We start from the raw sequence: 144,179 nt of genomic DNA on the forward strand, positions 1-144,179 counted from the left end.
AGAAACCACTATTTCATCATAGCAGACATAGGAAGACAGCCGATGCTTGGCCCCAACATGGCCGACAACTCCCCGTGTCGCTACTTAGGAGAAGGATCCAGGGCTTTAGTCTACCCCACCCCAAGGGCGTAAGGGATAATCGTTGCACTGTTCCCTTGGCCGTAGCCCATGGCTTAGGAATTGGAGCCACTATATTTACCAACAGAACTATTCTCTAAAGAGTATCTTCTCTCGCTCGTACCACGAACTTTTTTCTGCTTTTTACTCCGTTCTCAGGATATTTTTTGCTCATCTTGTATAGTTTGAAATCAATTTTAAGATATGTCGAAAGAACTATTTGAAGTTGGATTCAGAAAGAGAGCGAAAGATCACAAAAAGAGGCCCCCAACAATCTTCATCTTATTTATCATCGTGGTTAAATGCTAAAGACGTTAGGAGAGCAAGTAAGGCATTGTTTACATAATTTGAATGGGTGTAATACAAATTTGTTGAATTTTATAATTTTTCTCATTCTTGGAAAAAAAAAAAGCTCGCATTATAATAATGGAGATTCAATTTAAAGTTCGGGAGGCTGCCAATTTTTTCTTTAGAAAATACTAGGGTTATTTTGAGGATAAATTGAACTAAAACGATAAATTTTCGACTTAGTTTCAATATATTTTTTCCACTCACACAATATTTTAAATATGCTTAAATCATCAACGTCAATAAATGTATCAGAAATCAGCTATTTTTTACGGCTCTAAACTTGAATTTTTCTTGGGTACTTTTGATGCATATTTATAATTACAGTAGAACCTCGTTTATCTTGTCCCCGTTTATCCAGATCAAATTTTTAAAGTTAAAAAATAGATTCACTAAAATGATACAATTTTAAATTATGATAGCCGGAACGAAACTGTCAATGTATCAAATATTTGCTCTTTATTTTGATTAAATACACAACTCCTGCATAGGACGTGCAATAAATTATAGTCATCTAATCAACAACATGGCATATTTGGAGTGTCATTCCTACACCACAGCAGCTGAACTATAAATGATTAAATGTTTGCGAGTAACAATCCTATGTAATTTTGTTACAGCATTTTTTGCTGTTATAAAAGATAAGTCTGCTTATTCACAAATGTGTTTTACAAATTACCCGGATTTTCGTTATCTGGATTGCCGTTGGTCCCCGCTAGTTCGGAAAAATGAAGTTGTACTGTAAATGAAAATAACCTGAACGGAAGCGCACTGAAAACATATAATATTTAACATTTTTAAGATATGTATATATATATTTTTTAATGGTTTTTTTGAAACTCAAGCACATTAGGTTTCTGTTTTTTTATTAACTGTTTCTCAGATGTATACTATATACCAGAGTTGGGGGACGTGCGTCCTTTATAAAAAGCTTGTTAGCTCTTGTAATAATTAATATTTAACTGTACAGATTGCGAAAATTTAAAATGTGTTGCACATAAAATTATTAAGATAGAGTTTAAATAAGATAATCTGTCCTTCTGAACTACAGTAAGATGTCAGCTTAAAGTCAGGATATGCCAATTATAGTAATATTATATTAATTTCAAGTTAGAAACAAAAACAAACAACCTACTAAATTTTTTATCGGATTTAAAATTATTTCACGCATTATTGCAATATGTTGCTCTTTTGTAGTTGAATATTATTATTTTTCTTGCGAATTTCTTCATAGTAGTATATTAAAATACTGAAAAATAAATAATTGAAAATCTTTGTTTTATTGAAGTTATAATTTTTAATTAATTTTTTTAAAGCAATATTGCACCAAGTTGTGAATTACTCTCTTGTGAAATACAAAAATATTTTTGCTTCGAATAACTTCGTATGTAAAATCTTTACTAATAATAAAGCAGTAAGTCTCTCTGTCCGGAGGATGTCTGTAGGATGTCTGTAGGATGTCCGTAGGATGTCTGTGACGCGCATAGCGCTTAAACCGTTCGGCCGATTTTCATGAAATTTGGCACAAAGTTAGTATGTAGCATGGGGGTGTGCACCTCGAAGCGATTTTTCGAAAATTCGATGTGGTTCTTTTTTATTCAAATTTTAAGAAAAAAAAAACTATCATAAATTACGAAATTATCATAACGTGGAATCGTAACATGGGCACAAGCCAATTGGCGAGATACGAAATTATCATAACGTGGAACTGTAACGTCGGTACACAGCCAATTGGCGAGAAAATTCACCATACATCATTTGTAAATATACAAGCGAACCAAAAGACCTTTAATTTTTCTATTACGGGCGAAGCCGTGCGGGTGCCACTAGTAATAAATAAAATACTTAATGATTTTTACCCCGTATCGCTATTTTTAAAAAAGCGATACAGTGATAAAGCTATATAAAAACTTATAATTACGTAAAAGTCGCATTTATAAGGCTTATGGCATTACAGGCAGCGGACTCCTTTATCACTGCCTAATTGACATGTATAAATTGCAAATGCATTTTGTGTAAAATTCATCCTTGGCTCATATGAGGCAGTGAGAAGCAAAGGGATATAAGTGGACATTTTCAAGTTTTGAGTAAAACGCGTATATCCTAGGTAGGCTTTCATTGAGTTTTTTTTCGAAATCATGCTATACAGCAGCACCTACCAGGGCTACTAGTACGAGGAGAGACTCACCTACTATATGTACTGGTTATCTCCAAATTTTTAATTTTGCCACTTGCATCCCTTTGCTTCTCACTACCTCAAATGTAACCGTCTCTTCCGTGATTCTGCTCCATTTGCGTTGAAATTTGATAGTTAGAATTAAATTTAAGATTTATTTAGGATCTTAGTTTTAGGTTTAAGTTCTTGTTTATTGTATATAGTTTACCATGTGGTGCGTTTAGCCCAATATGATATTCTGTCATGCATATACTGGAGCTTAAACACCCTCTTTTTAGTTTGTAGTTCAATTTTTTTTTTTTTTTTGGTTTTTGACCATACTTATTGAATCCTCCACGGCTGATGAGCTCTTGATTCAACCTTTCAACTTTTTCTATTAATTGCTGCTTGTATTTTTCATTTTTTCATTATTATTATTCTTAAAAATTGTATAAAACTTGTTATTTGGCTTGTATATTTTATATATTTACTTGGCTTTTTAGTTTTGCTGCGTTGCGCATCTATGGGCTTATGGGGTTTGGTCTCTTCAATATTCTTCACTTGTATTATAATTATAACAATAATAATTATATATATATATATATATATATATATATATATATATATATATATATATATATATATATATAAAGGGAGCGTGTATTTTCTCTGTAATGTACGTGAGGGGCCCTGGTGTTGACGTTAAGAAGTTTCTCGGGGATTTTTTCTTTTTTTTTTTTGCTTTGTTTGTTTTGTAAAGGGGGGGGGGGGCGCCGGAACGAGGGCTTGCCCCTGTTCGAAAATGACCTAGTTACGTCCCTGCTTTGGTGTCAAGTTTGACCGCTACATCATCATAGCGGAGGCAGCGGTTCGGAAAAAAGTTTTGAAAATGTGCCAAGGGCTCCACATTATGATTATTTCTCTGTTTAAATTATAGTTTATTTTAGAAATGTTAGAAGAAAAAAAAAATTTTTTTTTCTATCTAAGAGCTCCATCGAGTCTTTTCACCGACTACTATAACCATCACTGTCAAAAACCGAAATCATCCGGGGCTCCGACTGGCGTCACTGTGTAGTCTTCTAGCTGATCGATCGACTAGCGAGTGGTCTGCTGCAACATGGAGAAGACTGTTGAGAAAGATGGGGATGTTATTAGAACTTCAAAAGATACAGAAGACAAAGGAATGAAAAGTTTTATATGGAATCCATCGACGAAAGAATTTTGCGGCCGAAACGGTGCCAGTTGGTGTAAGTTCGTTTCTTTGATAACAATTCTCATTCCGTGTTACCCCGCCCAAATAACGTGCCTAACAAATTAAAGAACATATCATATCTTCTGAATGTCTTTTTTATTACTTTGATTGCAACAAAGATAATAGCGATTTTTAATAAGGACAGATGCCATTTTTTGCCTCATTTTTCTATTGAATGTTTCGATTAAATGCCGGTGCAATCTATGGTGCCGAAATTTGCCAGAAGTCCTCTAAATGTAAAGGTCAGTGAAATGATCGGTTTGTCTAATTTTGACTGAACAATACAAATATGATGGGAAACGATTTTATTAAAAGCTATAAGTGTGTCCATGTCTCAAACTAGGCTGTGAAATTTTGATGCAAGTATGAGATATATTTTTTTTCTTTGCTGATGTTGATTGTTGAAAGCAACATAATATGTACTGCGACTTATGTTTTAAACTTTTTTTTCTTTTGACTATCTTTCAAATTGTATGCATTGTTTAAATTTGTACATTTCTTCCGACTTCACAAGTTATTCACGTATTATCCGTTGATGCTATCCAAGCCTTACTTGCAAAGATCCGAAATATAATTTAGTGTTAAGCAATTTATATTTATAATGTGCACACAGGGTTACAAATCATGATATTTCTCTTTTCAAAGAAAAAAAAATTAGAAAATTGCCCCGAAATGTTTTGGGAAAATATTTTGTTTTTTGAAACTATTAATTTTGTGCTCTATATTCTTGCGCTCGTACTTTGGCCAAACATTAAAATACATTTCATCTAATTCATTTGCTGTCATTGAGAGGAAAAAGGACTTCTCAAATTCTTATTCAGGTTTAGGTTTTGTCCTAACACATAAATATCTAAATGTTATCCATTCTTTTAAGAAATGAAACTAAAATGCTGTAGAGAACTCTATATGTCATTTATTTTATATTTAAAAATCCTGTATCCTTTCATCCAAGAAAATAATGAAGCTTCCCTCTCACATGCTACCCCTTATATGAAATATATAGGGGGAGGTGGGGCTTGTTGCACTGCCGGGCAAGTTGGGTTGGTCTCAATGATTTTAAATAGGGTCAGACAGGACAATTATGGGTCAAACACCATAACATCTCAATATTTTCTTAAATATAAAAGATAAAATGATTTGGCATGGAGTAAAAAACAATTTAGAAGTTATTCAGTTGAACTTTTCACTTAAAATTTGATTATTATTTATTTTCAATATAATATTATATTTCAATTAAATGAGTGACCAAGAATTACCCCGGATGAGGTTAATTATGGGTCACACATGGAGTAAATATCGGTCACTCACATTTTTTGAAGTAATCCATGTCAAAAGTAATTAACTATTCTAAATTATCATTTCTTAGCCCACAATAGAGTTTGTAAGCATAAAAAGTTTTTTTTTAAGAAATAGCAAATTGAAATAGTTTGACTTTTCTTACAAGTTGTAATTGTTTGTTTGCTACTTCCATTAACCATATTTCTATCAACTGTGAGGTTTTTTCTTTTCAATTTCAATAAGACTGGGAAAAGTGCACTTGTTTCAAATGGTATACTTCTAAAAATGTCTAGCTGAGACAAACTAAAATTTCAGATACCTGTTTTCAGAAAATTCATATCTGCTTTTCCCTGTCAAAAATTTAAGTTACTTTCCCATTGTAGAATATGTTGCTATCATCATGCACAACGAAGCATACCTCCTGATGATCAAGTACAGAGTGAAATTCAGTTACTGTCCAACCACAGATTGTATGGAAAGGCAAATATCCGGTTTACATGCGGAAATGGACCCATCTATTAGTTTTTAGGGATGTCAGATTTTGCAGATGTATTTTAGCCTCTAAATTAAGCAGAGTCTCATTCGAATAAGCAGAATACGCGCATAAAATTTTTATTTTTTCCCCTCATTCAGATGGAATCGCCTAAACTGGATGTTTGCCAATTCCATACAATCCGTGGTCAAACAGTACAAATACAAAAGTGACGACCAGCAACAGGCTCTGGGCCCAGCTAGACTGGTCCTAGTCAATTTACAATCCCCAGTGAAGATCAATGGCCCTCTTAAAACTATCTACTCCCTTGCTCATTACCACCTCTTCCGGTAAGTTGTTCCAAGGCTCCACTACCCTGCTAAAATAATAATTTTTCCTAATATCCATGTTAGCCTGAGATTTAAATAGCTTAAAACAATGACCCCTTTTCCTGTTTTCAGTGCTAAACTTTAGCCCCGTAACATCTTTCGTTTTAATAAATTTAAACAGCTGAATCATGTCCCCCTCGGTCTCTTCTTTGCTCAAGACTGTACATTTTTAGCCTTCTAAGCCTGGAATCATAATCTAAGTGGGAAAGCCCTCTTATTAGCCTTGTAGCCCGCCTTTGAACCCTTTCCAATACATTAATGTCTTTCTTAAGATAAGGAGACCAAACCTGAACAGCATACTCCAAATGAGGTCTTACCAAACTTCTATATAAGGGCAGAAGAACTTCTTTAGATTTGTTACGCACCAGTATTGCACCATGTTTTAACTTTTTTAAAGCAGGAATGTTTTTTCAATTGCATTATTTGCAAATTCTTCCTTCTTTTCCTTGTAGTCATAAACTACTAAAATAAGCTTATTTTGTAATTAGGGCTGTCTATATCAACTTGTTGAAGTACTTTTATTTTTTTGCCAGCAAGGTATTTCGTTGATTACATTTGTGGACTTGATTTCTCTTCCGCTTCCTTTTCTCTTGCAGTTACAAGATACAAAAGAGTTTGATTTCTTATAACTACTGAATTTATATTTGTCTCCTAATTTGGTGCTCTAGGGATTCATATTAATTTACTACTTTTGGTATTTGATGTGTCCCTTGAATTACATGCTGACATAGTTTTTCTTCAAAACTGGAATTGATTTGCTAGTCAAAAGGGCATGATACTTCAGCAGCAGATTAAGATGATATAACATCCAATGTTGCACTTGAAGCATCAACATTTCTTTTTGGAGGAGAGTTTGGTACAGAAAAGCGTAAGTTGAAGTCATGAAGGGTTAAGTATCGCAGACACGAACCAAGAAAAAAAAGTGTGAAATTTTTTGCTCTTATTTACTTCATTGTTGTATTGTATTTGACCTTGATATAAGAAATCTGAATGTATAAGAATGACTTAACATACTTGAGTTTTATGTAAAAACTAGAGACGTTCCGAGTACCACTTCGGCCAAGTACCGAGTACCAATTATGTTAGAAGAACCACAGACACACACGTGATGAATTTTGAACTTATTGCAATAGTAGTATAGACCACCATGTCCATATAATAGTTTTTAAAACAAAATTCTAGCTGAAATTTAATTACGCATTATTTAAAAGTTTTTGTTTGTGTCCAAAATTTTACAAAAAGCTATTTTTAAAATTAAAAATGAACAATTATCTAAAAGATAAGAGTGAAGTAATTTGTTTTAATTCCAACTTGATTAAAACTATGATTAATCAAGTTGGAATTAAAACAAATTACTTTTATCTATTATAGTTCTTGTTCCCCAACATAAATAATTTTTTAAAGAAAATAAAATGTTAAAATCACAAATGTGCAGGAACACTACAGTCGCTTGTTTCTGGGTTACAAGGAACATCTTTTTCAGTGCATAAAATGTGAGCTAATGAATGCAAAGACTTTTGGCAAAAAAATCCAACTTTTGTAGGATGTCTTTAAATCCATAGCTCATTTTTTGCGTAATGAAAAAGGCATTTCTTGTAACACACAACACAAGTCTGCAGTGTTAATGCCCATTTGTGCTTTTAACGTTGTTTTATTTTTCAAGCAAAGGTATTTTTATATTTCTTATAAATAATTTTTGTTTGTAGCAAAAATCTATTTAATAATTAAAAAATTTCATATTTTCTATACTTACCTTTTTTGGCCCACTTTTAATAAATAAGTTTTATTAACTTTGGGGACATTAAAATAAAGATTTACTCCATTGAAGCAAAACGTACTTCGATATTCTCAAAATTTAAGTTTGACTTGTAAATTTGAATTGTAAATGATTGCAGTAGATTTTTTATTAATTATAAAACCTGTCTTGAACAATATTTAATATTTTACAACTACTCGGTATTGGCAGAGTATCTGGTCAAAATTTGACCGAGTACCGAGGAGTTACAGCGTATTCGGTACAGAAACTTTTCGATGTAGGAGTTTTAAAAATGCTGTCTCATGCGATCTTTGAATGATGTTAAAAGATGAGGAAAGAAGGACATAGAGGCTCATCTCCGAAAATTTTTCAAAATTGAAGTCTTAAAAATGCAGTTGCAAGCAATTTTTTATGACGCAGGGGGAAAGAACGGGATTTGGAACTTTACATCGGGAATTGTTCGAAATTGAAGCCTTGAAATGTGATGGTTAGCCATTTTTGGTAGCGTTAAGTGAAGGGATGGAGTCAGAAGTTATCCCTCAACTTTTCAATTTTGAAACTTCAAAAACGCAATGTTAGCAGGTCTTCATTGACATTAGGAAAAGGACTCGAGATCGAGGGCTCTCTCCCGGAATTTTTCCGGAGTTGAAGTTCTAAAAATATTGAAGGTCCTCATTAACGACATTTTCGAAAGGGTTTTCGATTCCGTCAATTTTTTCAAAATTGAAGCTCCGAAAATTCAAAAGTTTTGACAATCTTTAATGACATTGGGAAGAGGAGGTTGAGAATCTCTCCCCATGGATAAATTTTGGAATTAAAGTTGTAAAAATACAGTTGTAGGTAATTTTTTGTGATGTGTTGGGGGGGGGGGGGAGTTTGGTAACCTTTAACTGGATTTTTTTTGAATTCACAAACCTTTTTTTTGGGGGGGGAGGCGATCGCCCCAAAGCCCCCCCCCCCTGTGGATCCACCACTGATATCACTACTTTAAATATTGTAACTTGCTTAGCATGCCAGTGAGCATTCATAATTTCAATTGGCTGCCTGATGGAATAGTTTTCTGCAAAACTTTCAATTATTATGACTTTATTTGGTGACAAGTTTTTTTTTTAAATACCTACCTTATTGTGTTTGTTGAACTTTAATTTCATAAAGATGTCGAGCAAATGGAGCAAGTTGAACTTTAAGAGATGTAATTGTTTCAGCAACAGCACATGTGTTCAGGCACTTTCTTAACATTAGGCATTTGTTTCTCGAAATTTCTTCAATTACTAATATTTTTTGGTGGACGAAATTTTGATCTATTCTGAAGAAAAATAATTTTTTTTGAAAGATTTAATTTTTTTTCTGTTTAATTTTGTATGAATAAAACCTCAAATTTTGGAAGCATGCAAAAATCAAGCACCTGCTAAATGAAATATTGCATGTTCTACTGGAAGTTACAATCCTTTTGCATCCTGTAACTATTTAAATTATTTTGACTATTGGAAGATTTTTTTTCTTTGGCTTTTACTGCTTTCAGTTGGTTTATTATAATTTTATTTTAATAATTTAAGTTTATTTTAGTGCAGAAATTATAGGGCTGTTCTATTTCTTTAGCAGTTAAACTCTGCTTTCTGTGATGCACTGATGTTTAAATTATTTTTCAATATATCATTGCTTTGTGAAATTTCATTGTTGCATTAGTGTTTTTAACAAGATCATAAGCCACTGCTAAGATAATTTTCTTATGTTTTTATTCCAGTAAAAATCACCGTATTCTACATTATATTTTACCTACTACTGGCAGGATTTTGGACTGTTATGCTTCTAGTATTTTACCAAACATTGGATTATTACACACCTAAATGGACATTAGATGGTAGTCGAATCGGTTCAAATCCAGGTAACTTTCTTTTTTAACTGTATAAAGTACTGTGAAATCAGTAAATTGACCACTTGTAGTGCACTACTTTTTAGTGGTAAACTTAAACAGGTGGTCAACTTGCAAAGGTTGATATATAAGGGCTAATTCAGTGCCTGAAAAAAGCAGTCAACTTTGACAGGTGATCAACTTCACAGGTTTTACTGTACTTTAAATGTCCTTTGAAATTACTTAATGATTTTTTCTAATTAGTTATTTTTATTTTCTAATGCAATGAATTGAATTTGAATCTACATTTTGTGAAAATATTTAGTGTCAAAATATGCAATTGTATTTTCTGGTAAATAATAAAGATGTCAAAAAATTAAGTTTTGATTTAACATGCAGTTTTAGCAATATAATTTAAAATGTGAAGAAGTCATAATTTTTAAGGTGTAATCAAAATGAATGCAAAACTAATTATTTCTTCTTGAAATCATGATTATAGTATGCTAATTACTTAAAGACAAATAGTCGAGATAGGAAGGAGCTAACAGTTCAGTCTAGTGCAACTGGAGACTGCTTCTTCTTTGACTGTAGGGTTGTTTATCTTACTCAGCATTTATAAATTGCATGAGAGAAATTCAAGCTATGTAAAACAAACAACCATACAGACAATGAAAGTCTCAATTGGTGAATCTTGTTGTAAATTGAGGTTCAATGTATTGCCTTTGAGAAAAGAAAAAGCACAGATAATCTGTGCACCCAATGGTGGATAAGTAAAAAATATCAGCCCTGGCATAAGGGGATGTCACGGCCCGTAGCTCATTTCGATATTCACCTTCATCTAACTATTCGGAAATCACTTAAATATGAGGAAATCATTCCTAAAAATTAAAAAAAAATTTATTGACTTTGTTTTTACAACTCTCTTACCTTAGAGACCTCCAGTTTCAATAATCTCAGTATCCTTTCCAGTGTAAACGCAACAGTTCCATGTGAGGAAATCATTCCTAATTTTTTATTAGCATAAAATTTAACTGATAATACCTAGATCATTTTTCGTATAAAAGTAAATTTTGGTCTTTAAAAAAGAAAAAAGTTCTTAATTAATCAATTGGTTTGTGCCAGTTTCATTATCCATGTTCATTTTTATGAAAAAAAATATCAGCAGAGCACTTATGCTGTAACAGTTTTAATTGATTTATTTAATTTTCATAGTAACCTGGTAATGACAGAGGTAGATGTGATAATGATATTTGTGAACATGGTAATGACAAATTGACTACCAGACTTTGGGTAATGACAAATACCTAAACAGATGTACAACTGTTACATTAATTTTAATGAGTTGCTGTAAAATTTTCAGAAAAAGCAAAATGTCGAGATGATACAGAATAGGGTGGCAATATTTTTGAAATGATGTTTGCTTCAGGAATCCTCTGACAGTCTTCAGCAGACACTTTGTTGCCCATCACAAGACAGTTCTCCCTTATATATTCACCAATGATCTCAACAACTTACCCTACAAGAGAAATAAAGTGCTCTGAAATCTACCACTTTAATGTTGTAATAAATGTGTTGAACAAAATTAAAAATCAAAATTATGTACCTGGAAACCACTCATCACATCCTTATCAGAGCCAAATTTTATATGAATAATGTAGACATTTAATGCCTGGCTTACATTTAAAACAAAAAAGCTGTTTTGCATCAGTGCTTCAAGGTTTGGTTTTTCACCACAGACTTTGATGGACCTTCATTGTTCCAACAAAAGGTTGGATACACTGTGGAAGCGATTTTTCAATTTCAGTTATTTCCAACTCTGTTACTGTAGTTACAAAGACCCCAGTGCATCTTTCTTTTATGATTGCAAAAAGAGCATCGATATCAGGAATATCATTTCCTTCTGCCACAGCTTTATCAGCATTTTGTTTTATTATATTGCCAATTCCATCTGTAGCACATTTGCCATGTCCACTTTCTGTGTAAGATATTGCAAGTTGCAGATATAAGTGCTAGGAAATATTTCAAAATTCTTTAGTTCAGTTTGTTTCTGTATTTGTATTGACTAATTGGAGAATCACTTATAATGTGTAATTGTTTCACACTAAGATTCAACATTACAACATGATTGAGAACTGCTTGAAATTGCGCAAAGTCCTTGTTTGATGAACTTATTGGCCTTTTTATAGTAAATCATTCTTGTATGAAGGGTAACTTGTCTACACAGGAACCGCCAAAATGAAATGACTGAGTTTCTTCATTTAATTTACAGGCATAGTTCTCATTGAAGTCAATGTGAAGACTATATTAAGAAGGAAAAGTTTTCAGTTGAGTTAGTGCTTGATACTGGTGCTTGTAATTTGTTTCATTTTTTCATTATTTTTGGCAGAAATTCAGTGAAATTATTGAGAAATACTTTGACACTAGTGGATATCTTTTTCTGTCACTTAGTTAAATGAAATTGAGTCATGTTTATTTTTGTCAGGATGCACAACACTTGCAGCAGGCCCGGATCTATAATTTTTGGCCACCCCTGCAAAGAATCTGCAGGGCCTCTAACTGCTTATTAGATTGCTCCCCCCCCCCCCCCCGAATAACAAATTTTTAAATAAGTGGTTGTTTGTTTTTAACTGCTTTAATATTCTACATTTTTTAAAAAAACAAAATCATTTGTTTCAATATTTTTTAGCTACCTGTTTTAGTGATTTTACATATTTATGTGGGTTTATACACTCAACATTCATTAGGACAACAGAGTCACATCAATATCCAGACAGACATACAAGGCCTTAAGTACAGGGCAAGAACTTCAACCTTTTGATCAAGTTTACATTTTGTTTTCAAGTTTCAAATTTCTAGAACTGGGGTGTCTGTCATCATGATATTTTCAAACTTTGAAGATTCTTCATGCTTTCTATAAGCAAAATATTTTTTTCTACCTAAAAATTTTACTTGAAATTCATATTTTGGTGGCTCCTAGTGAGTTATTTCTATTTTTAAAAAATTAGCTGTTGTTCTTACATAATGTGTTGATTTTAATTTCTACTTTTCCTCAAATTTTTACCGTTGCGTTATAAAAATATGTTGAGTGTTGGTTCTTTTAATTCAATTTTTTATTTGTATTTATTTATCTACTTGGTTTCTTGGGTTGTGGGCCCCTTTGTGCTGTGCCCCACCCTTGCTGCCGCAAGGTTTGAGGGTACACATATCAATGTAAGCCTGACTTGCGGGTTGATTTTTAGATGATTGTGTTTTGAAATTATGATGGGCTTTGCTGGAAGAAACTCCAGCAGTGCCTGTCTTCTAAGAGATTCTCTGCAATGTCTCTTCGGACTTCTGGATTGACTATAAGGAGTCTTTCATAGATTTTTAGAAGTTCTTTGAAGGCTCAATGACTTCCTCCTCAAGAGGCTCCTTGAGCCTTTTCTGAAGTGTACTACTCTGACAGTAGTTGGTCGATTTGTTTTCAAACTTGAGTTGTTAGACTGAAAACTGAGACTATCCCTGGTTCTAGAAGTTTTTCAATATTAGTGTTAAAAACATAATTTTTGGCCATATTTGGTAACAATAGTGTAAAGGGGGGGAGAGAGATTCCCACCAGATTGTTTTGGAAACTGATGTAAATTTTAGGCTGTCCCTGCGGGTGTGAAAAAGGTTCAGGGACTCTCTCGTTGTGTTTTTTGAAGTGAAATTTTAAGCTGTTGTACTGATGTTAAGAAAAGAATACAGAGACCTCCCACTGAAAATGTTTTGAAATTTAAATCCCAAAAGCAGCATTTTTGACTACCGTATTTTCCGGGAGATTAGCTGCACTGGCGTATAGGCCGCAGCCACCAAAATTTGAGAGAAGAAAAAAATATTCATCGTATAAGCCGCATCGTTAGATAAGCCGCACTTAAGTTTTGCTAAAAAATTGACATGCGAGCTTAAAAAAAAACTAATAATTGAAACAATGACATCGTTCAAAAACAACGACATAGTAATATAAAAATACATATTGACTTACCTTACTTGTTTTACTTATTTTTTGTGCAATACTTATGATTCATATCTTGCTGGGACTAATCACAACACATTTTTTAAAAAAAGAAAAATGGTAATTTATTTACAAATTATTCAAGGAATTATATATAATTCTATTCGAAACCTTCGAACTGCGAATCTTCATCATCGGAGCGGAATAAATCCAGATCCAAACTTAAATTTTCCTTGTCAGTAACTCTTTTTACATCCGATATATCGGAAATGTCAGAGTCTATTGTATCCAAGCTAAAAATATCTGCTTCCTTGAGACCAGCGGTTGGGGCATTCCATGTCAAATCAAGGAGCCTCACAACTTGACCATCACGAATTCCAACAAATTTCAGGGGAATGATTATATATATAAAATGATACAGAAAAATATTTTTTTCAGATTTTTAAGTTGCCCGGTTTTTTGTGTAGGGCTTGTAAAAAAGGGGGAAAAATACAAAAAACGTGGTTTTGGTTATTACAAAAATTTTCTCAGCTTCTATTGAAGCTAAAGAGTTCATTTTGGTTTTATTTTAAAGCTTTTAAAATGGGCTTTTATAGGATATGTCACATGAGGTTTGGGGTCATTAATATTTCAAGGTCACGAAAAATATAATTTGACCTTGAATATTTCAAAAAGTGTATCTTTTAAAAATCTGAAAAAAATTTATTTTGTACCTACTAATGCCCTGTATATGTGGAAAAAATTTCATAATGGGATTGCAATGGGATCATGGTAAAGTAAAATAGTGAACATATATCTACTTACTACTTAAATGCAATTTGTAGCGTTTCCGAAAATATTTACAGAAGGACACAAAGTTATTTTTACAACAGTTGGTTAGCATTGTCCATTTCTTCCTTCGACAAGTTATAAACTCTTCTTGTGGGATTTATCCTGGGATCCACTTTTGATATTATATTGTCTACAGGTACATTCAGAATATCCTCTACGTCTGGATAGTAAAAAGAATATGAAGGTCCATGTGGATGCAAGAATTTTATCTTAAGTGTTTGATTTTCTTCATCAGAGTCTAAAACGCAACCTAACCACCAATGTCCATCATACCTGCAGATTAAAAACCCGACCATTTCTGCGAATTCAATATAATTGCGAGCAGCTCTTACATATTCTATTCTTGAATTTTTTGAAAATGAAAATATTTTGACTTCCATGTGATTCATGTTCAGTGGAATAAAAGAATGGAGTTTCTGAGTACCTGGTATTCTTCTTGCGGTCATTAACCTGTTTTTCAAAGCCTCCTCTTCTTGTTTATGTTCTTCAGTTGTACTATATTGAAAATGTATTGTCTTAATGTGATCTTTTGCCCATTTATACAGCTGTCGAGGAGTCATAATTTGGTCATTATGTATCATTTGAAGACTAGCTCTTGCTGCTAGTCTTTTCACAGTGCCTCCTACACCATCGCATGCACTTTTGCCGTGTGATGTTGCAAAAAAGTGCCATTGTGCTTTGATACCAAAGTCTGACTCATGGTAGCAGAGATTCAGAAAATTAAATCGATTATTGTACTGAGAAGCAGCACCATCACTATAGTAATAAATTAAGTTTGGTTTTTTGTTATAATGAGATTGCATGAAAGAAATTAGATGTTTTTGAAAAAGATGGACTGCTGTTGCGTCATGTACAAGGCAATCAGAAATTATTACTAGAGATGTATTCATTACTGTTTTTGTGGAAGCGTCCTGAAAATAAATGGTGAAGGGGTGAATTGTAGCTTGAGCATTGTTCCAATGGAAACCTTGGGCAGCATCCTGGAGGATAAAAGAATAATTCTCTGCAAAGTCGCAGATTACAAGGTATTCACCTTCTTTTAACGATTGTTTTAGATGCGTGAGATAGCTCGATTGTTGACTTGCAAGAAATGAGTAAAGAAGAAGTTTTGGGAGATTTTCAAAAAATAAATTGATGAATTCTTCAGTAGTTTTCACTAATGTCTCGAGAGATGTTCTTTTTTCAACTTGTATCCACTGTTTATACGTGATATTTTCAACGCAGTTGAATTCAAAAGCTTCTTCAATTCTTTCTTTGACTCTTTCAAACCCAGGACAATTTATACAGTTTCCAAAGTAACATGCTTCAGTAGGATTTTCGCAAACTGCATATTTCATAACATCTTTGTAAGAGTTAATTGGTTTATCACCTTCCATCAGTTCTTTCATTCTGCATTGACTAAACATCAATTTTGCATTTTGGTGTGTTGTACACACACACACACTGAGTTCCACTTGCACCTGCAAGAATACAGTGTTTCGGCCTGAGTTCACAAAACTTTGAAAATCCTATTTTCAACAGAGGGTATTTTTGTTTAAATAATGCAAAAGCTTCACGCAAGTTACACAAAATCAATTTTTTTTTGAATATGTTCTCGTTTTCCATTTACCTTAAGAGAGATGAAATCTTTTTTTCCCGGCATCATTCGACTTATTTCCTCACTCTCATACAGATCAGTTACTTTTTTTGCTGTTTCAGAATCTAAAGTTTTACCAGGTTTAGGATCAGGGCATGACATAACACCTTTTTCTTTAACCAGATTTTTAGCCTTTCTTGCAGTGTAATCTGTTACATCAAATTCATCTTGGTAATCTTTCAAAGTCCAACTTTTTGGCATTGTTGTTAATATTTGCATTCTGATGCTCTTATCATCTGTACTTTTATATTTTTCTTTCAACTGGTTAATAATTTCACGGTCAGGGGACATAGGAATATCATCTTGTTCAGGATCTGGGTGTATATTTAATACTTTGCTTTTGAATGCTGTTGCTGCTTTTTTAAACTTTTCTTGGGGATATTTCTTCTCACCTAACCGTTTTTTCTGAAGAGGTGATTCATTTAATGCTATCAAACTTTTGTTCAAAGCATTAAAAGCTTCATCTTTTTCTGGGGTACATAAAGGATCTATTTGTTCAGATTCATCATCAGAACTAGATTCCAACTCCCTCTTCTTAGGCAACTGCTCCTTAGCAGATAGTTGAATTTCCTTGCGGCAAGAATCACAAATCTTGTAGCCTTCTTTGAGAAAAGTAAATGTTTGCACCAAGTTTTTGCTTATAGTTCTCAAGCTTTTCTTGTAACAGTTATGGCCTACTTTTTCAAATGGGTTGCAACAATATGTTTTACTTGAAGCTGTAGAAGTTGAGGGTTCCATCTCTAAATTCTGACTGAAAGCTGTGATAAATTGCAAAAGTTTAAAAATTTTAAGTAGAAAAAAGTAAAGAAAGATAAATCCTGTTGAGCAGTGGATCACTGAAACTTCTGCTTCAAGAGCTGACCATAGACTGAATTCTCTTCTCTCTGTTTACAAGTCCATTCCTTAAGGGGAGGGACTCCTGTCAGATTTATTGACTTCTTAGAAGAAGCCTACCACATGGCTGAGTTGACTGGGAAACTTTAGTATACTTCAAAAACCAACAACATATTTATTTGATCACAGTGTTGTTCTTGTTTAGTGCATGATTTTAAAAAGAGTAAAGGAATATTTAAAACGAAAAGGAACTGGAGGGGTGAAAAATTTAGAATGAAAAAGTCATGTAATTTATTTTATTTTTAGTAGATATACATATGATACTAAAAAATATTTTTCATTCAAAAAAAAAAAAAAAAATATGCCATTTCAAAAATAAATATGCCAGCAAAAATTTTTTTTCTTTAAAATTCATAAAATAAAACTTTTTTTAATATTGATATTAATTTTAATTTATGTTCAGTACATATGTATAGTATATAATACCCCTTAATAATGTGTTAATATCAATATATTATTAAATAAATGTTTGCTGCAGTATGGTTGATTTTTTAAAAAAAATATGTATATAAAATAAAACTTAAATGCCGATTTTGTACTGAAATGGTAAGTTAAATTTTATTTTATAACTTAGCATCCCATGGCAATCCCATGTTTATATGCTCGTATATTGTAAAAAATAGATGTAGGAATAACATATTTTTTTAAAGAAAAATTAAAATACACTTTCTGAAATATAGAATGTCAAAGGTCAAAGTGTTTGACTTTGAAATTAAAAAATCAAGAAATATTAGCATGTCACATATCAACTAAAAGGTCAATTCAAGCACTTTCTAAAAACACCAAAAGCAATGTTCTGCGACAATACGGGAACAAATAATGACTCATTATATGATTAGCAAAATGCAAAATTTTACATTTTTTGCTTACCTTTGGATCAAATTATCTCAGAAACTAAAATAGATAGACTTATTATTGTGTATTTATTCCTTTTTATGCAAACCTAACAATTGAGCCAAATATCAAAAAAATTTGAGAAGGTCAGGTTGAAAATGCCATTTTTTTCGTTGATTTGTCATGGAACGACCCGGTTATTGTTGATATCTTAACAGAGTTCCACGAAGAAGAAACCCATTCAGCAACTTCTTCATAGTTTGCTCTTCTCATTCGACCTGATTCCGTGAAGAAGTGCAATCAGCTGCGCATCCACTACTCCTCCCACTTGATGCGCATCTGGCTCTTAAACGATTTATTAATCGTGATGTCTAGCTGCTGAAGAATTTTAGTCAAACCTCCAGGTATGACAGCTAAACCAGTTGCCATCCTGCCACACTTAGACTTGACAGAATCCAACAGGTGTGACTTCATAGAATCTAAAATTAGCTGACCATTCAAAAAGGAACCGTTCAGTCGCCGAAAGATCTCCTCCAGCCACTCTAACATTATGTTCTCGCACATCCAGCTCTTGGAATTCGCTTTGATGGTGACATCCTTTGGGAAATTTCCCTTAGGAACAGTCTTTCTTTTGAAAATCAGTAATGGCTTTAATTTGTCTCCATTTGCAGCACGAGACAATACGCATGTAAATGAACTTTTTTCATTTCCTGTAGTTACGATCGGTATGGTCTTGTCCCCTGCTTTGTTAACAGTCCTTGTAGGCAGAATATTGAAGGCAAGCGGCACCTCATCCATATTAAAAATTTGCCGCTGTGCAATTTCTTTTCAGCGATTTACATCTTGACGTATTCTGAGAACGATGTTTTTTCGCTATCTTCGTCAGGCAGTTTCTGGCCTACAGTTGTTCTTGAACGAACAGAAATTTTTTTTTGGCACATAAACCTGTAGCACCAAGTTGAACCCCCTTTAAAGTTACTAATGTTCAACTGTTTCGCTATGAGTTTGGCTTGAATGCGAATTTTAACTGTTGACACCGACAGTCCTTTTTCTCTTTGCTCTTGAATCCGTTTCTCCAAATTATCTTCTAAATTCACCCAAGCAACCTTTCCACCTCGCTTAGCCTTTTTAGTTTTGGGAATAACTTCCAGTGAAGAATTATCATTATGCCATCTTTTGATGCAACGTTCATCTACTTCAAATTCGCAAGCAGCTGCCCTATTCCCAACAACTTCAGCGCGTTGTATAGCAGAAAGCTTCAAAACAGCAGTGTAGCTTTTTCTGCAAGGCATTTCAAACGGTTTATATAATTAACAGCGAAATTATAAGCTGCAAGTACACTAGAGTAAAACACATATGCAAATGGACGGAGCGAATCTTAATCATGCGGTTGCCAATCTTAAAAGCAATACAATAACACAGTAAAAGTAAGGGAATTATCAAATTAAGGTCCTTCCGCTTCATTAGTATTCTAAAACGTTATCAGGAAAGAAAAATTCGGTCATTTTTTGTAAATACTTTTATGAGAAATAAGAAATACCTGAGCTGAAATGTATTTGTCAAATGTATAAATATGGCATCTTGATGGTTGTGTTCGATGAGCGACCAGTAGCTCACCGGTTAAAATAATGACTTCACCTTCAATGCTCTAGCAATAGCAGACTTCATTCTTGTCACGTGATTAACCGACCAGTTGCCGACCTGATCGTGCTCATCGAACATAAGCAATCAGTATGAAAAGTTGTTTAAAAAAAACGGTGTGCGTGAAGTGAACTGAACTGGGTTTGTGTTGTGTCCTATATGACCGACGGCAGCGTAGCTGAATGGTCGTTCGGCATGTTTTTTCAAATTTAGACGTGAATAGAGAATTGCACGGATTTTTTTTTTGGCAAAAAAGCATGAATTTAAAAATGCTTGAAAAATTACTGCACCATTGTTTAAGAGGCAGGAGATAAAATTCGACTCTTAAACACATAAGCCGCAGCTTATCTCCTGGAAAATATGGTACTATGGAGAGGTTAGAGAAAAGGGGGGGGGGAGGAAACAATAAATCCCTCTTGGAAATGCTTTATCTAAAATGCCATATCTAAAAAATCAATTAGTTTTTTACACCATTTGACTTTTTTTAATGCCGATAATGGTAAATGACTGAATCTCTACAGACAACACCTTCCATATTTTGATTATATATATATATTTTTCCATATTTTGATTCCACAACACACAATGGCTTTGAAATGTCCTCTCCAGTCTTTCTGTCTTGCTTGCAGACAGGCACAATGACATCGTCATGTGCAGTTAATAGCATTAAAACAGTTTTCTTTTTGTCCTTAAATGCAAATAAATGTACAAAACTTTCTGCTTAGCTGCAGTTTCATTCTTTTTGATATCAAGAATGTCTTTTGGATTCCTTTTCTGTTCCGCATGACAGTCCCACACATGTTTGTTGTTTTCATGCAAATACAAAGCAAGGTTTGGGGAAACAAAAAATCTGTCTGAAATATAAGTTGTGTACCGATCCCATTTCTTGTGTAAAGACGACAAGAGAATGCATGGTCTTTTAGAGACGTTTAATGACATCCATATTTACAGCTATATTACAAATTACAGATTATTTAATGTTACAAAGATATTTTGAACTGCGTGAGCCACTCCGCGACTCAACAGCATCTCTGCTCTAAGAGTGTCTCCCCCTTTGACCTATTTACTTTCTCTTATTTACGGGGATTCGTTTGGCGGGGAATGCACCCCTGTTTACAACAGTCAGACGATGTTGACAAGTGTGGTGGAAAAAATGTTCCCTATAGTGTCACAGACATCATATCACACCAAACGGAGAAAGTTTATGTGCACAACAAATGTCTAGCTTCGGATAGAATTCAGCTATTCTGAAGATCTAATTTCGAACATTTCTCGGAAAAGGGAGCAAAAACCGTATTTACGTGTGGTCTTATACTTATCCAGCTCCCATACTGGTGACAGATATAAAACACCCGCTTAACATGTTTTTCTCACGATGAGTGTGGTCTGGGAAAGAATTTCTAGACCGACCCCACACATTGAATCAAAATAGCAGACAACTGGAGAAGTCGCATCGGTATAGTTGACCCTTTTCCCCGAGAGATTTGACAAAAGTGTTACAACTTGCTCATCGCACAGACTTTCAGTTTCTATGATCTCAGACTCCAGTTCCAAATGTATCCCATCTACGATTCACACAATTTCTACATTTTTATTCCATATCTCGCTCTTTTAGATGGTACATGCTGATGAAAAATTAAACGTCCTTTCCATAAATTCATATGCTTGAAATTTTCTATTAGTGCAGTTAGCAGTCTTGATTTTCTCCAGTTTTTTTTTTTTTTCGCTTCAATATCGGAATTGGAATGTAGGAATCTCAAGATGTCTAAAAATCTGTTTCTTGCCTCAGCCATACTAAAAGATGGAGTTCAAAGCATTGTATTTGTAGAAAAATACATTTTTCAGTTAGATTTTCCGATGATGCTCATATTAAAATTACTAATGAAAGAAATATCATTAGTTCATCCACTGTTACGCGCTGGAAAGGCTTGATAGGGGCAACTAGTTGAGGGTCCAGATTCATTTTGTTTTTTCTCAATTATGTTCTAAACAAAAGCATTTGCTTCATTGATGATGACATCTAGAAATCTTCTATCAAAGAAAAGTTTATAACAATCCAGATCAGTCACTGGTTACCAAAAATTGGTTAATAAAATGAGAATGAATTAAAATCTCAGAAAATTAAGAAAAAACAATTTAGTAACATTTTCCTCCTAGCTCAATTTATCTTGTAAATATTGAAAATTTCAAATGATCTTATGCGACATCTAACTGCAACTTCTACATCACTGTTTACGTTAGCTAGTCATATTATCACACCAACATTCCTTTTCTTTAGCTTTTGCATAGGCAATGGTGTCATTCTTAATCATTTCTTATGGATCCGACAAATAACTAAGATTGCGAGAAAAACTGTAAATGAACTTATGGATCGGCCATAAATTTTTATCTTGGGTGATATACTGACTGATGTCTTTTGGTTGAAATACAGTTTAGTTTTTTTAACGTATTTGGTAGATTAAGCAATTGAAGAATGCAGGTAAAGATCATTTTCCATTATTGTTCTTTCGATAATATTGTAACTCTTTCCTCCTCCCTCCTGAAGATGTAGCAAGTACGATTAATTATGTTTCCAATATTGAGAAGCACTATTTCAACACTTGAAAGTGCCAGGTGATAAGTATTCTAAAGATGTAGCATGGTTTAATATATTTTCAATATTGTTTAGCACTACTATTTCAACTCCTGAAAGTGGCAAGTGATGGGTATTGTGAAGATGTAGTACTATTTAATATATTTTCAATATTGTGAAGCAGTATTTCAACTCTTGAAAATGGCAGAGTATCTGCCAATACTGGTAATTCAATTAATATTAATCATAATTTTTTGGACATCACTTCAACTCCAATAAAACACTCGCAGCAGACTGAAATGCAGGAGATGACTCTTTACAGCTGCCTTTACAAAAATTAAAGCTAGAGCTTTTAAAGCCTGTTGTCGCGTAACTCGCGTGAGAGTGTGCTGAGAAAATCATGCAAAGAAGTCAAAACAAATTTGTTGACTTGGGCATAGATAAAGGCGTGCATCTTTGCACCGAGTAACAAGACAAAACATGTTAAACTCTACTTGAACAATTATGACCAGAAAGGGATTGGGGTAAAGCTTTACAGAGTAGGAAAAAAACTCCGTTAACTTATGTTCGGCTCGTGATACAGTATAGTAGCGAGCGATTACGTTAAAAAGGACATCTCGAAATAACCCAGAGCTCGGTGAATTCACCCTGCGACAAAGTGAATCCACAAGTAGTTTAATCTAAATGCCAGATCATACGATTTTGTTTTTAGGGAAGAACTCCAACCCATTAATGACATGAAGATACATTATGAAACCCAGCATGTAAATTTTGAAGTTGGCATTACATAAAATTCGAGACCAGATAATTTAACGAGGATTACTCACGTACGCATGAAGTCCTTATGGCACCGGGGAATGAAGAACTGAATGTCCAAGTGAAAATAATCCAAAAGTTCATGAGCGTATTCAGTTTATTGTCACATTATGAGCATATTTACATTCCAGAAGTAAGATTTTTATCAACAACTCCAAACAGAGGCATAACATGAGTGGGCATAACATTTTATAAGAACATTGAGGCACAGAGCAAATTGCTACCAGAGGCAGTCATCCTTCAATTCACGCACACACAAAAAAAAAAAAAAAAGCCACTTTGGAACCATTACGCGGCCGAGCGGATGGGCCGAAAACCCTTCGCTCTCCTACACGCCGTTCCGATGCATGCAGAAAGTAAGATCTCCTTTTTGAAAAACGTTTCATTGCCTTTTTATCAACTTTTCCTTGGAAGTTTCTAGAACAAATATTGCATCAGCCAAAATCCGACACGGAGCGGTTCAACGACCAATACAATCAATTCTAAACCAAAACTTTCCTGCGGTTGGCTAAAAGTTCAGTGACCTCACAAATGCGAATCGATGACGTCATCAGAAAACTTCATGATCGTGAGGGAAGAAGTTCACCGAAAGGCTCTCAGAGATTAAAAAAAATGACTCGTCGGAAATCGAAACCAAATGAAACGGAATTAATGTGGATTACACCACACTTGTTTATATATATATATATATAAAAATAATAATAAAAGTGAAAAATATTGAAAAGACCACACCAAGAGCCCATAGATGCGCAACGCAGCAAAACTGAAAAGCCAAGTAAATATAAAATTAAGCAAACAGAATTACAAATATTAAACAAATTATAAATAACAAATGATGATAAAAAGGAAAAATGCAGACAGCTATTAAGTAGGAATAGAAAAAGAGTGAATCCAGAGCTCATCAGCCGTGGAGGATTCATTAATTATGGTCAAAAGACCAAAATTTTAACTATAAACTAGAAGAGAATGCTTAAGCTCCAGTACATGTAATATAGAGTAACAATGGGCAAACGCACCACTTGCTAAGCTAAAAACAATAAACTAGAGCTCAAACCTAAAACTAAAAGCAGGGGGTTTCGCCTCGACTAATTAGGAAAACAAGTTCCGATAATTAGTCTTCCACGGGACAGTACCTGCCAATAACAAAATTGTCTTACCTAGAAATCCGCATAAACAAATCCTGTCCGTTGTTCAGCCTGATAAAAAAGCCAATCCATTCGTCAACAAAACATTAAAAATATAAAAACATATCCGGAAATCGGTCCAAAGACATAAATGTTTTGTTGACGAATGGATTGGCTTTTTTATCAGGCTGAACAACGGACAGGATTTGTTTATGCGGATTTCTAGGTAAGACAATTTTGTTATTGGCAGGTACTGTCCCGTGGAAGGCTAATTATCGGAACTTGTTTTCCTAATTAGTCGAGGCGAAACCCCCTGCTTTTAGTTTTAGATTTGAGCTCTAGTTTATTGTTTTTAGGTTAGCAAGTGGTGCGTTTGCCCATTGTTACTCTATATTACATGTACTGGAGCTTAAGCATTCTCTTCTAATTTATAGTTAAAATTTTGGTCTTTTGACCATAATTAATGAATCCTCCACGGCTGATGAGCTCTGGATTCACTCTTTTTCTATTCCTACTTAATAGCTGTCTGCATTTTTCCTTTTTATCATCATTTGTTATTTATAATTTGTTTAATATTTGTAATTCTGTTTGCTTAATTTTATATATATATATATATATATATATATATATATATATATATATATATATATATATATATATTCACACAAACAGTCAAAATACAAATGAAAAAGCAAATGAAAAAGCGAGAACATCAAAATGGAAAATGAAAAAGGTGAACCCAGGACCAACACTCTCTCAAGGGGGGATTGGTCCTAAAGTTCACAAGGCCCTTTCTGTCTAGCAAGAGGGAAGGTCCCAATAGCTTGCTACCCTCCCCGAGAGCCTTAGAAGAGAAAGGAATTAGAGAACATACCTTAAGATGAAAGAGCAGAAGAAAGTTCCGGAGTGCATCCAAACGGAATGAGCACATTGAAATTAAAATTGACCTGCACGTGCCAGGCAAAGATGCAGTTAGGACACGGCAGCAGCGGGACATGGAATTGAAAACCGTGGAGTTGAAAAAACCTGGAGTATAGTAAAGCCGAGGAGAGAAAAAACAAAAATTGGATCGGAAATTACATCAGAAATATTCAGGATAGCTCCTGGCAGACCTTCATAGCTTAGGTGGCCTTACTGTAATAATACAATTGCGCTATACTTCACTCTGCTAGGCAATTCCCTACTTTTCTAATGTAGCTTAAATAAAAAGATTGGGGTCATTCCATATCAAATCAACCAATAAAAAATAAATTTTGAAGGTCAATGTTTTGGATTGTTATGATTTTTTGTCTGTTTATTATACTTACCTCCAGGATGAAAAAACTGAAGTTTCAATCTTTTTCAACAATTCTTTGCAAAGTTATACATTCTTCAAATTTTGGAGGAATTCAAAATTTTGCATTGATTAAAATCTTAAAAGGGCTATTATTAGAGTACTATTTGACTTAGAAGTTTACAATTGGTGCTGTTTTGTTCAGTATTTTATAAGGTTTTCAAAAATATATAACAAAGCCCAGTTGCTAAAAAAAAATTTTTACAATTTTTTTTATTAAAGTTTTTTTTTAATTTGTAAAAATTCAAAATCGAAATTTTTAATTTTCTTGAAAAAAATCTATGTTACTTAGCCTTTTGTTAGCAACATTTATTCAAAATTTCAAGATGGCATTCTTTTGGTATCATGCAGAAATTTTTTTTTTCCTCTTTCAAAAAGTGCTTTAATGGGTCATTCCATGTCAAATCAACCAATAAAAAATAAATTTTTTAAGTCAATGTTTTAGAATGTAATGATTTTTTATCTGTCTATGATACACACCTCCATGATGACAAATCTGAAGTTTGAAATTATTTCAACAATTCTTTCCAAAGTTATAAATTTTTAACACCGGAAGCATCATAAATTTTACATTGTTTAGTAATCTTTAAAAGGCTATTATCAAAGAACTAATTGACTTAAAAGGTTAAAACTTGTGCTGTTTTGTTCAGTATTTTAGGAGGTTTTAAAAAATATATAACAAAACCTAGCTACCAAAAAAAAATGTCATTTATTTATAAAAAAAATTATTTTGTAAAAATTAAAAATCAAAATTTTTAATTTTTTGAAAAAAAAAACAAAAAAAAACAGGGTACTTAGTCTTCTTTTAGCAACATAAATTCAAAATTTCATGATGGCATTTTTAGTGGTATCATGGAGAAAATTATCTTTCAAACAGTTGCTTTAATTTTATTTAAAAAACATTTGTTCTAATGAAAAATAGTTAAAGTTTAAACTGGGACTATTGCATAGAAAAACAAGAACTTGGCAGTATTGCAAGCATATTAACAAGTTCAAACATTTTTTTCGGTGAAAAAATATTTCTTATTGAATAAAAAATCTAAATTTTATTTAAATTTGAAAACTTTAATTTAAAAGTTACTGAAGCTTTTTTAGCCATATTTTAAAAGCAAATTTAAGTTTTATTTATATATAATTTAATTGCTACAATATAAAATTTAATATTTTTTTAAAACCCATTAAGAAGCAGTTTGAGATGTGTGTAACTCACTTTGCTACTATAGAACTCAATTTGTAAGTCCTAGTATAGATATACTTTCTTCGTAAGATTTCAATTGCTTTTGCCATCTCCTCTTTCGAGACTTGGTATGTTCTGCTTGTAGCAGTGACATGATGTAATTTGCACAGAACAAAATTTTTAGGAATGGTCAAAATGTCTGCTTTTCTTGGATAAATGATTGATGATGATGGTTCGCTAGGATGAAGGAAAGAAACCTGGATTTCTTCTTCTACCTGATCTTTTGAAATTACTACATATTCTATCCACCATTTGCTGTCATAGGCACAAGCAATATAGCCCACAATTTCTTCAAACTGTACATCCCCATTATGAGGACTCATGAACTCGGGATCCTCTGTACTAGAGCCTGGTTTTGGATCTTTGCTGAACTCATTCATAACATCATCAGTTTCAGGAACTGAAGAATGTTTTTGCTTACTTAATTGTATGCGACAAGCAGTACAAATTCTCATTCCTTCTTCAATGCCATATGTTAGTGTTGTCATCCACAAACTTGCAGTTCTTAGATCTTTTTTCATCCAATGTCCTTCTTTTTTAAATGGATTGCAGCAAAATATGCTCCATTGTTTATCCATTTTCAACTGAAAGTTGGCTCTTAACAACAAAAATATGCAAATTTAACATTAAAGTAACAATAAAACTTTGAAAAAAATTTCTCAAAGAAAGCAAGCAGTAAAATTTAGAATGTGCACTGTCCAAGAACATACTAAGTACTGAAGATTTCAATCCCTCTGTAGTGGGAGAAAGCAGACGGGTTTCATATTACACCAGGAGAAAGCCTAAGGATTCGTTACAGCAGGCAGCTGATGAGTGGAAGTGGCTACTTAGCAGGGATGTAGGTGCTGAAGCATAACTCATGATGATCAAGCCCTTCTACTGTATCAACCCATGAACATAGGAATGTTGAATTGAAAAAATGTTGATTGGAGACCTTTGCTTTACTGAATTATTTCAACTTTCGATTACGGACCATTTGCCATCGATGAGTAGACTAATATATTTTCAGTTAATAAATTTTAATTCTTGGCTATTTAAAAAAACCTGCATATATATATATATATATATATATATATATATATATATATATATATATATATATATATATATATACAGTGAAACCTGTGTAAGTTGACCACTTGCGGTGCAGTACTTTGGTGGTCAACTTAGACAGGTGGCCAACTTATTAAGGAGGTAAAGTTTTTTTTTTTTTTTGTAATTCTTGCAATTGACACCTACTCTTTCTGTTTAACTCACTTTCATTGTTTAGCATTACTTTGAAACAATAGTTTAAGATGTCATTCAAATATTTTTAGAAATTATTTTCCCAGAATGATGTATAATGTGTCGTGCAAATTTAAAATTTCAGTAAATTGATAAAAAAAAAAAGAAAAAAAAAGCCCTAGTGTTTATGAAAAGTTACTCATTTTATATTAATAGTTCCTAAAAATTTATAGCTAATCAAAAATTACAATTTTTTTGCTTAACAACAGAAGAAAAACAAGTTTGGAGAATAAAAGGGTTCTTAGTAGTTTTCCCATGTGGTTAAACTCAAAAGGAGGTTTAGTTATGCTGCTGTTTCATTTAGTTGGTAAAATGCTGGTCTGGCATCAGAAATATTCTTGGACATCTTTAAAAAAAAATAATAATAAAAAATAATTTGTTAAATAAAATTTTAAAAAATAAACCAAGTGGTCAACTTACAAAGGGTTTTTTACAATACTCCAATCCAAATTTGGTGTTCATTAGTGGTCAAGATAGACAGGTGGTCAAGTTACAGAGGTTTTCCTTCATTATATAAGATAGGACTAATTCCGTTCCTGACAAAAGCGGTCAACATAGACAGGTGGTCAACTTACAAAGGTGGTCAACTTTACAGGTTTTACTATATATATACTGTATAAATAAGCATCTATATATATTTAAAGGAATCAAACAAAGGGTGCCAATAACACCTCCTCAAATACTATACATCCCCCCCCCCCACAGGGATGAAACCTCTTTACAGAGAAAAATGTCCCTTAAACATACCCTTAAAAATCTTAATGGCACAGTTTTTGCCATCCCTCCACCCCCTTTGGATGATCCAGCAGATCAAGCAGTAAGAATTGCTACGTGAATAAAGATGTTAAAAGAGCAAATATTTTTTTTGCTTATGATACCACAATAATGCCATCATGAAACTTTGCATAAATGTTGCTAAAGTAAAACTTAATAACATAATTTTTTTCAAAAAAATTAAAAATTTCGATTTCGAGTTTTTTTAAATTAAAAAATTTTTTTAATTTAAAGAAAACGTGTCAGGAAAAATTTTCAACTTCGTCAAAACTTTAAAATATTATAATTCGAAAACAAATGAGTGAAAAAATCCAAAACATTGTATATTTTCTCTGTTTCGGTAATACTCCATTGGAACAAAAAAGGAGCAAAATCTAAAGACATGACGTTTTAACCATTGGTTGATTTGATATGGAATTACCCATTGAGGGTCTTTATTATAGTCTAAAGTGCTTTTCATTAAATTAAGATTTTTAGAAACAAAATCACTTCTGTTGCAGATAGTTTTAATTCTGTTGATTTCATTAATCAAGGTATTACGAAAAACTTTAATAGAAATATTTGAATCCCATGAAATCAAACGATTAACATGGAATTGAAAGGACATTCGTTTATCAAAAACGATCAATATGCACAGAATTATCCGAAAGAGAAATGTTAAGATCCAGGAAATCAGATTGATTGATATTATTATTGGTGTGGATAAGTTCTAATTCGGGAGGATAAATACTTTTGGAATCATTAAAAAAGTTGTGATAATTGAAAATAATGAAGTCATCGACATATCTGAAAGCCCTAGGAATGGATAAGGTGAAGTTTTTTTCAAAGTGGTGTAAGTACAGGTTGGCTAATACTGAAAAGAACTTAGATCCCTGAGGAATACCGTTGACTTGCAAAAAGCAATGTTCACCATTGTAAATGTAGTTGTTAAACAAACAGTAATTAATTAAATCGGACCATCCATTTTCATTAATGTCCAGCGTGTTGCTAAAGTCATAAAAGTATGACATGAGAACTTCTTTTAAACTAGAAATAGAAATACTTGTAAATAGGTCTTTGAAATCAAAGGAATAGATACATTCGATTGTATTATATTTCAGAAATTCTAGAACAGGTTTATTGTTCTTAATAATCCAAATGTGGCCGTCATCCAGAATTTTATTAAAAATTGAATTTAACAGGTGAACAAAAATTTTTCCTGCGGAATTCATATAAGAGTTGGAACCACATGTTATATATCAGAATTTTACAGGATTTTTATGAAATTTGGGATATATGGTGATATACGGAAAAATAATCTTAAAGTTTTTAATATTAACTTTTTTGTTGAGGGTAATAACCTTTTTGGAAATGGTGTTATACGAAGCGTTAACTTTTTTGTAGGTGGAGGAATTCTGAAGTTCTTCATCTAATAATTGGAGATAGAATTTTTTACAAATCATTGAAAAGTATATACATATATATATATATTTGAGCTAAATGCCTCTCTGCCATTTTTGGCACCAGTGGTGAGTGACAAATCAAAAGCAGTTCCCGCAGCAGCTGGTTTTTCATGAAACAGAGATTTGCTATAACTTTTGTGCTGTTGATAGCGAAACAGAAAACTTCGATAGATTTATTAAAAGGTTTTGCTTTGGGAATGAAGTTTAAACAATTTTGCGTTGGAAAAATAGGACAAATGAATCTAGTAGGGGGTTCCTACTAGAAAAACCGCAAATAAAGATTAATTTAACAAAAGATAAATGTAGCAAATCTTTTTGTTACATTGTTATGTTCAATAACCTGTAGTCAATAACCATTCGAAACTTTAAATTCTTTATTTTGTCTCGAATGTACATTTATAACTAATTCAAAATATTTACAACACTTTTGCAAGCGGCAGCACATGAGCAATGGCATCATGCTGTAACACGGAAGGTAAGCAAGAGAAAAGTGAATGTTGTCGGATACAAAAAACATACTGTAAAATTCCGAAACCCCCACCCCCCTCCTTTTTTTTCAAAACCAAATTGATAGATTTCATGGGGGGTGGGGGTTATAATCGAGATTTTCAGGAATTTTTCACAAAAAGATTGTTTTAACCCATTAAATTGCCAAACATAGAAAGATGTGATAAAAGTGTATAAAGTTTATTTTTTTATGTTCATAGTTGACTAACTAAATGAATGAAATGATTAAAAAAAATATATTGTAAACTTACAAGTTACAAAATGTTGCGAAAACGCAACACTGGCAAGAAGCGTTAACATCTATCTGCTTTGGTGCATAAAATCCCTTAAAACATTTTGAATGGAGTGCTACTGAACATTTATTGCACATGGTTACATTTCGACTACCTCAGTGTTTGCATCATCTTCTTTTATTACCCAAATTTCTCTCAGTAAAAAAAAAACATTTTTAAGCTGCAAGGGACATAGAAATTTAGATAGTGAATTTTGATTGTCGTCTTAGTTTATTTTCGGTGTTTTGAGAAGTGAAATTACTAGTGAGCTTTGGCAATCCAATTGAATAATATTAGGATCATTACACACAGTCGATAGATTTTCCTTGCATTTACTTTTGCTACATTAAACAAAATTTGTAAATATCGGCTACCACAACTTTTTGCCCTTTACCCAAATGCGGAGGGCAGCAACAAAATTATCAAGGAGATCAACTCTATCCATAAGAGAATTATAATTGGATACTGATAAATTAAGTTATTAAAAGGTCTGTGTAAGAATAATTTAAATATTCAATAGATATTATGGCCAGTGATGATGGCTAAAATATCATGAAATAATAAACCAAAGCATCATTAATTTGAAATAATAGCACTTGCGTCAATCAAATGGAAAGGGCATGCATCATGGAAAGGCAATAAGCTGCATTTGAGTCACAGACGAATATAAATAAAACAGAGATAAAATTGACTTTCCGACAAATCTTCATTTAGGAAACTTCATGTTAATTATTGCGGCAGAGTGCACTCTGAAAATCGTAGAATATGATCTAGAATAATACAATACAATTGATAATGTAGAGCATGATACGAAAAGCAACTGTCCGTGGAAGTTCTGCAAGATGTTAATATTTGCTGGGAGCACTGCAGGACTTATGCACTAGACTTCTACCGATATTTGTTTAAAAATGGCCATTTGCCACTCAAATGTAGCCCATTTTCAGTCTTAACATTTCCTTTATCCTTTACGTATTTCTTCGGCCTCGCTCAGGTTTGGATTAAGAATAAGTTGATTAATTGATTAACATCATGTTTCGTTATCTAGAGACCAGAACCTATTTCTCTTTTTCTTCTTAAAAAATTTCCATAATCATCGGAAAAACTGAACTAAAACTCGGAAGTCTGAACTGACCTCGCAGCATAGCCAACAAAATTGAACTGCATAGTGCTGCCCTCTCATAGGAAAAATGTTGCCAAAGGTAGAAATTCAAATGTGGGATTTCCACAGATCCTTATTGTGGCAGCTTGTAATACGTTTCTTATCTTTTTTAGAGTATATGTTCACGGATGTTGAGAAGGGGGGGGAGGGGTACCGACGTCTCAGTTGTTTCCAACGCTGACTACCAAGTTGTCATCCCATCTAGCAACGAAATCTCCATTTTTTTCATCAAAAGCTGTGTCATGTGTTTTTCATTCAGTTTTCTTCTTAACTTTTACAGATATTATTAGACCGTTTCCAGTTCTGTTTTTCCTAAATGTTCCTGTTACACAAAATTCCTCACTGGACAAATCACATTGTAGGTTATGAGACATAAAAAATTATTAAAGAATACTACAAGGTTGTGTGGATTTTTATCTAATTAAAAAAAACATCACAATAGGCTGCAGGTTGGACAATTCAGCTGATACTGATTGTATGATTTTGGCTTCATTGAAAATAGGCCTTGTATTGTAAGTTGGAGGTGATTTTTTCCACTTTTTAACATGACTTGCCGTCATTAAGTTCAATTTCACCCGTAACATCATTTGGAAACTTCATACAAAATCACGTCATTTAAAGTTTCTTTATCCGTAATTTCATCAGCATCAGGAGGAAGAATGCCGAATTTTATCATTTTCTGATGAATTTTCCGAAAAATTACTATTTTCCAATTTATTGAAATTTTCTGTGGCTTCATTCAAGACTTCCTTTGAAAGGAAACAAATTCATAAAAATATCATTATGAACTTATGAAACTAAATTCATGTCACATTATGCTAGTGTCACATTTTCGCAACATTAATTACAATCTCTTATTTATGCATAAACAATAACAGAAATGAGCTTGTTTGATTCAGCCATGTTGCGGGGCAGAAATGGTAGTTTTAATCAATAGTATGGTTTTTAGCCTACATATGCGCTGCCAATTATGAGAATTAACAAAAGTTAACAAATCTTAGCTATAAAAAATTCATTCTCTTAACTGCAGATTTTAGCACGAAATAAAGATTATTTTATAGATTAAAAAAATTAATGACCAAATTTCAAACTTTTGTAGATAATATTGTTCATTTGTTTTTGCAGATTTAATGATTTTATAATTAAAAAAAATATTAAATTTATGTTGCAAAAATGCAACACTAACAGGGAATGGGTTAAAATGTCAATAAATAAAAACATGTTACGATACCCATGTAGCAATAAAGTGAATGGTGGTGCCATCTTTTAGCAAAAAAAGGACATAGCATTTTAATCGGTAAAACCTCAATTTTGATTTAAAGTCTAAAAACTATAATAAATAATCTGGAAATCTGAGCTTAGTTTAAAATATCCTAATTATTGTACCTGATATCAGAATATTAACCAAAAGTAACAATTATAATTAAAAGCAAAATTTTATTTTTTTAGATATAAACCTGGATTAATTAAAATAAAATATAAAAAGAAAACTGACACGTTTATTCATCATCTGAGAATCCTTCAAAATCAGATTAGATTCCATCATCTTCTAATAAAGCCAAATCTTAGAGCTCGTCAGCCGGAGCACGAAAAGCGCAGGGGAGTTCCAAATGGTCTATATTTTCTGATCCATTTAAGTCTATTGAGATGCCACAGCACTTGAACGATCTAACAATTAAGTCCTCCGGACCTACTTACTGCCCACGCAATTGACACCCATTGCAGCACATTTTGACGAGAGGACTGTTTGAGATTCCCTATTTTGGTTTTCTCTTCCTTTAGGAGGTAAATCCCCCACAGCTCCTACAGTTTAGCCTTGAATGGCTTGTTCCAGCAATCATCTGCTGGCTGTAATAAACTAGTACAGCCAGCGGGTATGAGGAGAAGATTCGTGTTTACATCAGAAAGGACTGATGAGGCCTTCGATGCTTTATGAATCGGTGCACGATCCAAGATGAGCAGCTGCTTGACACTATCTTCGTCAGCTCCCCACACTTTGCAGACCCAAAGCTTGAAGGTGTTGCCGTGCATCCATCCATTGTTTGTCGCCGTAACATGAACATTGTTCAGAATTACAAGACTAGACCAGGCTTTGTTATGGATTTTGCCCAAAACTTCTTTCAGCACGTACAATGCTGGCAACTTGTGCCCTGAAGCGTGGGCGCACAATGCAACTGTGAAGCCCCGCTTCTTGCATCCGGTGTTCGTGATGCGTATTGTTGAATTATTTTTCGGGTTGTTCGTCCGATTGGTCGGCTTATCAAAGCGGCACATTATTTGGTCCATATTGCCTATGTTGTAATCGGTGTTATCAAAAATAAGCCGTGATATTTTCACACAGTTCAGAAAGCAAGAGACTTCATCCCTCAGGTCGTCAGGGGTTTTTTGGGAGTCGGTAGTCCCAATCCTCATGGAGACGTTGAATTGCTTTTTAAAATTGGCTTTGTATTGAGCCGTTGCTTTGAAGTTCTGCTGTTAACAATTAGTGTTAACGAGAGGCAAAAAATGTGAATTGGCGAAGTGATAAACGAATATTTATCTATATCTGAAACGGGCATATAAAGCCCAGGCTATGGCCATGTGACGTATATCAATACATTGCTGTTAAAAGATAGAATGCATGCATTACAATAAATATCAGACCAAATAATGAGGAACAAAGGATTGACTTACCACACTTCTTTTTATTACATATTTTAGATTATATCCATTTGAACTTTTAAACAGGGTGCACCCAGGCTATTAAGAGACTATAAATAATATACTGGATTATAAATAATTGATATATCATATATGGAGATGCAGGGGCGCCGACTTGCAAAAATCATTGGGGGGGGCTGGCCCAGTCATCACCGGGGGTTTAGGGGGTTATGTAACCCCATGGAGGTTCCCCCCCCCCCCAAAATAAAGGTCGATTGTTGTGCATTGAAAATGCCAATTTACATATTTTCTGGTGTGTATAATTTAAAAAACAAACAGCATGTGGTATATGGCGTTTTCAAAGTAAAACAATCCAAAAATTGGTATACAAATTTTTCTGGTTCAACTAGATCATGTCACTTGTCTTAGTAAGAGACATTTTTTTGTTCTATTTTATGGGGAGTCATGCAGTGCCGTAGCTAGGCATGGAAAAGGTAGGGCGCTTGACTTGCATTGAAGGGCACTGCCAGAGAGACCGACTTAAAAAATATCGGGGGAAAGGGGGCATGCCGCAGGAAATTTTCTAAATTTGAGAGGAAAAATAGTGAGTTTTAAAGTTTTTTTAAAATCATATAATCAACATTAGAACCTCGAAAACTCGACAAGCCCGACACATATTTTTTGGCTTCGAAAAACGGAAGAAATAAATACAAACACACACAGTATTTTTGTAAAAAGGAAATTTAATTTACGCATGCTTTTTAAGACCAGTTGTTTTTACATTAGTGACATCGGCTAACATATTCAAGTGTAAACGTAGTCTCTCAATGTCTAGGTCATTTTTGAAAAACTCAGTTGATTTTTCAAAATGTTCTCTTCTCTTTCACCTCTGTTTAATAAAAGCAAGCACTCTTGTTCAACTGCAATGACCTGTGTGCGTCCAGTTGATGTAAATCGCCCAATAATGCAAAATTGCACCATTTTACAAACCTCAATTTATATTGCCTTGTAGTACAGTCAACTCCCGTCTTACACGAGGGATGCATTCCAAGACCTCTCGCGTAGGTCGAATTTTTGCGTTGTGGAAAAGGGTATGTGTAAAATTTTTTATAAGCGTACCCAATTATTTTAGACACTTGTAAACACCCCCTCAAACTGTTAAAAACCATCTCTTAACTAACTGTACATTACTGTCTCTTACATAAAGAACTGAATGTTTACTTGTATTTAAAAAAAACGTTTTATTCAACATAAAATACTGCTACGATGTACAGAATCAATGATTAATGGGAAAGAAAGAAAAAATAAACCGGTATACGGTAGACACAGTATATAGTAAGAAAAGCAAATGCATCTTTAGTTGTACTGTACAGTCGATCAATTAATGATATTCGTACACAATACATGAGCAGTTTCCATTTTCATAAATTTTTGCAAGACACTACTCGGTGAATTTTTAAGGATTTCCTTTTCTTGACTTGTAATTGTATGTACGGAAGAATCACTCATACCTAATTCTCGTGCTACCTTCAACGCATTTTTTAGTTGACCATCAGCTTTTCAAGAAGCTCTAGTTTTTCTTTAATTGTCATGAAACTTTTTCTTTTTATCTTCACAAACTTTAGATGAAACAGCGCTCTTGGGTGTCATTATATTTCATTAACTTTCGCATTTAAAATGAAAAGGGAACTTCTACTCTCAGCGATGGTAAAAGGATAAAGATACATTCATGAAAAAAAAAATTTTAGTAGCCAATAACAAAGCTGATACGAACACACCACGATTCCCTTCCGAGAATTTTCGTGTTGTAGTGAGGAATTCGCGTTAGGTCTGAATACTGGAGAAAAAATCGTGTTATAGCTATTTCGCATAAGTAGCGCGAGTCAAATGTTTTCCTTTGGGATTTTGAAAATGTGCGGTGAGCTGCCTTCATTGTTTTCATACTTCTTTGGTACACGTCGATTCCGAGGAAGGGAAGGATCATCATTTTGTGAAGGTTTTCTTTTAAACACGATTCCCAAAAGTATTCAAAACTATCACGCCTCCCATTTTATATACAAATCAAACTCTCATATATATTTTTCCAGATCAGCAACACTTAGGTGAGCGCGCCGCAGCGCTGCCCACCGGCAACAGACTTGACCCGTAAGTTCGCGCACTGGGACAAATTTTTACAGTACTCGCAGCACTGTAACACTAACATCATTCGCACCACTCGTTTTCAGTTAACCTGCTTACACAACCGTAATAATTATTTGTTTTAACTCATTACTGAATATATTTTACAAGGTAAACTATCTTCAAACAATAAGGAAAATAAAAGATAAATTTATGAGTTTAGAAAGCATAATGTAACTTATAATTTTGTTGATTTATTGGGGGGGCTCTGCCCCCTCAAAAATATTTTTGAGGGGGCTCGGGCCCCCTCAAGCCCCATGGAGTCGGCGCTACTGTGGAGATGTACTTTCACATTAAAAACAGTTTGCTGAACAGAGAGTTCCACGTGCAAAAAAAAAAAAAAATGGCATGATGGTATCGTTCATATGATATGCTCCTAGCAAGGTTTTATCCGATGAAACAAAACGGAAAAATTTCCGTACCAATATCTGATGATCACTGTCGCAAATTCGAGGAGTTCACCAAAACTGGATATTTGCGAATATTATCGCTATGCGGACGCCAGGAGATAGCTATTGTCGTCACACTGGTAGCCATTTTCCTCGTACAGAGTGTTCAACTTCAAATCTTTCATCATCGTTTTTCTAGAACACATCTCCAACTTTTCCTTTTCTTAGTATTCTTGACTATATCCATATCGTGTAGAATTACAACTTAGTTGTCATTATCTCAACGACGAACACCACTTTTTTTTCTCCTTTTCTTCCAAGCAGCAAAGCTACTTTCAAAAATCACATGCACCAACATTTTTTTCTTAGCAAACACCGCTTCAGGCTTCAGGCAAAAAAAGAGAAGATAATTCTTCTTGATCTCTTCGCGAAAAGGGCGGGCTCTCTTCCTATTGGTCCGTGACGTAGTGAAAACCTAGGCAGATGAGCGGACAGAGACGTGCTGACCTCTGGTGACAACAATGCGTAACATATAGCTTTCTTTTACATAAAATGTTAAGAATTAGTGTCATCATTTCTAGTAACAATCAAATTAGTGTCCATAGTAGTGTTTACATGATCAACAGCACTTGCAGTAATATCAGTGTCTAGACAAATGTTAACCTGACCATCTCCAGCAGCAATCAAATCAGTGTCCAGTGTAGTGTTGTTTGGATCATTTTCAGTAAAAATCAAATTAGCGTCTACATTAGTGTCATTTTGGTCATCTCCAGGAGCAAGAAAGTGTCCAAAGAAGAGTTTACTTGATCATCTCCAGTTGCTATCAAATGAGTGTCCATATGCGTAATAACGTTATCATCTCTGAAAGCAGGAAACTTAATGTCTGGAGTAGTGTTAACTTGATGATCTCCAGCAGTAAAAATATCAGTGTCCAAAGTTGCAACGAGAAATTTTTTTTTTTGATTAATTTGCACTGAAAATTTTACTGAAGTGAAGTTTGATTGCCTTCTCCGTGGCATCATTTTCGTTTTGAACCAGATAGTTGTTGTTCCTAAAAACCTGTGTAATTACATATGCACCTTTATATTTTGGCATGAAAACTCCTGGTCTGATTAGATTTTTTATAAAAACTTTGTCGCCTACGTTGAACTTAGTAACTTTTCTGCCCTTAAGCTGACTCCTGTGCTGTTCAAAAAATTTGTTTTCATTATCGACAACAGAAGCTTTGTTTCTCCACAAAGGTTTTGGTCAATTCTTTGATGTATTTGTCATATTCGGTGCATACAATAGGGTGTGCAAAAATATTCATAGGAGTATAAATTTCTCTCACGAAAAACAGTTGTGCGGGAGAAAATTTTGTGACGCTATGAACACTTGCATTATAATGTAATTTAAATAAAAGCAATTTTTAAGACCATTCAAAGGTTGATTCGGATATAGAAGCTACGCTATCCTTTAGAATACGGTGACATCTTTCCAACAAATCATTGCTACGCGGGAAGTAGATGGAGGATTTTCTATGGTCTATATTTAAGTTCTTTAAAAAAAGTTCAATCTCATCAGAGATGAAATTTGATGCATTATCAGATAAAATTACTTTAGGAATACCGTAACTGGAAAAATAGTCATTTAGACATTTGATTGTCACATTAAATGTTTGCTGGCTAGGGAGTAAGTTTCTAAAAATTTAGTATACTGATCCAAAATGGTTAAAATAAAAAAATCTTCCATTACTTGATCTACATAAAACCGAAAACCCGCACACACTCGGCCATCAGCTTATCGCAACGCTCAAAACTCCCTCTTTTTCTTATATCCCATGTCAAGATGTTGCCAATAAAAAAATGTATCAAACTGCGAATTAAAGAAAGTGATTGGTTGCACTATTCGAACAAAAACTTTTTCCCAATGAAAGGAAGAGCAGTGCAGTGAAAGGTGAATGACCTAAAGGAATCATAATGTCGTAATCTAAAGTAATGTCAACACAAGGTTGGTTTGTTTACATACAACGGTGAAACAAATTGCAATTTTCCTTTAATAGACAGATGAAATTGTTTATCGAATATACAATGGGGTATAACGATACCACAATTACGTTCCATAATTCTGAAAAACTATGCTAATTTCTCTCCAACTAAAAAGACATTGGACCAAACTCTGCTACGACGCTGTTGGCATGATTAGAATTGAAGTTTAAATATCCAATATTCTATTAAATGGCCGTGAAATGTCAAGTTGAGGACAAGTAAAAAGCATATATCACAAAAATTCATTTATTTAAATATGACTAGAAAAGTATAACAAACATCCCCGTTAAAACGACCCCCAAAATATCACAGCAAAAAGAAGTTCCATAGTTCAAAGAATAAAAAGTCACCAGTCTGCAGATGATATCACAAGGTAGCCCCGAGTCTGTAATCCAAGGCGTACGAAGTTGACCAAATTTAAACTCCAGGAACACGACACTTATATGGACAGGTAATCCACATGAGATGATTCGGTGAGCTATCCAATGGAACGTTTGGAACTCCTTTCCCCAGCAATCTCAATTTGCCGGACACAAAATAAGCACATCTTCATCTGGTCTCATTTCATTACCAGGACTTTCAATTCAAAACTTGAAAACAGTGAGACTAGCACATCACACAAATGACACGCCACAAATTCCCGCTATCATAGTGGGGAAGAAAAAGCCCCACATGTGAGCCGAGCTAGGCCTCACGCCACAACCAAAACAACCAGGGATTGAAGAGAAGAGAGAGAACAAGTGTTGCCACTCAGCTCTATATATACCAACGGGATTCATGCATCGATGATATCGAGACATTAACTTCTACTACAACTCATTTGTTTATGTCACAGCCACAAATTTTAGTATTTCCTCCATGGTACATTCGGTCTTAAACAAGTGGAATTAAATTAAAATCACCATGTGACAACTCAGCATTTTCGTATTGATGCATCGAAACACTCAATCTGCAATGGATTAAGAAAACAGTCGCCATTAATTATGACGTGAGAAAAACATAGGTTGAAGTGTCTATTTTGACTAGTTGAATTATACATTACCAGACTGGGCCAAAAGTAGGTAACAATATTCAACCTTAAAATATTTAATTATTAATCTTTAAATTATCAGCTGTGGGCCGAGAATAAATAAAATACCATTTTATGTCAACACCGCTCACTGCTTCCGGCCCAGGTGCAATGAGTTTCCAAAAATGAAATGTGCGGAATCTGGGGGAAGGGGGTTATATTCGGGATTATTTAAAAATTTCTTTTTCGGCGAAAAAGGGGGGGAGTTGGGATTTTACGGTATTATCATTAAATAGTTTTTTTATTCACATTTATCATAATTGTAATCAGACTTGCATGATATAGAAAAAAAATAGTAGAAACAAAATAACCTTGTTATAAAGTAATACATTTTTTGGTTTCCAGTTTTGTAATGACTAGAAATGTAAAATTTCCGGAAACTTTGAAGTAGTGGAAAAAAACGTTTATTTTTTCAATTTTTTTTTTTTTTTTTTTTTTGAAAAATTGGAAAAGAATTCCACTAAACAATCAGTCTGAGGTACAGGTAACCAAACTTGGCAGAACACTTAAATACCTCTAAACAAGAGGTTTCAATCCAGGAAACACTTTACAATGTTTCTACAATGAATTGGATTGTCACTCCTCTTAATAGGAGGAAAACTAAAATATTTTGATAGTTCCTGCTTTACAACTAAATTTTCAGCATTTGCAGTACTTTGAACTTGTTCTGAGTCTTGCTGCTGGTCAACTTTTGGTTTTTCCACAAATTCAGCGAAACAGCTCCAAATGTCTTCTTGAACTTCCTCTTCAAAGCTTTTATCAATGCTTTGGTCTTTTGTGGCCACAGACTCACTTTTTTGTCCTGTTTCTGAATAAGTTTCTTTTAATATCCTATTTGTCACTTTATTGACATCCTATGAAAGAACAGGATTTGAACTGGGGTACAAGCAGGGCTGGATTTAGGGGAGGGCAGGCGGGGCTACTGCCCCGGGGCCCCCACAATAAAATTTTTACAAAATATCGGAAATATACATTCATATCAAAATATTCGGATACACATCAAAGTATCGGATATTTTCGAAAATATGATCTTTTCGAACCCTGATTAGGGGCCTCCACTCCTTCGTTGTCCCGGGGCCTCCACACTTCCAAATCTGGCCCTGGGTACAAGTGTAGCAATACAAACAAGCTTTTATTTCTGAACATTTATTTTATCATCATTTCAAAATATGTTTGCAACTGCGACTTTAAGAAGTTATCGTTTGTATTCCCTCATCTTTTCGTTTTTTCGATAAATATGATTTGAGGGTGACCACTGCTGGTATCACCAAGGATATTACTTCTTCATCCTCTTGCTTGCTTGTTTATCTCTTCAAAAGGTCAAAGAACACGAAGAATATTTTCAGTCATATCCTATGAAATGGCCAACAATTTCTCGCCATTTTGCAAGAATGTCCACTACTGCTCTTTGTAATAGAATGGCATTATTTATAACAATTGTAATGTATGTAATGTGTATAAAACAGCTCACACTATTTATTGCAAGAAGCAAGTACAAATTCTTTTTACTTTTTTTGCTGCATGTGATCCATGAAGATTTATAGCTCTTTTCCTGTACAATATTTTAACTAAATTTTTTTTAAAGAAGCTGAAAAAATCGTACTTTAATTGTAAAACCTGAAAAATGAGCTGATGTGAGCATCAGGATTTTTGAATGAAAATTTTTTCGCGAATACAATACTTCCTTTTTTGTAAAAGGAAGTAAAAAAAATCAATGTGTGTCAGGCTTCAATGTCCAGTACAAAGTTGATGGTATAAACTAATTTTGCTTTAGCAGCAAAAATTAGTGAAGAAAACATGAAAAATTATTACATCATCCAAAAGGTTTAATGAGAATCGAAAATTTTTAATGAAACTCCGTCATATACACCGGATAATCCTCACATCAACACTGGATAACCTGCCTGATATCCTGTCTGTAAGGGAGTGGACGGATGGGATATCGCTGGATACTGGATAGTAAAAAAATCAGTCGGATACTGGATAGCTACCGTATGTTTGGTACAGCCCTATAAAAAGTTTAAAATAATTAATAGAGACATACCGAGTACTCTGTAACTACTCGGTACTCGGCCAATTTGCTGAGTACTCGGTACTCGGCCAAATTCTGATCAGATACTCGGCCAACACCGAGTAGTTGCAAAAAATTGAATATTGTCCAAGATAGATACTAAAATTTATAATAATAAAAAAAAAGAGCAAGCATTATATTCTGCAATCATTTACAATTAAAATTTATAAGTCAAATTCAAATTTTGAGAATAATGAAGTTTGTAATGCTTCAATGGAATAAATCTTTATTTTAATGTCCCCAGAGTTAATAAAACTTGTTTATTAAAAATTATGCAAAAAATGTAAGCATAGAAAATATGGAATTTTTATATTAAAAATGGATTTTTGCTACAAACAAAAATGAGTTATAAAAAATATAAAAATACCTTTGCTTAAAAAATTAAAGGAAATAAAACAACGTTAAAAGCACAATGCAGGAACTCTGCAGACACGTGTTTTGGCGTTACAAAGAATTCCTTCTTCAATGCACAAAATGGGAGCTCGTAGATTTAAAGGCATCCGACAAAAGTCAGATTTTTTTGTCGAATGTCTTTACATTCTTTAGCTCATTTGTTATGCACTGAAAAAGACGTTCCTTGTAACGGGGGGGGGGGGGGGGCAGAAACACGTGTCTGCAGTGTTCCTGCACATTTGTTTTATCTGTTTTTAAAAAATATTAATGTTTGGCGGACTAGAACTATAATTGATTGGTATATAGTGAAACCCCTCCTAACGGACACCCCTTTATGTGGACAATTTTTAATTCCCCAGTTCCAATGCAAATACCGTAATTTCGGGTAGATAAGCCGCCCTATCGTATACGCCGCATGCGCACTAATCAAGTAACTAAAAAAAAAGTTTATCAGATAAGCCGCCCCATCGTATACGCCGCGGGAGAGCAAATCAAAACATGGGGCCCCTGACGTTCAATTAGTCTGAAATTCTCCTCTATGTATATAGATACGATCATTTTTGTATTGTTTATATTACTTTCTACAAACAGCAATATATAAATTTAAATAATAAATAAATAAAAATCTTACCTTCTGATTTTCCACAAAATAACTTCATCAAAATTTAAAATCTTACTCAATTAACTCTGTTACACACTTTTAATTTTTTTTTATTAAAACATAAAAGAGTAAAAATCAAGACATACATATACAATTAGAATAAGACAAAATAATAACATTAAAATCACACGTCATCAAAACCTTCAAAATCTGATTCGTCGATGTCAGAATCGAAAAGGGAAAGCAAATTGTCATCCAATTGAAAGTCACTTTCGTCACAGTCACTTCCTTCTGAATCACTCAGTTCTCTTGCATCTGAGATGATTTCAGACTTCACAAAAGCTGAAATTATGGTGGAGGGCCGGACAGCTTGCCAGGCGTCATGCACCCACTGGGCTCTTCACATGAAGCTTTTCTCATTCTCCCAGCTGCGGTGTAGGAGTGAATTCCGTTGCGTATCCACTCCTCCCACTTTTTTCGCAATTCACATTTGAACACCCGATTGACAGTAATATCCAGTGGTTGCAGAACTTTGGTGAGCCCACCTGGGATCACCGACAATTCGGAGCTCATTTTCTTTACTTCCGACTTCACTGCCGGAACTAAATGCGAGCGCATTGAATCCAACACAATGAGGCCTTGGGGGCGAAAAAAAGCGCCCTTCCTCTTCTGGTAGACTGCCGCCAACCAAAGGAGCATCATTTCTTCACACATGCCGCCAACCCTTTTCGTTGGCGGCAATCACTACCCCCTTAGGGAAGTTTCCTTTAGGGATAGTCTTTCGTTTGAAGATAATTAACGGAGAAAACTTTTCTCCGTCAGCAGCGCAACTTAGAACACAAGTGAACGAGGATTTCTCGTTCCCTGTTGTCAACACTGACACAGTTCTTTCTCCTGTACCATGTACAGTTCTGCTTGGAGGGCAGTCAAATGTGACGGGCACTTCGTCCATATTAATGATCTGCCCGCCACACAACTTCATCTCTTCGATTTTCTTTTTTGTGAACGTCAAAAAAGCTTCCTTCTTTTCTATCCAATCCGAAGGAAGCTTTTGCCCAACAGTGGTTTTAGCCCGCACAGAAAGTCTGTTCCTTTTCATAAACCGGAAGCACCAATTGGGGCCCCCGACGAAATTCGTAATCCCCATGCCAGCAGCAATGAGCTTTGCCTGCGTCCTAATTCTGACGGTGGACACAGGCAATCCTTTCTCACGTTGCTCCAGGGTCCATTTGGCAAGATTTTCCTCCAAAACAGGCCAAGCTAAAACGCCCGTCCGACGAGACCTTTTCGTCTTCGGCATTTTTTCGAGCTCGCCCTGCTCGGATTTCCAGCGCCGGATGCATCTTTCGTCTATTTGAAATTCTCTGGCGGCAGCTCTATTTCCAATTTCTAACGCTCTCTTCACAGCCGAGAGCTTGAAAGCAGCTGTGTAGCTTTTCCTTCGAATAGGAGCCATCATAAATAATCCAAGAAAAAAAATAACCAAGGTAGTACTAGTAGATAAAGCAACAACGAGCAACGATAGAATAATAATGCAGTTGACCTCGTGCGTGAAAAAAGAAAAGGTTGAAAAACGCTACAGTTGTGAGCAAATAACTTGTGGTACTAGATAACATCTTTGTTTGGTTGGATGAAAAAACAAACTTAGTAATAATAACGGTAATAATAATAGTAAAATTGTAACTTCATTCCAAATGAAAAAATAAATAAATAAATCAACATGTGAAGTCATCAATCAAATCATTTGTGACATTGAAAAATTGCTTAACTTTTTTTTTATTCCATCATGATTAAAATATTTTAAAACATCATTCAAAATAATGTTTGCAAAAGCTGCAACTTCAATCAAGAGTATTAAAATATTAATAATAAATTAGCGATTCCTCCACTTTAGTGCTTTGGGAAACGTATTATATCATCACGCATCTGGCAGCATTGGAAAGAATAACAACGGCGAAATCCTATGGAAGCGCACCCTACCGCGGTTAGGGGAGTTAATTCAGAGCAAATCTGTTTGAAAGTGCGATTTGAGAGCTCTTCGACTGGCGTTTTGAATGCTTTTTTTTCCCCTGCTCGATTGTGCAGGCATGAAAATCTTTAAGAAAGTAGGGTGGGGAAAAATTTTCTTCAGATACGCCGCCCTGGAAGATACGCCGCAGATGTTAAATTTTAACTTCAAAACACGTATAAGCCGTGGCTTATCTACCCGAAATTACGGTAACATTATTAAACCCCTGTCCTGCGAACACCTCTCTATTGCAGACAAAAAAAAATTGACCTGTTAGTGTCCGCATTAGAGGGATTTTACTGTAATTTGTTTTAATTTCAACTTGATTAATCATACCTTTTATTTATTTTTAATTTTAAGAATAATTTTTTGGTAAAATTTTTGACACAAACAAAATTGTTTATATAATGCCTAATTAAACTTTAGCAGGAATTTAGTTTTACAAACTATTATATGGAATATGAGGTCTATACTACTATTCCAATAAGTTCAAAATTCATCACATGTGTGTCGGTGGTTTTTCTTAAAACATAATTGGTACTTGGTAACTCGGCCGAGTTGTGAAAGGTTGAATACTCATTAACTCGGTACTCGACCGAGTACTCTGCTACTCGGCCAAAGTGCTACTCGGTACGTCTCTAATAATTAAGTTGTCAGTTAATATTCATTAAGAATTAGTGGTGTGCTTTACTTCTTAGACAACAACAGGGGTCAGAACACTGTACATAACTTGCAAAAAACAATGATAGTTTTTATATTTTAATGTAATAAAGCTCAAGTTGTTTTTATATTTTAATATAATAAAGCTCAAGTTGTTTTAGAAACTTATTATGAATACAATACTTGAAAAAAAAAATGAAGTAACGTAACTTGTGTTTTTTTCAGGTCTTGGATTCCGGCCCCTCCCCCATCCAGACAATGTGGATAGTACTTTGATTTGGTTTACTCATGGTGGTGGTTCATCTGGTGGATGGAATTATTGGAAAAATTCCTTAGAAACCTATCTGGAACGTAAGAAATATTTGAATTTTATTTTGCAGATTTAAATATAAATTAATGGATTTTTCAAAATATTTCACATTAAGTCATGGCTGCTAAAGCCCCAATATCTTGATTTCTAGTGATTGGTGTTTTGTTCATGAAAATGATACATTAATTGACTACAGTAGTACCTTCTTTAGGGGGGGGGGGCACCTGAATTTGAGGGAATTTTTTTCCGATCCTCCATGTATTTGCCTCTGAATAAGGGAGAGTTACAAAGAAAACGTTTAAAAATGTATAAACGCATATAAAGTATTCAATTTACTTGAATTGGAACTAAGAATCTAAAATTCAACTGGTGAAAGTTTGAAATTAACTTGTACTAATATCGTGCAGGGGTGGAAAATCGGCGCCAAACTGTGCCAATTTTCGATTTCTGATACAACCTGATACAAAACACAATTATAGTCAATGGCCTATGAATAGCTTTGTGTAAAGGACTTGAAATGTGAATATTGAATGAAATTTATATTGTATTGCATTTTAATTTGAATGAAATCAAACAAGTCCTGGTGAGAAATAATTTTGAAAATAATTCATGTATGTTAGAAAATTTTATTATTACCAAATGTTTTATTAAATTTAAATTATTGAAAGAATAAACTTTGAAACTTGGATAATTTTGTCGTAAAATCAAAATAAATAATTTTTAGCATTTTATCTTAAATGTTAATAGTTTGTTAATCACAAGATAAAAAAAGTTAATATACTACATGCATTTCATTTACCTCCGAAGAAGAGACACCTCTACTTTAGAGACAAAATTTCCGGTCTCCTTAATATCCCTTATACCCTTATTGAAAGGTTCTACCTGTACTTTAAGGGTTTCCCAAAGTGCTCCCATCTGGTTGGTAACCAAGTGATAGGAACAAGGGGCCCCCGGGGGTTTTGTACTTTAACCACCTCGTAGTTCTTGACGAGATATCTTGTTCATTTAACATGTAATCCTGGGACTGTCCAACCGCAAGGAGGTTAAGGATAAAACATAGTATTTTCAGAAAAATATATGATTATACTTTAAAAAAATGTTGTTAAAGAAACAAACAAAAAAAAAAAAATCTTATCCTGTTCGAGCCCTTGGCGTAATTTCTCTATGTTCCTAATCTTTCCTGCCTAAAATTCTTGTACTATTTCATATAACTGTAAAAAGTCAAAAAACTAATTTTTTTTTTTTTTTTTTTTTTTTGCCAACTATTTTTCCACCATTAAAAAAAAAATGTTCCGAAGTTATAATATTAGCAAGATCAGTTTTAGTGTTTATTTTATCATTTTTTTTTTCAGATCATTTTTAGGATTAAAAATTAACCAACTACATCAATAGCAATTATAAAGCAGTGAATACATTTTAAAAATTAATAGAGTTACAAGATAATTGATTTTTTAAACTAAATCTTCAGGGAGCTTCATAAGCTCAGATTGAGGGTTTTGTGAAAAATCCTATTGGTAGTCCTGATTTTGGTTTGTTCAATGTAAAAGAATTTTATTTTAAAAAAAAATCCATTTTTTAAATTGAACTAATAAAACTGCTACTGTAAAAAATGAGGTAATTTCAAAGTTATCATCATTGGAAACAACTCGCATTTGGAGTCGAAAAGATTTCTTTTCTTATTTGTGAATGTGACAAATTTACTACAACAAATGTTAACATGGTTTTGCTATCTTTTTTTTTCATAGCATTAAAATTTCAGTCTGTTTTTAAATTTATAAATTCAACCATTTTTATCTCATATTGGTATAGGTTTTGTTCAGACATTTGTTTTTCTCTTTTCTAAAGCTTACAGAGGCGGAAGACAATTCGGTGAATATGTTAAGTCCTGCAATTTTGAAAAACGTGAGACTGAAAAGCATGTGTGCCAAGTAGTATTGGAAGATTTTGGTAATTACTGCACTGCTGCAAACAATTTCGGCTACGATGTTGGTCGACCGTGTGTTTTGTTAAAAATTAATAGAGTAAGTATTCAGGATTTAATATGTATAATTTCCTATGTTCAAATTTTTGTGTTTATAATTAACATTAAAAATCAACAGTAAAATATTTTCTGCTACACAGCTTATCAAACTAGGTATTGATCTAGTTTCATGATTTTAGTGATTTTAGCGTTTAAAATGGAATATTTTTTTATATAAAGGAGATATGAAAAGAAACATTTTAAATTTTGTTCTGTAAGGTCTTTAATGGCACGCATTTTAACTATGAATTGCTATCTTTAAACTTTCCTGGGCAGTGTCAACGTAGACTAATTTTGACCACAATAATTCTGATAGCAATTTGACTGAATTGTAATTTGGTCATCAACAAACAACAAAGTAATTGACACAAGTTGACATTCAGATGGATACCAGTATTTATCGTAAGTTTCCATGTTCGTATAATGTAAGCAAAAGATTTTAATTTGCAATTGTAATGGTCAAAAAAGTTTCTTACGAGGAAGTAGATCATAGCTAATTTCACTTTTCACCAGTCCAAAAAATAAATAAATAAATAAATAAATAAATAAATATAAAAAAAAAATCCTTGCATTTTTAGTGCTATTGATCAAGTCTTTATCTTGTGGAATTTTCCTTACGTTTTCCAAGTAAAATTGCTGACCCCTTACAGTAAGAGAATGCATTCTAGTATCAGAATAACTATTAAAATGAACTATAATCAATGCAATTTTTTTTAAAAAAATCATTTTTTTCTTCAGGTATTTACAGGGTTTGCTGATATATATCAGTCAAAAAATATGATGTATATCACAATATATAGGGTCTGGTGGGGTAAAGTGGTCATAAAATCGAAGGTTTTCAACTTAGGTGGATAATAAATACAATAAATTCTTTAAACACTTCAACTTTTTTTGTTGTTATTTTACATTGCATTATTAAAGAACACAGTACATTGAATTTCAGGAAAAAAAATATTGGCTTAAGTAGTTTTATTGCTCATTTCCCTATGTATTTATGACCACTTTACCCCATGGGGTGGGGGAAAGTGGTCATAGCACGGGGTAAAGTGGTCATAGTTTAAAATAGATGCAAAACCGTTATAAATAACCATAATATTTGTATATTTCGGTTTTTTGTATAGTTACAAGTATATGCACGAGTATATGTGGATATACATTAGTATATACGCGCCGTGTAAACATGAGTACATATACACGTTCATATATAAGTAGATAAATGTATACATCAGATACATGCATGCACGTGCCTACTCAAGTATAGACGTGTACACACGTGTATGTAAGCATGTACACGTGATTAACTACACTATACGTGTCTACACGAGTATTTACGTATCACGTGTATGTACGAGTATATACGAGTATAAACAAATATCATATGCGTGTATGCACTTGTTTCTCCAGTAAATACATGCATACCTAAGTGTATGCGTGTATAGTACGAAAATACGCATATAAAAGAGTAACTACATACATATAAGGGTCTACACGAATTATTTCGTGGATATATCCAGTGCGTATTTGTACATGTCTACTCACGTACATACATATGGAAGCAACGACTATTATACGTATGTTTACGTGTAAACACGGTAATGTACCAGTATAGACGTATTTACGTGCATTTAGTGTATATATGTACATATATGTGTACTTGGGTATATCCCCTAATATACATGCATGCTTACAGAGTAAATTCAAGCTCTCGGGCAAAAATCAAAGGGGTGTGCGAGGGGAGGATAACAAGCAAAGAATCATAATGAACTTATGGTCGCTGACGCGCTACATGCACACTAAGCCAGAAACTGATGGATGCAAAACAGGTCACAAATTTGTTACACAAAGATGATTTTACGCAACATTTTAGTTTTTAAGAAATACTTAGAGCTGATGTTAAAAGTTACGGCCTGTTGTTGCTCTGATACACGCATCACAACAAAGGCACAACGACTGATGAAAGTGTTTCACATGTCTCATTATTGCAACAGAGAGTGCTTTGTGGTTGCGACGCATGTGTTACAGCAGCTGGCCACAAGTTTCATCAATCACTTTAAACCTTTTTTAAGACCTAAAATGTTGTGTTAAAATTGTCTTTGTGTAATAAATTTGTGACCTGTTTTGCACCCCTCAGTTTCTGTCTTTGCGTGCATGTAGCGCGTCAGCATTGTGTTTGTGACCATATGTTTCTTATGATTCTTACTTCTCATCTTCCCCTCTTACTCCTTTTAAGAATTTGCGTTAAGAGTTTAAACTCACCCTGTATACATGTATATCATATGCTTGTGTGTAAGTGTTTATTCGAGTTTCGAATCTATATATATTTCGAGTATACGTGTCTACCTGAGTATGTAAGTGTTCGTATATATCCAAGTACAATCGGGTATATACGTGTATAGTCGAATGTATATCTTTATAGATTAAAAACACTTGCAGATACCCATATATTACGAGGTTTATTGGTGCATTTATGTGAATACGTATATATACGGGCCTAGACGAGTATATGCGTATGCATTCGCATATATTCGTATTTTTAACCCTGTTTACTGTAAAAACAATACATATTAAGTTAAATTAATATTTCATTTATGTCTGCCTCATGCTTAGTATTAAGTGACTTTAGAAGAACAATATTCGTTAAGCCTAATATTATGACCACTTTACCCCATCTTACTTAAATTGTTCTAAAAAATTATCTAAAATAGATTCAGCTAACTGCCAATGAGTAAGAGTTCTTGAGACATGTAGGAAGCTTCCTGTACAGTCAATCTGTTCATAATTCTAACAAACAAAATTTCCCAAGGAAGTTAAAAGAGGTGTTTAGATTTTGAAATTTTTCATATTCACACAAAATATTTTATTTTACCAAATAAAATTTTGCCAATTGTGAAATTTTTTATTCAAAATATAGTTTCTAACTGCCATATCCTAAATAAAATTTTCACATTCATTCGAACATTTATTTCCAAGTTATAGCCATTTATTTGATGTATGACCACTTTACCCCATTGACCACTTTCCCCCACCAGACCCTATCTGATATTTATTTTGAAAGTATCATGATATTTTTGATATTTATATTTTTAACAATGGTATTTTCAATATAAAAAATATATTAATTATAGTAATATTGTTCATTTATTATTTAAAATCAAAACAAAAAGTTACGTACTATATTTTTATGATGTATAATACATCAATATAATATTCCTTTCCTCTTGAAATTTATGTTCATAAAATTATTAGTAATGTAACAATTCATATTGAAAGTGACTAAATTTTAAACATTGCTCAGAAAAAAATAAGATGTCTCCTGACTATTCACCAGCTAATGCATATTATTTATTTCTGAATCATATACTGTAAAAGTAGCTAACAGAAGAAAAATGAGTAAAACAGCTAATGCTAAATTAACTCCATTAAAATTGATAGAAATGTAAAATGAAATATTAGATATAAATAATGAAAGAAGCATTAATTTTTAATCTACATATCGTCGCCTCAGAGGGGAAGTAAGATATCTTAGTGTTATTTCTGGGATTAGCTATCTTACTGTTGCTCTAAGGTGACGATATTGTAATTATAATATAATATAAGAAAATAAAGAGTGATTTGAGGATGCATACTTACTATTTTGGAGACTTTAGTTTGCTAATTGAAAATATCGGATGTTTTCGATATTTTTGAAAATGTTATGATATTTTCGAACCCTGTGTTTTGACATATTATTAAAAGCATATATATTTCAACATATGGGAGTATCAAGCAGGTGCTTCTCCAAAAACTGCACGCTGTGTTTAAGATTTCAAACCTTTTGCATCCTGTAACTGTTTGAATTATTTTGAAAGCTGGAAGTTATTTTAACTTTACTACTTTAAAATAATTTAATTTTCATTTCAATGTATTGTTACTTTATTAACTTTTTTAGTTATTGTTGCTAGTTACTTTTTTAAAAGAAAATATTAAATTAAAAAAATTAGTTTAAATAGTCTTCACTTGATTCTCTTAATGCCTAGTGGTGTAAGAAGTTAGCAGGATAGCATTCCATGGAGTCAGGTTAAATGCGGCCTACCTGGCTCTTCGCCAGTTTGGCCAACCAAATCATTTCTTTCTTGTATGGCCAGTTGGATGCCTGCACTTCCTCTTGCCATCGGGGGTCCATGTGAGAGCAGTTCTTGTTGGATCTATTCTGAGAACATGTCCTATTCATGACCATCTGTGCTTTTTTTACCAGTGTGGTTATGGGCTTGCAATTGGTGCGTTCATATAGATCTGAATTAGATATTTTATTTGGCCAGTTTCTCAGGCTTTTAGTTTGAAAGGGATCAAGTTCTTTTTGTTGCTGCCTAGTTAGCTCCTATGTATTGTTGCTATAGAGTTTGACTATAGTAGCTGTTGTAAATACTCTACTTCAATGTATTTTAACTTGATTTTGAATTTGACTTAATCGTCAGCTAATCTTGATTATAACTAGCGACCAATCGTATCGCTTCACAATCGTTTGTTGCCAAACTTTAAAAAATATTGCAGATTTCTCCCTTTTGTTTTCCAGATATATGGCTGGGAACCAGTTCCTTACACAAATGACACATTTCCTTCTACAATTCCTGATTATATTAGAGAACATTATGACCCTAGATATGTATATATTTCATGTGCAGGAGAGGTAAGTTAAATTTGTGAATCCATATATTTATAGTTTATTATGTTCTATTTGTATGACTAATTTCACATATGAAACAATCAATATTTTGAATTTGTTCACTCAATTTACTCTAATGATAAATATTGGGTAAAAGCTTTTAATGATTTTGGATTCTTCCTTATAATATCCATTATGTAGTGATGCTGATTTGAATGGTATCTCAGTATGATTATAGTCAGAATTATATTTTACAAATTTGCAAATTCCATCAAAAAAAAGTTTTCAGTGAAAAGTTCGATATTAACAGATTTTCATTTCACAATACTATGTGGTATCTAAAGACATTTGAAGCTCATCAGCACTAAATATGAAAAATGATTAAATTATTTTTCTTTTAACAAATAATATTTTATTTGCTGCAATATTTCAATTAGCAAAAAAAAAAAGAAAGAAAAACCAAATAAAACAAATTACCTTACAGAATTTAACTTGTTACTTTTAAAAATGGGTTATTTTGTATTTTTAAATGCCAGTGTTAATTGTTGTCTTGCTTTTTATGCCAACTTTCTCATATTCTAACTCCTTAGAAAATATTTGTTTTCTCAATTATGTAAGAGTCACATCCTGAAATGTTTTTATTTCGCACAGAAAGTCGATGAATCGGTTTCTTGTGATAAATTTTATTAGGGCTGATAAATTTTTGTTCATTGCATACTTAATTTTAAAGCAAAAATTGTCTCTCTCATTCTTGACTTCACCTCATCAAGAATAATACTTTTTCTTTGTGCATTGTGCTTGCACAGTACAGGAAAGGAAATAACCAACTCTGCTTAACAAAAACCTCTATAATTATTGAAGAAGTCTAATCAGGGGTGAAAGCTTCAGTCTTTTGACAGATTTCTTTCATTAAAAAAAAAAATTGAGACAAGAGTGAGACAAAACAAAATAAAGGTATAAACAGTATTAAATAATATGCGAAAGAGTGAATTTTGGGAAACATTCAGATACTTATACTTAGAAAAAAATGCGATTCAGTACCTTTAATGGTGAATTATAAATTACACTTGGATAAAGTTAAGAGAAGCTATTTGTATACAGTCAGTGATCTTTAGAACAACTTTCCATTACTGTGACCTCTTTATTGAAATTAAAGATGCATGAAGTCCTGTTTCCTAGTCTGTAGCTGCAATGCTATTTAAACGTCCATTAGAGTGTCCAAACTGCACCTTTCATTTTAATGTAACAACCAAAATTAGTTTCCCTCAATTCTTTGAAATTTTCAAGACTATCTGTAAATTAATATTTAAAACATTCATATTTTTTAATTTTCAGAAATGCTACAGTTGAAAACAATGATTAACTCTGCTGTGGGCAGGTGAATGGCAGTAACTGCAGAAATGATTTTTCGAGACATTTGAAGAAACTCATTATAAATTCAATATTAACAACTGGGAAATGTTGGGATTAGACGTTTTTCTGCAGAAGCTTCTGAACAAACTTCTTCACTAATAATAAAGCTCTAAGTCTCTCTGTCTGGATCTCTGTGACGCGCATAGTGCCTAGACCTTTCGGCCGATTTTCATGAAATTTGGCACAAAGTTAGTTTGTAGCATGGAGGTGTGCACCTCGAAGTGATTTTTCAAAAATTTGATTTTGTTCTTCTATCTCAATTTTAAGAACATTTTCCGAAGCAAATTTATCATAAGATAGACAAGTATGTTACGAAATTATCATGATGTGGAATGAGAGAGCGAATGAACATAGCCAATTGGCGAGAAATTCATCATCCGTTATTTGTAAATATACAGGCGAACTGAATGACCTTTTAATTTTCGATTACGGGCAAAGCCGTGCGGATACCTCTAGTGTACAATAAAGCTAACGTACCATAGAGGACAAATGCATAAAAATGAAACATTTGTAGTTATTACCCTTTATCTGCCCACGACAGAGCTTCATTCTTCAGAACGCCCTAAAATAATAGTCTGCATTTGCACCTGCATGTGATTAAAAATTATGCTTTTTTGAAATAGAATTTTACTGGAATGACATTTTTCCAACGAAACTAATGTAAGTGAATTGCTTTCTTGCAGAACCCAGCAGACAAAGAAAACATGGGTCCAGTTCGCTATTACCCGGAGAGGGGAGCCATCCCACGCTACTACTTTCCATTCACCAATCTGGATGGCTACCTCTCTCCCTTCGTGTTCGTCCACTTTGAGCGTCCAGTATCGGGAGTGCTCATCAACATCGAGTGCAAGGCCTGGGCTGCCAACATCTGGCACGATCGGACTGATCGCATGGGCAGTGTGCACTTTGAGATGCTCATTGACTGATCGAGTCTCTTGTCTATCCTTTATTTTTTCCTTTTCGGTTTTATGCTTGACCACTCGTCTCACTTTCTAGAAGAGGATTTATTTTAGAACTGGGAGGAAAACGGAAAAAAAAAGATAATGTATTCTCACTTTGTAGGTATGAGGATGTTCAACCATTCGGGGTGTTGTCATGCATGCTCAGTAGTATTATGAGCTCTGAATTGTTTTGTATTGGATATAGTGGCTTAAGTTATGTTTTGCGTATTGAATCAACTGGTGTTGTGTGTTTTTTGTTGCATTTTATTTGGCTGTTCTTCCGTTTAATAGTTTTCATAGTGTACCTCTTGTAAATGTGTTTGCGTATAAAACCAATGTTCTGATTTCTAAATGCATGCCTGGCAATACATCTGATAATAAATTATCCCCTAATTTTATTTTTTAAACTGCATGATTTGCTTACTAATAATTCCTAAACCAACATCTAACTATAAATTTAATGGTAAATTAGTTAAAATATTTACTGGTTTGAGGTCTTAAAAAATAAAAATTATAAAAAACCCTTCCTATCACTTCTTTCTTGCATTTTATTTTCGTTTGAATTTCTCAGAATTGGCAAATTATTATTCAGAATTAATTTGGAAGAATCATTGATTTTATTGCAATTATGTTTAGAGGCTGTCGAAAATTTATTTGGTTTCGTGCTCTTCAACAAATTAGAAATTCAAATGATTGATCTTATCTTTCGGGTCATAAAATTAAAATTTGAACGGTTCGGTACTTTTTTGGTGCTCAAACCCCCTACATTCTTTCTTGGGTGCCCAAGTACCTCCCTGCCGAATTTGGTCGAGATTTGACGTATAAACTGTGGATTTGTATAGGGAACATACACAAACACACACACACGCATGTATATTCTGTTTTATTTTGTAGATTCTCCATGAGAATAAAATTTTGTTTCAAGTGTCTATAAATTCTGAAAAATTTGCTATTTTTTAGATGACCTAAAATAATTAAAGCGTAGCAAGCTTTGTTTGCTGCTTCATTGGTTGAACACCCTCATTATAGATAAATGCTGCCTCTTAATTAGATTTCATAGTTATCATTGACTTGTGCCTAGCAGTGTGACTTGGTCACTCATTATCTGTATTACAGCTTAGGGATCTCCTGCCATAGTAAATGAGTGAGGGACAATCGCCTCTCAAAAAACCTGTTTTCTTCTTGATTACAGTTGCCCCATTAGACAATGCATTCACTGTAAATATAATAAGGACAATAGGGAAGCAAGCAAAAAAAAATCATAACAAAACTCGATTGAATATTTATCTTGGCAAATTTCACTGGAAGTTTCTATTTTAAAAAATACCGAAGATGACACCTCTAGTGAACTTTGCAGCTGATATGTTTTGATGATTGTTTCTCTGTTTTTCTCAGGGTGTCTACAGTTCATAAATGTCATAAGTTGGAAGATGAATTGTAAAATTTAGTACCTAGCTACATATTGTTCTTATGGGATGCTAATCCTAAAGATCTACATTGTTTAAATTTATTCTTATGATGTATACTATACTAGGACTGGACGATGTAAGGAATTTCTACATTGTGATGCATCACCAATCTCATATCGTGATGTTGCGATTCATCACGATAGTGTTTTTCCCCCTTTAAAATTTTACTAAATTTTCTTGTTTAAATTTTACAAAATAAAAACATGATATAAAAGTTATATGTTATGCTAGACAGATTCTTGTGCCAGGAAGAAGTAATCTAAAAAATGTGTGCTGCATCACTCAGCCATTACCCATACAAAATTGCCCTTTGTGAGCAACAACTCTTCAGATTAGAACTTTTTTGTAAAGATTTACAGATTTTAATGCCAGCTTTCAGACCTTTCAACAAAGCAGAAAATGTTTCTGAAAGTAATTATAAGAATTTATCGGGTCATGTGGAATTTGTGAGTTTACATTTACAAGTTTCTGTAGACATCCCGATTTCATAAATTTAAAGGAATTCTTATTAAATTTACTTTTTCTTTCGATTATTATTATTATTATTATTTGCATTTCTTAGATCTAAATTCTGTGTATTATCAATAAACCTTTTTAATGTTCTTAGAAAACAAATAATGACATATTTTACTTTTACCCCTTCCCAAATTTATTTGAGAATATATAAATTATCTCATTCATGCATTAATTTTTACTTCATAAAGTATTTACTCCAAAATAGGCTGTTCCTTAAATTAGAAATCTACTGGTATGCGTTGTGTGAATGAGACTAGATTTTTCTCCCTTAACATTAAAACCACAAACTAGTTAAGGATGGTTTGATCATTATGATATCTTTCTACCTAAATATCATTCCATGGTGTCCGAATCATTCCAATGAAAGTTAAAGTAATTATTTGAGTGTAAATTAATTGTGAAAGTCTTGGACTTATAATATAAGTAAGCATCCAGCAGAATTTATAAGTGGTTAGCATTAAGTTTAAAAAAAAAAAGTTTCCCCCATAGCTTGAAATTTGTATTTCAAAGTATAAAATTGAGTGCTGTTTATGTATTTGGTAAAATCAACTAAGGTGTGCCACGCGTTTAGTATAGATTTTTAGAGAATAGAATGATTATCTGATTGAATTTTATTGGAGGAATTTATCTCCCGCAATCTTTAATGATCCTAGTACGAAAGCCATTAGTTTCATCTAAAGCAGCACTGACAACACATTGCACCAATTTAACTCCATATATTAACTTTGTTTGGTGGACTTTAAGTACAAAATGACATGAAATTAAAGTGTGGGATTTCAGTGATTTTTCACGAGCTGCAATGTCTTTCATTACCCTGCCCTGTTGCAGCCAACATACCCGAGAATGGTTCTTGCATTTCAATGGTTATTGGTATCATCAAAATGCAATTATGTTAATATATTTGTGAAAGAGTTGACAATTATTTTCAGATTGTTATTTTGTTGTGAGATATAAGCAGTCTTGTGATTGATTTCATGTACATTTGTACTGGCTCCTCTTGTAAATATCTCCTATGTTATTGACTGGCTCCCATTATTCTCAGATATTACATGGTGCAGGATTGGTCTTTACTATGTTGCCATACATTTTAATAAAATTAACGTTTATAGCTCAGAAAAATTCTTATAGATGAAGTTATGTTCTAAGATGTGATTTTTATCCTAACACTGATATCCTAATGTTTGCAACACGACCATATGCAAGTTTGAACCTTGGAGTTATTTCTCACTCTGAATAATTTCTTGTACCTTTAATATTCCATACTCACTGCCAGTCAATGTGTTGATGTGGTGTATCAAAATTTTATTTTAACTGCACATTTTTAACAGTTGTGTTTCCAGATAATAGATTGAAAGGTGTGCCTTTTAAAGTGTGAGGAAAGTGAAACGGAAAATATATTGTTAATACAAAAGACTTAATATTTTCAAAGTGTTTCTCTTAAATTTATTTAGGGTTACTATTTATTTGTCTGATGAATCCGGAGGTTTTTGATGTCATTTTCATACACCCATAGATCTGCTAACTTCTTTTTTGCAGACTTGGTTGTTCTTCGATTGTGGCAATATAGTTGATTTTGTTTCAGTTAGTATTTCAGTTACAATTTTAACATATTTGAGCATAGTATCTTTCCAAAGCTATGTTTCTAATTTCCTTTTCCATTGATTTTGAAATACTTAATGTTTCATTTTTATTCATCTACTTGAAAATAATTATTACTAAAATTGAGACAAATATTTCTTTTGATCGTTATAAAAGTGTCTCTATTAGCATAAAATCATTATCAAGTGCTTTTTGCACTTTTATCAGTTACATCTAGTCATTTAAAGCATTTCATAGCAAATGCATGAAAGTTGTCTTTTCATGATGTAAATAGTGCTTGTTTTATATTTTTTGCATCATTCTTAATCGAATGTACATTGTGAGCTTGGAAGAAATAAAGATTCTTGAAGTATTTTATACAAAATGCTAATTTTTGATTTTTGCTATTCTGTTGTAAATACCTAGTTATGGCATGTATAAGGGCATTAAAAATGAAGAAATATTTTCAAGAGGTTAAAAAAAATGTCTTTCTGCCTGTGACGATATTCCGCAAAAAGAAAAAAGGTCTATGCGTGAAGCACATAATACCGTATCGCATTTGGTATGCTACGATACCTGCCGTGAGTATGTAGATACGTAGATATCTAGGGTTGTATTGCCTCAGTTACAATCAAAATGTCATAAAAGGGGAACATGTTTTTGTGAACTGTAAGACAATCTTGATATTTTTAGATTGGCCATGATTGTACATTTTAAAAAACTTCTGAATCGCATGTTTCTTTCTGGCTCACTTGATATCTCATTCAGTTGATACTTTCAGGATCTGCTAAGGACTTCACTTTTCATAGTTGATACATTGTTTTAATTTTACTCTGCTTTTTGTCCATATTTTGAGTTATGACTGAGAACTGAAAAGAGACTAGTATGTTGATTTTTGCCCAAGCTGTATGCTGCAGTAGTGCTAGCAAATAACTGAAGTAAGAAAACTCAAATTAGATTGCAACCAACCCTTACTAAATCATCACCTCACCAGAACTGGTTTTATCTTTAATAAAATGAATTTATCATATTTAAATTACATATGTGAGCTAAATTACACTGCCTATTAATCACATTGATTTATGGTTTTTCATTTACAGTAGTTGATGTTTATAACAACCTTTCTTGAATGTTTGTTTTTGCATTCGACTCACAATAACTTAAAATTTTATAACTGAAATATTCCTTTATCTTGGAAGTTTTTATTGGGTCCCAAACTCTTGAGAAGGCTGGGAGCTTCCCATGACTTGAAGGTTTTAGCCGGTTCTTGACTACTTAGTTATCATCAAGAGCTGACTACATTTGATATTTTATTCATTCCTCTCCCAATTGTAAAGTTTTCTCTTCCTTTATTTATACAAAATTATTTTAATAGAAAGTTATGAAGATTTTTCGTGCATATAAGTACTAATTGTGAAATAAATAAGAGATCTCGAGTTTTTGTTAGTTTTCAAATTCTATTTTACTATATAAAATTTTGTGTCTTGTTTTTGTTAATTGGACTATGCAAAGTGTCCATAAAAGCCTCTACGGCAGTTTTAGTGATGATATTAGAAGGGTTTGTACTGAGCCTGGTAAAATGGCTCATGGAGCATACTGAAAAAGGTATGCGAAATTGACAATTCTTTCATTAAGTTTTGAAGGACGATCTGCCAATCTTACATTTTTTTCATACTGAATCTCCCATCAACACTTAGCATTTAAATTAGGGGTCCATTTTGCGATACTTTTAATTCCATTTTATTCTTTTTGTGTGTGTGTTTTTTTTTTTTTTGGTGAAGATAAGGATCTATATACTGTTAATGGCTTTTATTTTCAAAGCCAATCATGTTAGATAAGTATTTATTGCATATTTCCTAAAGCTTGTTATAATCGACAACAAATGGCCAGTGTGATTTGCTGCTATTAAAACGTAGTAGCTGAAGATATATTTGCCCTTCTTTATTAATGTATTATTCATTTTATATCGATATGCAATTCGGCAGCCAAATGGGGCTGCAAAGAAGAAAATCCCCATTTTTTGTTGAGGGAGGAAGTTTTTTGTAATGCATTTAAAACGTAAAAATCGTAGCACTAAGCTGCACTTGATTTTTTGTTAAAGTACCAAAATTTGTTAGAATATTGAAGGATTGTTTTTTTTTTTTTTTTTTTTGTATTTATTCATGCATTAACAATCCACAAAAAAATTATTTTGCATTTCGTGGTTTGTGATTCTTAAACAAAACAAGCCAATTGGTTGACATTCTTTTAAGTATTAAAATTGTGACTAATGGCATTAAAACTAAACAATAAGAACGAAAAATGAGATTCCTAACCAAGGTATGAGTTATTCTGTCATGAGTTATTTTGTCACATAATTGCATTGTAAGCAGTATCATTGTGAAATTGTTGAATGTGTTCAAATTACTTTTATTGAAGCAAAACATTACTTGTGTATCATTTTTCTATGTGTATATTGTTTGTAAAATTATATTGGTCTAATTTGTGATAAATATTTTTATTATTTTCACCGGTGAGTGGTTTATCAGTATGTTAAATTATTTTTGACAAATATATCTTCTGAATGTTTGATGTTGCTTATGCCGTGGAGTTGTACGATTGCTACACAGAAATATAGATTGTCACAGTTACAGTTATGCTCTAGCTCATTCTATATTCTATTAAGAATCTCACTGAGAAAGAGTTTAAAATGGAAATAAATGCTTAAGTGTACTTTTATGTAGTAAAGAAAAATATTTCAATTATAAAAAGATAATGCCATGACATTGCAGGACAATTTTTATCTTTTAAAACTTTTAAGACTTCATTGTTGTATTCCATGTTGTACTTATTTCATGTTTGTTCCATTTCAATTATTTTTATATTCTATTTTACTTTGTTTGAAAGTCAAATTTTTTGATTTTTATAGAAATGCTTAGTACTTATACTGAAAATAAATTATTAGAATGACTTTTGTTACTTGTTATTTCAATGTAAAAAATATTTAGTTAATAAACTGTAATCTGGCAATTAGTGTTAGATTGTTTGTTACAAAAACACTTCATCCATTGAGGGAAAAAGAAGAAAGAAAGCCCTTTAAATACTGATAGGTCAGCATATTTGTAGTTTCTGTCTAGTTATGGGTTTGGCAAGCCAAACGAGCAGTGGGTGGAATCCCCTAATAAATAATAAAATAAGATTAAGAATTTGATTTTAAAAAAAATATTTATTTTATATAGATATATATACAAGATTATTTTCCTGCAGCGAACCAGTCGCTGAAAATCATTACAATAATATATATATGACAGCTGCATGACAACATATATAGTAAAATAAACAGATTTCTCTTTTGACGGACGCTCAATAAAATAGATGGCTGCTGATGAAGACATTGCACATTTCACGATTTTCCACATTTGGGCTATAACAAATTCATTGAATGGTGACATTGATGCTTAAGAAATTGACCTTCAGCTTGTCTCTCACTTACGAAGATTTTAGTTTGAACAAACCAAAATTTATTCTACTTTTTGGTGTCCAGCGTCATTTGTTAGGAATACCTCTAATTGTTTCTACATTTCATACCCATACTTTTCTGACACCTGCCTTACTTTACTTTTATCGTTTTATCACAAAATTTAAAATTTATTAGATGTATCAATTTTTAGACATTTAAACGTCTTGACTATTAATATGTCAATAAATGGTGGATTTTGTTTCCGCCTTTCATTTGTGTGCTTGCAATAAAAGTCTAATCTGTCTTAACTTTACTACTCAAGTTCAGAGTGCTGCAAAACTTTCAAAGAGAAAAAAAAAAGTCAAAATTGAAGCTGTTAAAATATTAGGATTTAGATTTGTGCATGGACAGCTAAATGGGGAAAATCTATGAGCGTACAGACAGTGTACTTTTTGAATACTGATTGTTGGAGTGAACAGTTATGTCAAAAATTGACAACTTGTCGCCTTCTAAATGTTTTTCAAAAACTTATTAAAAATACTTTAGAGTGGCAATTTCTTGGCAAGTGGGAAATTTTATTTCTTTTGAAACAACATATCTGCAAAAATCGGTTTTGCATAACCCATGTTCCTAAGAGTCCGTCAAGAGAGAATTTGCTGTAGTATCGAATTAGTTACAAATTAAATAGCCATCAAAAAACATTCAAAAGTATAAAAACATCCTACTGTAAAGTATTGCTTAGAAAAGGTAAAGAAAGATGGCATTGCAATTCCAAAATCTAAATCTAGTGTAATAGACTATCAACAATTAATTACAGTAAAACCTGTAAAGTTGACTGTCTTTGTCAGGTACAAAAATTAAACTTATACCTTTTTCAAACTATATGTTGATCACCAGTCTTAGTTGAACGCTAAAGTACGGCATTGCAAGTGGTCAACTTAAACGGGTTTCATTGTACCATTTTTGAGTTCACATAAGTAAACATTATTTTTCACTATAAGGTTGCCATATTTTAGAATCAAGTTTTGAAATTGCATTCTAGTTAGTTAGCTAAATTATATGGTTAGAATCTCTTTGAGACAATTGGTGCGAAATTCTGCATTGGGTTTTTTTCTTCAAGAGTAGATCTATACTGCAAGGCAAGAATTAAGTGGAAAAGGGTTCCAGCAGAAGACTAGGTTCACAGTTGCACCTTTAAAGTTTTCAAAATTGAGCAACTATCTGTTTCTTGCTTGAAATTAAGCACCTGTACAAGAAGCTAAAAGTTTACCCTTTTTATTTTATTACTTTCAACATATTAGCTAATGATTATTAATAAAAAAAAAGACGTTAACCCTAAGTTACTCGGAACTTTTAACTCTAGAACGACTGACATTTTCTGTATACCTAGAAAGACTGAAGGGGACAGTGTGGCCCCTACCCATTTTTGGAGTGAATTCTTTTAAAAATTCTCCCTGAGGGAGTCCACATGCCTGATACACCTTCTTTCATGACTAAATAAAAGCTTAGTACTTAATTATTTTTAGTTTTTCTCTCTATACTGGGCAAAAGGTTGAAATAGTTTTCCTTTCTAAGAGCAATGGCCACCGTTAGGATGGTAAGCAGTCGGTACTGTTTATAGCATTTGGATATCCAACCGGCTGCATAAAGAGGAAGTTACAGGTTAAACTAGAGTGAATGGCAATTTTTTTATGCTACAACAATTAGGAGAAAGGAAAAAAATTAATTTTTTAATTGTCAAAATGCTTAGGGGCCACTGTGGCCCCTCTCGTCTTTCTAGGTATAAGGATCAATATTAACAGTACTATGGGGCGAATGATTAAATGATTAAACAAGCATTCAAATAGTGTCATATAATGAAAAGTCAGAAAATTCCATTAGGTTCCGTTAGATATTATCCGAGTTATTAAACAACAAACTACACGAGGGGCCACACAGGCCCCTCCGTCTTTCTAGTGTTAAACCGATAGGGCTTTACAAGCAGTCATGAATTATAATTTATCAATAAATATATTATGAGAAAGGCAATTTGATGAAATCGTATGATTTTTTCCTTGTGTAATTAAAATTACTGAAGGAAAAGAGACGGTGGGTTCTCGTGAGGTAAATTTTAAGTAATTACTTCAACTTGCCTATATTCTTAATGTAATTGATTATATTTAAAATAATTTATTTTTATTTAACTTATAAATTGGCAAAGATATTTCTTTGTTTTAGATATTTACAATTTTCAGTAATATTTTATGAAAAGAGTAAAAAAGTTTCAAATTTTTGTGTGACATAGTGATAGACATTTCAGGAGCTGGAAAACCGTTCTCAAAATAGACGAAATAATTATTAGATCTGATGGCTGAATTACTTATTTCACATCTAGTATACGTTTTGCTTTGTCAAAGCTATCCATTCAATGCTCAAGCAAAGTCTAAGTTCCACGTGTTTGTAGAACAGATTATTCATTGTTTTGAAAGACAGGCTGACACTTTTTTGCTTCACTCTACGTGGCAGACACAGGCAGAAGGGAATCTGTAGAGTTTCATGAAGGGGCAGTCATGCTTTTGGGTAGGATTCAAGCTCATCAATAAATGGTAGTTGTACTTCTGCAAACATTGACTTTTCAATCCGCAATTTGTCGTCTTCTTGCATGGCCCATTTGCTTTCCTGGTAAAATAAATTTAAGAAATCTTAATTGTCGATATTATTATTTAGATCTTAACACCTTTGCTTTATTTTTTCTTTCAAAACTAAAATGGCTGCAAAACAAATAGGAAGGGAATGTCCAGGGGCGTAGCTAAGGGGGGGGTTTTGGGGACAAAACCCCCCCTGAAATGTTTGTCTCAAAAAAAAAGAGAAAGAGAAAAGAGAAGAGAAAGAAAAAAAAAGAAAAAGAAAAAAATCAAAACGACATTTTTCTGAGTAACAAAGGTCAAAAATTCACTTCGTCCCCCCCCCCTCCCAATGACATTGATAATCTGCTACATGAGTGACCCTCAAGCATAAAGATGCCTCCCTCTGCTGCGACAATTTTTGATAATTGACTGAAATTTGACACTTCGCTTTAGAAATGAGATTGATTTGTTAAATCCACGTATATGTAGCCCTTCTTCGTCATTCATTCCGCAAATTGTTAAATATGTTTAATTTTATGAGTGGCGCAGTGGGAATATTGCATACAGTCGAATCTGTATATTTCGAATTTCACAGGAAAGAAAAAAAATCGAGATAGAGGTTTTGAGATACGAGGGCTTTAAGAAACGTTATAGAAATTTGGAATACGATGGTGAAAATTTGAAATTGATACTAAAGACATTGTGGGTTGTTGATTAAAACTCCTCTGTATTAGTTTAGTTAGTAGAAAAAATCTTATACTTTCTTTTTACTCGTATCATTTCGGTTTTCTAAGGAATCGCAATTTTAAGGAAGAGAGCAACCAAAGAACAGTACTAATCCAGATAACAGAGTGAAATGGCTTTTAACTTGAATGATCATTAACCATGAACTTGAAATGTTCATCTTAAATATCCAACCTATGAATTTCACCCCTTTACTCTTCTTCTAAAAAATCTCTTTAAAAATTTCTTTGCTTTTGTTTTGTTTGACACAAGTTTCGGACTTGAGGCACTCCATTCCAAAGTATGTAAGATTCACCTCCCTCTTATTTTGTTAATACTAAAAAAGTTTATATGCACACACACTCACACACACACACACACACACACACATATATATATATATATATATATATATATATATATATATATATATATATATATATATATATATATATATATATTCACACAAACAGACAAAATACAAATGAAAAAAGCAAGAACATCAAAATAGAAAATGAAAAAGGTGAACCCAGGACCAACACTTTATCAAGGAGGGATATATATATACATATATACATATATATATATATATATATATATATATATATATATATATATATATATATATATATATATATATATATACAGTAAACTCCCGATTATCGGCGGTCGGATTATCTGCGACTCGGATTATCCGCGGGTCTTTTAAAATTTTTTTTTCTTCAACGGGGATGACTTATGATTGTGTTATTGTTTGTTTTTAGCTTTTTCATACATTTTTACAATCAATTATTATTTTTAGCTATTACTTTTCTGAATGTGTGAATTTTATTCCTATTTTTTAGCTATTGTATACACTAGTATCGTTTTTGACCTATAATTCGGATTATCCGCGGTTTCGCTTATCTGCGGTTATCGTGCAACCTAATCCGCGGATAATCGGGAGTTTACTGTATATATATATATATATATATATATATATATATACATATATATATATATATATATATATATATATATATATATATACAGGGGCGGATACAGAATATCATTTTAGGGGTGGGGTTCACATGTGGAAGAATGACTACCCCCCCCCCCCCAAGAGTGAACCTGTGGTTTTGGGTACGAAAATTTCCGAAATTGCTTGGGAGGCAAAAAAAAAGCACCAAATCAGCCAATAAAGCAGTTAGTAAAGCATAAAGCTACTAATTAATTTCATAAGCAATGAAAGGAATCAATATTTCAAATATTTACTTTAAAAAAAATACTTAATGAATTGAAAAGACTACTGAAATCGTTTGCATTTTATTCAAAAACTGTTTGTTCACAATGTGGATGGATAATATTGTTGACGGTTGGAGGGGGGGGGGGTCTTAATCCTCCCTATGACCCTCCCTTTGTATCCGCCACTGTATATAGATATACACATATATATATATATATATATACTAGCTGACCCAGCCACGCGTTGCTGTGGCAAAAAACTTGGATAAAAATGAACTTTTACTCATTATTTTGATATAGTCAAATAAATATTTTTAATAGAGCTTAGAATAATAGCCGATTTTAAAATATATGAGATTGATAATGGGCGTGATTCAATGTAAAAACGATTCATAAATGTTCCTGAAAAATTATGGGCAGCTGATGTGGCCAATTTCTGCCAGTAACATGTCATGCCAAAACCCGAAAAGTTTTCCGATAAAAGTTAATAACCTTCCTGAAATTATCTCGGAAGCCTCTTGAAAAATTCGAAGATCTTCTCGTTTGAAGCTAGTCGTGTTTCTAGAACTTTAGTGTAAACATAGGAAGGGATAAAAAAAAGCTTAGCACCTTTCTGATTTATTAAGGGACTTCTATAAGCAGTAATACAAACATAGCCAAAACTTAGCCAGAACTGCAAGCAAGTATCGAAAATTTTTACTCAGTAACGTTTCGGATTTTCTTTTCTTTTTTTTTTTTTTTTTTTTTTTTACATGCAAGCTGAAGAAATTACTTATTGAATTCAGTAAGCAATTACTAAATTTTCTATGGAAAAAGCACTATACTTACGCTTAGTAAATTTTGTAAGTATGATTTTGGCAAAAAAAAAAAAAGCAAAAATAACTTGAAAGTGGTAGTAAATATCGAAACTGATTGTAAAATAACCGAATGTAGAAACTAAGCGTAAACCACCGTACACTTTTAGATTCTACACTACATTTTATTCACCTTCAATAACTTTTTTACAAAATACACAAACTAAATTAAAAACATATAAAAATTAAATTTTTTCAATGAAGTAGATAACATTGACTTTGAACTATTGTTTCTGTTATTTGAAAACTGAAAACTGTCTAAGCACTAAGTTGTGCACGATGTTCTTGCTTAACCAGTCTTTCGCTAATACGAAAAGTATGATAACTTTCCACTTGTGAGTAGGCGATATATGGTTGCCCAGAGAGAAATATTTATCTTTCAAGTCCAAACTGAAAGAAAACATTGTTTGTTCTTGAGATCTATTTATGGTCTTTGCAAAAGCTAAACGAATCAAAAATTGAAGCCTTTGAAATGTGTTTGAAAATTATGACGCTATTAATGGAATACGTGGCAACACAAACATTTCTCCTTTAAACTTTCCCGTCAAAATTGTTGCATTTTTGTGAAGAAGCGTGTACCGTTGCGTAATTTAGGTGGGTTTAAATCGCGAAAAAGAATAAATTGTTAAGCCAATTTTCAGCCGGAAATCGTGTAGTCGCATTCCTGGTGTATCCAGGGAATTAAAAAATTCAGTTGGAATGTTTACTGCTTTGTTTTCATCGACAACTGTATAAGCTTGTTCAGCATCAATCGGGAGCTTTTTTTTTTTTCCAGCCTTCAGTAATGGCTCATTATTCGCAATAATTGTAACTAAGACAGCGTTATTGCTCTGTTGTTATACGTTGCAAATCAGTGTTAACTAAGTCGGTGGCCCAACTATCAAGTGACGGCATATCATAATAACTAAGTGGCAAATTTGAAATTGAAACGCAAAAACCTTCAGTTAAAACTAAAGCTTCATATTCATCTCTAGTGTAAAGTCTGGATTTGGACATTTGTGTGTTTGTTAAACTTTATGAAATACGTCTTCAAACGTGAAAGTTATATAGTTTCTCCTTAAAAAATGATGATTGTGTTGGATAGTATGTCGTCAAAATTGTTTTAAACAGTTGACGAACACTGTTTCTCCTTATGTCAAACCTGCATTAGAAATTGTCAACTCCCAATGACTTTGTGCGACCAATAAACACAATTTGCGACATGCATCGGGATATGTATTTGACAGTCGGCAATTGACAATCCACAAATATTCCTGTCTGTTCGGGAATGTTTACCGAAAACAAAACTGCTACAAAACCAGTGCGATTACACAGGCAATTATGATTTTTAAAAAAATTAATTTTATCTGGGAATAGACTCTCAATTAGTTCACTTTTCGTCTCAACGGCGGTGTAGAAATTGGCTATTTGTTGTACTGTATATCTTGATACAGTTCAATTTCACCGTTTCCAATACCCAGTAATTGCTTAGAAAATACTTGTGGGATTAGATTATTTTGCGTTTACACTCGCATGTTCATGGTCAATCGCATTATCTCGACATTACGCAATAAAAACGATTGTTTTAAAAATGCGTTGATTTCATCGTAATAACTGGTTATGTCTGCCGGAAGTCCCCAGACAGTATTCAGACAATTTCGCCTAAAAGTTTATCGTTGCCGTTCAAATCTCTCACAATCCTATGATGTGCTTCGAATGAATGCTTTTACTTATGAGCCATAGTACACTTATCCCAAATTTTAATTTCACTCGCTTGCAACACTACAGCCATTCCGCGATTTTTTTCCTTTAATGTTACACATTGCGCTTTGTTTGTTATAAATATCTAATAGGCAACTTTAAAGCTGAATCTGCTGTTCGTCTACCATCTAAAAAAAGTAGCAGCAATGCCTGACGATGCAATTGTCACTGCAATTTTCTGTTGCGAACGTATCTTTGCAAGAATTAATGATATTAAAAATCTCTTGGGGAACAAAATAAAGAAAATAATTGTTTTCCGTTTAAATTCATTAACCTACCTAAAATTAACCTGGAATATTTTTGAAGAATTCAGTAGTCTTCTTGGTTAAAGGCAGTTATGATTCTGACACCTTCAGAGAAGCGTAACAAAGGTTTAATATTATAGCCTGGAACCTTCCTGCTTTTCTAAGAAAGCTCTCAAAGCATTAATGCACGCATTGCCAACACGATGACAGACGCTCAAGCAAGTATCTAGAATGTAACTCCTCTGCAACTCCGACAAAGCTTCGGGATCCAAATATCTTTTCGCACTCATTGGGTGTTGAGTCAATCAGGACGAACCGTAATCGCTCCGATACCGATACACCTATTAAATACGTTTAGTCAATCTTGATACTGGTAAAGAATTCACAACGGTGTGAAATCTGCAATTTGTAGCAATTCAAGGAAACGTTTCGAAAAATATAGTTGATTTTATCAGGAAGTAAATAATAACCTGTAATATCCTGAACCGTTATATGGAAATTCCAAGCAATATTTCTGAGTTTTTTTTATCATGGTGTTTTTAGCAGTAAGTCATACGATGTTAGAGTTACATCGATTAATTAACTTACACCGCCATCTATTAAGAATAATCAGAACTAAACAATTAATTCACACTATTATTGCATAATTAATATGAAATTTGCAATAAAAAATTATAAAAACTATCCTATCTTTTAAGTTGGACCAAATGACACATAGATATGAAATTTGAGAAAAATCGGTTGAATAGTTTCGGAGTTTACCCCGAACAAACATCGTGACACGAGACACGAGATTTATATATATATATATATATATATATATATAAAATAAGTAACCCCCCCTCGAAAGTCGGGTCTAGCTACGCCTCTGGGAATGTCATTTGTTATTTCGAAGTATTTAAAAAATAAAACTGTTGAAATTCTCCCATGGATTTGACAAAAAAAATATACATATATATATATATATATATATATATATATATATATTTTCTAAATAACAAGCTAAAGTGATATTTTAAGTATCTAAATTCTGGAGTTCTCATTTGTATAATGTGTTTTCTTATTTTGGAAGCTGAACTGAAATGCACAGCTTCAAAATCGTAGTTGGTGTTCCGCCTATCCCCCTAGATATTTATTTTTTCAAATGCACCAGCTCGCTTTTTTTTATATCATTAACTTATGCCAGTATCTGTAAATGTCCCTTCATATTTCTTGTTGCAACTACACCACTGAATAGGACGCGGGACTCCAACTACGATTTTGAAGCTGTGCATTTTAGTTCAGCTTCCAAAACAAGATAGCACATAATTTGATCAAGTGGGGATAAACAGGGCCTGATTTAGAAATTTTAGGACTGTAAGCACAATAGACTTTTGGGCCCCCTTGAATTGCACAAACGAAGAACGTATTCAATACCACATCTTTTTGTCGTTGCAGATTTCCATCCCCCAAGAGCAATGGCACACACTCCAAATAAAAAAAGATATACTCCTGCCCCCCCCCCTAAAAAATGGTGCAGTCTGCGCCGTTGATTTTTTGGAGATAGATCCCCTCCCTTGTTTGACCCTTGTTCTCTTGACCTTTGGCATTTGCGTGGCTGTAGGCTGCCATGCATAGTCATATAGTCGTCTTATAAGGAAGTTCTGAAGTTACTTAATTTCTTAATCAACGTATTTGTAATATAAAATTTACATAAATAAACAATTACAAAAGATTCAAAAATCTTGCAATATTGTAAATTAACAGAAATAAAATAAATGCCATAAGCAGTGATCGAGAGCTCCGTACTAACATGGTGGGATATGTGAGCAGTCTTCTCTTGTGCTAGATGTCACATCTGATAATTGTCTCACTCCGTGGGTGAGAGTTAGTTTTCCCATTAAACTCATAAACCTTATTAAAACAGAGCCAGCAATAACAATCAAATTTTTGAACTTACATTGGGATAAAAAATATTTAGAAACATTTTATAGATAAAACAATTGAATATGTTAAAAAATTTTTTTTTTTTAAATTAAAGTTCGTAACTTTTTGGGGGCCCTAAGTCATAGGCTTACACTTAAATCAGACCCTGGGGATACATAGGGCAATTCGTCATTGCCTGCCCATAACTACTGAACTGTGCTCAAAAAAGATGTTTTGCACAATTAAATGAAGCATCGGAGAGACACACACCTGCACATTTCGATGGGAACTCTTTGCTTGATGGCATCAGTCTGCACGATGATGTTCCATTTCCCAGAAGAATCCTTGGCGGTTTCTGGCCTCAAAAAGCCCGTCTCTGCGTCACACAATGATCCTTGGTGGAAATAAGCTGCCCAAGACCAAGCGTCGTGGTTCCCGCGCTCCCTCGCTGATCTCTGGCTGCTGCTGCAGATGGAAATAAATGCACTCATCAATGCTTGTTAAGTCTTTAGTCAAAAACAAAGTGTTGCAGTTTATTGGGACCTGATACAGTTGAACTCCCTCCGTTAGTACAAAAGGCAAAAGAATAAATGAATGAATAAATAAAATTGCCTCGAATTTGCATATTAGACATTATTTATAACAACCGTGAATAAGTAAAATTGTAGAAGAAATAATTTGCAACTCCAATAGACTATAGGGGGCGCGGCAGCCACTGTCTAATGGCGGATGAAAGAGGTGAAACAAACAAATGACGTAACTTATAACTTGCTTTGACGCTTAGTGAATAACAGTAATTTTTCATCGTGTTTGTGGGAAACTTTCTTTTCTATTCTTCTGAAATTATATTACATCATAAACTATCTGAAGCCTGTAATTTACCCCAAAGAAAACATGTGGAATGGAGTGTTTTACCTTTTTCTTTAGTATTATTAATTTCCGCAAGGTAGCGTATTCGAGCTCTGGAGTTGCGAATGACATAATGCACATCTTTATTTAAAAAAAAATTTTAACATTTTATTCTTACTAATTCAAACATTGTAATCTAATTAAATTGAAGAAAAAAATTAGTTTACTTTTTAAAATTTAACATTTTTGAGGAAAAAATCCTTAACATTTAGGCCCATTAAATTTCATCATTCCCATATATCGGCGTCAGTGGCGCACACTAGGGGAGGGTCTAGGGCGTCCGGACTAAAGAAGGATCCAGGGCTTTAGTCCGGATCACTTCCATCTCCCTTGAGTTTTTTTGATTGACTATAATCCTAATGTGTATGTTGTACGTAAAATAATTCCAAGCAAAGATAACAATAATTTCAGATTTAGCAACTGAAAAAAATATTTATTTTCTCTCCTTCTTTTCCTGCAAAATCGAACTGTATGTGAACATAAATTGTTCTATAATGACTATTGCTTCCTGTTTTATTTTTATGAGGAACGTAAATACATTAATTCTCGTGCTTTGTGGTACTTTAATTAAGTATTTGTTATTAATAAATTTTAGTTTATTAACTAATCCTAAGTTACTGTTCAGTTTTTTTTAATGTTTTTTGTTCCAGACATTCGGTAAAATCAAAAGAATATGTTTGGATACGTGTGGGAGTTTGATATGAGAATGGTGAACCTATGATCCTGGATTCATAAAGTTGTATTAAAGTGGTGCTCCGCAATGAAATACAGTTTTCTAAGCAAACTGAAATGCTCACAGGTTCTTTCTATAAAAAGATTTGTGGTACACTTCTCACCACCTATTGTAGCGGATTTTTTTTTTGGGGGGGGGCGGGGGGCTCGGGTCCCTCCCAAAAGGATAAAATAATTTTCCTATTTCATTTATTATTTCTTAATTGACTTCTCTACAACATAAAGAAACTTTTTTTTCAGTTATTTAAAGAGAACATAAAACATACAATGCATATTTGAATTAACGCATTTTTGTTTGCTAAATTGCCACCTGATCCCTGGCGTGTCGTTTCGCGTCATCCCATGTACAGTTGTATAGGGCTCTACCTCATCCGCCGTAAAATGGGTGAAAGGCACAACGCTGGCACAAATACTTTTGACATTTCAAGTTTTATCATTTAGACGCGCTGCTCAGTTGTGTAACTTGCCATGGTGATTTGGCATGAGTGACTGAAAAATAAACAACAGGTTAGACAGATGTCACCAAAACAACATGGCCACCAACTTCTACTCGCCCCAATTCCTTTATAAACACACAACATGCTGAAACATTGCTAAAAAAAATATGGTATTTAATCCTGAAAAGTTTCAGGGACCAGCCATAAAAAGCTACTTGGTTGTATCGGCCATTCAACGATAAAGCTGCCATTTTTGTCCCACGTGTGACATCTGAAATACATCATTAAAAAGTAATGAACAAAATGTGTTGCTTCAGAAATCACACATCGCTTGTGATGTCTGAAGCAAAAAAAAAATTGCCCCTCTACTGTAAAGGTTGTTGCTTGATCACCGATGATCGCGATTGAAGTTCAATGTACAGGGTGATTCAAAAAACGTGGCGAAAATGACATGGCAGATCAATTATACTACAAGGATAAAAAATCGCATTAGGAACAGAGGGTTGCAATCGCAATGCTGACGCTCTACATGCACACATAGCCTGAAACTGATGGATGCAAAACAGGTCAAAGATTCATTTCACGAGGGAGATTTTACACATTTCAATTTTTAAGAAAAGTTTAGAGCAACTGTTAAAAGTTACGGCCTGTAGTAGCTCTTAATACAAAGTCGAAACGATCGCTGAAACTTTGTCAAAATGGCTCGTTTTTGCGACAGTGAGGGCTCTTTTATTGCGACGCGTGTATTACAGGTGTAGGCCACAAATTTCAACAACCACTTTAAACCTTTCTTAAAAACTGAAAAGTGGTGTAAAATTCTCTTTGTGTAATGAATTTATGACATGTTTTGTATAGAGTAGTTTATGACTTTGTGTGCTTGTAACGCGTCAGCTTTACGTACCTATGCGATTTTTGATCTTGTTGTATGACTGATCTGCCATGTCATTTTGTGCTCGTTTTTTAGAATCGCCTTACATATAGAATAACCTTTAACTTTTGTTCTATCGAGTGAGGAAAATAGTGCTTCGGAAAATATGTAAAATTCGATGTCTAAACCTTTTAGGAAATTATTAATCTTTAATGAAGTAAAAAGCACATTCTGCTCCCCCCTCCCCTCCCCCTTTTTTTTTTGAAGAATAGGGAAAATCTGTGACCCGCGGAAAAAAAAGTCGAAAGTGGAAACCCTTACCCAACTTATACTAAAGTCATTTCAAAATTCCTCCCAAGATGTAATCACTTTTTTATGATGAATAAATAAATAAGAATATGAATGATTGTGTTAAGATTTTTTTTCTTTCATCATTTCCTTCTTTCCTCCTTTCCCGTAGATAAACAACAATGTGTGGATCCAGCTTGTTATCTTACCTGTTATCAAGCTCCGCCTTAAAATTCGAGTTGTCCGAAAGTTTTTCGAAGCTATGCGGAACTTCTACGTGCATCCTTTGAATCACATCCTGACAAGAAGATAGGACTTGATCAACGTATTTTCTGTGAAAAAAAAGACATAATGATTGTTACAACAGTTCGTTTAAAGCGTTTATTTTTTTTTTAAAAATATGCTATAAATATATTTATTTCGGTAGTAAGCTTCATGTAAAAAGATAGTGCAATTTATGTAAAATAATTTTAAACGTTTTATACCTACTAACTTTTGCAATTTTTTCGGGATTTTTATTTTTTTTTTGAGCAATCACGATTGCTAATTGTTTTCATTTGACCGTCCTTGATGTTAGGTTCCTTTTTAACACCCCCACCGTCCTCTGCAGGCGCGACTCCTCCCGGTAGCCGCTGCTCCTGGTCGGTGGCGTCCATGTCCTACACACACGCACACTCATACACACTCACACACGCGCCTTTACACACATACACACACTCCAGCGTGCATACTCACAGGTGTACGCACACACACACAAGCCTACACATACCCAACTATACACACGTAACCGCCCATGAGCAGGGACAGGAACCGTTTCTAGAAACAAGCGAGTGGGCTAGTAATCAATGAGTAGGGTCCTGTCGCAACTCGTGATTGCGAAAAACATAATTTGAATTCAAAATTTCAAAATTCAAATTAATTTGGAGTATTTAAAAGTTTTTTTTTTTTTTTTAAATTTATTATTTTATTGGTGTGAAAAATAGATGTATCTAGCATCTGCCCGATGTATCTAATGCTCAGGAGCATCTGATCGTGTTCAACTTTGCAAATAGTAACTACTAACTTTTGTATCATCAGTTGTTCAACACCCTGTAGTACATTCCGCTCCTTCAATATACCTCAGTTGTTCATCATGCTTTTGAAATCTGTATTTTCCCAAAAAGTCACTCTTTGTATGCTTTGCAGTTCATGTGATAAAACTATTTTCTTTTTCATTGCATACATTCAACATATCTCTAACATTTCCGAGAACTGAATGTTATTTCTGTTGGAGTGGCTTCGACGCGTATGCGTTGAAGACGCGTCGAAGCCACTCGCTGGGTAATCATTAACTACCCTGTCTCAGGAGTTGTGAAGCCCGCTTACCTTGACTAAAACACTGGCTCAATGCAGCATTTGCAAACTGCACTAAAAAAAAAAAAATCAATTTTGACATCTGGAATTCAAATTATGTTTTTCGCAATCACAAGTATGTCTATGTAGGCGTGTGTGTTTGTGTCTGTGTGCAGGCATGAGTGTGTGGGTATGTGTGTGTGCGTAGGTGTGTGTATGTATGCGAGTGTGTGTAGGATATGGGCGCAAACTGGAGAATGTTTTCTCTGGAGGAGCAGCATCGGGAGCGGCCGGTCGACGGCAGTGCTGCAGAAGGAAGCGGGGGGAAAATAAAATCATATGAACATCAAAATCGTCAAGTGAGAACAATAAGCAATGTGATTGCTCAAAAAAAAAAAAAAAACACATACCCATCAGGGGGGGGGGGGCGAGAGAATGCATTATTGCATGCAAAATTTTCGACCCACTCCTTACCAGGTGGAAAATGGGATGGTTCAGAATTAGTATTGCTCAACTGTGTGTTGTATGTAAACGGGTGATATCAAACCTCCTTGTTCCAGACTTAAAGCAGATTCGTTACATTTCCTTTGTAAACGCGCGAGTATTGTAATGTCATGACTCTTGAGCGATTACACATGCATAACAAACAAAAACAACACATAAAGGTAACAAATAAAAAATGTGATATTTAATTAGGGTCAGTCAATAAGTAACGAGTAGATGGCAGAGGCTATAACCAGGGCTGCGGAGTCGGAAGGAAAATGGCCGACTCCGACCCCGACTCCGACTCCTGGATTTTGAAACGCCCGACTCTGACTCCAACTCCGGATTTTTTTTTTAATTTTTTTAATTGTATTTTTTAAACTCCCTCTCTCCATTCAAGGGAAGGGGGAAAACCTCTTAACAGAGATTGAAATATTAATTCCTTTTTATGAAAATTTAGCATTTTGTTTTTTATTGTAAACCCAAGACGTCATACAACGTTAGAAATTCAATTTAAAAATCAAACTTTCCAATAGTTACGAGTTAAAAAGTGAGATGACTTAAAAATCCCTTTTAAAAATTTTGAAAATGATTATCTGTAATTTGCCCCCCTTTAATGTTTAACAAATATATATTGATCAAATCGTGTGCTTTCAATTTTTGAAAGCTGTAACTTGAGAGAAAAAAAACTTTTTTTCTAAATCCCAGTTCTTGAGAGGGAGTGGTTTGCCCCTGGAGACATCCATCTAGTAGATGACACCCAAAGTTAATTTCAGAGTTTATAAAAAATATAAATACTTTAATTCTGAAAATTTTCACGAATATATTTTAAATTATATTTCATCAATAAAATTTCAACGAAAATATGGCACATATGCGTCAGGAGCTAATTTTACACAAAACGCGGCGGTATAAAAATTTGTACGAATAGCTTTTACTATACCTATATTTCTTCTTCGCTAAATTTTTAATTTAAATTTCATTGGCTGCTTTAAAATTAACCTAAATATGAAGATTTTAAGATTAACTGCAATTCTTGAGTGTTGTAATCAAGAAATTTTTTACACTTATTTTGTTACATACTTTTTAGTGAGAACCAAGCTTACAGAAATAGGCTTAATAAAGAAAAAAACATTAGATTATTTCATCGAATCTTTTGGATTCGTGCTTTCGAGCCAGAACTTCTTTGAATTTGCCGATCACACTTAAACGTTTCAACCTTAGCTACAGGCGTCGACTTACTAATTTGTTACGTTTCTTTTACTATTTTAAACTGAGATAGAACAAAACACTATATTTCTATTTTTATTTGAAAGTGATTACTTGAAAATGTTATTCAACAAAACCGTTTGCTGACAGTTGCTATTAGTTAAGTTAAAAAGCAAGCAAACTAGGGGACGGCTACAGAAAGTTCGGTAAGCATTCAAGCTAGCTGATTGCCATAATGGCAGTTATTTTCTCATTAGTATCTTTTTATACATGTAATCGAACCAGTTGGTAATCAATTTTTAAAAAATGCAAGGAGAGTCAGTGAAAAGGAAAGAAAAAAAGAAGCCCGGAGTCGGAGTCGGCATGTTTTCCAACGACTCCGACTCCTTTATTCCAAAATCAGTCAGACTCCGACTCTTCGACTCCGACTCCACAGCCCTGGCTATAACAGATTTTGTTTGACATTTTTCAAAAATACTGACAGAAATTGTTTAAACACTTATCCCACTGGGAAATTCGTCGCATAATTCCGTGCTCATAAAAATTCTTCCGCTGATGCTGGAAAAAATTACTCACGCACTCTTAAACTTCATCGTCCGAATGAAATCGTTGTCTCCGAAGTGCGTCCCTAAAAATGTGGGATCTCATGGGGATAGATCTGGACTATAAGGGGGGGGGGTTCAAGACTTCCCACTTATTTCATTTTTTGCATTGGCTGTGTGTGGCACCGGTAAACTTTCACGTGCTGTCATCCTGTTGCACGACAAATATAGACCAGACAGCCAATACAACAGAGGAACTTTTGCAGAAATTTAAGTGAGAAGTCTTGAACCATTCCCCTTATAGTCGAGATCCATCCCTAAAGTGACTTTCACATCTTTGGGGAACTCAAGAAGGCTCTTCGGTGACAACGATTTCATTCAGACGATGAAGTAAAGGAGTGCGTGCGTAATTGGTTCCAGCAGCAGTCAAAGGACTTTTATGAGCACGGAATTATGCAAGTAAAGCCGGATAAGTGTTTAAACAATGTCGGTCAGTATTTTTAAAGCATGTCGAATAAAATCTATTTTATAGCATCTGACTCGTTTTTTATAGGCTGATTCTCATAATTTGAAAATGAAGAAAGGAAAAAGAATTAAAATCTAAAAAATTGTTTTAAAATTTCTTTTTTTTTTTTTTTAATTCTTACTTTGGGTATTTGTCTCCTAATTCGCACCATCCCAAGTCTCTGCTTCCGTCACAGTTGATGTCTAAAGTCTTCTTGGCAACCAACTTGGCTTCATCGCCAATTGGCGAAATTACTTGTTGGCGTACTTGTGATCCAGAGGCCACTCTGGCCGCAACGCTGTAATGAAAGTAATATCTGACTTTTCTTATTTTCCACAAGAAATATGAAAACAACAGTTCATCTTTCGTAAACTATAATTCTTAATTATAAAGACATCATTTTACTACTACTACCACGCCATCACTTTTAAGGTACATCTCACAGGAAAGGGGATATCTGCATATTATTGTATTTAGCTCTTTGGTTTTTAATTTAAAATGACTGGTCAACTTGTGCGCTTTACACGAGCATTTGGTTTGAGAGCACGAAATGTCCTATGGGTCCGTGAAAGAGCTGTTGCTTAAAATGTGAACTCGAGCCATTTGAAAATGACGGGAAATGCACTACTGATCAATACTATCCGTACTCTTGCCAGATTTGAAACAATGAATCTTGTCACAGGAGCCTTCTGCCCTATCCCCAATGCCGTTTAACGAATTTACTGTTATTATTATATAATTATTGATATAAAATTATTGTCATATTATATCACTATTATTAGGTGGTTAGTTGTCATTAGTTATTTATTGTTATAATAATGCTGCAATTATTAGTGTTAGGATTACTGAAGTCTGTATTCATTCTCCCTTTGAAGAATGCATGAAAAAATGTCTCAAAAGATAGGAATTGCATATTAATCCATTGTTACGAAATAACTATTTATATTGGTTTTCATGATGCCGGGTTTCAAATTAGCAAGAAATAAGTAAACTTTATATTTTGTATTTGGTAAAAATTAATAACTGTAAACTATTCTGCTGTGTCACACATCCGCTTTGGCTGGAAGAGTTTATCGCTACATATAACAGTAGACTAATTGGAATATCTTACTTTTCTCGTATTTATCATTCTCTTTGTAAATGTCCAGATACATAGTTGTCATTTATACTATGAAGGGGACTAGAATTTATAGCAATGGATGCCATTTTCAGAATGAGTCGAGAACAACAGAAAACAGCGGTCTTAGATTTATGTGCATTTCAAATCTTAACGATTAAGAGAACAAAATGACACTATGAAAAGAACTCATCCAAATACGTTAGACATCAACAGTAGTAAAAAGCTTACATAACATTTTGGATGAAATTCAACTTTATTTTATGAGGCTTCTCTAAAAATGATCCTAGACCCTGATCCTAAGTGATCATGAGACCCTAATCCCCTCCAAGGTCTCCTTGGACCTCCATACATACTTCGAGTCCACGGATCCTTCTATTGCCGAAGACGCTGCTAGAAGAGGCTTCTTTTGGAATAGTGGTCATCTTTTCTATTTAGTTCTGTTGGATACCCAAAGACCCAGTTGATGGAATTCCAACCGAAACACAGCCTTCTTGTGGTGCCTAACCACTATTGATTGCCTTCGAAATTGAAGACGATATTCAAAGAATTATGTTATGAGAGTACAGAATAGGTAATACCGATCACAAAGGCCATTCCAAAAAACGCCCCTCCTAGAAGAGTCCTATGTAGTGGGAGGATCGGTGGGCTACGTGCGTGTGGAGGCCCAAGGAACCTACTTTGAGGGAGATTAGGGTCCCGATCCCATCTCGTAATATATTTTCCCGCACGTGGATCGGATACTTTTCGGTCGAGCTCCGTTATGCAACGTAAAATACAATTATTTTGATTGAACTCTTGTATTGCTTATTTAGTTTCCCGAGCCCGGATACCGTGTAGCAGAATAAGGTAAGTTGTCAAATTTGGGCAATCGCTGTCCATGTTGAAGGTTAGACAGAGCATGTAGAATCATTCAATAGCCTAATCATTGAGATGGAGGGAAATTTGGTGGTGAATTACCTATAACTGTTGGCTTTATATGACAATGGATAACCTATTTTATTTGAAAGTAAAATGTTTGGTTCACATAACAGAAATTTTATTCATTGAGTTTTAACTTCAAACTTTTTCAATATTTACGAAACATTTTATTAAAATCTTACTATTTACTAGGTAAATTTGACGCGAATTCTTTTACTTGCCTTTCACCAGAAAATACTAGAGATTTGTTGTCGCTCTTATCATCTAAGAAACGGGAATAGCTTATTTTCCTGGACTTGGCTAAATCCACATTCGCAGATTCATTCAAAGAGCGCAGAGCCGGAGCTTTTGCAGAAGACAGAACACTGGCAGACACTTTAAAAAGTGTGGGACGTGAAGACAGTACGCTAGCAGCAGTTAGTATGGGCGGTTCCATGTCTTTGATGACAGCACTTGAAAGGCTTTGAGAATTCAACCTACAGAAGAATATAATACTTACACTATACATTAGTTACCTACATTTCAATATGGATGAGAAGGGAAGGGGAATTAGGTCAGAACAAGCCACAACTTTCTCCTGATATGTTAGTACTATATATACATATATAGTACTAACATATCAAACATATCAGAAGTGGTAATATGGCTTTAAACCAAATGTTCTGGAAGGGGTACCCCTAAAACCGTCCCTCGTTGATCTTCCAGGTAAGAGGTATCTCCAGGTAAGTGTCAATGTCAGATACTTTCAAATCAAATGGAGTACCTGAACTTTTCTTGACCATTGCTGAACGAAAACTGTCAGAAACGTACGTCTCTGTTTGAAAAAAAAAACATAGAATAACATTTTTCTCAAAAGAAAATATAGTTTGACATGAAAGCGCATTTTATAATATTTTTTGTACACAGTTGTTACCATTTTTCAGTCATAATTTGTCGTTGCAGGAAACCAACCTTTCTATGCCCTCTTTAGCGATAGAGGCCGTCAGTAAAGGCAACCACCTTTTTTTTGCATCGTCTTCGCTATCAAAGCAACTGCCTCAAAAATAACACTTAAAGCTTAAAAACAAGTGGAAACCAGAAGGTGTGAAATCGGGGATGCAAAGTAGGTGATCGAACCCTCCCAACCGAACTTTTGAATAATCTTTTGAGAGACAGCAGCGCGGAATCGCACCTTCCGACTAACACTTGTTATTGAACTTGTACCGTTACTTGAAAGAAGGCTCTTTGACAGCAGTGAAGATGCAAAAAAAAAAAAAAAAAAGGGGGGGGGGGTTCAACAGTTGCTGCTTTACTGGCGGCATCTTTCTACAGCAGTTTCATAGAAAACTTAGTTTTCCGTTACGAAGAATGTCTGAATGATAAAATAGTCTCTCATGTTTCTTTTTTTTTTAAATCAATGCTTACTTTACAGATAGCCCTAAGAAAGGAATTTATTATTTAATAGCAGAATGACAAGAAAAATATTTAAGCGTAGATTCTTTTATTTATTAGGAAGATTTAATAACAAATATCATCGGTTTTATAGTTGTATTTAATCATATATTTTCTAATAATATATCATTGAATGTATTTTTATGTGGTTGAACTATTTAATGTCTGAAATCTTCAATTACAGACATGAATTGTTTTTAATTTAAAAAAACTTAGAGAAGTATTAAATTATGTAGAGGATTTTGAGTTCTCTGTTACATAATATGGAGGCTTTTCGTTCGTTCGTTACTTTTAAGTAATATATAAAGTAATATATAATATCAATACGTCATAGACAAAGCTCCCATTTATTTAAACCAGAAATTGCTTTGTCAACCAGTGGTGTAACCAAAACTGAAACACATGGAAACCAAAATCATAGCTGTCAAAAGATATCATGCATGGAACTTGCCGAAAAATACACTAAAAGTATCTTAATGAATTCAAAGAGGTTCAAAAAGTAAACGTTGAAAAAAGGAATGAACATTCTTATCGCAAGTAAATCAAATAAAACTACACTCCATCCCTCGTAAATTAGTAGCTACATTTGAATATGTCTGCTTTGATTATTGATACTCATGATATCATTAAAATATTTTTTAGCGATTTCAGGGTGCAATGGTATCAAACAACAACATTTACTTACATAGCATTCCCTCCTTAAATCAGTACTAACTTAATTTCAAACATAAAGAATTTGCGTGTTCTTAATCCAAGCCCCATTTTGTAGGGACTCTACCACTATCAAGCTCAGTTTGCTTTCTAATGAATTTGTGATTCATTAGTTTAGAAGATAGTTTGGTGCGATTGCTGGTGGAAGAGTCCTTACAACATGGGATGTACTTAAGAGTGTGAGAACTCTGGATTTTAGAAAGTAAATTGGTACTGATATAGCTAGGTGAGGAGGAAGTGCTTAGTCGGTAAATGTTGTTCGTTGATAAGCATGGCATCCTGAAATCTCTGAAATTACAAAACACCTTACGCATTGAAAAACGATTCCATGTACAACATGTAAATGAAGGGCAGATCCAGAAAATATTCAAGGAATGGGGCGATTGATTACTAGATATTTACCCTTTTATACGCTCCCCAACTTCCGCCCTTTAACATCACGGAAGATTGTTTCAAATTCAGTATTTGTTTTCTTTTGGAACTTCCATTTCTAAAAATTTCCGGAATCACGTACTGAACCCATTCTCTTACCTAAATTTCGTCACAGGTGTCCTACAATTGCTTTTTTTTTTGGACTTCAACTCACAAAACTTTAACTTTGGACTTCAGCACCCACAAATCCCATTTAATATCATTTGAAATCGTCTAAAATTGAGTTTTACGAGCTTTGAAAAATTTCTTATACGAAGTTCCGATCCTTATCACTTAAGTCGTTAGAAATGTGATATAATTACATTTTCAAGACAACAATTCTGAAAAAATTCTGGGCAGGAGCCCTGTTTTTTGTAACTTTATTGAATATCGTCTCCGTTTTTGGAACTTCAGTGTAGGAAATATGTCGAGGAAGAGTTTCTGTACCTCCGCTCAAGGAGGGAGCGATTGCTTCCATTGCTCCTTCCTTGTATCGGCCCTTGCCGGTTGCTATTGTGCTTGTGCTGAAGTTGTATTCACTATTTCTTATACAGTCGAACCCCGATTTAACGAACCTCTATTTAACGAATTTCGCGTTTTAACGAATTTTTCTTTTTCCCGGAAAAAGAAAAATGGTTCCCCCAAAATGAAGGCCAAAACTCCTATTTACCGAATGATAAACCCCGAATTAACGAATTATTTTAACAGCCGAAAATTTTTTTTTTGGTAATTTGAGTTAGGAAATATTGGATTGTTTTTCAAGTGATATATCGAACTTGTCTGAAGCAAAAAAAAAAACTTCTTGGAATCAGCAATATTTGATGGGCGAGGGGCAACCAATGAATAGCGAATGTTATGCAGAAAGCGCTAATTAAACTCCTATTAAAATTTACTCTTTTAAATGCCTTACATGGCCTGGAAACTGTAAAAACATTTCTCATGCAGCAGGCTGTAAATGACACAGTATTTTCTTCTCTCCATTAAGTCGAAAGAACTCTATTTCGAGTCAAGTGTCAAGGAAATTGTCAGACATACATTACTCAGTACTTTAACATTTCAAATTAACTAGTGTGTCGAGGAATGCTGAATAAAAAGTGTACACTCTCTAATTATGGATTTTTTTTTGTGCAGTTGCTTATTAAGGCTTTTAGATAAGGTAAGTGCAATTTCTTTTATGAATTTTTTTCGCACCCCAATATTACGAATAACTCCGATTTAACGCATAAAAGTTGCGGTCTTAATGAATTCGTTAACTCGGGGTCCGACTGTATTTTATACTGTGTTGCTAATGACTGTCAATTTCTCACCTTCTCTCCTGCCCAGCAGCGCTTTTGATTATAGGTGTAAATCCAGTGTGTACTTCCACTGGTTTGGAGTTTGGACCGAGGGTCGTTTGGGGCTTCTCTGCTTCCTTGGACCTTGCTGGTTTCCTCTCGTCAATGTTCGATGCTGATGGGTAAGGATCCGACTGGAACACTGGGTACTGTTTCCTGCCCTGTCTCGAGGACTGCTGGAGTCTTCTCTGCTGCTGCTGCTGAACCTGCGCTTGGGCCACGCGATGCAATTGGGCTTTGTAGTCTTTCTCCAGGCGAGAAAGAGTTACCTGAGGGGGCGTCGCCACGCCGTCCCTGTAGACCGGCAAGCTGGGAGACTCTGAAGGAAGAGAAATTACATATCAGGCAATAGAGTTGGCAACAATACTATGAAAAATCAGCGGCATTGAGCTTTTCAAGTAACTGGAGATATATATACATATATGTAGAGAGAGAGAAAGATATGGGGTTAAAAGAAGTCTCCAAAGTAATCTTTTTTGATATTTTACGAAGCGAAAAAAGTAATGTAAAAATAAATACTTGAATTAATGATATTTATTGCATTAAAACGATATTATTCGTGAAATGATTAAAGAATATTTTTTCGTATTTAAAAAATAAAGTTATAATTAATTAATAATTGTTTACAAAAAAGACACATTAAGAAATGATATGAGTGAGAGAAATAAAACATTTACAGTTAAAAATATTAATTATAATAATAGCAGTTGAAAATTTTAATTTTGATGCGAGCCATTATACACTAAGTGCAAGAGCGAATTTCTCCCATCAGTTTTGAAGTAATGAGCTTTTATTCGCAACTTTTATTTCAATACATAACTCACTTAATAAAACTAATAGTTTTTTTTTTCACCTTGAAAATCGGAATCAAATCTCGCACCGCTAGATCCGAAAGAAAATCCGGAGAACGCTCCGAAGGGTCCTTCTTGGGGAGAGAAGTAACTGGTGTCAGATGCGGCAAAGAAGGGGTCGAACTCGATCGGATCACCTGTTGATAGTCCCAGCAAGAGCCAGCCCGTCAAGAAATGCAGCACCATGGTGAAAGGAAACCTGATAGAGAAAAGTAAACAAAATTTTCAACAAAATTTTTTTTGAAAAATTATTTAATGGTTTTGATGTTTTTAAAATACTGAACAAAATCACCATAAACAACAATGTAATCTAAGCACAAATATTGCAAGAAGTTGCAGACACATGTTTTGGGGTTTCAAGGATCTTCTCCTTCAATGCAGGAAAGAATGAGCTTGGCGTAAAGTCATCCGACGAAGGAAACTACTTGGGATAGTGGACTGCTTAAGTAGTAGAAATAACAAACTAATAAAACAACTATGACAAAATGAAATTTTGAGTCAAAATTTATAACCTGATTCCCTTCAAGAAAAAACCGTTAAGAAATAAACTTCCCAAGAGATCCGCAAATATTAAAAGAAACAGACAGTTAATAAATTAGCAACAAATTCCGTGAAAAGATATGTAATGAATTAATTGCTACATTTAAAGAAAAGGCCTAAAATGCAATTTATTGCTAATTTATTTATTCATTATCGGTTTCTTTTAAGACTTGCGAGTTTTTTGAGTAAAATATTGCATAATGTTTTTTTTTCTTGAAGGAAACTATGTAATAAATTTCGACTCAAAGTTTCATTTTGCCTTGGTTGTTTTTGAAATTTGCTATTTTTTCTATTTAAGCTGTCTACTATTTCATCTCGTCGCTTTTGTTGGATGATTTTACATCCAAAAGCTCACTCTTTTCTGCTTTGAAAAAGAAGTTCCTTAAAACCCTAAAAACATGTGTCTGCAACCTCATGCAATATTTTCGCTTTGATTACGTTGTTGTTTTTTATTACTTTGCTGAACAGAGGTATTTATTCATTTTTCATTGTACAGAAGTCTTCGGTTTTCTTGAACTTCACTTCTATTTGTTAGAATAATAAACGAAACAATCATATCGCTCACCGGTGACTACAGTGGCGCTTCTCAAAAAAAAAAAAAAAAAAAAAAAAAAAAAAAAAAAAAAAAAAAAAAAAAAAAAAAAAAAAACGTGATCTGCAAGAGCTTCAATTTCTCAGAAACTAAGTTTTTTTCCACTCCACTTTTTGGGGATTTTTTTCCTTAAATTTAATTTGAAAAAAAAAAAAAAAAAGATCATGAGAATCCTGGCCCTAGAAAAACATGATTCATGAATCTATAATTTATTGATACAGCAATTTTCGTGTCGACACATCAAATCAACAATACAACCAATTTATGGCATTTTTATTTCTCGATCTCGCTTTATTGCTCAGTTAATTGACATGAACTATAGATAGTAATTTATTTGTACTGCATACTCCCAGATTTACAATTTAATTAAAAAATATATATATAGGAAAGTTAATCTGAATTGAGGGTTTAAGTGGAGTGTCTTAACATTGATAACTTAACGAAAGAAATCAATTAGCTTTTTTTTTACCGAAAGAAAAATCTATGGAAATTCAGGTCCAAAAAGAGGGGTTGAGGATTTCTGCATTCATTTCCCCTCTCTTATTCTTGATGTCAAGCTGATTTGGTACCTAATGGTTCAAGGAGTCGTATAGATAGTCATTAACCTCAAAGTATTTTATTCAATAGGCTTAATTGCTGTAATTTAGTGACTTCAGGCGCACAGCCAATATATTTGCAACATCAAATTCCGTTTAAGTGGAAATAAAAATAATATTTCTACCTGTGTTAGAAGCATGTGCTCTTGATAAAGCAGTTGCTCACATTCTTAGTGTTGCGCGAAAAGAAAAAAAACCAATAAAATAAGTGCTTGTTAAAGGCAATGATAAAACCAAATTATAGAAATGACCGAAAAAACATTCATTACATCAAATATTCATTTTCTTTCTTTAATCAAAGTATACTATAGATGCACAAAATAACTGATCAATGGGAGGGACAGAGGTAAAATAAAACAACACGGTGTGTGTAAGCACAGTATGCAGTAATAATAAAATGCTGCACAAAAACAGTAGATACAGTAACAATATTTATGAGCTAAAAAATTAAAAAACGAAGATTTATGCTCCATGATCAGATCGTTATTCTTATATAATACATTTTAAAATACGGTTGCTTAGCCTTTTCTTTTATAACGTTTCAATTTGTGGCAACATCTCCTCTTCCTGATCTTTTTTTCCCACAATAGAACAGCAGCTTCCATTTTCATAGTATTTACTTTGCGAGACTGCTCTGCAAGCTTCAGTATTGAAACTAAGTTCTGAACTTTTACGGATTTTGCGTATGGAAGATTCACTGATACTTATTGTCGCGCTACCGTCGATGTTTTGTAGTTGTTCAAGCATATCAAGAATCTTAGCCCCCCCCCCTTTTTTTTAATCAGAAACTTTCTTTTCTTCCCACCTTCAAACTTTAGATGAAGGTACCACTAAAGTGCTATTATATTTTCATCAACTTTAATGTTTAGAATGAAAAAAAAAAAAAGAATAAATGAAAAATGCTGAGTGGTTATTTGATGCACTAACAACGCGATGCGTAGACTAGTTTGGTGTGGGAACTTTTGCTGTCAATGATGCTTAAAGGGATGTAATAACATTCATGAAATCAATATTTAGTAAGCAACAACGAAGTTTATACTTCCAAAAAATTTCGATAAAAAATTTCAATAAAAACTCACGTGGGCTCTAAAATTTGTTACTCGTGAAAAATTCACGTTATAGCCATTTCGCGTTAGTCGAATCGCGTTGTAGCGGGAATCGACTGTATCCGCACGGTGATGCCCGTGATAAGAAGTTGTCCGTTGAACAAAAAAAAAAAAAAAAAAAACCAAATCCACGCCCCCCCCCCCGCCCCCTTCTGATGTGAAATGATCATTTTTCTTCAACTAAAATTCGTACACACCTTTTCAAAAGATCTATTAAAGTCTCTTTGAAATTTAAAAATATTCGCCAAAACAGTAGCTTTAAAACGTAAAATAATCCTTCAATTGCATAGTTCATCGCTAAACGCGCCACGCAACCACCCTATTTTAACCCTGACCTTTAGCAAGTGAAGCGGGTTTTTTCCCTGCAGTTTAAAGTGTTTCGCCAAATAAACAATGCTATAGTAAAAACGTTATAAAGAGCAATCACAGTTGAATAATACGAAAAATCAAATTATTTATTTAAATAAGTCGGTAACTATCTGCATCTATAAGAACAAAAACAAACGTTGAAGAAATAAGGAGAACAAAACTCAATAGAAAAATCCAACAAAATCAAATTATGTACCTGAACATCGAAAAAAAAAAAAAAAACAGCATTCAAAAATCTGTTCGCTGATCACAACAGCGTAGCATGGGCATGGTTCCTCGCAGCTCTTGACATTGTAGACCAGCGCCCTCTCAAAGAGTTAACTTACCCCGCCATCTATTAGGAATTCATAGAACTAAATTTACCCCGCCTTGTATTAGGAATTCATAGAACTAAACTTACCCCGCTATCTATTAAGAATTCGTGGAACTAAACAATTAATCAAACATTAAATTTGCAATTATAAACATTTCGGTCAATCTGATTAAAAAAAAAAAGCTTATAGCCTTCCTCAACAAATGACCTATTCAACACAAAAAAAAAATCGATTCGAACCAGTAGTTCCTGAGATTAGGGCATTCAAACAAACCAACTTTATATTATTAGTTAATGAGAAAAATATAACAGTGATACGTATATATAAATATATTACAAATCATTTTTAGCATATCCTTTAGGATTTTCTCTGAAAAGTTCCCTCGAGATTTGCCTCATGGCTGACTCGAACCTACGCCCACTGGATCGCGAAGCCCGCACTTTCAAGTTGAGCCGCCGTGGCTACGCATATTATGCCTCACAAACCTTTTATATTATAATATAAATTTTCCCGTTTTCATAACATTTTTTATTGCTGCTCCACCCCTATTAGTCATAGCGTGATGTTATATAGCCTTCCTCAATGAATAAACTATTCAACACAAGAAGAATTTTTCAATTCGAACCAGTAGTTCCCAAGATTAGCAAGTTCAAACAAAAACTTTACAGCTTTATATTATTGGTATAGATAGAGGGAGAATACATACAAGGGTCATTTCAGATTTCACGTCAAATCGCCTAATGCCATCTGCCGTCATGTCTCAGATTTTGTCCATTATTTTTTACGAATAGATAAATATCTATGAGAAAAGCCCCCCCCCTTTTTTTTTTTAGATTTTTTAAACGAAAATTACGTTTTGGAGAACTTTTTTAAAAATTCGATTTTTGATCATTTTTCGGAGTTACCGTTTTGGCATGAATTTAGAAAATCTCTCTAGTTTCTTTATTTTTCAACTAATTAAGCTGAATTTACTATCAATTTCAAGCTAATACTTTTCTCTTTCAGTGTAAACAGCAGAAAGTATTCTGTGAATAGTTGGGTGTTGCCACTCTCAGTGGCGGCGCTAGGGGACGGCGACGTCGGCGACTGCCGACGGCCTCGTGCGGATGGGGCCTCGCAAAATTCTCAGAAGTTAATTCTCAAAAGTTTTAAGAAATTTCCATGTTTTCAATTGAAGCTCTTATTAAATGCAACAGACACAAAAGTAATCAAAATAGTGCGTGCAGCGGAAACTGCACAGAGGCAGTCTTAGCAAATGCGGGGCCCAAATTCTGTCGGGACCTGAATTTAAAATATTCAGTAGCTACAGCTTATTGATCAGCTAACTCTATTCCCCCACCCCACCGCCGTCCTATTTCTTTTCTATTTCTCTTGTTTCCTAAGTTCGTCTAAAAATAAGAAAATATTCAAAATGCTGCTCCTCCGAACACACACCCCTCCTCCATCACCATACACACCCCTCCATACACACGCACACCGAAAGCATTACGAAGCATCTGAAATTTCGTTTCCAGATCTTAAATTTCGCGATATTTCCAGGTTAAAGCCCCCAAATACTGAACGACATCGAAAATCGTTTAAAATTGTGTTTTTGTAGCTTGAATTTGAAAAATTACCGAGCCTAATATTACAAAATATGACCTCACAATCGCATTTTTAAGGCTTGAATTTCAGAAAATATTCGGGCAAGGATCCCCATACCGCCTTTCTTTTATATCATTAGCAATTAGGTTTTTAAAACTACATCAACAAAAAGTTTAAGTGGACTGGCTCCTGAATATAAAATATTGCCAAAGTTTTTAGGACCATAATTTTCAAAAATTTTCGAAGGAAGAGCTCCCTTCCTTCTCGTAAAATCTTCAAAGTTTGTCTAAAATTCTGTTTTTGAAACTTCAATTTCGAGAATTTGCCGGGGGTTGATTTTGACCTATTTTTTTAAACAAAAGAATCGATCTGGGACAGTCTCTGACCCTAAAGTCAATAAATATGGCCGACAATTGCGTTTTTAAGGCTTCAAATATCTGGAAATTTCCACCGAGACCTCTGTAAATTTTTTCCCCTAACATCAGCAAAGAAAGAATAAAATGGCGTTTTTAAACTACAAATTTTAAAAAAAATTTTCCGGGGGAGGACCCCCGGACCCCCCTTTCTATCACGTTCACGTCGTTTTTTCCCCTTCAATGTGCCGCCCCCTCCCCCCACCAACAAAAAAACTTTTTGATTGCGCTACTAGTCACAAAATGTTTTTGTCCTAGCAATTAAGTGAATTGGGAACTCTAAGTGCCAATAGTTAGTACAAAATTAATTCCATGTCTTTGTCTGAAATATATTTTACGATTAAAAGGGCCTCGCAAAACTGGATCGCCCACGTCTGCTTCTGCTCTCGCGCCGCCACTGGCCACTCTTTATCTAAAGTCAGTTTTTATGTTTTTTCAATTGGGAGATTAAATAAGTCATATCTCCGGAGTAATTACTACGATCTGCATCAAATTTTTTTGTAGGATATTTAAATCATTCTCTTACTATGTAGAAAAAAGTGGAAGGGTGTTTTTTTGTTGTTTTGAAGTAAAAAAATAAAGTTTGATTTGCAGAAAATACAAATTGTCTAATACTTTAAATCACTTTTAAGCTTAAAAAAGACCAAACACTTTTCAGAACAATTAATAATGGACTCTCAAAGGAGTTTTATCAATAGTTATTTGCTGAAAAGTTGTTTATTTTGGAAAAGACTCGTGTAAAAACTTCCGTTTCAGACTTTGCAAAAAACACACACTTTTGATTGAAAAAATACTAAATATTAAGAATATTAATTTGAAGAATAGTGTAAAGAAATATTTCTAATGGCATCATTTAGCATTTTTTTTTTTTTTTTTTGGACAGTAAAAGATGGGGGGAAAAATTACTATTGAAAAGTTTTCATAGCCTAAACTTGTTTGGATTTCGTAACACCTGACAATGATCTTCCTCTCTTAAAATACTCATGCAATACGCATCATTCATCTTTCGCTTTGAAAGTTAATCGACACATAGCTTTCGTCGATTATAAAATGTGAAATGAAAGGCATGCTTGTGCGGGCGTCATTTTTTTTTTTTTTTAAATTTACTATTTCCTTTGTATCAGAAGATGAGAAAATCAGAATTTATATTAATAAGTTTCAAAGAGATTTTAAAATATATTTAAATCAGCAAAAATAATCTTTTTCAGAGAAATCTAGAGTTGTGGAGTACTTACTGTAAGTGTAGAAGTTTATTGTCAGGTGTAACGTAATCGAAACAAGTTTATGATAAGAAAAGTTTTCAACAGTATTTTCTTTCCCCCATCCTTTAATGTTAAAAAAAAAAAAAAAAGCAAAATAATTCCATTAGAAACATTTTTAATACTATTCTTCAAATTATTATTCTTAATATTTAGTACACTTTCAATCAAAAGTGTTTCATTTATTTATTTATTTATTTGTGCGAAGTCTGAAACGGAGGTTTTTGCACAATTCTTTTCCAAAGTAAACAACTTTTTAACGATTAACTATTGATACAAATCTTTTGAGAGTCCAGTATTAATTGTTCTGAAAAGTTTTTGGTCTTTTTTAAGTTTAAAAGGGATTTAAAATAATAGAAAACTTGTATTTTCTGCAAAACAAACTTTATTTTTTTATTCAAAACAACAAAAAACACCCTTCTACTTTTTTCTACATAGTAAGAGAATGATTTAAATATCCTACAAAAAAATTTGATGCAGATCGTAGTAATTACTCCGGAGATATGACTTATTTAATCTCCCAATTGAAAAAACATAAAAACTGATTTTAGATAAAGAGTGGCAACACCCAACTGTCCACAGAATACTTTCTGTCATTCACACTGAAAGAGAAAAATATTAGCTTGAAATTGATACCAAATTCAGCTTAATTGGTTGAAAAATAAAGAAATTAGAGAGATTTTCTGAATTCATGCCAAAACGGTGACTCCGGAAAATGATCAAAAATCGAATTTTTGAAAAAATTCTCCAAAACGTAATTTTTATTCAAAAAATCTAAAAAAAATTAATAATTTGGGCTTTTCTCATAGATATCTATTCGTAAAAAAATAATGGACAAAATGGGAGACATGACGGCACGGCCGACTATTTAATTTGGGCGATTTGGTGTAGAATAATCCACAACAAATATACAAAACAAATGCATAAAAAAAACCCTTTAACTTAAAAATGCGTAAAGCAGCAATCACAAAAGTTAAGTACAATAATGGTAATAAACAATTAAAAAGAGTACTTGCTACTTTGAAATTTCCAATGCTGATGAGATCAATCTCAAGCAGCCTTTCTTTGTCTTTGTCTTTTTAACTTTTTTTTAACCTCCCCCCCCCTATTTTTTTTTTGCTTTTTTAAATTGTTTATTAGCATTTTACCATTATGTATATATATATATATATATATATATATATATATATATATATATATATATATATATATATAAAAGCTTTAAATTCAAGTTGACTCCTTCCATTGCACAAGGAAAGAAAATTTCTTAGATTACACTCCCTATGTATTTCTCCTCCTTCAATCACATTTTAAAGATAAAGTAAATAGAAACGAGCAGATAACTGTGATGTCAAACGCAATTTCTTTTTTATCAGTATTATTCATGGTGTGTTACTCTCCAAATTAGAAGATATTCAATTTTCTCCACTAGCTACAACTCAAGAGAGGAAAGACACAACGGTTTCTAGATTATTACGACCTAAGCTTTCAATTCTTATCAGGAATGCTCACTTTATCAGGAAGGTAGGAGTGATAAACTGCATACCTGGGAACGAAGTTCATATCATTCGATGGAAGCATAACAGAAACTGCCAACGCCTTACTTTGCTTCCAAAAGCGCTATTTTTCTTTTAGAAAATGGCGCAGTTGTTGTGGCTATTTGTTTTTGCATATTTTATACCAAATAGTGTCTTACAAGATGTGAATCCTAGAGACCCTCCTTTGATGAGAGCCTCACCTTATGTTGATATGAAAGCTTTTCGTTCTCAACTGTTATATCCTCACGAAAGGAGATATCTTGTGGATACTATCAACAGAGGACAAGCTATTAGAGACACGCCGTTGACTTTCCGACTTCCGTTCTTCGGGTTTGACTTCAGGTACATTTGGATTCATCGTGATGGATATATCCTGTTCAACAAAGGTCTTTTGGAGTACGAATATCCTGTGAAATTTCCAAGCCCATATATCAACGATCCGTCGAGAGAGGAAGACCCTTCTTTGATTGCGCCCTGGTTCAGCTACCAGGACATTCCTAGTTCCATAGAAGGGGCCGGTGTCTATTCCCAGATGGTCAATCTTGCTAGCGAAAAGAATGTGTCTTTAAAAGAAAGAATTCGGTTGGATTTTAAAGACGCCATGATCGGATCTGCAGATTTTGAGCCAACATATGCGATGATAGTGACTTGGAAGAACGTGACTCATGCTAACAGGATGCCAGGAAGCAGTCTCAAGACGAACACTTACCAACTTGTAATAGCTACCGATGAAAAAAGAACTTATGTGATGTTTAATTACGATGCTATTGGTTGGATTTCCGACAAAGACAACTACGATGGACAGAAAGGCATTCCACCCTTTATAGGGTTCAATGCTGGAAATCGGACTAGAGCTTACGAGTTCGAACCATATTCTCAGCAACCGAGGGTAAGTCGCTTACCTTCTTTAGGTTTTGGTAACGGACTTAATGGGCGTTTCTATTTCCAAGTTGATGAAGAAATTTGGCCAGGATGTTGTATTGAAAGGTACTTAGATATTAACTGGCCAACAAGACCAAAACTTACATTCTTCCCTAGGTATGGACCCATGCTAGGTGGCACGGTGGTAAATGTAACAGGGCCTTGCTTTTTTGACCCAAGGAGTATTATTCGATGCAAATTTGATACTCTTGAAACGGACGGAATTTACAGAAGCCCTAATCATGTGTCTTGCATTTCTCCTCCAGTGATGTACCATGGATATGTTGATTTATCGGTTTCCATCGATCAAGGACCGTTTTTGTTTTATGGTAAATACTATGTGCAACCTCCAGATGTAGTCGAAGCAGATGTGAACGTTCTTGATGGTAGTGACAAATTAGAAGCGCCTCTACGTTTTACAATTCAGTGGAAACACGAAAAATTGACTGCCGATACGAGAGCTCCATTAACTATATCGCTATGGGGCTACAGAGAAACAAATGAAAATTACCCGAAATTGACATACATCGACGTATTGTCTGAAGGAGCAGTTGCTAGTGGGGACCGCACACATACCTTTGATTTAGAAGAGTTTAAGAACAGGTGGAACTGGGATAAGCTGGATATTACATTTGGCTTTATTGCTATAAACTTAACTGACCCGGAAGTTCTGAGAGATGGTTCAGTGCAGTCTCCAGTGTTGTGGTCAGGTCCTTTACCATTAAGCTGGTATTTCAGGCATCAGTGGCGAAGAAAGTACGGACAAAACTGGAAGAGAGACATGTGCGAAGATTGGTTTTTAAGAGAAAAATACACTGATCGGTTTGCTATAACACTTTTTAGATGTCCTTGTACTTTACAACAGGCAAAATTAGATAGGGGTAGATTTGCACCAGATCTTCAATGCAATGAAATCGACAGGAAATGTGAAACTTTTCACAAAGCTGCTTATCACTGTGTACGATCAGGTAGACCAGCCGTTGGTGGTGCCGGGCAACTCTGCTGTTATGACGACCATGGAGAACTAATAAGAACTGGAGATACCATGTACGGTGGAAGGCCAGCTAGGGCTTTTCAGTTCGGTAAGCATCCATTTAAACAAAGAATGATGATCCCAGCCCTTTCCTACTGGTTACACGACGTCATACCATTCTTCTTCTGCTGCAAATGGGCAAGCAATGAGGATGATGCGGAGACATGTGATATGTTTAAATACTGGAGAACTTCGCAAGATTGCTCGCTTTACCAACCACCTGGTGTAGCTTCTGTGTTTGGAGATCCTCATTTCCTTACATTTGATAGAACAAATTACACATTCAACGGCAAAGGCGAGTTTGTTTTAACAAGGGTCAATCATAGAATGCATAAGCTTGATGTGCAAGGAAGATTTGAGCAACCGGATCCAAAATATCACTACTTGCCAAAAATCAATGGAACACGGCTTATGGCTGTGACAGCCAGGGACAATATATCTTCAATTGTAGAATTTAGAGTCAGACCAACCCCAGCCAGGTGGCAGTATCACATGTACATCATTGTAGACAACGAGTATGTTTATTTTTGGGATAACAGTCTCCGAGTGCAGTACTTCAAAGGTGTGACCCTTTACCAGCCAGCGAATGTCTATAACATGTCCCACATAGTCGCTATGTTTGATTCAGGAGCAGGGGTAGAGGTCATGGTGGAAAATGGACACATGGCTACGCATGTCTACCTGCCGCTGACGTTTATCAATAAAACTAGAGGGCTGCTTGGTAATTGGACAAGAAATCCGGACGATGACTTTACCACACCGGATGGAGAAGTTCCGTTTGGTCCTAACGCCAGGACGTTTGATATTCATCATAGATTCGGTATGGAATATCGTCTTTCCGAAATCGGTAACGAAAAAGTCGGAAGATCTTTGTTCTTCCACAATGCCATTCCTTTCTCCCAGTACGACAACAGGACTTTTGTGCCAGAATATGAAACGCCCCCACCGATTCCAAAGAACTTTAGCTACAGACCGGAGGAAATCGATGGCATATGTACTTCTTCATCAGCCTGCCGATTTGATTTCATCGTGACCGGAGATCGCGACTTTGCTGCGGCTACCCGAAATCATGAAAATTACGCCCAAAAGTTGTCCATGGATGTTCGTAAAAAGACGATCCGGTGTCCTGAATTGGTGAAGCCTCGGCATGGAAGAAAAAGTGAAATTCGGTACTTCGTTGGCACTACTGTGCGTTTCAGCTGCGATGATGGGTACCGCCTTGTCGGGTACGAAAACAGAAGGTGCAGAGAAACAGGATTGTGGAGTTGGGGTGTAGATCCCCAGTGCATCAGCGAAAAAGATTACGCCAAGAAAGTGGTTGGAATATCTCTTGGTATAGTGTTGCCGATCATTATTCTCGGTATTCTGTTGTGTGTGTTCTTGGTCCAGAGAATGAGGCACAGAAAACAGCACTGGACTGGAGAGAAAGGACTTCAGGCAAATTCCATTCTTGAGATGAAGTCCAACATGAATAAAAATGGAGGAAATGGATCCAGCAAAGTTTCTGACTTTTAAACATTTTTTGACTTTTCATATTCTATTTCTTAGACAGAAGAGCAGTTTTGTCATATCTTCATATATTTTATGAACGAACAATTTTTATGCACACAAAACCTCTCAGGTATGACATTTTATTCTGAAAAAAAAATCTTACTACTTTCTATTAATTCCAATTTGTTAATAATTTAAAAAAAAAAAAAAAACTACACATTTTTGTATTTATGTTTTGCGCAAAGAAATGTATTATAGATTAACAAAATTACTATTTTTATGATAAACATAGTTTCAGATTTAAAAGAATTACAAAAATGCTTGTAATTTAAATTCATATAACATAATAACCCATAAATACATCTAAAACATCAAATTAATAATAGTATTAGGTTTGTTTAATCCGTTTAAAAAATAGAGTGCTGCAAAAAAAAAAAAAAAAAAAAGCCATAATGTGCATTTCAGTGTGAATCGTATTGTGAGTTCCTACGAAAATGTTTCAAATGCATTTTTCATAAACATTTCTCATCTTTTAATTTTAAAAATAAGTTTTATTCCTAAGAACTTCACGAAATATATTTCCATATATGGAATTGAGTTGACGCTTGGAAGGTTTTTCAAAAAAAAAAGAAAAAGGAAGAAATAGAGGAATGGGAATAGAGGATGTATCTGTGCCGAAATCAAATGTAGAAAATTATTTCTAGCTTGTCCAGTAGATAAAGCAGTTTCAGATTCTTATTTGTCTCTAATCTGTTACATCTACAGGACTAACTAGAATTATTTTTTCACATTTTATTTCGGCACAAATGCAGCTGTCCCATTCCTCCCAACTCTTCCTTACTTTTATTAGTTAGTTAAATTAAAAAAAAAAAAAAACAAAAACTAAACAAATAAATAATACATGCATTTTATATTTCAACTTGTTTACATTCAATATCACTATACAAATGAACTTTGATACTAAATGCTTCTACTTAACATTTAAATGGTACTATTTTTAATACTTTTAATTTTAATTGAAATACTTTGTTGCTGGTTTTATTCAAAAGAAGTTTTACGATCAAAGTTTTCAAATGTTTTACTAAACTTATAATGTAACGTTCATTTATGTATCATGTTACTTTCATTAATAAAAATTATGTCTGTGTTTTTCTTTAAATATTTATTTAAATGGGCTAACGGAGTTTTTCGTGCTTTTTGATAGAATACTGAAGCATAATTTTATTTCCCTATTATTGAAATTTTTCAGTTTGATGAGCCAAACATTTCCGTTAAAATACGAGTACATTGATTCTTTATGCGCAATTACATAAAAATGTTTAGTTTAATGAATTATTGCAGTGAATATTTCAAATTTAAATGCAACTACTACTAACAATTTAAGTTTTAGGACACAAAAAATACTTCTTTATGAAAATGAAATGATGTTTAGTGCAAATAATAAATAAAATGAATAACAGTTTTAGCTTAATCATCTCTTTTTTTTTAATCACTTACAGTCATAGAATACTATAAATTGTTTCAGTTCTAACTTAACAGTTCATTATCCTAACAATTAAACAGAATATCTATAACAATGGGTCTAATTCTTATTCAAAAGACGTGGGCCCATAGACGAGATAACATCCAACAAACGCCTTCCGACCCTGTTCTTGTTAGAAGTCTTGTCAATTAGTTCACTTTTGTATGTAAAAAGGGTGTCCTTGTGGCATCAAAATACGTGCCTGAAATTTTTATAGCTATTTGATCTTATTATTTTTATTTTGATTTTAAAGCTTTAAAATTCATGCGTGTAAAACATTAAACTTCTCCCCTTCCGCCCCCCCCTTTTTTCCTTTTGAGTGTGAGGGAAAAAAAAAACCTGCCCTGTGATGAAGAACATTAAAAATGAATACTTTACATCCACTAACTCACATCTTAAGAGTTATTTTCATTTGTACTACTGGCCAAGAGTATTGCAAGTTTGGTAAATCTATCATTTTTTCGAGATAAGCCGTCAAATACGAGAATAACTGTTTTGTAACTTTTGTTGAGTAAAAGGTCATGTTTCAATAAAAATTAAATTACCCTTGCATTGAAAAAATCAAAAACGTTTTTTGATCATTCTTCATCGTATAGGTAGCTAGGAAAAAACTAAATTTCAACAATTGGTTTACTTATTCTGTGGAATAATTTTATAGATTTTCGTGAAAGTATCAATTATATTCATGGAGATATAAGCATTTCTTTAAAATATATGAATTTTGTTCGCATGTTTTTGCCTCATAACACACAGAGTTTTCCTAAAGAATCATTATACTTAAATTTGAAAAACAAATTTTGAAAGTTTGATGAAATATGAACTATAAAGCAATCAATTTCTCACTGCGCCTACGCAAAAAATAGCAATTTATAACTTTCGAAATTTCCTAGCCAAAATAAATAGATTAAGCATCTTATAAAAAATAAAATAAATAAAAAATTCCGGTTAAATATCATAAAAACTTTATAAAGATATCGACGAACTAGTGAGCAGCATTTCCATTATTCTCGAAAAACTGACGAATCGAAATTAATTGCGTTAAATGTTCGTATTTCATCAAATTTTCAAAATTTTTATTTCAAATTTTAGTATGAAGATTCTCTTGTAGTTTGTCATGTATCTGAACGTTTGGTAAGCCAGGGCGGAAAACTGCGGTTTATGAGTCAAAACCTTGCGAAAAAAAATCATTTTTGTTTTGAAAGAAATGCTTTTATTTTCGTGACTAAAATTTTTATGAAAATCTATAAAATCATACTGCACAGTAAGTAAACTAACTGCTGAAATTTACAGCTTATTCCCAGTTATTTACGATGAAGGATGATCTCAAAACATTTTTTGTTTCTCCAAGCTTTTGCTAGTCTCCTAAATGCATGGGTGATTTAACTTTAATTGAAACATGTCATCACAAGCATATCTTTTATTTACAAAAGTATAAAACAGTTATTCTGCTTTTTGGTGGCTTACCTCGAAAAAAATGTTAGATTTCTCAAACTTGCAATACTTTTGGCCCGTACTGTATATATTATCTCATACAGTACGGGTCAAAAAGCAGTGTTTCCAACTATGAGAACATTCAACTTAACAATGAAAATTGTTAAGTTGATCGTTTCATTGCAATTAAAAATGCGATTTTTTTTTTTGTTGAAGTTGCAAAAGAAAATCTGATAGATTAAATTTAGTTGAGGAAAATGTATCGATAATTGCTGTTGAAATATTTATTTTCATGCAACATAAGAAAATTTAACTAAACGGTTCGTGAAGATGTTTATAAGCATTAAAATATATATATATATATATATATATATATATATATATATATATATATATATATATATATATATATATATATATATATATATACGAAATTTTTGGGGACAATTTCAAAGAGCACTCCAAATGTCTTTGCTTGGAGTTTCTTTTTAATTGATATGAACATTAAAACGTTTTTCATGCAATTTTTATACAAGCAAAGCGCACTCTGATACTTCCGTCCTTTTTTTTTTTTTAACTACTTGTGTGCTATACAAAACATTATATAAAAATCTGTTTTTATAAGTGCTATGAGTAACTTACAAATTTTTCAAAGATGTTAAATTTAAATTAAAATAAAGCAATTTATTAAAATAAAAGAATGTTCAAGATTGAATATGATTTTTGATGGAGTTTGATTAAATTGGAAATTCAAAGTTAAAAGCAAAAATTTTAGTATTTAATGTTTGTACCCCAGCAACATAAAGTGACACGAAAGAAAAAAAATAAGAAAAAAAAAAAAACAATATTTAAGTGATACCCAGCGCTAGTTGACACTTCACTGGTAGTTGACACTTATAAAAAAGGAATAAATTTCAAGAAAAACGTCGTCGCTAGAAACTCAGCTAACAATAAGCTGAAAGGTTAACGTTGCAGAATTAAACACATTATAATTTTCCAGGTTTTGTACAATGTTCTAATTTTTTGGTTAGTTTATTTTTTCTTTCTAATGATCAACTACTAGTGCAGTGTCAACTAATGGTGGTTTTACCTTAGTAATAACTTGTCATTTCAACATTAATGAATAACCAATTTAATATAAGTTTACCGTATGAAATTAAATTACTTCTTCATATACTATTATAGTGGCGATTAAAGTGAAAAACAACGTAAATAAAGCACAAATATTGGAGTAGATACAGCATATAGCTATTTCAAGGCTACAATGGAGCCTCTTCAACAGTGCAAAAAGCTCACCAACACAACCAAAAGTTGGGAGAGAACTGTGTTCTCTCTCAACTTTTGGTTGTGAGAGAACACAGGTTGTTTGGTTGAAAAGTTGGGAGAGAACAGGTTGAAAAGTTGAGAGAGAAAAGTTGAGAGTTGTGTTCTCTCTCAACTTTTGGTTGTGTTGGTGGGCTTTTTGCAATGTTGAAGAGGCTCCATTGTAGCCTTGAAATAGCTATATGCTGTATCTACTCCAATATTTGTGCTTTATTTACGTTGTTTTTCACTTTAATCATATTGTATCACAAAGCTTATATGATAATTTTCATATATTATAGTGGCGGTCTATGAAAAGTAAATTACTAACAATAAATAGCATTATTTTCTTTTTCTCTCTCTTTTTTTAAAAATTTTTGATGAAATTTATTGACTATTAAATCATTACTATATCTAGAGGCAAAAAGTTGCTTATTCATGAAAAGTGGATTCTCAGAAACTCGAAACAAGTATTTATTATTTTTTTGTCTCATAAGTACGCGGTTTTGTGCATTATTTAGTTAGGAAGGACAGCAATTTTATTTTGCTTTTTCATGAAATGGGAATATTTCGTGACCTTTCTATAATTAATTCTCAAATACGTTTTTATGATTTTCAACTTTTCAATTTTGAGTTCTTCTTTCGTTTATACTTTTTATTATTGGTTTTAATCCGAAAGTTGTTAGGGGAGCTTTCAGCATTGCGTAACTTGAAAATTTCTATAAAAGACATGCGTCACAGCCGTGTTAGCATCTATGAATTTACGCAGTTACAGAGCAACTTAAAAAAAAAGAGGGGGGGGGGGGGGTAAAGTCTTGCTTTATTTCTAATGACCACTTCCTTGAAAAAAAAAAAAGAATGCTTTCGTTTTTTTCATTCAACTACTATTTGTAAAAGATTGTAATATTTGTTGGGAGTTGCAGTATTGAAGCTAGTGTATTTGTTTTAATATTTTAATTATATTCAAATTTTTGTTTCTCGTTTTATTTTATCAGAATCAGTAGTGAAGTTTTTTTTTCTTTTTGCAAACTTTTAAAGTTCTTTTCCTTTCCTTTTGCCCCCCCCCCCTTCCCCCCCCCCCAAAATCAATAAGCAACTGAAATAATTTTTTATACCACCGTATGAAAAACAATTTCAGTTGCTTTTTGATATTTTTTTTAAAAATATGCAATCAATATTTTTAAATAACAATAATTACAAAAATAATAGCAATAACAGAATTTTTAGATAACGGTAACAAAGAATAGAGACTTTTTCTTACTTCTAGATTTGGTTTAGTTTGTACAATATATAATTATTTCAATACTTAAGTGTGAGAAATCAACGCTGAACAAAAGCTGATCTCAGAGAACATTTTTAGCATTTAGGAACGGATTCGAATGCAAATTTTCAAACATTCTTTCTACATTTCACCCAAGACACTGACCTTCATTCATACCCAACCTACTTGTAAATAATGAGTTAACTATGCCAGGTCGCAGCAGACGATCAGAAATGAGAGAAAAGTAAATTCCGTGGGCGTCAAGTCCGTTTGAAACTACAGTCCGAATTGCCATTGTCCTCAATAAATAACGGAACTGATATAGCTGGTTTTGAGGGAAAATCCGTGGGAAAATTCCATTTTAAGTCTTCTCCTATTTTCCATCGCCAACTATGATGTCAGATACAGCAATTTTTTTATTTAATATTTTGAATTTAGTGGGCAGAATTGGCAACGCGGATAGGCCGGCAGCGATGATCGTTTCAATTTTTTTCATCGTGCTCGCTGAGGCAGTCAAAATAATTTCCGCTCTGTTGGTTGCCAGAGTGGTATACACACAATTCCATTTTAGTAGATGATTCTACTTTCGAATATGATGATAGCTTTTGAGGGAAGAAATGATCATAAATTTTAGAAGATTATTGCCTTTTGTATCAAATAACTTATAGCTACATGGATTATGTTTAAGTGAGCGGAAGAAAAAAATGCACTGAGAGGCAGTTTTTAGGATTTTGGAGTTCATTGGAAAAAGTTGCGAATCACTATATGAAATACAATGCTAAATTATACATGAGACAGTCGAGAGGAGTGGGACGAATTTCAGAAATTTTGCTTTACGTGCTTTACTAAGTTAATCTAGCGAAGAGTGCAGCATATAAGAATCTATTAATATATTTTTTAAGCTATGTAAAAAGCAGCAAATACAGAAAACTTGACTAAATTTGCATTTTTTTTTTTTTGAAATAATATTTTTGTTCCATTCCACCCTCACACGAAGAATGCGTGGGACACGAGGGAGGAATGGGACACTGCTTGAAAGAAATTTAACGAATATTGCATTTCGATTAGAAATAACTGAAAGAAAAGTAGAACTGAATTCGTATGTTACGAACAAATATTTGTGGCTGGGACAGTTTCATTATGATTTTATTTTTCTCTGCTAAACTAAAGTCATTTTCATTCCGAAAGTCATTTTTTTCCTTTCTTTTTCTTGCACTGAATGCTATCCTTCTTCTATCTGGATACTTTTTCTTCCGTAGTTTTTTCATTCCATTTTTAAGCACATAACTGGTAATTATTGTTTTTAATTTAGAGTAACAAAAGTTGATAATAAACTTTTTTCTTTATTTAATGCTTTACATATTACTTATAGAACTTGTTATTTAAATATGCTGCGCAGTTTTTATTAATTGATATTGAATGGTAAGTATAGTTTCAGCTTATTATTATTATTTTTTAAGGTGAACTATTACAGAACGTTTAAAAATACTAGTGTTTGTACGGTTTTGAAAACAAAAGTAGAGCTTTATTATAGTTTTTTTTTTTTTGGTAAATTGAAGTTCTACTTTTTTATTATTTTACATTATTACGTTACATTACTTGGAAAATATATTTTAAATAACATAATAATGTACTTACACAATTTGTTAACAAATCAAAAACTAATATAATAAAACTTACACAATTTATTATTTTAGTTTTTGTTTTGGTTAATTGAAGAACTACTTTTTTACTGTGTTACATTATTCTGTTACATTATTTGAAAAAGGTAATTCAGATAACATAATAATGTATATCAACTTACAATTTTTAATGCTAATATCATCAATTTGTTAATTTATTGCATTAACCCAACAATTTATTTTAATGAAAAACCTTAAAAAACATTAAAAACAAGGAATATTTACAAATTAAGCTCAGAAAGAAAAGGAACATTATTTAGGAAGGATTACGACGTGCCATTTCTTTCTCTTTAAAATGTCAACCCATTTCTTCCGCTGCAGAACATAAAAAAAAACAAGAAAAATTTATCAGATAAAGCAGGTTAATTTAGGCTTAGTTTGACGGTTGAATAGCAAACAAAAAAAAACCTTTGAGTTTATTTTAATTATGATACGTTTATTTTGATTATTATACAGGTATGACTAAAAAATATGCAGCAAGGTTCTCTGTTTATATAGCATAAACAGTACTGTAGCTAGTGTAACGATTATAACCAAGCAAGAGTCAAAGTCATCAAGTTGAGAGTTAGCACCATCAACTGGAAAAATTATAAACTTTAATGAATCATCCAAGCATAAATGCACTGCCCCATTCATCCCGACTCTCCCCTGTATTGCTTTCATATTGTAATTAATTTTGCAAGAGGTTAGTTTTGCGTTATAAATTAATACGTATTTTGAATAATTAATACAGTAGGCGCCGCTAAATGTGATAACGGTTAATGTTATCATTCGCTTAATGTTATATATCAGAATCACGAACACTTGTATATTAACATGGGGTTAAAAAATCGGATGTTGTAATCAGTGTATTCGTTTATTGTTATCACTTTTTCATAGATTTTGAATTTTCCCCCTTTTTGCTCCTAAATCAACAGAACTACAAAGGCAAACACTTGACAAGTAGCTTCCCGGAAAATAAGTTCCCTTCTCATCAGTAAAGCAAAAGAATTTTTCTCTTTAAACACTTTGACAATTCAAACATGATGAGTCAAGGCAGTACATCTAAAAATTTCTCTGCAATTACTTTGAAGGTTACAGAACAAAAATAAATAAATAAATAAATAAAAGTGACGAGATTGAAAACAAATGGAAAATTTAAACAACAAGCAAAACCGTGCTGATAATGATGTTGAAGTCGAATCTGCTTTGAAACTGCGGTTTACGAATGTCAGAGAAAATAATGCGCGAGTAAACGCTCCGTTAATGCAGAAAAAACTCAACTTTAAAAACTTTTTTTTTCTGGCTTTTAAAATGGGCAAACAAGACTTTAACATCGAACAGATGGTTTATTCGATGGAAAAAATGAGCAATGTCATTTTGCTAATTTATAATTTTAAACTGCGTTTAATTGAGCAATTGTAACTTCAATTTGCAGTTGTAAAAATAAATGCTTCTTAATTAAAAAATCTTTATTTTGTGCGTCCTTGATTCCTTTCGGCTATTGTTATCAATCGGTTATTGTTATCAAATTATATTTGTCCCAAAGAGATCACATTAAGCGGCGCCTACTGTAATATAAACAAAAACGAACCCTTAAGTTCAATAAATACCTTTGTGCTGAAAAGTAAAATAAGGAAAAACAACGTCAAAAAGCACAAATTGCGGATTACTGCTTATGAAGCAGTTTTGTCAAGCAGTAATCTGCAATTTGTGCTTTTTTTTTATATTTTGATGGACCTTTAATCATGTAACTGATTTGGAGTGATAATTTGCTAATCGTGGAAAAATGTTAATCATATAGCACTAGTTGAAAATAACTGAGTATACAATGAATCTCGCTGTGTGACAAAAAATAACTTCCAAAAACCTTCTTCTCATATTATTCTGGCTGATTCTTACGTAAAATGCCCCCCTAAACCCATGTATGACCATCGTTTCCCCCCTACTTGTCCCACTTTTTGGAAATGCCGAACCCCTCCCCCCCCCTTTTTTTTCAGTTTTCGACAGTTTTATAGCCATTATTTTTATCTGAAGAGGAATGGAGTATTATATTAATCATTAACAATCTTATAAGGGGCTAGGGAGGTGCAAATTCAAAATCATGAACATCTGAAGCAAGTTGGGAGACTCATGGGGGTACTCCTCCTTAAATATTTAAAAAATCGTTCAAACAGATCTTTTTCCCCAGGGACAAGTTTTACAATTTCTTCACTTCTTTTTCGGCATAAAACCAGAGCATAGGGCCTACTCCTATAAGCCCCATGCCAGCAACAAATTTTATGCTGCGAAAAAAAATAGAAAAAAAAAAAAACATTGGAAGCATCGCATGTTGCATAGTCAGAGTCGCATCGCATAGCTTTAGTAAAGAACCTTCTCGTATTAATCAACTTACATTCCCAGACATATGTAGGACTAAAATGAGAACTTAAACATGCTTATCAAGTAGTACACGCACACACACACACACACACACACATATATATATACGCACACACTTCTGGAGATGCACCGGCTCCATTGTGTATCACTTCTTATAAAAGTGAAAAATAACGGGGACAGTACATTCCCAGAAATCCAAATATTCGTTAATGCTTTTGTAAGCATACTTAAGATCACTTTAATCTTTGTCATCTAGGTGAATTAAGTTGCATAATACGGAAAGGTTCTTTACTGAAGATCTGCAATGCGACTCTGACTGCAAAATGCCGTGCTTCCAATATTTTTCTTTTATTATTATTATTATTTTTACAAAGTAAAAATTTTTTCGAACATGTTGCTCACAGCAGTAAGTTTTATACTCTGTTTTTATGCCGAAAAAATAAAGTGAAAAAATTGTAGAACAAACCCTAAGGGTAATAGTCGGTTTAGACTATTTTTGAACTATTTATGAGAGGAATACCCACATCAGTCTCCCAACTTGCTTCAAATGTTCATGCTTTTGAGCTTTGCACCTATCTAGCAACTCAGAAGAGTGCTAATGACTCATAAATTCTCCCCTCCAAATAAAAATGGGCGTAAAACTGTTTTTAGGAAACTTTCCGCATTTTGTCGCACTTTTTTTTTTCTTTGTAGTTTAATGTTACTTATTTAATAATTTTTGATTTAAATACGACGCTTTCTATGACTTTTAGAAAGTTCTTATCAACCAGTTTTTTTTTTAATTGTTCTTATACGTAGCTTTAACCATTTCTTTACATCAGTGTTGCTACCTTTCTTGCACAATTCTGTACCTGAAGCTGAAGAATGTTTTGCTACTCAGGAGCACGTGTATGAGTTTTATAGTAAACTAGAGGACCCGACAGACGTTGTTCTGTTCAAACTTTGTAAATTGAAAAGTTAAATATTTCAATAAACTATCAAGTGTTTGAACCGTTTTGTTGAGAAAATTAAGTAAAAAGAAAATGTTTTAAGCTGCTATGGTGTCACAGATTGCGTATATGTATTACAACTTGATTTATCTAATGCCCACTGAGCAGTTGTTTTATTAACTATTTTTTCTCCCGTACTTGATGGCTTGTTCCTTCAGCCATACTCAAAGGATGAAAAGCGTTCTCATGTATTAACTGTAAAAAACTAACTACCCATCTAGAACAAACAGGAAATCCCGCTGCAATGAAAAAGAATAAAATAATCGAAAGTACATCTTTTTAAAAAATGATAAAGGTAAAAACAGTTCTCTGAATAAGCAAAAATCACTCATCCCCCCTCCCTGGATGTAAAATAAACACATTTTTCAACTAAAATGACTAAAAGCTCTTTAAAAACGAAAAACAATTCTTTGCAATTTGAAATATTTCGCCAAATGAACAAAAAATACAATAAACTACATCAACAGTAGCTTTAAAATGTGAACAAATGATCATGCAACTCTATTGTTCATAGCCAAAGTCACCATGCCACCACGTAACTGTAATCCAGTCAACCAGTGAGCGAAGTCAACTGCGATCGATTAGCGGTCCGATCTTCTGAACGAAAATTTTTAAAACTTCATATATTGCCTAATTTGCTCTTTCCACCAAAGATAAAGATCTTCCACTGCACTGATCTTTTGTTTACAAAACTACCCTGTTGTAATTTATCTGGACGAAAACAAAATTTGTTTCGTCTTTAAATTCCATCATCTTTTCCTTTAATAATGTACTGATTAGTTTGATAATTCTTAAAGTGTTCTTGACATTGGTGACAAAACTCAGATGGATTTGAGCCGAGAAAGAAATGTTGCTAGGTACAGTACTTTCTGATCATTTTTGGTTAGGAAAACCTAAAGTACCGATACGGCTACATGATTCAACTACGACGAAAGAAGACATGTTAAACCAATTTCTTCTTCCAGTACTTTAGTTTAAAATATATTACGGGACCTTAAATCGATGTTTTTAAGAAATAAAGGCTTCATTCTCTCTCTCTCTCTACGTTTTATCTATTCTCAATTGACGTATCCCAGTAGGAAATTTCATTACAAAAAGCAGAGCTGGCTTTCTTATTGTCCTTTGGCAACGGGTTAAATATTTATTTCAGTTCTCGCTCAACAATAGGTGAAAATAAATATTAATCATTTGAGAGATATAACCATCCAATGTTGAAATTAATTAATTAATTAACAAAAACGTTTCCGATTCGATCCATCGCGCTTCGAAACCATGCTTGCCACAACTCAATTATACACAAAAAAATTTATCGAAATCGGTCCAGCCGTTTATTAAAAGCCTTATGGTGACAAATGTTCGCACAGAAGATTTTTATATATTAAGATTTAATCTTCACTTTTGCATTTTAACGTTTTATTTTATTTTATTATTATTATTATTATTAGTAGCATTATTTTTTTTTTGCGAATTTATTATTGTTTTACATTCAGTTTTTCCTAATTAGGAAAAAAAAAACTAATATTAAAAAGTATCGCAAATATGAACTAGGTTTCTAACACATGTTTGAAGTACCAGTTAATTATATACCAAATACTGTTTTTTTTTGGGGGGGGGGGGGGGGCTTTAAGTTCTTTAATGCATTTCTGGAAAATTCTTCTTTTTTTATCTTCAACTTTAAATCCTATTTAAATATGTAACTTGTTTTGTTCGTCTGTTTTATGTGTTATATGTCATTAATGTTATCAATAATTGAGAACGATCAATGTATAAGAACTCGTAGCTTCATTAGTATTATACTTCGCATTTATGTATTACCTCTCCTAATTTTACAGAATATTGCTTCCAAAATACATGAAAAAACTCCCGTTATCTTTATAACAATAGCAATGGGTGCTATTCACTGTGTTGCCCCCCCACAATTGTCTCTTAAAATCATAACCATAACCTAAGGCAGTAATGGAAGCCATCGCGTTGATCATTAATGCTTTCCAACGTTAATTAAATTACATCCATTGTTACGTAATGGATCATTAACCATGTCTGGCAAGGTGAGGAACAAGACATCCCGTATCCATAAGTGACTTGACCCAGCGACGGAAAAGGTATTAAAGAGCCTTTTAATTCGGTCAGAACTCTTGAGCTTGACCTAAAAAAAAAGGCGAATGTTCTTCGACACTCTCGGCGGGAAAGGCAAAGGAAAACTTTCCTAAATTTCTATCCCTGAAGGCATCATGAATGTCGTTTACTTTTACACCACCTGCGGTGTTGTATTAAAAGCGACAGAGAGGCCGGATGATTATTTATCTTATCTGGAAGTTCGTGAAAACACCTGGGAAGAGTGTTGACGAACTGGAAATAAGAATGGCGGATAGCAGCAAACTTATACAATTACAGTTACTCTTGATTATCGGCGGTCGGATAATCCGCGGGTCTTTCATTTTTTTTTTTTTTTAATTTTAAACTTATGATTATGTTGTGGTTCGCTTTTAATTTTACAAATACGTATTTTTTATCTTCAATGTTAGTAGATGCAATGTAGCAATGTTTTTAGTTATAATTTAAATGAACGTCTGAGTGCTGTGAATATTTTTTAGCTATTATATACATTAAGTACAGTAAACTCCCGATTATCCGCGGAATAGGGTGGCACGGTAACCGCGGATATGCGAAAACGCGGATAGTCCGAATAATAGATAAGAAACTATACTGGTATATATAATAGCTAAAAAATATGGATAATACTAACACATACATTTAAATTATGACTAAAAACGATTAACATTAATGTAAAAATATATGTAAAAGCTAAAACCGAACAATAACACAATCATAAGTTTAAAAACCTTTAACGACTATAATAGTAGTCATACTTTGAATTTTTACAAAAAAAAAGTCGGTTAGTTGTAAGTTATCACCGTTAAAAAAAAAAAAAAAAAAAAAAAGAAAAAAAAAAAAAAAAAACGCGGAAAATCTGACCGCCGATAATGAGGTCTTTTTCAAAATTTTAAAAGTACTATTTTTTTCTGAAAGAGCATGCTTAAAAACATGACCATTTTTCAAATAATTTGTTTAAGTTTTAATATTTAAAAAAAAAATACTTAAATCGGCGCGCTTTCAATGTTTATGCTTCTGTCCGATGACATTACAAATGATGAAATGCCATTCTTTGTTGCCATTCACAGAGCAAAATATTTAATTCGCATCTTTACTCACGTGTATTGACAACGATATGGTTGATAGCAAGCGTAGAGCGCACAATTTTAATTCACTTATTGATTATCATAAAGTGGAATCGCGGTAGGAGGAGGCGGCAAAAGGCATCATCTGTGACGTCATCAAAACCACGCCTTGTTTCAAAAATCGGACAATTTAAAAAAAAACTTTTGGGAAAATTAAAGTATTTTCTGAGTCTATGTTTTTTTTTTTTTTTTTTTTGCTTATTCTATCAATTTCAGTGACTAAAAGTACTACTTTTGACTGAAGGAAACAACCCCATTGAGAGTTTACTGTATCGTTTTTACCTATTATTCGAATTTTTCGCTTATTCGCGGTTACAGTGTCCCCCTATTCCGCTGATATTCAGGAATTTACTGTATAGGGTATTTAAGGACAAGTTTCTTTCTACTGCAGTGGTGTGGCGAGAAATGGGGGGGGGGATCTATTTTTATACCCACACAGATAGATAGATATATACTGATAAATTGTAATAGGATGCAGAGGGAGCTGAATTGATTGATACAGATAAATAGGTAGGCAAGGCATGTACATAAACATATTGATACATATATTATGAACATTCAATATACCAGACAGCCCGGTTTCCACATCCAAAAACTGCAGTTTTGTTTTTATTAGAACTCATCAGTCTGGAATAGTGATTAACCGAGCTGCAGGCAGATGGCATCGTATTGAAGCTGAGAGCGCCAACAAGCTGGTAAATAAATTATCTCACCTGCTATATAGTTATATAGTTTGAATAGAAATAAATTGCTAGATTTAGGTCTTGATGAATTGATAAATATAGGTAAATGATAAAATGATAGAGAGTATATACATAAACAGATAGATTCAAATAGTTTGATACACAGTTATATAGTCTAATAGATATATATAAATAAATTGATAGACTTATGACAATAAATAGATGCATAGATAGAAATCGGTACAGATACATTTTGTTTGTTAAATAGAGGTAAAAATAGATGTAGATTTAAACAAATATAAATAAAGATACACACACACACACACACACACACACATATATATTATAAACAGTTAGATATTAATTGATAGACGGAAATAGGTATAGATAAGACGGATATAGAGATATCAATAAGAAAAACATGAAATCGGCGATATACTGTTATATATGGATGCCTGAACTGCCAAATCGGTTTACTCCACTTTTTAAGAAAATCCTCAATTCTGCTTTAATAGTGCTTTATCATTGCTTAGCATGTGAATTTATATTGAGGTTTTGGTTCAGTACATTTCTGACCATGTGATGGCAGACGAAGTAACACGAGGGCCTATTAACTTCTATGGATAACATCATCTTCTTAACTTTTCTCTACTTTTTGTTTTATGGAATTAATCGATTTGGCAAATGAGGCATCCATATTTTGCTTCTTCTTGTAAGGAATTATAACCCATGTCTCTCCCCTCCCCCCTCCCTTCTTAGCTGGGCGACTGCTCCACCGTTCCCAGTTGTATTCCTTCCCACATAAGATTGACTTTTTGCAGTTTTGTTCCTTCAGTCTTACATTTATACCAGATTTTGATTCATCACCCTTTAATTTTTACTTTCATGATCGTAGCGATTATTATTTACAGCATTTATTCTTGCTTGGCGGCAGAATGTAATATGCATATAAATATACAGGGTGACCGAAAGGCTCTTGATTCACTTTTAAAATTCATAGATAAGCAACAAGTTGTCGGATGAATATGCAATTTGCGCCATAATACTTCACAGGTTCAAGAGTTTTTTTTTTTTTTTTTTTTTTTTTTATGACATTATAAAAAAAAAAGACACGGGAAAGAAAAAAAAATTGTTATTAGTGATCACTGTAAGTGGTTAAAGTTGCGAAAGCTGTATTAAAGTGCTAATAATATTATCAAATAATATAATCATAAAATATATGCTAGTAATCTAACCCAATAATATAATTCAGTAATAACACTATAATACAATTCAGAAGTAAAAATCAAATAATATAATTTGATAATATAATCATATAACATACCCTGGTTATACAATCATAAAATATAAATCTAGCAATATAATCCTATAATATAATATGATAGTATAATTATACTTTAAAACCCAGTTGTATAAAAATATAATTTAGCAATAAAGTAAAATAATATAACTAAGTAATATAATCTAGGAAAAAAATATCAAAGGAAATATTCTATTCATAAAATATGGAGACAATATCCTTAACCTTCTTTACTTTCCTAACAAAAAAAGAAAAACTGACTGATTGTAGTGATTAATTGCGTAGAGATTAATTCAGTACAATTTTGCAAATGGATAATCTACTCAGAATGAATAAGCTTAATTAATATTAACAATATTCATTCGGTTGCACTTATTAACAATTTATACAATTTTAGTATTTATTTAACAATCAATAACGTTGCACCATTAATCAATCATTTGCTTTATTTTTCAAAGAAAAAACAAACAAAGGATTTTATCTGGTTCAAGGAACAAGAGAAACGAGATAAGGTTCCCGAGACACCCAGTATAAGAGTTATCTCTGAAAGGTTACCTGTCTCATTTTCCGTTGAGAAGTTTATGAGGTCCTTATCTTTGGAAATAATTTTGTTATTCTGATCTCTATGTGTAAAAATCAGCAGAAAATGTAAAACTGAGACTCTATTGAACAGGGTATTTAATAATTAATAATTGTTGAATGAAAAAAAAATAAGTATCGTAAAGACATGATAGAAATGAAACTTATATCTTCTCTTTTTTTACCTAAACTGTCACATCACCCGCCATTTTTTCACTCACGCTACGCTCTTATACTTTCTGCGCCTGGCGCAGGCATATTCACCAAAAAAGAAAAAAAAATGTATATTGAATAGGAGAAAATAGCTCATAAACAACGAACTAATCAATACTTGAAATCCGCTTTTTAATTGTAGCCAAAAGGCATGAAAAATAATAGTAATCGTAAAATTAATTTTGTTAATGAAAGTTAACATATTAATTTCAAGGCTGAAAAGCAATGTGGATTACGCTCGTGATTGAAAGAAATTTTCGAAAACCTGCATTGTTTAAAAAGTTAAAAGTCAACGAAATCCAAATATAGTTTAGGTTCAGTCTTGACATTAATTTGTTAATAGTACTAACTTCATAATTACTATTACTATTTGTTGTTTTTGGCAACAATTAAAAAAACAACTATGCCATTTCCGCCACACTAAAAGGTTGTAGATCAGAATTTTTAAAGCCCTCGCATAAATGTTTCACTTCAAAAGATTTACAAAATTTCAATTTAGAAACTTTACCTTAACAGAAATAATTTAATCAGTAAAAACTCACTCAACGGCAATATGATACAATTACAAAAGCCAAAATAATTGTCAGTATGTGAGTAAAAAAGATTCGGGCTTTTCCTTTTCTGTCCAATTCGTGTAACTAATTGCACTTTTTGTTGAAAGTAACCTCAATTAAAAACATCCATTTGGGGGCCTAACCCCTTTCTCTAAAAGCTATGTTTGTTTTTTAACTGTAGGGAAAATACTTTTTCCCAGCAAAATAATTTGTTTACCTTGTTTTCCTATCGTTACAGAATTTTTCTTTCCAAACCTCATACCTAGCTGTTAATTTTAATTTTAAAATAGAGTGATTCTTAAATGATACTACAGTAAAAAGTACATGCTCCCCTCCCTCCTTTTTCCTGGGCTTACTCTTTTAAAAACAAAGTAATAGTAACTACCCCCTTGAGCTTCTTAAGATTTTTTTTTTTTTTCAAAAAAAAAAAGTTCAAAATTTTTATCAACATTGAAAAAAAGAAAGTAGAGTTAATCTTTTGAAAGACTTTAGTGAAAATTCTTATCTTCTATCTTTTTATTTCATGTACGTCAGGGGGGGGGGGGGGCTGCCCCCGCACTTTTTCCATCATCAAAGATTGCTTCATCGTTAAGATTTTAATTTAAAATTATTCTGGGTGAGATTACCCAAACATTAACGTCACCAAATATTGTTTAAATTTTCAGTTTAAAAAATTTTCTGGGAGAAAATCCCTGACGCACTCCCTCCTTCTTTTAAACTCAAAGATGACCTAAATTTACGTTAAAATAAAGACGTAAAACTGCGTTTTTACGACTCCTATTTGGAAAAAAGAAAATCCGGAGAACTTTTTCTGAAGTCCCCAAAGGACAAGACTGAATTCTTAGGAATTACTCTGTTCAAAAAAAAAAAAAAAACTGAGAGAACCTCCGAACCCCTTCGTTCCTTCTGAAGTCAATAAAAGAGAAGTCTGAAATAACGTTTTAAAGGACGTTTAAAAAATGCTTTAAACTTTGCAGAATTTCTGTGAGAGAGCTCCAAACCCCTTGTTCTAAGTTTGCTAAAGATGGCTTTAATTTGCGTCTTTAAGACATCATTTTAAGATTTTTTCCGGGAAGATCCTTCCTCACCCTACATAACCAAAGACAGTCCAAACTTCTTCGTTTTTATAATTAGCACAGTTCAAACTTCTTCGTTTTTATTATTATCATTCTTAATTAGACTTTATTAAAAAAACAAAAAAACATTACGAGGACAACCATGGAAACTCCTTCCCATTCCCCAAACGTTGACTAAACTCTACTAAAGCGGCGTTTTTAAAACTTCAATTCCAAAACATTTACGCGGGAGAACATTACACATCAGAAGCTCCCCCCCCCCTCAACCACTTAAGATAGCTTAAAATAATGTTCACCTTCTTAAAAAATTTTTGCTCCCGCACTTATAGGCCTCACTCGCCACCACAGATGCACGTAATTTTAAATACGAGATAAAATCGATAATCAAGATTTTTTTTTCTCTTTTCCATCTTTTTCATTTTTCCGAATTTGAATTAGCTGCGTTTTTAGAGCAATAAAATTGATCAATACATAAATAGCCCTAAATTGCGCAGAAAGTAAAATTCAATTCAATACTCGAATTGTCTTTCTATATATTTTCTTCTTAAGCACGTTTTTGGTTTCATAGCATGTTTTTGTTACCGATTTTCAGAATGTTGGCTTCGACGATTAAATGGCACAATTTATCGGACAGTTGGAGGGAAATACAATTATCGGGGAGCACTACAGTTGGGGCAAATCTAACCTGGTAGAGCCGTAATGCTATGATTAGGATCTGCGTAGCCTTCACAATGCTGCCAGGTTAGGTTTGCCTCACTTACAGAATGTATATTTTCATTTCCAAATAAAGTCAGGCATAAATACTTATCATTTATCAATCAAATGTAGATAAAACTTTTTTTCTTTTTTTTCAAGAATATGTAAAAAACCCCAAACACTAGTGCAGCCAGAGTTCATCATGGGGGGGGGGAAGCAGGGTTTGGACATATATCTTTACATGTACATAAACTAACGTATATGTGTTAAAACCAAGTTTTTTGACACATGAGGCAGTAAGAAGCGAAGGATGTAAGTGACAAAATTAAAATTTTGGAGATAACCATTACAAAAGGTAGATGAACCCCTCCTCTGTCTTAGGGCAAGAGATAGTAAACTAGTAGCCCTGGTAGGAACTGCTGTACAGCATAATTTAGAAAAAAAATTTAATGAAAGACTACCTAGTATCTGAACTTTAAACGCGATTTACTCGAAACTTTAAATAGTCCACTTACATCCCTTTGCTTCTCACAGCCTAACATGGATGTGTTAAATCCAAAGGCTTGGGGAAGAGAAGGGGTTAAACCCCCTCGATGCGTATTTACTCAGAATATATTATTATCATTATGCAGCGTTAAGCTCAATCGCAAAGCAAGCGATAAACTGGTTACGATTAATCATAACCAGGAAAACATATGATAGTGTAAAAATGAAATCAATTTAAATAAGTAGCAACCGAAATAGTGTTGTGAAGCACGTTTCTGGACGCATACGTTATTTGCCATCGTGTCCCCGTGAGCAAAAAATAAAGTCATACAATCTGCCGAAATTTTCAGAAAAGTCGCTAAATTTAGCGAGTTTCCGTGAGAAATTCACAAACTCTTTCACAAGCTGCGCAGATGAATGTCCTACCACGTGCAGACGGTGAAATCGTTTAGTAATTTCAATTTATCACCATAGTCTTTAAATTTGGCGTTATTCTTAAAATTTCGTCTCAGACCTTACCTTATATATCGACAACGAGGGACCTTTTTTTCCGAACACGAGGGGACGAGGGTCACAAGGAACTTTAAAAAGTCTACTTCATCCCTTTGCTTCTCACTGCCTCATATATCCAAGCTATTAACAACCTTCTAAATGTTATCGCCCCCTTCTGCAAATCAACACCTTTTCGAAAATAGCTGCTATACCTTGTACCAGAAACACTTACAGCATCAGTAATATGTGTCGTCAGTTCTAACCCTTTCACCCGCTCCGTTTTTATGAATGATGGCGCGCCCAGGGCCGCAAGGTGAAGATAAAAAGCATACAGATAAAAGTTTGGCTTAGAAATAAAAATAATATGAATAAACAAAGCGATTATGGTAATACCGAAATGTATTTACTAGTAACGAGAAGATTCAACCGCTGAATAGGTGTTAATTTAGAAGTAAATTTGTTCTTTTTTAACATAATTTTTAATAAGCTATTCATGAAGAAGTCTTGATTAAAACCAACTTCAAAATTGTTTTTCATTCTCTAGAGACAGAGAGGATTAAAACTATCGTTCCTATTCCATGGATGTAAAACATGGAAGCTTTAGATGAAGATACGATAATGTAACGACTTCGTGAATTAAGCACCTGTTAGGACAATGTTTTACATTTGAAAAGCATTTCTAGGATTTATCAAAGTGTCGACTGAATTTTAAAAATTGAATCCGAAATTTAAAACGCTCGATCTTTATTGCGGGTGAGACCATTTGTACGTATATATTTGGATTTAGACCATGAGTTTTAAAGTTTGGATTTTAAGTTCTATGTCTTTGAAAAAAGTAAAAAATATGTATGATAATATTTGTAGTTATTTGCCAAATGTTGATGAGTCAAATTTGACCATTTTCTACTTTACTGATCATGATATGTGTATAGAGTGGTATTAGTGGTATTTGGTTCAGAATTTGATGTGTCTAAAGATAAAGTTAAACGGAAAAAATATGAACTACCAAACATAATATAATAAAAACTTTCATATAATTCTAAACCAAAAGTTTATCACTCTACATATGAGGCAGAGAGGAGCAAAGGGATATAAGTGGACATTTTCAAGTTTCGAGTAAAACTCGTTTAAAGATAATTTCCGAGGCAGGCTTTTATTGATTTTTTTTTTCTAAATCATGCTGTACAGCAGCACCTACCAGGACTACTAGTACTATCTGTTGCCCCAAGACAGAGGAGAGGTTCACCCACAATTTGTACTAGTTATATCCAAATTTTTAATTTTGCCACTTACATCCCTTTGCTTCTCACTGCCTCATATCGTGTTTCTATCGGCAAACAATATAAAGTAATAACTTTCTTTTAAAAAAATGTGCTAAGAAATAATTGTTTATACATGTCACGGGTGAGACTTTTTACGTCACAGCCACAAGTATAAATTATTTTTTTATAATTAAAAAAAAGCTAGGAGGGGGGGGGGAATGCTTGCGCTCGTTTTAATCAATAATCCAAAAATAACTTCACTGCGAAAACTGACAATGACACATAACCTCAAAAGTATGCGCAAACTACCACTACGTCGTCTACCACTACGGAATGTAAACCTAACATAGTCATTCGGCAATGTTGCTAGCATAAAAGTTGTGCATTCTAGAAGTTTTGAGATTTGTGAGAAAAACTAGTCTCCTGAAAATTAAGGATCCACTCTCTCCTTACGTTGGGAATTTTTTTTAGCATTAAAAAACCGCTAAAATAGCAGTCATTCTGAATGCAAAAAATAAATACTTGGTGCTGAGAACAAATTGGTGAGAACAACTTTAACGGAGCAGAAAAATTGCAAGTTATTGCATACACGCGTCTCAGGGACACAAGGAACCCCCTTTTTCAGCAGATGGAATGAGGTTATAATTGAACACGCATTGGATAAAATCTTTTGCCAGATTTTAGAGCTGTTTTCATCCATCACAAGCTGAAGACTTCTGCATTAAAAACAAAAGGCTCCTTTTAACCCCGAAACATGTGCTGATGGGCTGCTATGAACTGTTTGCAATTTCTTGCGTTATCAACGAGATATTTTAATAAATAAATAAAAAAGAAAAGACGTGTAATTAACTTCCTAGAGCTTTTTTTTTAAAACAAAAAAAAATCCGCTATTTTATTTTATTTTTATTTCTTGTCATAAATCAATATTAAGTAAAATTTTAGGTAAATCTTGGTTTCCCTTCGAAATGATTATTATTATTAATACCCCAAAGTATTTTAATATCGATATGCTTTGAAGGTGATTTTTTCAAAACAAAATTTAAAATTTGTTCTTGTTTTACTTATTTATTTATTTTTTAAAAAACTTTTGCAGTTCATTATGAAATTACACTCCATATCAGCAGAAAGATTCATAGATATTTAAATCAAAAACGCAGGTTTGATGGTGTTTTTTTGCTTTAATAAGAGGTACTTGAAGCGAAGATACAAACTGATCACTCTTTAGGTGAAGTGCTACATATTTTTTTTAAAACTATTATTATGATTAATCTTACTCCATATTAGCAGGAGAGCAGAAGTCAAATTCAAAACTTTACCAGATCAGGCCTAGACGAAAATTTCAGTTATATAACTAAACTAACAACTCATTCGGGCTTAAAGATTATTAGTATTTTAGTTATTTATCAAATAACAACAATTTCTTAAACGAAAATATTATATATTACAAAAATATTTACAAAAAAAAAAAAAAATTCAAGCCTTCACATTCACAATATTAGATGGCATGAATAAAATCAAATCATTAGGCCTAAATGACAATTTATCTATTAAAAAAAATCATTGAAAAAACATCAAATTAAACAAAAATATCGAATCGGTCAAGTCTCCCTATACTTAGCTTGGGTCAACGCTCCCAAGTTAGCTTTCATTTGTTTACCTTAAATTTTTAGAAACTTAGATGAAAGTGACGTAAAACTACTGTATATCAATATATAACTAGAAAAAGTAACTAAAACATGCATACTTTTAAAATTTAGTTCCCTAAAAACTGGAGGATAAAATCTAAAAAATTTCAAAACCTTCAAAATTTAATTTTTAGGTGCAGTATCATTTAACACTGAATTTCGTGAAAACCACTGATAATTTTGAAATGGCTTGTGCCAGCAAAATACTGTTGTGTGACTGGTCCAACCAATAATATAACTAAAATTTCCCCTAAATATCCTCTTCATGGGAAAAATTCTCATGGGTCAAGTCTCTCTATGGGTCAAACTTCCCTAGTTTCTCCTATTTAAAAGTTGTAAAGGTGGTTATAAATGCAGCAAAAAGAAAAAAGTACAGACTTGGTAGTTACAAAGAACTAATTTTCCAATGCAAAAGGATGTGAGCGTATGGGGAGTCGAGACATCCGATTGTCTTTGTATAAGCTTACATCTTTTTGTTTTGGAATAGAAGCTGTTTGTTACTCCGAAACACGTGCATTTTTATTTTATTTTATTTTAGAATTTGCATTTATAAAGTTGCTTAAAAAAATTTTACTTTTCCAGCATAAAGATATTTATTTCTTGTTCTAAATAATAGCCGTAATTTACTAAAACATTAGCTTTGATAGAAAGAAAGAATTAATTTAGTATTGTTTTTATGTTACATATAAATTGTTTTCTTTTCAAGAATAAAAAAAATATATTTAAGCTTCAAAAAATTATTTGAAATGTTAAAATTGATACATCGGCGAGAATTTGTTTAGCGCGATTAAGAGGAAATGAAAAGCTTATGATAAAAAGTCGATGATGGTAACAGAAAATGTAGGATCGTTGAGTTTTGAACGGACTTCTTGTTATGTCATGTCTAGTCCTTTTTTTTTTTTTTTTTTTTGCCTTCAGCAAAATCTATTTTTTGAGTAAAATAAAAGAATTGTTTTACATCTTTGATGACCATAAAAAGATGATGATTTCAACAGGTATAATGCTCGGCAAAATATATTTTTTTTTTATCTGATAACTTTTTACGCAAATAAACTACACGAATTTTAAAAATAATTCCCGTAAAACATAATTTATCAAACTTGAATATTCTCTATGAATGAATTCGTGAAAAATATTTTCTCCCTTGAATTCCCAATGAATATTTGAAAAATATTTGAATAAATAAATTAATAATTCTCATAAAAATGTTGAATAGGATATTATTAAATTACATTAATCTTTTTAATTCAAAATGACGTGTTATTTGCATAAAAATAGTCTTAGTATCAAAGTAAAATCTAAATTTATCGATAGGTTTTATATGAAATAATGTATATTTAAACAAATATTATCAACGAATAAGGTAAGAAAAAGCTCGCATTCATTACTTTTAAAAAGGACTTTTTGCGTCATAACTGTGTTTGTGCAAACTATATTTTAATTCTGTTTTTTAGACTTCCTTTAAAATAATATTATTGATAAAATATTCCAACATAGTGAAATAAAAATTTACATAAGTGACGAAGCAATTTTTTCAATTTTTTTTACCCGACACGTCAAAGTCAAATAACCCGCATCAGAATTCTATTAACTGCAACCTACCTTGAAAACCCAGCAGAGATGCTGCTTGTCCGCTGAGGCGAAACTGCTCGAAAGACAAGATGATGGAATAGTGAAGGCTGAAGCGACTTTCCGATCAGTTTATACCGGTCAGATGAAGTGAAGTGAGTAGGCTCATCAGTGACCTACTGACTCAGACAAACTGCATCCGGCAACTCCCCCGGGGAAAACAGGTGGTATACAATGCGACAGTGCTCAGAATATGAATGGTTAATGTCTATAGACCCTCAGTGACCCACAAAAACTTGGTTATGGTAATATTAATGCACCGATCGATGAACCGACAATTAATAAATCGTCTGCGGTAAGTCAACGATCTGGTCTGGATGCATATTTATTTTTGTTTTCGAGACTACAACTTTTACTCTGTCTGATGCCGGTTGAGTAACCTAGACTGAGCCAAAGTAAATGGAAATCAAAAGCATGAAAGTTGTTTTATTTACTTTCAAGATGGCTCGAATGAAAATCAACATTAGAACGTGGTTGTGCTTTTAACTCTGAATGATCAACTGGTATTTATTTGTTTTGAAAAAGCAACAACGGAAACCAAATAAATCGCAGGCTGCCCGTGAATTTATTTTCTCTGAAGTTATATATATTCTCTGAAGTTATATATATTCTCTGAAGTTATATTCGCAACTCCAGAGCTCGAATGCGCTACTTTGCGGTGATTAACAATACTACCGAAAAAGGTAAAACATTCCATTCCACGTGTTTTCTTTGGGGTAAAGTACAAGCTTCAGACAGTTTATGGTGTAATGTAATTTCAGAATAAAAATAATAGAATTATAGAAAAAAAAGTTTCCCATAAAACACGATGAAAAATTACTATCATTCACAAAACGTTAAAGCAAGTTATAAGTTACGGCATTTATTTGTTTTACCTTTTTCATCCGCCATTAGACAGCGGCTGCAGCGTCCCCTATAGTTTATTGGAGTTGCGAATTCAGAGCAACATATAACAAATGAAAAATAATTATTTTACAAAAATAGAATGATGGTTACTTTTTTCCGGTCACACTTTCACAAAATGATTTAATATTTTAAAACTTTTCAGTCTTCTAAGTCTTTGTTTAACTTCATATTTTTTTCTATAATCTGCTCCATAGGATTTTTAAATTGTAATTTCTTTTAAAGTCATAATACAATAAATGCTATTTACAAGATGAATTAAAAACGAGAAATTCTGCCCAGAACTTTGCGAGCCTACTTTTCCGGTACACCAACGTTGGCTTCCCAGCATCTGATCATTGTTCTCTTAATTAGCTAAGATTACAGGACTGCCACTGACGATTCAAAAAGTGAAAAAAGCTACTACTTTAAAGCAGAGGCAATTATAGCGACTATTTTAGCCAAAAAAGAACAAAAGCGTATAGAAGTGCTTAAAATTAAATGAAAGGAATGAAATCTTTCCCCGCAGGGACGAGACATCGCCTTACCTAAGCTTCACTAGCTTCATAAAGCAAATTATCATGTAACTCGCCATCTACTTACTACAAAACGAATAAAAGGATAACTTCAAACCACGGAAGAATAAAATCAAAAAGCGATATTTTGATAGAAAGGGGGGGGGGGGAGGGAGGGGGATCTTACTCGTACGTAAAAATGAGGTATAAATTAGGAGGCTTAAGAGTTACATAGTCGTTTAGCAAGATAATATTGGAGGATTTAATATCGTTTAGTTTAGCCGAGAGACAGTTTTCCATTTTAATAGAAGTTTTAATGGTACTTATTGGATTTTTTTTTAAATTTATTTAGTGGACTATTTTTAATGAAATTAAATTTTTAATGGATTTTGATGGCCTGTTTTATTTATTTAGCAGAGTTGTTGCATTTTGATGTATTTTTTGAAAACAATGTAGTTCCAAGAATTTGTAAAGCTCTCTAGGATCTCGTTACCGAGATTTTGCTATAAATCATGAGAAAATAATACAAGCATTTCCCTGCAAGTCAAACATTATCAAAAAACATTGTCAACTTATCATACCGTGGCGCGAGTTTCATTGTTGGTGACGTCAGGAGCGTTATTTGATCAGTGAATTCGTTATATATATATATATATATATATATATTGTTGTTGTTGTTGAGTTGGTTTTTATGGCGCAAGAGCCCTTGAGGGCTATACTGCGCCAAACGATATTTTATTATATGCTATTTATTTTTTTATTAAAGAATATAGTAAATAGAAGCATATTTTGAAGGAGAAAGCATAAAACTTCAAGTGTCAATATTAAAAAAGTGCAGCCGATAAAAACATTTAAACAATTTAAAGATAAAGACCAAATGGACGAAAAAATATCTTGAGAAACAAAGGAAGGACGAAATCACATAATGACCAGACAAACACTAAATTAAAAAGGAGAATCCAATCTCCTGGAGGAAGGAGTACAAATTTCGATGGGGTGGCTCTCCCAGCAACTCCTTCAAAGATGGGTTAAAATTATTAAAATATTTATAACGAATTAGATTAAAATTTGGGCAGTTGCATAAAATGTGCAACACTGTCAGATTTACATCACATGTAATGCATAATGGAGCTGGTTCATGACATAAGAGATATTTGTGGGTGAATCTGGTATGTCCAATGCGAAGTCGAGCTAATAAGACTTGCTCTCTCCTGGTGATATTTAATAATCCGAAACCTCTAGTGGAGGGCTGGATCGAATGCAGTTTATTTTGGATTTCTGAATTCCAAGTCCCCTGCCAATACGTGTTGAGGCTTACAACGATGGCGTTTTTAATATCATTGAAAGGGACACTATTATCAACCAGGATACTTGCAGCTCTGGCAGCTGAATCGGCTGCTTCATTGCCTGCAATACCCACATGACCAGGGATCCAACAAAAAAGAACACGAAAATTATTTTGCATAAGGTTTTTGTATAAAAGATATGACTGGATGACTATAGGATGGCTATTATTATCGCAATGAGTGATGGCTTCCACTGAACTCTTTGAGTCAGTGAATATCACCCACTTTCTATGAACAGATTGGGCTATTGATTCTAGAGATGAAAATATTGCTTTTATTTCTGCAGTAAATACCGAGCAAGATGTGTTTAATTTTTCTGCCGTAACTTGATCATTAATTATTGTGGAAAAGCCGACGTGTTCGTTTGCTTTTGATCCGTCAGTGAAAATGTGTTTATATCCAGAATATTTGCTTTTGATCTCATGAAAGACTTGTTGATAAACTGTATTAGCGGTAGTTTGTTTTGGGAATTTTGAGAAATCATTGATTATAGAAGGTATGACTTCGCACCATGGTTCAATTAGTTTTATTGTGTTAATGGTTTTGAAATCTGATAGCTGCAGGTGTGAGAGTACCAGACGCATTCGGATCCCAAATGTTGGGGTCATCGAAGGCCGGTGTAGAAATAAAGCAACATTAGATGGATTAAAAATGTGGAGATGTAGTGGGTGATTGGTGCAGGGTTTTGTTTTGAAGTAAAAATTTAAAGAAAGTTTGAGGCGTCTATTGTTTAGAGATTGTTCGTGTGCAAGGATATAAAGACTGTTGATAGGCGAAGTTCGAAATGCTCCTGTGCAGATGCGCAGTGCCTGATTATGTATTGGATCCAGACTTTTCAGATAGGTTTTTGCAGCAGAGCCATAAATTTGACATCCATAATCAAGTTTTGAGCGTATCAGAGCCCTGTATATTCTTAACAGAGACTCTGTATCAGCACCCCAAGAAGTGTTCGCTAAGACTTTAAGGATATTTAATTTTAATGAACATTTCTTTTTTAAATCTTGTATATGCGGTATAAATTTTAGTTTATTATCAAATGTGAGACCAAGGAATTTTCCTTGATCTTTTACAGCTATTGGTTGATTATTGAGGAGAAGATTTGGATCAGGGTGAAGTCCTCTTTTACGGCAGAAGTGGATACAGAATGTTTTTTGAGCAGAGAAAGTGAAGCCATTTTCTTCCGCCCATTGGGTTACTTTATTGATTGCAATTTGAAGTTGTCTTTCAATGATACTCATGTTTGTTGATGAGAAAGAAATTTGAAAATCATCCACAAATATGGTACCTTTTACAGCGGGAGGCAATTGGTCAATTAAGCTATTGATTGCTATAATGAATAGAGTTACGCTTAGTACACTTCCCTGGGGTACTCCTTCTTCTTGAATGAAGGTATCCGATAGAACAGACTTGACGCGTACACGAAAAGAACGATGTTTCAGAAAATTGGAGAGAAAGATGGGTAAATTACCTCGCAACCCATACTCATGAAGGGTTTTGAGGATCCCATACCTCCAGGTACGGTCGTATGCTTTTTCAATATCGAAAAATACGCTGACAAGATGTTTTCGTTTGAGAAATGCTTCTCTTACTGATGTTTCGAGAAGCATTAGATTGTCTATTGTGCATCTGCCACGCCTAAACCCACTTTGATATGAGGATATGAGATGGTGTGACTCCAGAATGTGCATCAGTCTGGCGTTTACCATCCGTTCCATGACTTTACATAGGCAACTAGTGAGAGCTATAGGTCTATAGCTCACAGGTTTATCAGATTGTTTATTTGGTTTAAGGATAGGGATAACTATTGCTTCACTCCAGGATTTTGGGAATCTATGTTCAGAATAAATTCTGTTAAAAAGCTGCAGAATATTTTCTAATGAAGACCTGCTTAGATTTTTTAACATGCTATTACGAATTTGATCTGGACCTGGTGATGTGTTTTTTGATTTTTTTAAGGCAGTATTTAGTTCATGAAGGGTGAATTTTGTGTTGTATTGGTTAAAAATGTTTGAATTAAAATCTAGAACTTTTTGTTCTTTGCGTGATTTGATGGTTAAAAATTTTGAGCAATAGTTATTTGCACTGGAGACTTCTGTCAAATAAGTCCCCATGCAGTCAGCCACCTCTTTGTAATCGGATAAAATACGACCATTATTCTCCAGAATGGGTGCACAAGATGTATTGTAGTTGCCAACGATTTTTTTTATTTTACCCCATACAGTCTTGGATGGGGTGGACGTCGTGATTGTGCTGACGTAGGCCTGCCACGAGTCCCGCTGGCTCTTCCGTCGAATCCTTCGAGCTTCAGCACGAGCTCGTTTAAGTGCCACGAGATTTTGTGTGGTTGGATAACGACGAAACGTGTTCCATGCCTTTTTTTGTTTCTTATGAGCCTCCTGACAATCAAGGTTCCACCAAGGCTTAGGATACTTGATCCTGCCTTTAGTGGTTTTTGGTATAGCAGCGTTAGCTGCGTTTAAGATGATGTCGGTTACTCGCTTTACCGCTACATCGATATCAATATCAGTCACGTCTTCTGATTTAATTTCTGCCAACTGGGTAAATGCTGCCCAATCAGCTCGATCAATGCGAAGTCGAGCTTGCTGATGCTGCTGATGGCCGCAGCGTCCTGTAGAGGTTATCCTGATTGGAAAGTGGCCACTGGAGTAGAGTCCACCCTCCACCTGAAAATCCCAACGTGGCAGAAAAGAAGGTGAGCATATTACGAGATCGATGGCATGGTAAGATTGGGTAGAAAGATGAAAATAAGTGTTTTCACCGTTATTAAGGATGCAGAGATCATTGTCTTCAATAAAATTTTCTATTGTTAAACCTCTACTGTTGAAGTCTGGACTCCCCCAGAGAGGATTATGGCCATTGAAATCCCCCAAGATGACAAATGGAGGAGGAAGTTGATCAACCAGTGTCTGCAACTCCACGCTTCTTAAGTCATAGGAAGGTGGGATATATACAGAACAAACTGTGAACAGCGAGTGAAGGTGAACGCGCGCAGCTACTGCTTGCAGGGATGTGTTGATATTGAGCTGGCTAGATGCATAATCATTGTTGATTAGCAATGCCACTCCTCCACAACGACGGTCTCCTGACAAGCAGTCCTTGCGGCACATGTCAAAACCTTTCAACCTCGGTCTATCAGCAGGGGACAGAAATGTTTCTTGCAGACAAAATATGGCCGGTTGGTAATATTCGACAAGATCCTTGATGTCCATGACATTATGCGAGTAACTCTGACAATTCCAAGAAAGAATGCTCAGGGCCATAGAGAAAAGAGGAAGGAGAAACGGCCGAAAGAAGAGGGGGCAGCTCATGAAGGAGGATGGTCCGTCCATCCTTCATCGTCGGATGGCGGAAGGTCTTCGAATTCGACATCCTCGTCCTCCTCTTGGGGAGAAGGTTGTTGAAGTTTTTCAATTTGGGACTTTGTTAATTTTACTTTCTTGCTAGAAAGTAAAAAGTCCTCTTTTTTAAAATTATAAAATTTTGGGGGCCTCTGTTTAGAGACTACCCCAATTTTTGCGCGCGTTTGGATAATTTTCTTTTTTTCCACAGTTTTGTTTTGTTTTTGATCAGTTGGTTTTTTTAAAATTATTGTAGATGGGTAACTTGAACTCGGGATTTGTGTACTTAATATTTTAGTTTCGTTACTATTTTTTTGTGGAGGCTTAGGGGTATTGAGTTGTTTATTTTTTGATTTAGGAGAGTTAGTTGATTTAGTGCTGGTTATTGTATTAATAATTTGAGGATCTGTTTGTGTGCTGGTAGAATTGAATACTTTTCTAACTGCTGCAGCATATGAAAGTCCGGCTGAAGGCGTACGAGACTGAACAATTTTTCTGGCATCTGGATATGATATGTTCTGAGTGGTTTTGATTACTTGTATTTCCTTTTCGGAGAGCCAGTTTGGACATTTTCTAGAGTAGGACGGGTGATCTCCTTTGCAGTTGACACATTTATATTCCTTTTTGCATTCATTGCTGTCGTGGCCGGGCTCAGCGCACCTGGCACAAGTTTCTGCACTACGGCATGACAGTCTGGAATGCCCAAAGCGCTGGCACTTAAAGCACCGTAGCGGGTTAGGAATATATGGTCTGACAGGGCAGGAGAGATAACCAGCTTTGACACGTGAAGGGAGGATAGGCGTACTAAAAGTCAGAATAATATGTTTAGTATTCTGCATTTCGCCATTGCGTTTAATAGTGATCCTCTTCACTCCACTTACGTGTTGGTCTTTCATTTCTTCTAGAATTTCCTTCTCTGATGTAAATAGAAGGTCTGGCTCTGAAATAACTCCCCGAGAAAAGTTAAGAGTTGAGTGAGCTGTAACTGTACATAGATATGAGCCTAGTTGTTTGATAGCTAGAATAGGTTGAACTTGTTTAGGATGTTTGATTTCAACTAATAGTTCGCCAGTGAGTAGCTTTTTTACTGATTGGAACTCGCCGATAAGATTTATTAATGCCTTGTTAATTAAGAATGGGGATACAGCGGTGAATGTTAGATTTTCGTTCCTTTTGATAATAAAGAATTTTGCAGATGTAAGCGATTCAGTCTGACGCTCCCCACAAGGGGGAGAAGTGTTCTTTGTGTTTATATCCATAAAAAAACCAGAGAACTAGGGGGAAAAGTGGGGTCTAGCCCCTGTGTAGCCCCCCTACACAGAGGTAAGGCTGCGTACGACAGGGTTCGCCTGCTATCCCTGAAGCCTCCCGTTTGAGGCACCGACTACCCCCGGTACCACGCAGCCACAGGCACGGTTGACACACCTTGGCTTAGGGGTTTTCGTCCGCATTTGGTAAGTGTGATGAGGGAAGGAAGGGAAAAAAATCCCCTCCCGCCGATATTCTGTTTGAGCAACTGGGGGTTCACTACTCCTCCCAAGAGCTCGCCCCGAACTCACCACACCGCAAGCCCCCCCACCACGACAAGGTAAACGGACACGGGGGGGTATATATATATATATATATATATATATATATATATATATATATATATATATATATATATATATATATATATATATTGTAACGGATCCGGCGAGACTTTCAACTTTCTTGAAAGGACGACACAGTTCTTGATGAAAAATACAGGAAATTTACTTACACTATGTACAGGAAAGATCGTCAACAACTGCTAAATTATTCATCAGCAATTAAGCAATTATCACACAACACCGTAAACTCAACGTTTACACACGTATTTACTTCCAAATACGAAAACAACACAGGAAATGCCTCGCAATAAACAGAGCAAATACGCTCTCAGTTCGAAATCTCAATCGAAACTCAACTCTTTATCCAGCGTAACGGTTTATATACACACCGAAAGAAATCTCTCAAATATTCCAAACGCTTCTCGAAAATAGTAGACCGTTATCAAATTTTATCAATGAACAAAAAAAAGAAATAGGGGGGTTCGTATACTTTAGCCATATGTTAAGGGGTTGTATATTCATTACGGGAAACTATTTACAGGTTACGTTACTACAATAATTACTATTTACAGATTTGTAACATTGCCCCCTTCCTATGGACTGCACGTCCCGGGCAGTACAATCCCCAGAAAGGGAGCCAAACTTCTATCACAAGTTTACAAATATACACATTAATTAATAACTAACAAATACAGAAAAGACAATAATAACAAGAAATATTACTAAACATTAAAAGCAAAAATTATCTACAACTTTTATGTTATCAACCATGGTTGTTTACGTGATACTCATGAACTATGGCCATAGTATGGGGCTAATCGATCATAATGTACAACCCTAGGTTTTGCATTAGGTGAATTTTGGATCCTCACTACGACGTCATTTAGTCGGTTAAGGACTTTGTAGGGTCCATCCCAATGCGACTGCAGTTTGGGTAAAGACCTTTCCGTCAGATGGGATTCCATAACCAAACCTTGTCGCCTTCGTTGAATTCATGTCCAGTAGACCTTGTGTCGTATCGGGTCTTCATCTTCTCCGCCGCGATGTTGATTCGTTCTCGTGCGAAGTTATGAACGTCTTCCAACCGGTTCTGGAGATCCTGGATGTACTCCTCAGGCGATGCAGGCGCATCCGGAGGACGACCGAAGACGAGATCACAAGGTAGCCGAAGCTCTCGTCCGAAGAGCATCTGAGATGGGGAAAATCCGGTAGTCTCGTGGACAGCACTGCGGTAGGCCAGCAGGAACAAAGGTAGCTTCTTGTCCCAATCCTGGTGATTTCTGGATACCATAAGCGAGAGATTGTTCAGGATTGTGCGGTTAAATCTCTCCACCATGCCGTCCGATTGTGGGTGTAGTGGTGTTGTCCTAGTTTTCTCAATTCCGAAAATTTGACATAGGCCCTTAAACACAGCAGAGATGAAATTCCTCCCTTGATCGGAATGAATCTGCAAAGGTGTTCCATATCTCGAGATCCAATGTTGGACTAGAGTCTCTGCTACCGTGGTAGCTTCTTGATCTGGAATGGGATACGCTTCGGGCCATTTGGTGAAATAGTCGATGGAAACAAGAATGTATTTGTTCCCATCTTGGTAGAGGACCCAGGATGTCGATCCCAATTCGTTCGAAAGGAGCTCCAACGTTGTACAGATGTAGCTTCCCTCTGCTTCTCTTCTTCGGTCCTTTACGAGCAGCACAGGCGTCACAAGAATGGCACCACTTCTCCACGTCATCCTTCGCCTTGCTCCATAAGAAGCGCTCCCGAACTTTATTGAGGGTTTTCAAGACACCAAAATGTCCTCCAGTCGCACTACTATGTATTTCTTTCAGAACATCTGAAATCCTTGATCGGGGAAGTAGTAACTGCCACCTAGATGTTTTGCCGTCGTCAGATTCCCATTTTCGGTGTAGCACGCCGTTCCGTAAATGGAGCGAGTTCTATAAAGACCAGTATCTTTTTGTTGCAGGACTGAAGATGGAAACGTCCTGCCAGCTAGGTCGCCGACTGTCACTTTCCATGAACTCCAAAATTGGTTTTATGTCGGGGTCTTCAAGTTGATCTTTTCGAACTTGGTCGTCACTCCATGGATCAGGAACTGATGATATTGGAGTCACTGTCACCTGATAGGCGGTAGGGCTAGTCGTTCCATACTGTTTCTCGATTCGCAAACAATAGTGGCAGTTCTCAGGACAGGGTCTCCTTCATAAAGCGTCAGCATTACCGTGAGATAACCCTTTTCGATGCTTGATCTCCATGTCATATTTCTGGAGCCGCTGTATCCATCTGGCTATCTGGCCTTCCGGATTTTTGAAGTTCAAAAGCCAAGTTAATGAGGCATGATCTGTCCGAAGCAGAAATTTTCGGCCGTAGAGGTAATGATGGAAGTGTTCTATAGCTTTCACTATGGCCAGTAACTCCTTTCTGGTGACGCAGTAATTTCGCTCCGACTTTGATAAGCATTTGCTCCAGTAAGCGATGACATGTTCATTTCCGTCAATTTCTTGGGATAAAACAGCTCCGATGCCCTCGTTGCTCGCATCAGTGTCCAGGATGAAGGATTTTTCAGGCTGAGGATAGGCGAAGATAGGCGTTGATGTTAAAGCCTCCTTCAGTCGTAGAAATGCATCTTCGCATTCTTTGGACCATTCAAACTTTTGCTTGCTCTCCGTCAGCTTATGCAAAGTTCGTGCAATGTTGGAAAAACCCTTTACAAACTTCCTGTAGTACGTGCAGAGCCCCAGGAAACTTCGCAGCTGATGGATGTTTTCGGGACGACTCCAACTCTTGACCGCAGATACCTTTTCTGGATCGGTTTGTACACTTTCAGAAGAGATGATGTGACCAAGGTAGTTAGTTCACTTCCCGGCGGAACAAATTACATTTGGACGGGCTTAACTTCAGATTGGCTTCCTTAAGCTTTTGCAGCACCTTCCTAAGATTTGCCAGATGTTCTTCGAAACTGCGTCCCACGATGATGATATCGTCTAAGTAGACCAGACAGGATTCGTAGGAAAGTCCTCTTAACACTGTCTCCATAAGACGCTCGAACATAGCTGGTGCATTGCAGAGGCCGAAGGGGCATCACTTTAAACTGCCATAAGCCTTGTCCAGTTGTAAACGCTGTCTTTTTGTCATCAGGGTGTATCTCAACCTGCCAGTAGCCGCTCTTCAAGTCCAGGGTCGAAAACCACTTGTGTCCGGAAAGAGTGTCCAAGGTGTCGTCTATCCGTGGAAGAGGGTAACTGTCTTTCTTGGTGATTTCATTCAGCCGCCGGGAATCGACACAAAATCTGGTGGAGCCATCTTTCTTTTGGACCAAGACGATGGGAGAGGCCCAAGGACTGGACAAGGGTTCGATGACATCATTCTCCTGCATCTTTTTCAGGAGGGTCTCAACCTCTTCCTTCTTGGCGAACGGTAGTCGTCTTGGATGCTGTTTAATAGGGGGGTGTTCTCCAGTGTAGATCCTATGCTGCTTTAAATTCGTACGGCCAACATCCTCCGATGTAGATGAAAACAGATGCTTGAAATCGTCCACCAATTGTTCCGCAGCAGTTCTTTGATCTTTCGATAATGGCGCACTCCCAATTAACTTCGATTTCAAGGACTCAGAAGACACAGTCTCGTCGGAATTGATTCTTCTAGTGATGCAGTTTACTGGAGTACAAGTTGCTAACACTTCACCTTTCCGGATATTCCTTGGCCTTTCACTCACGTTGGCGACTCTCACAGGAATTACTGAAAAATTAATAAAATATTAATGCGACGGCAGGGGTTGTTTCTCAGCGTACATTTTCTCAAAACTCTGGTAACATTGAAAATATATCGCTATTCGTAGTGCAGCTATTCAAACTTTAATGTCGCACTAAAGACATTTGCTGATTTTTATTTTCAGACACCAATTTATTCCTTATTATTATTTTTAAATTATTGTTATTATTATTATTATTATTATTTTAATTTTAACAACAGCTGTGTGACCTCTATCTATAATTCTAGGTCTTCCTAGGGAAGCGTGCCCCACAGATTGGACATACAGTAGAACCTCATAAACACGGTCGTCCGAAGTTGAGCCAAACTACTGTAGACATTAAAGGATCTTTCTCGCACATCTTGAGATTCAATATACCTTATTCTGCCTTTTTTTTTTTTTTTTTTGTCTTTTTCTCCTTCATCTGGTTCTTCAACTTCTAAAATGTCACTAAAAAATTTATTTTTATACAGACGTTTGGCTGTTGTATTAAGGGGAGGTGGGGCACGCTGATCCGCTTTTTTACTTATCATAAAATTTAATGAGCAGTTCGATTTTCTACAATAAGTTTCACTAAACACTTATCAACACCAAATATTGCTTTTCAAAATGTGGAATTGATAAACTTTTTTACATTAATTTTTTAATGGAACCTTGTAAATTGGACCCATGGGTGGGGTACGTTGGTCCGCCTGGTGGGGTATGTTGGACCGCATAACTCAAACAACATTTGTTATAATTTTAATGATAAATACTTCAAACCTTGCAACTATCTTATTCTCTTTTGCGTGTAGAGTTAAAAATATAAAGTTTAAAGATCAATATAACATATTAAATTGATTTTCATTGAAAAATCATCTTTAATCGAAAACAGTAATAAGCATTCCCCATTAGTACACAATTATTTTTTAAAAATCAAAAGAAAATCAATTATTGAATATTCTCGAGACAATATTGAAAAGAAAACTAAAGATGTGTTAAATGATATCTGGGAATATAAAAGTGCGACTTCCAGAGCTTTAGAAGTAGCACTTTTATTGGACTGGGTTTGGGAAGAATAAGTCATATGTTACTTTTATGCAAAGTTACATCAATATTTTATGGGGGGGGGGGGGGGAGGGAGTTCTTTTTTTTCTTCATTGCATTGCATGAAACAACTCCAAAAAGAAAAGAGTACTGTTATACTAATATCATATATTTCAAAGAAAAAGTACAATAAAATTGACAGCTTTGAGTTAGCATATCATTGTGTTTTAAAATCAATGATAAAAAATAAAATTAGATAATCTTAAGTAAAAGTATACTTTTTTTTATTCCTTTAATCAATTATTTGTTTTATTTTGTTTCTATGTAGAATGTTTGTTTAGCAAAAAAAAAAAAAAAAATGTTTAATACAGGAACTTTATTATAGCATGTATTGCATATTTTACTCTTAGAAAACAAGTGTGTGAAAAAAAAAATTAGAAGTATATTTGAAAATATGAATTGTAAAAAAGTGCAGATATAAAAAAAGAATCTTTTGGTGAAATTAATTTAGTAAAATTTTTGTTAAATAATTATCTCTGCTTTTTTTTACCCTAAGTTATTATTATTATTATTTCAAAACATGTGTAACATAAATGTATAATATACAAACAGTTGGAATATTGCTATGAATATTGAGATTTAAGAGAAAAAAAAAGTTTTTAAATTATGTGGAGTAGTTTGGTCCAGTCCAATGTGCCCCATAAAGAGTGGACCAACCCAACCCACCTTCTTGGTCTGAAAAAGTGATGTCCTAATTTTTTGTTTTTGACAAAAAATGAAAAACGTGGCTGTTATTGTGAACTAAAAAAGCTTACTTTGAGAAAGGAGTTCATTTTTCCCCCGCAATCTTGATGAAAATCATTAAAAAAGTAAAGTTACCGTTTTCCGAAAATTACTCAGGACTACTGAAATAACACTTTCTGGAATAAAATTTGTTCAATATAACTACCAAATGATTTCATTATAGGATTTGTAGGACCATAGGTACTATTAGTTGTTCATAAAATAAAATAAAAAATATTAATAGTATTAAAATAATTGAGACCGATCCAACGTTTTTGCCCTACGGTCCAACGTACCCCACCTGCCTCTACATTTAAATGGACGTCCGGATTAAGCAAAGTCTGGTTTAAAAGTGCCTGGATTAATGAGTTTACTGTAAAGAATGCTGGCCCAACACCTTTTTTGTCACAAAGGTTGAGCTATAACTGAACTTCACTGACATTTGTCAGTTACATCTTCAATATTTTTGCGTTTTGTACTGGTGAAGTGAAATTATTTCCGCTTTTCGTTTCCAGCAACGAGGCTTTTCTTTAAAGCGAAGTAAAAATTACATGCTTCCTGCTTCTCCATTCTCTCTCTCAACGATCCTGATGCCGCTGCCCGTGTCCTGATTGGCAGATATCAGATCCCGAATCCTCAAATACAAAGAGAAACGAGAGGGAGGAATACAAGAACCCTATACATCTGATATAAACTTAACTCGCATATAATTTTAAGGGAGCCTATACTAGATTTGATTCAATTATGTGAGTTACACTCACTTGAGTTTTGCTAGGATAGCATGAAAATTTTAGTAAATATCTAATACTTTCAATTGCTTCTATAATTTTAAAGATGTGTATAAACTTAAAGCCCTCGGTAGTCGGGGAGTTGTCTTGGGGTCCAACACCGACGGTCTTCCAACGTCTGCTATGATGAAATGGTGGTTTCTTAGTAACACTTTGTTAATAAATATTCCAAGATTCTTGGAAATAACATATCTGTCTCTTCATTAAAGTAGATTTTTTAAATATTTATTTGATATGGAAATTAATTTTGATATTAAAATATTTTAATGTGCTAAGATGTTTTACAATAATTCTAGATATTTTTGCAAAATATATTTTGCTCTCGTCCCCGAAAGCATGGAAATACGATATTTATATTGCAGGAATGGATATTATGAATGTATTGATCATCAGAATAGTATGAATAATTGATCATCCATTGATTAATCGCAGCAAATATACTTTATAAACCAAAAAGTGGATATTTGTTTTTTATCGTAACAGAAAACAAATTTCTATGTTGCAAAGATTTTAAACTATTAATTCTTTGAATTTTGAAGTAATATAAACAATATACAAATATATTACACTTGCAGTTTCAGTTCGTACATAATGGGAGTTTTTAGTATTAAACTGAAAAGAGAAATTTATAATTGAAAGCAAATTTAGTATTTAAAATAAACAAGCGGCTTTATTTTAATCCATAAAATGTATGGATTAAAACTAACTTCCTCTATTAATTTCAAAAACTATTTTCTTCTTAGAAAACTTATGATTATATTAAAAAAATCATTTACTTAAAACACAAATAATCCTCTTCAGCCCTAAAGTTTCATAACATAAACAAACTGGATTTAAATAAAACTTCGAATGAGTAACACAATGAAATGCAAAGTAAGAGTTTCTTTCTTTCAATAAAATAAAATAAATGTTGTCGAAGTAAATGTTCATGAAACGTTTACAATTATATACGATGAGTTTTTCAAGTTCTTTAAATACCGTTAAACTGTATATATTTAATTAACTATGTATATTTGTACTCTATCAATAACGCAATGGCTTTGAATGGCTAAATTTTTTGTTTTATGTATTTTATTTCAATGAATAAAAAACGAGAAAATTTTCATATTAACTCAAAAAAATCATATTAAGGATGAATAAAAGTAATAAAGAAATTAATTTAGATTTTGAATAAAAGTTTTTTTCTATATATATAAGGACATGAGTTCATTACAAGCGTTTTGATTTAGGATTACACATGGATGCATACTTTCAATTCTGTTGAACATATTAACATATATAATAGCTAAAATCACTGATCGAGTAACGCTCTGACGTGAGACCAATGCAACTCACGCCATAGCATGCGTGACGGCATTAATTCATTGCTGAAGCACCAAAAATTCAATAAGTTATTGTAATTTGAGGACATTTTTTGGCAATGTTTTTGACATGCAGAGAAATGCTTTATTTTGCCAAGGCTGAACTGGATCCGATAACTAAACTATTTTACTGGTAAGACTGTGATGTTGGGGGAATGAAGAAACGAAAAAGTGGTCAACAATGAACGTCATCTACTGGAGTAAAGGGTAATCCACTGGAGTTGGATTAAAATTTCAACGACCAAAATATCACCAAACAGGTAATTGCTTAGTTCAAATGTAGAAGCAATTTTCACCTGTCATACCTCGACGGGCGATTTTCTAGTAAAAGTAATAATTGCTTGTTTAAAAATGTTGCCTACATTTCACTGGCATTTTTCCAGATTTAAATAAACAATCATTCAGATTACAGATCTGAGATAATTAGAGACATCGTCGATCAAGTTTTAACTATTAACCAGAGCAGATTTAAATTTCTTAGTCAAATATATCGATATTGTAGAAGAAAAATTAATAAATGAACAAGGAACTGGGTATTTAATAAATGCGCGTTTACATGGAAGAATTACAGTAAAAGCTTTATGAAACGCTAAAAGTAACAAAAATATCCTGTAAAATGAATAAGAAATACAAGAAAAAGTAGACACCCAGGGAATGCAATATTTTAGGCGACAATGCGTTAAAAAATTAAAAATTAAAAAGAAAATTTTTAAAAGATGCGAGTTTGAGAGACAGATATAAAAAATATATACATAATGAAAACAACACAGGAATGCACATCAGGGATGGCGCAACTCTCATCGAAATTCTAAGGGGATATTTTCTTTTTTGGCGGGTTTTCATATTCTTGGAGGGCTTTATAATAAGTGTTTAGGGTGTAATATTAATTCAATACTTTTAAGAAACATTACAATTAAGGTGGCTTTAAAGTTATGCGTCATTTGTTGATATTTCAATTGTGGTTTACGCTACTCTCATCCCAATGCTTTTGCTAGAGCATTTTTCTTTTTTTAAATTACCGTATTTACCTCTAATGCTGGATTTTTCTGATTAATTTTAAACAACGTCCAATGAACAGTAAATATATCAATAAGTTTAGCAAGTAAATTGCAACGGTTTGTAAAGTTTTTGAAGGGTTCCAAGACCGAGGCGACGAATACAATTGCTTCAAGTCCAACTCTACCTTCAGGACTTTCTCTTCATTGCACCTGAAAAGACTTTCGATGTGCTAAATTGCACTATATATGTTTCGAATGAAACATATACAGGCGTCCATCATATAACACGGTTAATTCGTTACGTGTAATTTCGAAACCGTGTTATACAAGATTTTTTAAAAATAACTTTTTAACCTATTTTTTCCACTAATTAATCCCGTACATAGTAAAAACCAGGTCAATACGTACCGTGTTATATCGAAACCGTGTTATACGAGACTTAGAAATAATGTGAATCATGGGATGGGTACCGCGTTATATCGTATCCAAGTTTCATAAAAGCAAAGTAAAAATTAGAGTTTTTATCAAACATTAACAGAATGTATTAAACAAAAATGAAATTCCATCTTTTTTAAAAATAACATTCGTGCTGTATCAAATCCGTGAAGTATTAAATTCAAGTTTCGTACCATGTAATGTCGAAACCGTGTTATACGAGGAACGCCTGTACTAAATCGTCAGTGTCTTCTTCTCTTTCAACTTAGAAAAAGTTTGCACATTTTTCTTAGTATTGTCACATTTCTCTGACATCAGGCTTGTACAAATATTGTGACACAGCTTGCTTTTTCTTAAAATAGTTCTTCAAATAGACCCACACAAATAGAAGACAGAATTTTTATCATTTTCAAGTAACTGCATTCAAGATTTTCTGAATCCATCTGAATGTCAGCCAAAATCGATGTCAAAATATATTTTTTCCAAGCAGGATGTTTTTAACAGTTTGTTGTTATAATCAAAAAAATCTGGACACTATCCTTTCCTAAATCTATGTTAAAACATAGAAAATTTTCATCTGTTGAGAAAGCAGGACCGTTATAGGAGTGCCTGTTCCCACATTAGCATCCTGGAAGTACCTTCCTTTGACACCAGAATTAAAATATTTCGATAGGATGATCATATTACGGCAAGTTTTGCAATTTGGGAATGGCTTTTTCGTCCTAATGGTCGAAGGAAAAAAAATTCTATTGTGTCTTGAGAAAACCTGGACAGCAACAGAAACTTAAATTTTAACTCATTCAAATACATTTCTTGCGATGACATTAAAGAAGTTGTAGACAAAATCATTCCAGCTTGAACCGGCTTTCACACATCCCTTTTACTAATCTTTCGCGTTTTGTCTGGTCTAAAGTTTGGCCAAAGCCCGAAACGACAATGATAGATTGTAGATGGACGGCACACTTGTCGCTTCCTGTATGACGCGTGCAAGTGGTAGGAAGGAGGTGCCACGTGTGCCAGGACGTCAATGAGAAGGTTCTGCCAATAGTTAGTCGACACTTCGAATTCGGTTTTCCCGCTGTTAGTTCTTCGATTCAGCGACTTTATTATGAGTATGGATTCCTAGTATTTGTACTTCTATAAGTGAACGGTTGAAATTATACAATTGAAATTATATGTGCTAATAAGGGGCCATTCAGGTATTACGTAAGCATATTTTTGGTCATTTTGCAAGGCCAAACTGCGAAGATGCTTAAAAATTCAAATGTGAAATTCCCACCAACAAAGATCGGAGATAATGTACTCGCCCGTATACCAGATGTTGACAGAGGTCGAGATGATCCAAGAAGCATTCTTGCAGTTGTTTTGAAAGTCAAGGATGTCTTTTAAAAATTGAGAACAGGATGTGGGGTACTCGAAACATTGTATTCTAGACGTGAATTTACCACTGTGCCCGAGGAACTGCTTCAACTGGAATCTGTGGGTACGGAAGAAAAGTCATTAGGAAACATAGCTTGTACCCAATCACTGACCAAGGTTACAACAGATGTTAATTGCAATATCAAGTACGGAAATAACTAGGTAATTGTAGACGAGATCAATGCTTATACGATTCGAAATGACATAGAAGTTCACTTTAAGCAATCAATGATTAGCTTTGCATTGTCAAAATTGTTTTCATCGTTTGAAATTAGTAAAATTCCGTATTAAAACAAAGCACTTAAAAATAAGCAAAACGTACTCTTTCTTGAGTATTTCATGTTGTTATAATAGCTCCGAGTGCAGTACAGTCGACTCCCGCTACAACGCGATTCAACTTAAGCGAAATGGCTATAACGCGAATTTTTCACGAGTAACGAATTCTAGGGCGGACCCGAATTCCTCGTCCAGAAAAAGTATTTTTTTTAGAAGAAAGTATGGACTTCGTTATTGACAACTAAACATTGATTTCGAGAATGTTATTACATCCCTACAGCATCACTAACAGCGAAAATTCCTACAACAAACTAAGCTACGTATCGCGTTGTTAATGGACCGCTCAGCATCTTTCATTTATTTATTTTTTTTCAATCTAAACATTTCAGTTGATGAAATATAATGGCACCTTAGTGCGCTGTTTCATCTAACTTTTGTGGTGCAGCATTTCATTATTACTACATACTGTGCGTACCGCGTTGTTTTATTTTATGTCTTTCCCTCCCACTCATCGATCATTCATTTTGTGCATCTTGAAAGATTTTATGCTGAATAAAAAAACTACTTTTTATTTTTTAAATACAGTAACAGTTCAATTCTTTATGTAAGAAACTGCAATATATAGTTGTGGAATGATTTAAAGCAGTTTGAGGGGTGTTTACCAATGTCTAAAAGAATTTGGTAGTTGTATACATACATTTTTCTACAACGCGAAATTTCAACTTACGAGAAGAGTCTTGGAACGCATCCCTCGCGTAAGTCGGGATTCGACTGTAAACGTAAACTTGTGAAATGTATGTACACACTTTTTGAATACATTCGAATATGAATGTGTTTTTCCACTTCTACAGAAATTATGCATGCCTAAATTTGCCAAAAAAAATCTCAACTGACATAGAGTGGGATTCGAATACAGACCGTTCGATCTGCAGCCCAATGTGCTGCCAACTAGACTAACGCTCACAAGAGCAGTGAAAAAAACGTTTTAAAGAAGAGCAGTCTTCTTCTGCCCTATAAACCAAATGCTAAATTTTCCAGATTACATTCTCCTCCGAAATTTCGACTCACAAAATAAGAATATTTTTTCAAAGGAAAAACAATATTAAGAGTAAATGAAAATGATTATAATTACATTTGTGTATGAAATATAAATAAAGTTATGTTGTAGGTGAAGTTCGATAGATTGTGCCAACAAAGAACTGTCGTTAAATTAACAACAAAACGATTTTTCCTCTATATTTGTTTTAATGAACCCTCACATTTACCTTTGCAAAATATTTCATATTAAGACAATGTGATTTAAGAAATTTTACTTTGAGTCTTTGCAGCAGAAAAAAACTAAGAATCACCCTTAAATGTAATTGAAAAATTGAATACTTACTTTGCTTTTGTATTTATACACTTTACGATTCGCATTTGTTTAAGATATAGCTTGTCATTTTGAAGGCCGTCAAACTAATTTTCTTCCCACTATCACGTTTTTACATCATATACGTTCACTGAATAATATCTATTATGGCTTAAATACAAGAACAGAATAACACGAGATCAAATTTTAATGCATTACAAGCTTATTTTTAACGCAGAGGAATTGCTTATTTAAGTGGCTAACTGATTCGCGAACTGGCCGATATCGAGCTTTGGCCGTAACATATATTCAAAACGCTGAATCGCAGGTGTAAAAATTTGAATTAATGTACACTGTTAAAAGAGCCGTATAGTTCCAAAACGAGAGGTAAGCGAACTAGCAAAGCCCTCACGAAGACAAAGGCTTAGAAAATGAAAAAGACTGCACGTTCAAGAACTTTCGTACCAATAGGTCCTTCCACGAGTAGCGTTCAGTCTGATTCGACGGAAATCTTCAGAAGATTCATTACGGATCCGCTTTGAAGAATCCGACTCGAACAAAGTGGCACCAGACACTTTGTTCGATCCCAGATAAAGAGACTCCAGACACTTTGAAATACATCTCTCCCCCCTCGCAATCAATCAGCATCTGTTGCATTTAGAACTGGTGTTTCAGAGAGAGATGCGTCGTTAACTGCTTCAGCAGTGCTGAAAGACTCAGCACTTGTCACAAAAGAAAATATGAATCTTGCAGTCAATAAGAATAAGATCAGAAGAGAGAAAATGAAACTAAAAATCTAGATGGACTAAAAATAAAAAGCGTTTTCTTTAATCAAAGAAAAAAGAAAGGTTATTCATAGAAAAGAGAAAGTACAAGCGACATGGTTGACAGCAAGAGGAAGAGCATATCACTCTGTTGTCGGAATCCGATTTTCAATATTTGGGACATTTAACATCTCGTTCTGGCCATGGCGAAGAAATAGCTGCATCATTAAATAGTTAATTTCTTTGATAAGAACTACTAACGTATCTGAACTAATAGCAGTCGTGTACGACAGAACTTCCGTTAACACTGGGTGGGAAGAACGACTGTGTCTCAGCATGTCTTGAAAGAAAATTAAGAAAAGAACTATTGGACGAAGAAACCAGTGGACCTAAGACTTTCAGGCCCAATTTCAGCCAAACTGACGGGGTGTAGAAAATCTGCTTGTGCAATCGTTCGAGCCTATTCCTCTCACATGGATATTAGAAATTAAAAATACCGACGACTCGAACATCGCTCAAAGATATCTATTTGATATTTGTGAAGATGTTTTGATTGGATTGTTCCCTCCAGAGCAGAGCTTCAGAAGAGAAAACCAGGCCTGATTATGCAGTCTAGATGGCTCACAACTGCCTACAGAATTCAACTTTGTAATTTCCTCCCAGATGAGTTAAAAAAAGATAGTGTATTCGGTGATTCAAACAAATGCATAACATAGTCACCCTGAGAATATACTTTTAGCAATAGCCACTGACGAAAACGAAGAAATAAGTACGTTGGAATAGAAAAGAATTAGCCCAGTTCCAGAGCTCGGCTTGTGACTGAGACTTCGACGGTTTAAGTCTAGATTTCCTTCCCATCATCTCTTTGCATAAACAAACAAAATAGACTCCAGTCGATTTGATTATTTTAAGCTTGCCGACATGCAAATGTTGAGAACATCGAGAGACGTTCACCATGGATCCGTGAAAGAGACTATGATTTAGAGGATTCGGACAAAATCGACTTTCACGACAGATACAGAATGAACAGAAGTACTACGGAAAAAATTATAGGCATGGTCAGCCAACCTAATGGAGGACACAACCGATCGGAATCAGAATCTCATCGCAGACGCAAACTGAAAAAGTGTTCGCTGAGCTCAGGTTTTTTGCTTGTGGTACCCTTCACGTGAATATTGCTGATTTGCAAGGGATGTGCCAGCCGTCTTCCTGCAGATTTATCAACGAAGTAGCCAAGTGTCTTGCCCAATTGAGGCCGAACTACATTTTTCTTCCCCAGACGGAAAATGAAAAAATGGAGGTAAGTGTTCACTAAAATTTATGTAATTTTCGTAAACATGTAACACAATGTAAACTAACTTAAAATTTGCTATGTTTCACTTCATTCCCACTCCAAGCCTTTTTAGTTAAAATTGTAGTGTATCACTAAATTTCGATCGAATTTGGAACTAAACTCAAGAATGATGTAACACAATAATGTGGTAATGTTCGGGAATGTAGGCATAAACATCAATAAAATCACTTCACAGAGGCTGAAAAAAGCTACAAAGAACAAGAGAGTAAATTGTTTTAATTTTATTTTAAGCTTCATTGAAGGCATTCATCCAAGGAACACTCTCCCAGTCGTGCAGTAGTAGACACTTCAGTA

At 33.8% G+C, this 144,179-nt stretch overlaps 3 protein-coding genes across 3 annotated transcripts; 2 read left to right on the forward strand and 1 right to left on the reverse strand.

The window, feature by feature from the left end:
* Nucleotides 1-3,703: 3,703 nt before the first annotated feature.
* LOC129230738 (sodium/potassium-transporting ATPase subunit beta-like) lies at nucleotides 3,704-61,822 on the forward strand. The gene is made up of 6 exons (XM_054865163.1): nucleotides 3,704-3,867; nucleotides 9,512-9,652; nucleotides 46,210-46,335; nucleotides 48,140-48,315; nucleotides 52,867-52,980; nucleotides 55,053-61,822. Exons 1-6 carry the CDS (start codon nucleotides 3,738-3,740, stop codon nucleotides 55,293-55,295), a joined length of 930 nt encoding a protein of 309 aa, XP_054721138.1. The 5' UTR covers nucleotides 3,704-3,737; the 3' UTR covers nucleotides 55,296-61,822.
* A 2,979-nt stretch (nucleotides 61,823-64,801) lies between these two features.
* Nucleotides 64,802-85,876, reverse strand: LOC129230214 (uncharacterized). The gene is made up of 7 exons (XM_054864616.1): nucleotides 85,693-85,876; nucleotides 84,813-85,158; nucleotides 81,174-81,428; nucleotides 79,057-79,212; nucleotides 75,053-75,175; nucleotides 71,880-72,068; nucleotides 64,802-64,970 (listed from the first exon to the last, which is right to left on the reverse strand). Exons 1-7 carry the CDS (start codon nucleotides 85,874-85,876, stop codon nucleotides 64,802-64,804), a joined length of 1,422 nt encoding a protein of 473 aa, XP_054720591.1.
* Nucleotides 85,877-94,035: 8,159 nt separating this feature from the next.
* On the forward strand, nucleotides 94,036-98,081 carry LOC129229209 (protein mesh-like). The gene has a single exon (XM_054863471.1). It carries the CDS (start codon nucleotides 94,102-94,104, stop codon nucleotides 97,468-97,470), a length of 3,369 nt encoding a protein of 1,122 aa, XP_054719446.1. The 5' UTR covers nucleotides 94,036-94,101; the 3' UTR covers nucleotides 97,471-98,081.
* Nucleotides 98,082-144,179: the final 46,098 nt, after the last annotated feature.

The sequence above is a fragment of the Uloborus diversus genome, chromosome 9, assembly GCF_026930045.1.
Source record: "Uloborus diversus isolate 005 chromosome 9, Udiv.v.3.1, whole genome shotgun sequence".
NCBI classification, from domain to species: domain Eukaryota; kingdom Metazoa; phylum Arthropoda; class Arachnida; order Araneae; family Uloboridae; genus Uloborus; species Uloborus diversus.

Bases quoted from the DNA above. Each gene is read 5' to 3' on its own strand.
- LOC129230738 (XM_054865163.1), top strand. From the start codon at position 3,738: ATGGAGAAGACTGTTGAGAAAGATGGGGATGTTATTAGAACTTCAAAA. The intron at 3,868-9,511 runs GTAAGTTCGTTT...TTTTTATTCCAG, and splicing joins CCGAAACGGTGCCAGTTGGT to TAAAAATCACCGTATTCTAC. The intron at 52,981-55,052 runs GTAAGTTAAATT...GCTTTCTTGCAG, and splicing joins ATATTTCATGTGCAGGAGAG to AACCCAGCAGACAAAGAAAA.
- LOC129230214 (XM_054864616.1), bottom strand. From the start codon at position 85,876: ATGGTGCTGCATTTCTTGACGGGCTGGCTCTTGCTGGGACTATCAACA. The intron at 81,429-84,812 runs GTGAGAAATTGA...ATTCTTCTGTAG, and splicing joins GCTGCTGGGCAGGAGAGAAG to GTTGAATTCTCAAAGCCTTT. The intron at 75,176-79,056 runs GTAAGAATTAAA...TTTTTTTCACAG, and splicing joins TTAGGAGACAAATACCCAAA to AAAATACGTTGATCAAGTCC.
- LOC129229209 (XM_054863471.1), top strand. From the start codon at position 94,102: ATGGCGCAGTTGTTGTGGCTATTTGTTTTTGCATATTTTATACCAAAT.